Source organism: Magnolia sinica, chromosome 1 (assembly GCF_029962835.1).
Source record: "Magnolia sinica isolate HGM2019 chromosome 1, MsV1, whole genome shotgun sequence".
Lineage (NCBI taxonomy): Eukaryota > Viridiplantae > Streptophyta > Magnoliopsida > Magnoliales > Magnoliaceae > Magnolia > Magnolia sinica.
Window position 1 is genome coordinate 6,983,696 of NC_080573.1, and position 144,179 is coordinate 7,127,874.

General features: G+C 39.8%; 1 protein-coding gene, 1 non-coding gene and 2 pseudogenes across 3 annotated transcripts; 1 reads left to right on the forward strand and 3 right to left on the reverse strand.

The window, feature by feature from the left end:
• Positions 1–24,953: 24,953 nt before the first annotated feature.
• LOC131238015 (eukaryotic translation initiation factor 3 subunit B-like) lies at positions 24,954–41,686 on the forward strand (annotated as a pseudogene).
• Positions 41,687–45,909: 4,223 nt separating this feature from the next.
• LOC131238034 (cysteine-rich receptor-like protein kinase 10) lies at positions 45,910–84,367 on the reverse strand (annotated as a pseudogene).
• Positions 84,368–123,085: 38,718 nt separating this feature from the next.
• LOC131238044 (sulfite exporter TauE/SafE family protein 5-like) lies at positions 123,086–127,847 on the reverse strand. 2 transcript variants are annotated; one of them, XM_058236174.1, is made up of 5 exons: positions 127,733–127,814; positions 126,941–127,198; positions 125,151–125,285; positions 123,993–124,145; positions 123,086–123,435 (listed from the first exon to the last, which is right to left on the reverse strand). In XM_058236174.1, exons 1-5 carry the CDS (start codon positions 127,757–127,759, stop codon positions 123,127–123,129), a joined length of 882 nt encoding a protein of 293 aa, XP_058092157.1. In that variant the 5' UTR covers positions 127,760–127,814; the 3' UTR covers positions 123,086–123,126. The 2 variants fall into 2 exon arrangements, with proteins under 2 accessions (XP_058092157.1, XP_058092154.1); XM_058236171.1 differs by having other exon boundaries at positions 126,941–127,847.
• Positions 127,848–135,071: 7,224 nt separating this feature from the next.
• LOC131221756 (small nucleolar RNA R71) lies at positions 135,072–135,178 on the reverse strand. Its single transcript, XR_009159582.1, has one exon. It is a non-coding gene; the product is annotated as a small nucleolar RNA R71 (small nucleolar RNA).
• Positions 135,179–144,179: the final 9,001 nt, after the last annotated feature.

Here is a 144,179-nt window from a genome sequence, read left to right on the forward strand (position 1 = left end):
TGCATGGAAATGACCGTGAAGTAAAGGGAATTTACGGTGAAATGCATGGAAATGACCGTGAAGTGAAGGGAATTGAGGGTGAAATGCATGGAAATGACCGTGAAGTGAAGGGAATTGACCGTGAAATGCATGGAAATGACCGTAAAGTGAAGTGGAATCGTCGGAATTGATCATACATTGCATGGAAATGAGTGTGAAATGAAGAAAATTGACCATGAAATGCATGGAATTGTCCGTGAAGTGAAGGGAATTGACCATGAAATGCATGGAAATGACCGTGAAGTGAAGCGGAATCGCCAGGAATGGCCATGAATGTAAGAAAATGACCGTGAAGTGAAGGGAATTGACCATGAAATGCATCGAATTGTCCGTGAAGTGAAGGGAATTGACTGTGAAATGCCTCGAAATGACCGTGAATCAACACGGAATAGTTTGGGATGACCATGAAATGCATGGGAATGATCATGAATTGAAGTGAATTGACCGTGAAATGCATGCAAATGACCGTGAAGTGAAGGGAATTGACCGTGAAATGCTTCGAAATGACTGTGAATCAACACGGAATAGTTTGGCATGACCATGAAATGCATGGGAATGATAATGAATTGAAGCGAATTGACCGTGAAATGCATACAAATGATCGTGCAGTGAAGGGAATTGACCGTGAAATGCCTCGAAATGACCGAGAATCAACACGGAATAATTTGGGATGACTGTGAAATGCAAGAGAATGATCATGAATTGAAGCGAATTGACCGTGAAATGCATGCAAATGACCGTGAAGTGAAGGGAATTGACCGTGAAATGCCTCGAAATGACCGTGAATCAACACGGAATAGTTTGGGATGATCGTGAAATGCATGAGAATGATCATGAATTGAAGCGAATTGACCGTGAAATGCATGCAAATGATCGTGAAGTGAAGGGAATTGACCGTGAAATGCCTCGAAATGACCGTGAATCAACACGGAATAGTTTGGGATGACCGTGAAATGCATGGGAATGATCATGAATTGAAGCGAATTGACCGTGAAATGCATGCAAATGACCGTGAAGTGAAGGGAATTGACCGTGAAATGCATGGAAATGACCGTGAATCAAAACGGAATTGCTGGGATTGACCGTGAAATGCATGGAATTGATCGCGAAGTAAATGAAATGAATGAAATTGACCGCGAACTGATTGAAATTGACCGCGAAGTGAATGAAATGGATTTTCGACCATATATTTAATGGAATTTTGAAAAATAACCAGGTTGGTTGGCTAAAGTAGCTTCTCCTACCCCAAAATCATATAGGGTACGTCAAGTAACTAATTTTGGTTTAGGAGATATTCTTGTTAAATGAATAAAGAAATAAATGAAAAAAAGAGAGAAATTTTTTTTATATGCTTATATATACATATTTATATAAATATGTATTAGAGAAAATTGTAGGTAGAATAAATTTATCCATGTAAAAAAAATTAAAAAAAAAATAAATTCATAAACTGGCACAGACTACAGTTATGGCTACGGTTATAATCCGTAGCTATTGGTCATATCACCTTCGATACATATCGAATACTCTTCGACATTTTCTGACAATTTCTGATATATCGAAATCCAGTCGATATATCGATAACTAGATATATCGGCATCTACTTGATTATATCGATAATACAATTTAAAAAGCATTTTGTCGCTAAACGGTGTGTGACCATTTTCGATCAATCGAATAATAGTCGATATATCGGTCGGTTGTAAGGATGACTTACTACGATTATATCGACTAGATTTCCATATAATCGACAACTGACGCTACGATTAATCGATTAGGTTTTGATTATATCTAAATGTAATGAGTTTCGATATATCGTGTTATATTCGATATATCGAAGTGTAATTTTTCCGTTTTTTTTCTAATGTGTTTTTCTTATTTTTATTTTGTTTTGCTTTTTTAGGTTAGCTTGTTAGTAAACGCCCATGTCGGTACACACTCCATGTTATCCAAGTTGTGTTCATAGTATGCTTCTTCTAGTCTCTTAATGTGCTTCTTCTAGTCTCTTAAGTTGCAATTGCATTCAGTGCTTTTGACTTGGGGCCAAAAATAAATGAAACTGCAATTTGGTTGGCACTTCCTCATTATGAATATGCTTGCTAGGAAACGTCATTCATCATCATTATCATCATTTCACAGTCATTTGCATGCATTTCGCGATCAATATCCTTCAAACCATGATCATTCTCATGCATTTCACGGTCATCCCAAACAATTCCGTGTTGATTCACGGTCGTTTCGAGGCATTTTACGGTCAATTCCCGTGAAGTGACTGTGAAATGCATGCAATAGACTGTGAAGTGAAGGAAATTGACCGCGAAATGCCTCGAAACAACCGTGAATCAACACGGAATTGTTTGGGATGACCGTGAAGTGCATGGTAATGATCATGGTTTGAAGCGAATTGACCGCGAAATGCATGCAAATGACTGTGAAGTGAAGGGAATTGACCGCGAAATGCCTCGAAACGACCGTGAATCAACACGGAATTGTTTGGGACGACCGTGAAGTGTATGGGAATGATCATGGTTTGAAGCGAATTGATCGCGAAATGCATGCAACTGACGTGAAGTGAAGGGAATTGACCGCGAAATGCCATGAAACGACCGTGAATCAACACGGAATTGTTTGGGATGACCGTGAAATGCATGGGAATGATCATGGTTTGAAGCGATTTGACCACGAAATGCATGCAAATGACTGTGAAGTGAAGGGAATTGACCGCGAAATGCCTCGAAACGACCGTGAATCAACACGGAATTGTTTGGGACGACCGTGAAATGCAAGGGAATGATCATGGTTTGAAGCGATTTGACCGCGAAATGCATGCAACTGACCGTGAAGTGAAGGGAATTGACTGCAAAATGCCTCAAAACGACCGTAAATCAACACGGAATTGTTTGGGATGACCGTGAAATGCATGGGAATGATCATGGTTTGAAGCGATTTGACCGCGAAATGCATGCAAATGACCGTGAAGTGAAGGGAGTTGACCGCGAAATGCCTCGAAACGACCGTGAATCAATACGAAATTGTTTGGGACGACCGTGAAATGCATGGGAATGATCATGGTTTGAAGCGATTTGACCTCAAAATGCATGCAACTGACCGTGAAGTGAAGGGAATTGACCGCGAAATGCCTCGAAACGACCGTGAATCAGCACGGAATTGTTTGGGACGACCGTGAAATGCCTCGAAATGACCGTGAATCAACACGGAATAGTTTGGGATGACCGTGAAATGCATGGGAATGATCATGAATTGAAGCGGAATCGCCGGGAATGGCCATGAATGCAAGAAAATGACCGCGAAGTGAAGGGAATTGACCATGAAATGCATCGAATTGTCCGTGAAGTGAAGGGAATTGACCGTAAAATGCCTCGAAATGACCGTGAATCAACACGGAATAGTTTGGGATGACCGTGAAATGCATAAGAATGATCATGAATTGAAGTGAATTGACCGTGAAATGCATGCAAATGATCGTGAAGTGAAGGGAATTGACCGTGAAATGCCTCGAAATGACCGTGAATCAACACGGAATAGTTTGGGATGACCGTGAAATGCATGGGAATGATCATGAATTGAAGTGAATTGACCGTGAAATGCATGCAAATGACCATGAAGTGAAGGGAATTGATCGTGAAATGCCTCGAAATGACCGTGAATCAACACGGAATCGCTGGAATTGACTGTGAAATGCATGGAATTGATCGCGAAGTAAATGAAATGAATGAAATTGACCGCGAACTGATTGAAATTGACCGCGAAGTGAATGAAATGGATTTTCGACCATAGATCTGATGGAATCTTGAAAAATAACCAGGTTGGTTGGCTAAAGTAGCTTCTCCTACCCCAAAATCATATAGGGTACGTCAAGTAACTAATTTTGGTTTAGGAGATATTCTTGTTAAATGAATAAAGAAATAAATGAAAATTAGAGAGAAATTTTTTTTTATATACTTATATATACATATTTATATAAATATGTATTAGAGAAAATTGTAGGTAAAATAAATTTATCCAAGTAAAAAAATAAAAAATAAAAAAAATAAAAAATTTTCATAAACTGGCACAGACTACAGTTATGGCTACGGTTATAATCCGTAGCTATTGGTCATATCACCTTCGATACATATCGAATACTCTTTGATATGTATCGAAAATTGCAGGATTTTTGAGGCAAACTCGCTACACAATTCCGGACCTTTTTCGATTAATCGAAAGACCTTCGATACATATAAAAGGATGTATTGAAAAGGCAGTGGCTACAGTTATGGCTACGGTTATAATCCGTAGCTATAGAAAACACCGTAGCCATAAATTTCCGGCCTATTTATTTATTATTATTTTATTTTTTACTGTTGTAATCCCCATCGCTTTTTGTGGGTCCTATTATGAGGTATGTGTTATATCCAAACCGTCCATATATTCGACGAACTCATATTAAGGCTTGAGATGAAAAATAAGACAGATCTAGCTATCAAGTGGACCACACTGTAAACGGACGTGGAGGATTGAACGTCTACCATTGAAACCCTTTTAGGGGTCACCGAAGTTTTGGATTATTATGAAATTTGTTTTCCCTCTTCATCCAGGTATTTGTGACCTTATGAATAGATTGGATGGAGAATAAATGTTAGGGTGGGCCCTACAAAATTTTTAACGGTGAAAGTCAATTTTCCTGTTGCTCTTTGTGGTGTGGTCCAGTTGATCTTTGGATATGATTTTTTTTTTGATAATGCTCCCAAATGATCTCGAAATATGGATGAACGTTGTGGATATAATAAATACGTAACTGTGGGGCCCATGTAACTTTGATATCTTTTGAACCGTTCGTACAACTCGGAGTACGAGGAGTGTCAGCGCTCGTCTTCGAGCACGACCGATCCGCTTGAAGGAAAAAGCAGGGACATTTTCGACCTTTGGCAAGTCATCCGTACAGCTGTGGCTTATTTTTGCAAAGTAAAAAAAGTTGGCTTTGTCTTCTAAACGGGCCATAAATGGGACGTATAGTCGCAAATTTCTCATAAAAAAATAAAAAATAAAAAAAGCTGGGTTCAGAGTATTCATGGGTGTTGAAATCCCACTATGGCGTGAGTGTGTGTGTGCGTGTGTTAAAATAATAATAATAATAAAGAAAAAGAACAGGAGGACGATTGGAAAAGCTGGACAATGTTCCCATCATATTCGCACGTGCTGCATGAAGAGTGAAGAGTGTGTTGCCTGGACGTCTGTCCACTCACTGTACATTTTGTGGTCCACTCAATTGGTTGGACCATCAACATGTTGGGCCACCTAATGGACGGCTTGGATCTCTCACACGTCTTGCCACATTAGTATTTGGAGATTGTATGGAGCTACAACAGTTGTGCGGCATGTTTTCATTTTCCAAGCTAGGAAGTACCATGCTTCCATGTAATTACCACTCATGTGGGTCTAATGGACAAGATCAGAACCGTTAGTTCAGTATATCCAATTGTGAGTGGGACACATACCAAAACTAACAGTGTTTAAACGGTTCTGATCATTTAATCTGCAGTTTGCAAATAGATAAAGGAGAAAAATCGGCAATGGTTCACATCTGAATAGAAGTTCTTTAATTAGATGATTATGATAGTTAGATCAAAGAAACTTTTTTGAAAGGCCAATCTATGATAGATACAGAAGAATGCATGGTCTGGATCATCACATCATGTGCCACTTGTATAGTAGATCTGATGAGTTGGCATTAAAATCTGTGCCCTCCAAGGCACTGAATCTCAGGAGCGGATCCAGTGCCTCCAGATGCACGGTATCTTCGTGCCTCCGGATTGTATAACCTACACGTGGAACATGTGTATGTTGATCCGTACCAGGCATCCTTCGTCTCCAAAACTTTTTGATAAAAAACCATCTTTGATTAGGCTGTCTTAACCGTGTAAAAAATGAGCCTTTCCTCACAAAATATCTGCATTGTTCATCAGTATGCCGTCAATTAATTAAAGAGATAGGATTATCCGTATATTGTAATTTTTGTACCGTGGTCCACTCACTATTGGAAACACCAAATGAATGGTTCCGATCTCATCCATTTATGCCTTTAATGCAGAAAAATACATGGGGGTACCGGATGGCATGTCGCACAATCGCAGAACGTGACTGCATTAAATTGTAGTGGTTTTCAATGCATAGAACTAGCGATTTTTCTATTCGTTTGATTTTCAAATGGAAACTTCCTTTCTTGTTTTATATGACTCAAGTCACCTTGATGTGATTTTAAAATGGGATAGATAGATGATTAGAGTTCAAATGTATCAAATGATTAGATCAGAATGGACGGCTGTAAGGGTGGGGACCATAGTGCATTGATCCAAACCGTTTGATCTGATCAACCCTCAGTGGATGGACCATGTCCCAAAATTCTTCTTCATTGGGACAATCATTTACATTGATCGATCACTAGCCTACCAGTGGATGGTTGAGAAAGAAATCGATGCTGTTAATGGTCTACAGTAAACTGATAAACGGCCAAGATTGAGTGTATAAGTTACTCACGTCTAGGACCATTACAAGCATGGTACATTCATGTAGGTACAGTGGGCCTACTCTGCCAACCTGCATGATCAGTTCAAAATCCATGCCTGAGGCCCACCCGTTGCCAGGCCTAGGCCTGATCTGTTTTTTTATTGGGCATTCATTTGAGGCCCAAGCCTACCCATTTAGAAAACTTTGCTAAACCTAGGTCTGGTTCAAACCTGTTTAGCAATTGGGCATCAAAATCAGCTGGCTAGGTCGAACCCATTTCAAACACAAAATGGTTATGTTTAATGAATAATTTGAAAACTTGAAAACTCACCTCAACTCAATGTCCAGCCAGATTGGTAGATCGAAACCTGAAAATCCAACTTATCATTGAATTTTTTAGACTAACAAGGATATTTAAGTTATGATAGGATGAATATAAACATAGCTCACTATTCCGACCAAGTCGCAATGAAGTTGAGGTCGCCAATTTGACTCGAAGCTTCAAGTTGAGTTATTGAGTTATAAAACTATGACTCGAAGACTCGACTAGGTCTTTAGTTGGCTTGACTCGATATTAAAGTAATTAAGCTCATGGTATTTAGTGTGTTTAACATTCTATAAACTTAAAATATTTAAACTAGTACACAACAACATTGTATAGTTAGTTTGTAGTTTGACCCCTTATCAAGTCATATTGAGCGGACCAGTCACACTGGCCTACAAGTTTCTATAGGAATCGGCTTGAAATCTTGTTGAGTCGAGTTGACTCGGCAGAGTTTCAAGTCAACATCGAGGAAAAGATCAATATTATGAAAAATGAAGTGTTTGTTGTGATATGCATGTCAAGAAAAGGGCAGCAAAGATCAAATTAAGAAGCAAAAAATAAAAGGCATTATATTCAGATTTACTGTAGGCTGTTAAACTCTCATAAGGTGGTGGCCTGATCATAACTGTCATTTGTTCCTAATGAGGCCATGGAATGGCACAATTGGTGAATAGTCCATGTATTCTTTATAGATCGGCTTGTTCCTATGTGGTATTATTAATATGATGACAAATTATCTAGATCTGGTTCATTAGGACAATCCATGCCCCATTCACGCTGAAAATGTAAATGATTATTTCTCATCACCTATTATATGACTTGTGTGTCTTGCAAAATGAACGTGCGCAATGGTGTGCTAAAAAATAGGAACATTCAAAATCATGGGATGGGATTGCTCCAATACCATTTGTTTCAATTTTTAGATAAAACACAATAAAATTTAACTTTAAATTTTTTAATTTTATTAGTCCCTAATAATGTTTCCAAAAAACACGAAATACTATTGTTCTAAAGTATACCTATGTGCAAAAAAATATTTAAAAAAAGAAAAGAAAAAGATTTTGTTGCTGTTAATCCCTCAACGCATAGTTTCTCCCCGATTCATTTTAGATCAGGAGGATGTAGAACCTTGTCAGGGCTAAGTCAAACTATTTGTGCTCTCTCTCTCTCTCTCTCTCTCTCTCTCTCTCTCTCTGACATGCAAAGGGAGATGTCCAGGGCTCTCCTTACCCACCTATTCTCTCCATATATACCTTCTCTCTCTCTCTCTCTCTCTCTCTCTCTCTCTCTCTCTCTCGGACATGCAAAGGGAGATGTCCAGGGCTCTCCTTACCCACTTATTCTCTCCATATATCCTGAGATAGGATCTATATACAAGAAGGATCAGGATTTTATGTAGTGCACTATGTTATAATGCTCCACCACTCTCCAAACTTTTGTGTACCTTACTATCAAGCAAGCCTGTTCACATGTTCAATTCATGCACTCCAATTATTCAAATTTGTGGTCATGGTTTTTTAGGAAATCCCATGCAGCTTAAGGAGTGCATCAACAAATTTTAGTCATTAGATGTCGTCAAATATGGTTTAAGGAAAATTAACGGTTAAAACTCAAAATTAACAATTAAAAATCTACAATTTATCAATCGAAAACCATAGAAGTGTTGCCTCGCATTTAAAATACCTGATGGATGATTCAAACTACAAAGATCAACCCATTACTAATGTCCTAGGTAGACTAAGTGGTTCTTTGGTTGAATCGTGTGGACTTCAACGACCTTAATAAAACCTCCCAGTCACACTCACTTTCAATGGTCATAAACTAGCTTCATATAGTGAGCCAAATCTATATCAATCATGATATATCTATCCATATATCCTTAGGTTAAGGAATTAGGAAGCTAACTAGTGCAATTGTAAGTAATTTTTAAGTCTCAACACGATCGCCCTCCCATTTTAGTTACTTGGTAAACATTCCGCCAATATAAGTAATCAAAGGTCCCACCCATGGTATTCAATTATTAAGTTCTAAATGCAACAAAAACTTAGGGCCTATCTGGAACATGGGATTAGGTGGGATGGAATTGCTTTTTGTCTAATGTAAAATTCAACCAACATTTTGAAATGATGGGAAGTATTGGATTAATCCAAGTATCATATTGTCTAATCACAATAGAAGATACAATATGATTTTTGATAGATCTCGAAATCCATTGCATATGTGAGGGCCACATTGATGCATGTGTTTTATCAACATCGCCCATTCATATGCATCCTTTACACATGACAATTGAGTTGCATATACATACAAGTGACCGGCATCAGTTGTGAATCTATTTTGTTGATTACAATTTCAGGGTCCACAAAATGTAGGTTTCACGTAATATAGTGTTTTTCCCAAAGAAAAATTTCGATCCCAAATGTGGGATTAGATAGTTAAAATATCACGGTATTTGTAAAAATATAATCATTGTGTAACAATGGTGTTATATCCACCTAATGAATTCAATACCATTTAATTTTGCGTTTCAAATAAGCCCTTGCGAGTTTTTCAAAGACTCAATCAAACTATTCTTCAGGAACCCTATTTACAGTAATGTCAAATTTCTACAAAAATCAAAACTTAAAGAATGATTGAAATCTTATCTCATGCGATTGAATTATGTGACTTTTTTACACAATAATTTTGTTAGTGTGAATCCTTTAACCAAAGAGGTTTCTCCCTAATTTGTTACAAATAGAGGTTTCTCCCTAATTTGTTACAAATAGGAGTTAAGAGATGTTGTCTTCGCCTTTGATAGGGCCAAGTGAGTCATGAATCATTCACAAGGTGAACCTATGAACAGTGTTGCCCACGAGATGTGATACACCCTCACTTCCTTGACACTTTTTAGCTTGTTTTGGTGGGTATAGTTTGGGGTGTGGTGTTGGCTCATATATGATAATGCATTTGACTTACAGTCATTACTAGATAAATGAAGCTTTAGAATTTATGGTTAGGTAAAAACTGTAGAATCACTTAAAGGTCGAAGAATCAAAAGATTCTCTGACTCAAGTTACTCCTGCGAATGGTCCGCGACCATAAATTCCAAGTAAAGGCCTCGATGATAAAAAATGAAAGGGTTAGACACATTTTTCTAGTCACTACTTTATGGGATTTAATAATTTTTTTTGGAGATTTTAGTAAATTTTCAACAATATTTACATTTGGCCTTATTTCGTATAGTTTGAAACACCGGATAGGCAAATAAAGTAAAAAAGAGAATGCAAGTAGAGGAGGAGAATTGCATAAATAAATAAAATAGTGAGTGTATGTTGCTGATGTTCTTAAAATGTAAGGAGTTTTTTATTTTATTTTATTTTATTATTATTATAAATTTTTAAACACACACACACCCCACCACACACTCACGCCTTAGTGGGATTTCACCACCTACGGGTACTCGAACCCTCGACCAGGTGTTGAAACTCCTGAGAGTCTACCACCGAAGTAAGAGTAAGGACTCTTAAAATGTAAGGAGTTGAATGCAAATTGATTTAAGACGTGAGAAGAAAAATGGGAGACCATACACCCTTTTTCTACAAAAGGGAAGCCTGATATCTTCGATTCCAATTTTGCTCGTATCTTTGAATGCCTTTGATAATGGATGTCTCTTGAGTTGGGCAGTACTTCAACACAATCAGGAATCTTTAGCTACCATGAAACCTCAGGTAGGTGTTGTATGTGTATTTTCACACAAAAAAAATAAATACAAAATAGGCCCACAAACGTAACCTCCCAGCCTCTCCCTGGATGGTGTTAGTTGCCACAGTCTCTCCTATGTTATCCGTTAACCTCTTGAAATGATCATTGTGATGTGGATTACATAGGCAAAAATAAGATGCTTTTTAAAGAGCGCCGATGAATTTGTAAGCTACCCCCATAGTTGCAGCTAGGATAAAACATCAGAGTATGGGACCTATGGGAGTGTGGCTTTTTAAAAAATCGATAGTCATTAGATGATCAACGTTCAATATTTGTCATTTTTAGGCCCTAGGTGTCAATTTTTGTCACTTTTGGGCCCCCAGGTGCTACACGAATGATTTCATAAAATCGACAGTCATTAAATGACTGCCTGTTAATTTTTGCCATTTAGGCCCTAGTTGTTATGTAAATAATTTGAGGGTTGTTAGAGTTTGAAGTATGTGATTGAGATTTGACTCATCTACCTCATTTTTTAGGTTGACCGGATCCGGTAGCTGTCTTTAGGAAGAGTCAGGGATCCTTTCGATTTGATTATTTTGAATTTTATCACTGATGGAATCTAAGAAATGTGGTCTGATCGAAGTTGTACACAACCAAGATTTTTGGGTATCTTGGGCTACCCGCTAATATATGATTTCATCAATTATGGGCATGTGTCAATCCGATCCATTGATCATTTACGGGTCAGGCCAAGGACCATTCTTGTTGTTCTATGTAGATTTCTAAGGCTCTTTGGATCGGTTAGAGGATGTTTTCTTAAGGTATTTCACATATCGAGTTTTTAGAGAATTCGAGTTGTTTGATCAAGATTGGATCAGTTGAGCGTTTGATCTATTGATTTGGTCCATTAAATGTTTCCATGACTGGCCAAAAGTACACTCTACTAACTCGCATGGTTTGAAAATGGGTTATGATTTTTTTAGAGATGTCTTTTATCAAAAGTTAGCTAAAAGCCAATGAGTAGTTTATTCTCATTATGGGTGAGATGTATACAAGACCATACGCTTCCATGTATAAAGGAGATGAGAAGAGAAGAAGAAGAAGCATAAACGGAGGGAGATAATACTCTCTCACAACTCTCTCTCTCTCTCTCTCTCTCTCCCCCCCCCCATAAAGTGATGCCTAAGGGGGGCACATATAAGCTCTCTCTTTTATCTTTACTACTCTCTATCTCTATAATTATATTTATGAATAATAAGGATTAATGTTTGAATGATGCACACTAATACAATGCTCCACTACTTTACACACTTTGACACACCCTAAGTCGAAGGAAGCTCATTTATCTACCCCATGCATGCACGTACTCATGATATAATGCTTCCACTATTTAGGCCATGTACCATAGATGTAGATTCTATGTTGATCAAATAATGGACCATCAAATCTAGGTCAGTGCAATAAAAATAGTTTTAATGGTTAAAGCAAAACTTTAATGGTTTAAAAACATTCGTAAAATCGATTAAAACATTTTAAGTGCAGGGCCCTACGGTAAAACCACTTGATGAGGTCTTGATATAATTAGATCTAGCTTATAACAAGTCTTTGGGTAAACCTAGTAGATCTGATGATGACCCATACAAGAGTCAATGAATCCTGTTGGATCTACCCTACATCACCCACTTTTAATGGCATTTATAAAACCTCCTAAAGTGAGTTAAAGCTGCCCCATAAAGATCTACAACCTTCATACATTCTCAGGTCTAAGGATTAGTCATATTTCATCCATAATTATGTTCTTGATCTCATAATTATAGTTTAGGCAAATGAGTCCCCAGATTATTAATTCGAACTTCGATCCTTCAATACAATGTGTCAAGAGGTTTAATATCAGGATCGTATATCCCTGGTGCATTTACAGTTATAAGTAGGGTAAGGGTAATAGTATAATTGACATCAAGTTGACTTTCAATAGTGGAGACTTTCCACCCTAACCTAAGTCAATCCTTTCAAATAGAATGACTGTATATGCACCTAAAAAAAAGATATCCATATATGTGTTGGTTATGACTCAATAGGGGGCTAAAATCCATGACCAAAACTCTCCACAATCAATTACCATCATGTCTAATATCAAGTTCCTAATTCTCATAAACTCGTATCATATAAGTTTAAAGCAATGATGGGTATAAGTCAAGCATATCATATTATTGAATATGATCCATGGTCATCAAAATAAACGGATGAGATTGACCCTATCACATTCACACAATCAATAGATTATGTTGCACATTAATTTTCTAATGTATAACTCTAACATGTGATACTACCTGTGACAAGTCACATGCTCAGGTGGGATAAGATGAAGGCACGCTGATATCAAGTTAGGCACAATAGTAGAGAATTCATCTTAAACTAAGTTAATCCCCTCACATAAGATAACTAATATAGATGACACATCACACGTGCATGTGCAAGAACCAATATGGCCATGGCTAAGGCATTGAGATCCAATAGATCAAAACTCTCCCTTAGCCATGAGTCGTTATGTCCAATTTCAAGTTGCCCATGGACAACAAAGCTAAACCTCACAAACCTATGAGTACAAAGCTGTTCCACACACATTAACTAGCTCAATAAATGAATAATAATCCATGCATAAAAACTAGATTAAGGAGAAATCTAACATTGGTTTTCCAAAGGTACCACCCCAACAATTTTTAATATAATCATCATCATCATCATTTAAGACCTATCCCAATTAATTAAGGCTTACATGAATATATTTTTCACCGTTTAAAGTCATGATGGAAGTTATAGCATAAGTTTGACACCGGTTGACAACTTGATGTGTTCTTCCTCCTCTATCTAGGTTTGGGACCGATAACCAGAATATAAAATTCCCACATCCGTAATGTGATAGACTATTACTTAGATTGATAACAATCAAATATTATTTAAATATTAGACATAATTATTTATAAGTCTACTACACACGTTAATTGTAATCAACAAGCAGATTACAATAAGTTCATTTATAATATAGGTAAAGGTGCCTAGGTAATCTATATGCCTATGCATCTTTAGCTAAGGCAATTTAGCCATTTATAAATTTCTTTATTTGACATGAGTAGCCCACACTATATTAACTCTTCTCTGTAATGTACACCCACCGTCTGTTTGCATGTATCCCATGCCTTTACAAACACTTACACACTCTCTTTCAGCATGCACGCTTTCCAATTGCATGCATCAGGGTTTTGTGGGCACCTTGTCCAGGGATGACTCAGCGCAGTTAAAAAAAATGCTGTGTGCATGTTAGACATGGAATCACGGTAGCATTTTTTCACCAGGTGCCTGTCATCATTTGATCATGTGCAATGTATGCTGTCCAAGTTCAGTATGCATGAGTATGCATGAGGATGAATTTAGAGGTCAGACCATGCATTTTTGGATCCAGTGGATTGGATTGACTTAGTAATTAAGTTGTGAGGATGAATTTAGAGGTCAGACCATGCATTTTTGGATCCAGTGGCTTGGATTGACTTAGTAATTAAGTTGTTCTTGACAATTTCTTGATAAGGAAATTTGCCAGGAGATTTTCAAAATTCAAAGTTTTTTAGGGATATTATAGAAAAAGTCTTGCTAAAATTAAAAATATTAAAAAATATTTATTATAAATTATTAAATAAATTTAAATTTTAGATATATATTTAGTTAACGAATTCTTTAAAAGTCTATTTGAAATTATAAATTTCAAGGGGATAAAAATGAAAAGCAACGATAATTTTCAAGATAATGAGTTGCAAAAATAAGCTATATTTAATTTGTAAAGAAAATCAGTGTGAAGTCCTACCTTCATTATTCAAGCTTTATCCTGTTTCTTATTTTATATATAAAAAAAAGGGGCATGGAAAAGCCTATCCACCACTCTATCTAATTTGTTTGCAAATAAAATAATCTAAAAATAAAATCAAATCAAGGGAAATTATTTTCATTTTCTTATGGTATTTCTCCTGAGATTTTGAAACTCCTGAAAATATCGTGATAATATGTATTTCTCATGGTAATATGAATCTCCCAGTGACCCTGTCATCACCGACCCACCGTAATATATGTGTTTTATCCACGCCGTCCATCCGTTTTTTCATCTCATTTGAGCCGCTGATCCTAAATTTGAAGTAGATAAAATTCTTAGATGGACCACAATACAGTGAACATTGGTAATTGGACGCCCGCCGTTGAAAATTTCCAGTTGCCACATAAGTTTTGGATGAAGCTGATATTTGTATTTTCCCTTCATCCAGTTCTGTGTGAGATTATGAAAAGGTTGGATTACAAATAAACATCATTGTGGGCCCTAAGAAGATTTCAACGGTGGAAGTAAGTGTCCCCACTGTTTCCCATGGTGTGGTCCACTTGAACTTTGGATATACTTCAATTTTTGGATCCAAATCTAAAATGATCTGATAAAACATATGTACGACGTGGATGAAACACACATATCACGTTGGACCCCACCGTGTCCTGCCACCACAGAGTTCAGGGTCACCACGCAATCGCCGTCCCTGTGCGATTTTGTGTTGGGAGAAACATGTAGATTCTCCGCCATAAGAAAGGAGCCGTTGCCTCTTTTCTGCCCAAAACAACCCTAGCAACAGTCTCTACTTTTTGTATTTCTCTTTCGCTCCGTAACGATTTTCCTCTCCCTATCGACTCTGTCACCGCCATAAGAAGAAGAAGAAGAAGGAAGCTTACTTGCAGGTATTTGTCCACCCTTTTTTTGTTGGTTGAGATGATATGTGTGGCCCATTAATGATCCAGACCGTTTATCCATTTCACCCTACAAATTCTTCTTCAATCTCATTCCTTAATCGTCTGATTTTGCTTGCCCATTGGGTTTTGGACGTCTGATTGTATTTATCACTAACCGTACGTTTGGTCGCAAGCAATTGGATGGTTGTGATCTTTGGACAATTTGGACGGGTGTATCACCTTTCAGCATCTTTACCATTAGTTGGAGATTGTGGAGTAGCTTCTCTTTGATTGAAACCTTTATGTGGTCAGTCCAACCAAAGCTGGGATTTTCTTCTCACGAGTTTGAATCCTGAGGTTTTTGGGCTGTTCTCTATCGGGTTGCTGACTGCGTAGTCCCAAAGCGCAAGGGGTTAGTCTAGAAGAAGCCAATGGCGATCAGTGGCCTGCAATGGCAGCAGTTAGCTTCACTTTCAGCTAGCAAAACAGATGGGTAGCAGGTGCTCTGTCCAATCTTCCCTATTTTTTGGTCTGTAGCTCAGCAGGTGGTGGTCCACTAGAGTAACAGTCCTGATCACTGTGTTCGTTGGCACTGGCTTCACAGTTGGATTCGGCATTGATTTAATCAAAGAGGATTCTGGTGTTTGTTAGATGGAAGAGGGTTGCATCTCTATTGCAGTGGAATTGCAGTAGGAATGTTCCTTTGGACTAGGTGTGACTATGGTTGTCTTAGGCCTGTATTTTGAATGGGGCTACCAACAGGTTGGGTCTTCTGGAACCTGGACCCGGGCTGATCCGGTCTGAGTCTTGCACGGACTAGGTTCTTTTAGGTCCGGGTCTTGTTTTTATGGAACCAGACCCAGATCATCGAATCAAGTTTCTGTTTGGACTTTGGTTTCAAGCAGTGTTTTGAATAGTGCTCATTAGCGTACGCTATTTAATGTAGCATAGCTGCGGTGCTGCGTAGGCACTGGGTGCCGCAAACAAATAGCACCATTCTCGTGTTGGGTATGCTATCTACAACGTAGTGTTTGACTATGCAGCGTGTGGTGTTGGGAAGCGCGGAAGGTGAGCCCTCAAGATCTGACGGTCTACACGATGTTTGGAGCCTTTACAAAGCAGAAGATTGACGCTCCAACGGCCCGCCTATCTACTACTGAAGCAGATGGAACTATTCACACCTCTGATCCTATGGTATATAGTGGCCCCAGATTGCGATCTATGGATCAGATTGTCCCAAGGACAAGCTAAGATGGACAGACTACCGTGCACACTATATTTCTCTGTATACTCTCAGTATTTTGTATAATTGTTGAATGCGAGAGAGAGAACGCATCCCTTTTTATAGGAAATGAGGGAGAGATCGGATGAGATAGGATGAAACCATATTATCCGGTCAAATCCTTATCTCTTATCATATTTCAAATTCAAAGTTGAATTTGAAATCTCAACCGAATAGAAAAGAAGGTCGGAGAAGGCCTAAACATGTGGGACCCACCCACTAGTGATTGCTCACCAGTGGGCCCCACTGGCCTACGTCCAACATCTCCCACTCAATCACATTGTAGGATAGTCACAAAAAAATTTGTCCATCTAACTTGCCTAATAACAATAAAAAACCAAACATCGTGATCAAAAGAATCAGAGGCGTGGGACCAGCTGGATCACCATAATCTTCTCACAGGTGCTTAAGTACTATGTGACCACCTGACTAGTACTCAATAACCCAAGCTTTGTAATGCCTGTCCTAGTCCGCATGACCACACTGGATGGAGTTAACTCTCGACCTGGAGTACTCGGCCAACATACGCACTTATCCAACTTATCGAGTTATTATGAAAACTTGATTTTTCACAAACTTCGACTAAAACCAATTTAAAGCAATACTTACATATATATATACATATATATATATATATATATATATATATATATATATATATATATATATATATATATATATTAAGAAAAATACTGTTTGCAAAAGTCTAATAAAAACAACTCGATACTGCCGGCGGATAAGTCTTCAAGTGCGTATTTATAGTTCTAGAAACTTGGTGTAGCTGTCACGGGATCTTTCCCACGCAGATGTGTAATTTGGAATTAATCAAGCTGCTTTCCTAGCGTAACTGAGTCTGGCCAATCAAGGACCTTTCGTCATAGTACACTAAAGTAGCAACACTCAATCTCATCCTCATATACATAAGAAGAGGGTAGCTAAGGACACAAAGAGTCACCTACGGGACTGGCTACTCGCACGTTGCAATGATTAGATCGAATCAAAACAATCTATAGGTAATAGGTCCCAGCACGTGGCTACAATCCACGTCGTAAAGTAGACAATACTAGGTGAATGTCGGGTCTACAATACGCAGGTCATTCTACATAAGGTATGACTCATTTCATAACCTCATAACCTGGCTTTAAGTTCAGGCCATAACATTGATCACATGTAACGGAATGGTGCGATTATGTTATTCGACTTTATCAGTCTCATCTTCAATCTTTATAAGATTGTAGGCGGATACGACTCACTCATATCCTTATCCTTTATTATTCACAATAAAGGGAAGTTCATACCTCAATGTATAAACATAGCCCCAAATGTACCTCTCTTGTACATTTAAGGTTGGTCAACCCGTGCGAGTGGGTGACCGGCCTGCCGACAAAAAATAGAAATCCTACATGATTTCAAGGTAAATGTTGATGATCTTCATACCTAGTTATATTAGTGTTCAATACTGAATAAAAAAGGAATATAATATTCATTAATGAAAGATCAAAGGTACTACAAAACAAGTACATCAGTCAAGCTTTCCTCAATCCCATTTGCATGTCGTGAACCTGAAATAGATCTCTAGCTATAGGTTTCGTCATGGGATCAGCCATCATCTCCTTAATAGGAATGTAGCTGAGGGCGACCTTCTTATCTCTCATTTGATCATGGACGTAATGATACTTGATCTCAATGTGCTTAGATTTCTGGTGGTGTTTAGGGTCCTTAGCCAAGTCAATGGCAGAAGTATTGTCTATCTTCAGCGATATAGGCTGACGAACACTCGGTACAACACCCAGACTCATTAGAAATCTGCGAACCCATACACACTCCTGAACTGCAGCACAACATGCAATGTACTTGGCCTCCATAGATGAAAGAGCTGTGGATGTCTATTTCTTACTGGACCATAAGATAGCTCCTCCTCCGAGTAAGAATACATATCCTGAAGTAGACTTTTCCTCGTCGGTGTCATTACCCCAAGCAGCATCTAAATATCCTTTGAGCTCGAGGCTTGTGCCTTCATAACACAACATTAGATCTTTTATTCCTCTAAGATAGCGGAATATACGCTTGACGGCTTGCCAATGAGACTGTCCCGGGTTACTCTGATAATGGCTGACTATGCCAACTGCATAGCTAATATCCGGTCTGGTGCAAAGCATAGCATACATTAAGCTCCCTACTGCACTTGCATAAGGTACTGAGGACATAGCCAATTTCTCGGCTTCAGTCTGGGGACACAATTTCCTGTCTAGCTTGATAGCTTTATCCATAGGGGTTTCAACAGCTTTTGAATTTTTCATCCTGAACCGCTCTAAGATCTTTTGTATATAGGTTGCTTGAGACAAGCCTAAAAATTTCTTAGGGTGATCCCTAATGATTTTTACCCGAAGAATAAAGTTGGCTTCACCGAGGTCTTTTATCTCAAAGTTCGAGAATAGCCAATCTTTAGTCAATATTAACAATTGCATGTCATTACCAGCTAACAGGATATCGTTTACATATAGAGATAGTATCAGAAAAGATCTTCCAGACCGTTTTATGTATACACAATGATTTTCTTCACTCATCGTGAATCCAAAAGTGGTGATGGCCAAGTGGAACCTCATGTACCACTGTCTTGAAGATTGCTTCAGCCCATAGATAGATTTTAACAACTTGTAGACTTTCTTTGGATGCTTTTTGTCCACATAACCCATGGGCTGTTGTATGTATATCTCTTCATCCAAGTCACCATTTAAGAATGCGGTCTTTACATTCATCTGATATAACTCTAAGTTTAAACTTGCGACAATGGACAAGATCATGCGGATTGAGGAGAACTTTGCAACAGGTGAAAAGGTCTCCTCGTAATCAATGCCTTCTTGCTGTGTAAAACCTTTAGCAACTAATCGTGCTTTATACTTGTCCACTGTACCATCTGCCTTTCTTTTGATCTTAAGTACCCATTTATTACCTATCGCTTTGCGATTGGAAGGCAGATCAACAAGTTCCCAGACTTTATTCTTCTCCATGGAGGCGATCTCTTCGTCCATAGCATTTACCCAATCGGCCGAGTTAGAAGATAATAATGCATCCTGATATGAATCAGGTTCATTATCATCAACTGCAACGCAAGAGAATGTTTGCCCCTCAATATCGAAGTATCTTCGGGGAATCAATCCTCTTTCGCTTCGACGTAACTCAGGAGCCTGCTGAGATGTCCTCCCACTGTCTTGGTGAACTATAGGAGCATCTTCATCTTGAGGAGTAGAACTCCCACTCTCCTAAGATACATCGGGTATTTCAAAAAGTTCTATTGAAACTTTTTGCTTCATTCGGCTTGGCTATCTATCTTCAACGAAGGTCACGTCTCGGGATTCTATCTCAATCCATCGTCCATGGTCCTCATAAACTAGAACGTATCCCTTTGAATGCATAGGATACCTAATGAACACGCATTCAATGGTTTTACTATCAAGTTTACCTCTATGTTGAGTAGGTAGCAAAACATATGCCAATGATCTCCAAGGGCGTAGGTGGGCTAAAGAAGGAGGCCTCCTAGACCACATCTCATATGGAGTCTTAGGAATGGATTTGGATGGTCCTCTATTAAGGACGTAGACAGCTGTTAACAGTGCGTCTCCCCAGAATATGGTAGAGAGATTGGCTTGTGCCATCATCGATCTAACCATGTCCAATAGTGTCCTATTCTTTCTCTCTGCAACACCGTTTTGTTGTGGAGTGTAAGCCATTGTGTACTGCCGAACAATTCCAACGTTTTCACAATATGATTTAAACGTTTCAGGTGTATACTCGCCACCTCTATCAGATCGAAAGGTTTTAATCTTTTTCTCAAGCTGATTTTCCACCTCAGCTTTATATTTAAGAAAACAATAAAAAAACCTCAGATTTGTGTGAGATGAGATACACATATCCATAGCGCGAGTAATCGTCAATGAAAGTGACAAAGTATTGACATCCATTTCTGTCATGTACATTAAAGGGTCCACAGATATCTGAATGGATTATCTCTAGTATACCCTTAGACCTAGCCGCTTTGGGAAATGGTTTCTTCGATGTCTTCCCGGACACACAATATTCACAAAATGGCAAATCAACTTTGGATAAGGAGTCTAACAGACCAGAACGTACTAGTCTTGTCATACGATCCTTTCCGATGTGACCTAACCTCGCGTGCCATTTTTGAGATTCAGATACTACATTTTTATTCGACATAGCAGATAAAACAAGATGGGCATTATCACAATCTACGTCTAGAATAAATAAATCTGAAATTAAATTTCCCCATGCAAAGATGAGGTTATTCTGTCTCAAAGAAACTCTAGTCCCAGAAAATCGAATATCAAAACCATCAAATAATAACCTAGAAACAGAAATTAAATTCCGACACATCCCCGGTGCAAAAAGAGTATCACGAAGGATTATTGTTTGCCCTATGCGCGTACGGAGATGGAGAATGTCAATCCCTAGTACGTCTTCAACAGCGTTATTGCCCATGTACAGCTTGTAACTTCCTTTGGCTACAGGCTGAAATTCCTCGAGTCCTCGACGACTCTGTGTCACGTGCTTTGTTGCACCTGAATCCAAAATCTACTCGTTAGATATAGAATCAACGGAAAGGATTTTAGAATAAACGCCTACATACAAAGTATCTTGTGACTGAGAAATTACCGTCTTTTTGTGGGCACACTGCCGAGCATAATGGCCGGAATTTCCACAGACAAAGCAGATTATTTTTGTCTTTTTCTGCTTCTTCTTTCCATTCCCCTTCTTGAGATTTAGAGCAGGTGTTGTGGTCTTCTGTTCTTGATTATTCTTCTTCGCCTTCTTGCGAGCTTTGAACCGTTTATTATTAGCTTTTCGCTTATGGGTCTCTGCTACAAAGGCCTTGGCCGAACCTGGCTGAATTGCATTCATTTCAACCTCACGTACCAAGTGGCCACAAAAGTCTCTGAACGTAGTGATTGAATCAGTATGGTTCAGAATTCTTTTGATTTGGGCCCAAGATTCAGGCAAGGAACGGTGCATGGCTATAATCTTCTGATTTTCAGTTAATTTGCACCCAACATTCCTAAGGGCACTTATCATTTGCTCCATCTTACGAATATGATCTTTGATGGGACAGCCGACAGGCATCCTGTACTCCTGGAATTTTAATTCCATTGCCCTAACTCTCGCATCTGACTTCTGCGCATAGGCATCTGTCAATGCTTCCCAGATTCCCTTAGCGGTTTCATGCACTTCATACGTAGGTATGAGTTCTTTGTGCATAGTGCTAAGAAGGACATTACGGGCTGAACGATTTTGTTTTCACTACTTATTATAGCGAGTCATCGCAATCCTATGTTCTTGTAAATTTCCGTTTTCAGCCAGGATGGGTTCCTCTTGAACTACATCGAGTGTGTGAGATATGTCGTCCTCGTCCAGAAGGCATCGCACTGCACGGGACCAGTCTTCGTAGTTGTTGCCGTCGAAATGTTGTCTTTTTAGTTGTTCAGCGATTAATGCTTTGGTGGCCATCTCTACATTGCATGAGTATCACTACTTAGCTATGATCTAAGGTATTGACACTAATCATCAGCATTTCTACATGTTATATAAAATTTCAAAGTATAAAAGCAGTTAACACATCTTAATGAGATCTGAAAGTCCACATACCCTAATGGGCGGTGTAGAACAATCAAGTTCTCTAATTAAGATGAGATTTAATGCTTTTATAAGAATAAATTTATATAACGCGCAACCTTCCATTACATGGTTGCATGTATCATTTGGTGTAGGAGAATAAACTCCCACTTAGGTTATGCACAACCTTTATTTGTATATAGGGAGTATCTAAGTACTAAGTTTTATTATTATTATTATTATTATTATTATTTATCAATGAAAAATAAGGGGGCTTAGATCTAAACACATCAAGCCGAATATTTTCATGCATATTAACATCATCATCAGAAAGGAAAAATTAAGTGCTTAGATATAAAGAGAGTACAATCTTCACCTGTGATCATGACTATTAGTGATGGATCCGATCATTACCGATAATGATCATTGTTGATGATGGATCCTTTCATTAACATTGATTATCATGGTTAATGATCGTTTCGTCCACTAATGAGCAATAGATCGGTACGTGCTAACATGTGTACAAAAGCCATGTGTACATAAGCCAACACGTGTACAACACGTGTACATCAGTCAACACGTGTACAACACGTGTACACATGTGTATAGTAGAAGCTATTACACATGTATGCCCATATTAGCTGGTGTATAGTATGTGTACAGTAGCTAACTTGTACAGTGTAAGCCAACACGTGTACAACACGTGTATATTAGTTAACACGTGTACAACACGTGTACACATGTGTATAGCAGATTCTATTAGACATGTATGTGGTAGCTAACTTGTACGTGGAAGCCAACACGTAAGCCAACACGTGTACAACACGTGTACATCAGTCAACAAATCTTTGTGATAGTAGCTAAATAACACGTGTACAACACGTGTACAACATGTATACAGTAGCTAACTTGTACGTGTAAGCCAACACGTGTTAATGCAGATTAGAACGGTGCTCATGTACAGCACGTACAACAGCTAATGCAGATTACAACATGTGTATACATGTATACAATAGCTAATGCAGATTACAACTTGTATAGTTAACTTGTACGTGTATACTGTATACATTAGCTAATGTACGTGTATACAGTAGCTAATGCAGATTACAATGACGTGTACTTGCGTGTACAGATTAGCTATTGCAGATTAGCTTTTTATTTATTTATTTATTTAAGAACTCATCACATCTGATGAGTCTTATAAATCTGAACGGTCCACATGAAGCAGAACCTCATGAAATCCCCTGGTACCAATTTTTACTTTGAACCAAAACTTTGGTGGGCCATTACAAATTCAAACATTTTCTTCCCTCGATTTGAATTTCTCTTTGCTATGGCCCACTAGAATCTTAGATCAGTGTGAAAATTCACCTCCTGAGGTTTCATGGGATTCCGCATCTTATTGACCATTCGGATTCGACACCAATGACACATGTGTAAAGGTGCATAGGTGAGCATGCCTTTAAGTGGTGTAGTTCAATACAACATCTATTAGTGGATGTATTTCTATTAAACAACTATTGGTGGATATGATGTACACGCATGGGGTACATTATGTGGACCATTCCATAAACCAATAACATGGTGTACATTAAGGTGTATGGAATCATAAAGATCTACATGATCATCTTGGTCCATCATAATCGGGCTTACATGCACATGGCATACGTGTATAAAAAAAAAAAAAAAAAAAAAAAAAAAAAAAAACTAATCCACCGTACACATGCTGATTTGATACCATTCGTAAAACATGGATTCCAATCCAAAAAAAAAAATGGGTTACTTACCTTTTTAGATGAATATAATCGGAGATCCGTCGTTAAATATGCTCTAATACCACTGTTGGGAAGCGCGGAAGGTGAGCTCTCAAGATCTGACGGTCTACACGATGTTTGGAACCTTTACAAAGCAGAAGATTGACGCTCCAACGGCCCGCCTATCTACTACTGGAGCAGATGGAACTATTCACACCTCTGATCCTACGGTATATAGTGGCCCCGGATTGCGATCTATGGATCAGATCGTCCCAAGGACAAGCTAAGATGGACAGACTACCGTGCACACTATATCTCTCTGTATACTCTCGGTATTTCGTATAATTGTTGAATGCGAGAGAGAGAACGCATCCCTTTTTATAGGAAAGGAGGGAGAGATCGGATGAGATAGGATGAAACCATATTATCCGGTCAAATCCCTATCTCTTATCATATTTCAAATTCAAAGTTGAATTTGAAATCTCAACCGAATAGAAAAGAAGGCCGGAGAAAGCCTAAACATGTGGGACCCACCCACTAGTGATTGCTCACCAGTGGGCCCCACTGGCCTACGTCCAACATGTGGCACATAGAAGACGTAGCTTATGCAATAGTTAAATCTCTAAAGTTTAATATTTTGGCTATACATTTGTGTTAGATGAGCACCAATTGGAAGATTGTGGTGACTCATCCTCCTCTTGTGTAGCACCTAATTACAACTATCCATACCATTCAATCTGTGAGTCCTATTGTGGATAGAGTATATTTCTAGAATCACACCTATTAGGCAACTGTAGCTATTTCTACAAGTGTGACAAGTATACAGTTGAAGAGTCACAACTCACAACCATATATAAATGGTGTAAAACAAACACAAAAGCCTAGATTTTGTAAAAGAAACGCCTTCCGATCGTAAAGCCCTACCCCTTCAAGCCCTAAGCTCTCTACCACACTCCACCTATAGCCTCCAAAACCACATTTCGGTTCTAGAACATAAAGCCGTTGGAGAAGAGATTTTGGTCGATCAATCCGCCAGCCTTATGATAGGATCCATTTGCTGTATTTTCAAGATCATTGGACTCCAAACGATGGATTTTTATTTTTATTTTTTTCAAATTCTCCCCTCTTCAAGTTCGTACAGCTATGAAGCTCAAAAATTCAGTTTTTTGACTGATTGATCTTTTCTCGAGCTTGATAGAGGTATGTTCTTGCCCTTAATATCTCTTAGCAAGTTCCTTTTCATTGGATCTTGCTGGACCTGACCTGATTTTTACATGTCCGAGTTCCATTTTTTTTTAACCCATTAAGATATTCAGTTAGATATGAGTCTTACCCTTTGGGACTCGGTTAGAAATTGGGTTTAGTCGGGTTTGGTTTGGGTGCATTTTATTTGACCCCGGTTAAAATCAGGTTGGGTCAGGTCAGGTCCAAGTTGAGTTCATTTAGTTCTAATAGCATTATTATATACATGTGTGTGTGTGTGTGTGTGTGTGTGTGTGTGTATAATTCCAGCAACCAAATGAGGTTTCACAGAGAACCGGATTTCACACCACTCATATGTTAAGCGGCGTATGTGTGTGCAATCTAATCCATCTATCGGGTGGGCTGAACCATGTAAATGTTCTTATTTTTCCAAAACCTAATTGAAAACCTAGATCCAGAGAGTTGATAGGTAGCCCAACCCAATTGATCCGGGTTGAACTGAACATGGATAGCACAGGATGTGATTACTAGAGGACATTGGTCCTTGATTTGAAAGGCCATTGCAAAGTTTGGTGATATGCTAAGGGGGTTGCTAGAACATCCTTGGAAGCAGTAAGATTCAAGGTGGGTGATGGGAGAGATTGCTTTTGGGTAGATTTGTGGATTGGGGAATGTTCCTTATTGAGAGGTTTTCTAGGCTCTTCATTTTAGCAGTGTGGAATTCCTTGTCAAAGACTGCTATGACATTGTAAGAAATAAGATCAATGTGTTCCGTGTCTGTTACGATATGCCCGAGAAGGCCGATACATATAGGTAATGGCCATGACCGTTACGCAATACGAGGGTGAAATGGGGCAGTTGGCTTTTTGAGACTGTATTAGCCGTTATGATGGTTGTAAAGGCCATTACGGGGCATAACGATCGTTACCCTCGTAACGGTTGAAAAACTACTACTTTTTTTGTTTTTTCAATTTAAATCCATTTTTCTCTTCATTTTTTCACTTTTCTCATTCCAAAAACTTTCGTATATCATTTTACAATAGATTTCAACCACTCCTACAATTTTTAAGATTAAAACCTTAGATTGAAGTGATTTGAGCAAATCGAAGCTTTGAAGGCTTTTTTTTTTTATAAAGAAAATTGAAAAAGTAGTATTTATGCCTACTTTATGATTTCTAGTTCTAATGCTTGATTGTGATGTGTAAACATTAGAGACATAATCATGTTCACAAATTCACTAGATAGCCTGATACAATACCTTCACCAAAGAGTGGACCATTACACTACCATAAACATGTTCAAAACAAAAAATGATCACATATTTGAAATATTTACATTATTATGGATTTTCTAGATTTTTTTTTTTCAGAATTTTTCGGGAAAAAATAAAATAAAAAATTCAACCATTATGGTGGTCGCAACCAAGGTGTTTCATATCCGTTATGATGTAACGACCATGACCGTTACGCGATATAGGGGTGAAATGGGGCAATTTGTTTCTTGGGATTGTATTGACCGTTATAGTGGCCTAAAAGGCCGTTACGAGGTATAACAACCATTACCCCTGTAACGGTCGAAAAACAACCACTTTTTTATTTCTATTTAAATCCATACTTTTTTTTTTTTCCTCATTCTAAAAACTTTCCTAGATCATTTTATCATAGATTTCGACTACTCTTAAAAGATTAAAATCATAAATTGAAGTGATTTGTGCGAATAAAAACTCTAAGGGCCTTAAAAAAATGAAAAAGTAGTATTTATGCATTTTTTATGATTTCTAATTCTAATGCTTGATTGTGATGTATAAACATTAGAGACATATAATCATGTTCACAAATTCACTAGAGAACTCGATACAACACTCTCACCAAAGAGTAGACCGTTATACTACCATAAACATATCCATAACAAAAAATGAATACATATTTGGAATATTTACATTATTATGGGTTTTCTACATATTTTTTTTCAGAATTTTTCAGGTAAAAGAATTTTTTAACTATTTCAACGGTTGTAACGGTCGTTATGCCCCCATATCAATTGATACCCGTATTGGTAATGGTGGTGACCGTTATGGCTAATGTTACCGATATGGAATACCTTGGTCGTTATAATCATTATACCCCCGTGTAGGCCGTTACGGGCGATACCTGTTTTAGCAATGATGGTGACCGTTACGGTCATCGTTACTGATATGGAATTCCTTGGATAATATAGTGTGTTCCTTTATCAGCAAAAAAGTGATAGTGCGATCCATTCAATTTTGGAGAAATCTATGGGATTTTAAAATCAAGATGGTGGTGGATCTCCGTTCTTTTCTACGGAGAGGACTTTATCTTTTCGAAGAGGATTAGCATGTGTGGCTTTATGTTTTCAGTGGTTGTATCTCTTCCTAAAAGCTCTTGGTCCCACAAAATCATCGTATCTATTCTTAAAAGCTCTCGGTCTAGTAAAATGGTTGTACCTCTTCCAATAACTTTGTGCAACTTTGTGTTCTAATGGTCGTATCTCTTCCAAAAAGCTCTTGGTTTAGCAGAATCCCCCAAAACACCTTGGGCAGCTAGGGAACTTGCACATCTTCATAGGTTGAGGCTTTCATGTTAGTTGCTTTTGCAAAAAGATTGTTATGGTTGATAATGTTCAGAAGTGTAAATGTTCCATCTCAACATGTGTTGGACGTGTAAGAAGGAATCAAAGACTATAAATAATCTTTAATACACTATGAGTGGCTTGGTATTTTTGCCTTTTTCTTGTCTTTTTGAAATTGATTGGATCCTTCTAGTATCGATTTTTTTATCTAGTGGGTAATTGGAACAATGGTATGTTTAAACCCTAGGGCAATCTTCTTTGGAGAACTCTCTTGCATGCAGTGATGCGAGGAGTTTAGAAGGAAAGGAGCAAAAGAATCTTTGAAGATGAGCCCTCAAGTTTAAGCCATCTTGCAAGTTGCAACAAATAGTTGGGCTTGATCAAGTGGGCTAATGATTTTGAAAAATCCAAAGGAATTTGCTTGGTGGATCTCTCAGTGAGTGAAGGGGGGTGATCGATGACTACCTGAGTTCTTGTAGAACTGAGTTTGGAAATTCGTATCCTTGTAGAAATAGTTGGGCTTGATCAAGTGGGCTAATGATTTTGAAAAATCCAAAGGAATTTGCTTGGTGGATCTCTCAGTGAGTGAAGGGGGGTGATCGATGACTACCTGAGTTCTTGTAGAACTGAGTTTGGAAATTCGTATCCTGGGTCATGGAAGATGAATTTTTATGAGAGCGACTTGGGGAATCAGAGGATTTTGCCACTGGAGAAATCCCAAGTAATGAGCACAACGATAACAGAAGAGAACTGTTGGCAATTAAGTAGGGGTGGAGATATTTGTCTTTTGCGCTAGAGGCAATCATTAGTTGAGGGAGATTTGGCATTCCCAATAGCTTGTGAGGTGGGAAGAAGTCCTTTCCTTAGTATGCCAAAACGGTTACGTAATGGTTGTTATATAACGGTAATGGTGGTAATCGCTACACATTACGGGGCTGAAACGGCCGTAATGGCTATTGCAGAAAAAAGACCCGTAATGGGCCTCTAGTGGCCTCTAAACAGATTTAAGAAAAGGAAAAAAGAGAAGGCCATAATGGGGGATGTAATGGCTATTACGGCCCGTATTGTAATGGTAATGGTGTTGGCTGCTACGTCCACTGTTACCATTATGGAACACCTTGGTCCTCCCTCTTGCATTTTGTCCTTGATTTAGAATGTCTAGCGAGTAGAGATTTGGGCTTGCTCCATGGATATTATCTTTCAGCAAATTCAAAGAGAGGCAAATTATATTGTAGGTTTTTCAGCAAAGGAAGGGATCCCTAAATCTTCTCTCTTTATAGGATATTCTTATTCATTGCTTTGATGGACGTGTATCCTTTTTGTTGTGCATTCTCTTAGGGCTTGTTTGATTTAAAGTAATTACTGTGATTTTGACATTTTTAGCATTAATTACTTACCATAAAATTACGTTGGAATGGAGGCTGTTTGATGGTGATAGCTACACCTTTTGGGTAGGTCTTGACTCGAAGAATGAGGTGGACTCCATGGTCCCCACCATGATGTATGTGTTTTATCCACGCTGTCCATTAATTTTGCCAGATCGTTTTAGGGCATGAACCCAAAAATGAGGTAGATCCAAAGCTCAAGTGGACCACACCACAAGAAGCAGTGGGAATAATCATGTCCACTGTCGAAACCTATCTAGGTAGAGCCCGGCCTACCATAAGAGATCCAACCTGTTCGTAAGGTCACACAGGCATGGATGAAGGGAAAATGCAAAATATCAGCTTGATCCAAAAGTTCTGTAGCCCCCAAGAAGTTTTCATTGGTAGGCGTTCAATCCCTACTGTTTTCTGTGGTGTGGTTCACTTGGGCTTTGGATCTGCCTCATTTTTGGGCTCATGCCCTAAAATGATCTAAAAAAAGGATTGGATGGCATGGATATAACACATACATCATGGTGGGGCCCACAGAGTTTTGGCTTGGGCCAGGCTGAGTTTGGCATGATTTTCGTGGTGGAATTCCTCCTCTATTCCAAACACATATGAACGAAATGATTACCTAATTACCTTTAATTCATGGTGATTACCACAAATCAAATAGGCCCTTACAGATCTGTATGTTATTGACAAAAAAAGGTGTCAGTTATGCTCCATCCATATTTCCATAATGGGACTCACTCAACCTTCAGAATAAGGGAAAGTATCCTTTTTATAACTCAATCCATTTAAACATAATTAAAATCTTGTCTTTTTTACGTGTAAATCCAATTAATAAGAGGAATTGTATCATTTGAATGTTACTTTTTTCTGTGTCATGCAAGGCCCCATGTAGTTAACCCTGGCTGCCCATCCAATTGGTTCTACTTTGCTAGATAACTTGAATGGACCTTCTGCTCATTGAATTAGTCTTTCCATAATCATCCATTGTGGAGATTGCTGTGTGGGTGGTCTAGATTATTCTGTACTAAGGTATAGATCTTCAAAAGAAAAACTAAAACGCAGTATGCATAGTTTTTATCGATTGAAGCAGAAGGGAAAGACGGATGAGAATATAGTTTTTATAGATTGAAGCAATAGGGAGTAAATAAGGAGAATAAACAAAGGCTGAATGGTGAATACTTTCGGGAGGAAAATAATATTTTATTTTCTACTCCAACAAAAATCACATGCACTGTAAAAAATTAAAAAAAAAAAAGAAAAAAAAAGAAAAAGAAAAAAGCAATCTCACATGGTCACTTCCTCTCAGAGCTTTCTTTACAACCACAACACTGTATTTTATGATTCAGAGTAAAGAGAAAGAGGTCTTCAGTGATGCATGGATATGAATGCCCATACGCTGGTAGACTGCCAAATTCCTCTTTTGAGTGTTGCTCATGAGCGCAAGGTATCCCGTATCGGTATCGGTTGGCGTAACGGTGCCCTCCGAAACCGATACGGATACGGGGGCGTAACGGCCCGTAACGGCGCAAATTTTTTTTTTTGCCAAAAAAATATGAAAAAATATGGATTAAATCCAGAATATTCTAAGCATTCCAAATATGCATTTATTTATAAATTGGAACATGTTTATGGTGGTGTAACGGTCCACTCTTTGGTGAGAAGTTGTATCGGACTGTCTGATTAATTTTTTAACCAGGTAATTTGAATATGACTACAAAATTCATATATTTAATTTTTTAAATATGTAATTTATATACTTAACATCTTGATATCATTTCTCCCAATAGTTCTTTAAAAAAATGAAATTAAATTCAGGTAGATGGCGTTGCTAATTTGGGGCTGACTTGGAGGACCAATTTATTCTCCAAATCAGCCTCAAATTCATGCCATTTATTGTCATTATCCCACTTATAAATTGGTGGACATTTATTGGATAGTGAATCATAAAAAAAAAATAAAAAATCAAAAGGCCCTATTTTAAAAAATAAAAGTTCACAAATTAACAATTAAAACTATTCAAATAATTTGATTTTGGCATTGTGAGTTAGCAATTGCAGTCCATAATTTAATTGTCAAATTTCAAGTTAATATATGTCTCGTGTACAATTTTTTAAGGCTTGATGGTGAGCATTCTGTAACCACTATTTCCTATGGTGTGGTCTACCTGAGATTTGGATATTACTAATTTTTTGAATCCTAACTTAAAATGACGTGGCAAAATGGATGGATGATATGGATAAAACATATATATTATGGTGGGGCCACTCGGGTCTAATATGATTGGATGGAAAATAAACGTTACCGTGCGCCCGGTAAATTATTTAACGTGAAAATCATTATACCTCTGCTATTTTTGGTGTGGTCCACATGATCTCCTGATATAATTTATTTTTTGGCGGGTGCTCTAAAATGATCTCTGAAAATAGGTGAACGGTGTAGATGTAATAAATACATCACTGTGGAGCCCATATAACTTTGATCTCCTTTGAACCGTTCGTACAACTCGGAGCTCGAGGAGTGTCAGCGCTCGTCTTTGCGTGACACGTACCTACAGCAGCCAGCTGCTGCAAATAAAAAAAAAATGGAGAGAGAGGGAAACGAAAAGAAAAAAAGAGGGAAAGAAAGAAAAGAAAAAAAGAGGGAAAGGGGGGAAGAAGAGATTGAGAGAGCGAGAGAGAGAGAGCGAGAGAGAGAGAGGAAGAAGAAGAAGAAGAACAGGAAGCAGAGCAGCCGCAGCCGCAGCTGCTCGAGAAGAAGAAGAAGAAGAAGAAGAAAGAGAAGAAGAAGAAGAAAAGAAAGGGAAAAAGGTAAGGTTTTTTTGTTTTTTGTTTTTTGTTTTTTTTTTTTTTTTTCCAGGGCCCGTAATAGCCGTTATGGCCCGTAACGGCCGTTACGGTCACAGAAATCCATAATGGCCGTTTCGACCCCGTATCGCGTAACGGGTCCCACCGTTACCGTTACGTATCGGCCGTTACGGCCGATACGTAACCGATTTGGGATACCCTGCATGAGCGTCTGCATGGTTTACTGATGTTTTGCAGGGCGTGATTTTGCAGACCTGCAGCTTAGGGTTTGTGATTTTTTTTTGAAGGGTAGCCAAAAAAAAAAAAACAGAAAGAAGAAGAAGCAAAAAGTGTGTGTGTGTGTGTGTGTGTGTGTGTGTGTGTATTTGCATACATGCAGATAATGGCTTGTGATTCTCACTGTTCACTTGATGGACCTTGGTGTATCTCTCGGATCAGAAGGACCTAAGTCTTAACCCTTTCATGTTTGACCTTTCCTCCATTGAATGTGGATGGTTGCTGTATCTTTCCCCCTGACTGTTTAGTTTTGGGCTATTATATCCTAGGGTTGATATCTTCCAATGATTTCTGAGGCATCAAACGTCCACATGCAAGTTCCACCAGGTCTGTGGTTGGGACCAGCAATCCATGGGACCCAAGCATGTGCAATCTTGCGTTTCAGTGAAGGCCAGACCTTGTAATCTTTCCAATAGCCAATGTTAAGCTGTACATGAAAAGTAAAACTGTATGTGCACAATAGGGATTCCTATACATTTGCAACTCATTTCACTCTGTTCAGCTTCACAAAACACATTCCCTCTCTATCTGTGGTTTTGCAAGACTAGGGGCTGTTAACAGGGTGGGTTTTGGGTTGTGTAGACTGCAGTGGTGTACCTGTATCCTGATTGGGATAAATGAATTGGACTCCAGTCCTGTCTGCTTCAGATACAGGTGTATGAGGTACTCCATCTGGAACTGATCTGATCTGGGTATGCCGTTGGTCTAGTTTTGGGTACCCTTTTGGCTTTAGTTTTGAGCACAAATAAGGATTTGGATAGTCTTTGTTACAAAATCAGTTATAGAAGTGGGTCTGGACTCATTTTCAGTCTCAAATTCGGATTCAATCCATGCTAGAAACATGCATTTTGTATGTTTTTTTTTTTTTTTCCTTTTAAATAATAACTACGATTGAAAAAGGATGAGATTAATCAAATAAATCATATATTTGGGTACCAGACTGATATCTGAGTTGAGTATCTGACTTGACCTGGTTCCCAATCTTATCTGAATCTGTGGACCTGGACCCGACCTGGTTATTAATTGGGCCTGAAATCTGAATCCAGATCGATTAAATAAGGTCTGATAGTTTGGTATCCATGGATCTAGGCACCCATCAATGGCCCAATGCAAGACCGTTCTCTCTTTTTCTCTCTATGCAGTTTCGCAGGGACCTTCTCCCTTTCTGTCCTTTACAGACAATATTGGTGATACTTTTTTTCTTTTTCTTTTATTGAAAGGCAACATGGTGGAGGTGATTTCAATGGCCGACGTTGAAGCTCTGGCCCAGCGTATTGCAATCAATTTAACCAAAGTTGATTTGGACTCTATAAATCTCCCTCCAGGAGAAGACTTAGGCATCAAAAGGTAACAAGCCCTAACTTAACTCTCCTTCTATCAGAAACCCTAGCTATTTGCACTCCTCAAAATTGACTATCCATTTTGATTCATGTTTTCTTTTTTTCTTTTTTTTTTTTTGCAGTGATGATGATGAGGATCTTCATCGAGAGGATCCTCTAGAATTCGAGTCTGGATTCCAGAATGTCATTGTGGTTGACAACCTGCCGATAGTTGCACCTGAGGAATTCGAGAAGCTTAAGGGGGTTTTATGGAAGATTTATAGTCAGATCGGTACAATAAAAGAAGATGGGCTTTGGATGCCTGTCAACCAGGAAACCCAGAAAACCCTTGGATACTGCTTCATTGAGTACAACACTGCGCAGGTAACTCGGCCGGTTGTGATCGATTTTGAGGTCGGGGAGAAAAGAAGGAAAAAAAAAAAATCTGATATCAATTTTCAATTCCTTCAAGGCCTGCAATACAATGCTTGTCCTAAATCAATGGCATTTTAGTTTGGACACCCTGTATAGGTAGGACCAAAAACAACTCCATCTGGCAATCTTGGCTAACCAAGCAGCTAGCTTCTTTCCATTGGCTCTACTTCTCTTAATAATTCATTTGCAGGTCAATGATCGAATGAATATGAGTGTATGGTGGGTTTATTTTCAGCATTGCCCAATGCATAGGGGCCCACCTGATGAATGATCTGAACCTCTGAAGGTGGGCCCACTTGTACAGGATGCTGGCCCAAGCAAACAACTCCACGGTTTCAGGCTGGGGTTGCTTACTTTCTCCTTTACTTGCAGTAACAGTTATGTTATCAACAATCAGATATCATGTTTCATATTATGACTGTGTTTGGATGCATAAGTGAATTGATTTGTGAACATTCAGTTAACAAGGGGAAATGACCAAATTAATGATGCTTCTGAGTATTCAAAGTGAGGAAACACCTCAGATTTGAGTTATATTTCATTCACATCCAACTTGAAAGTAATGTAATTGCCGTTAAGAGCACAGAAATTCATAATGAATGCTTATAGAGAAATTACAATTTAGTCGTTTCCACTCTATGCACAGACAAACAAAGTGCAAGTCAATTTGATAGTGCATCCAAGTGCACCCTAAATGAGAGCATGTGCTACATTTTTAATGATAAATTGAGTAGATGAATAGAAGAGATTGTATGAGTTAGATTTTAAATGTTTCCTCATATTGTACTTTATTATGCTTTGCATGGTTAAATTTCTTTTTTCCTATGTTTTATTTAGATGTAAAATACTATTCTATTGCTGTTGTAGGAAGCAGAACTTGCAAGGGAGAAGACGAATGAGTACAAGTTAGATAAGTCACATATATTTGCTGTGAACTCATTTGATGACTTTGACAAGTACATGAAAGTTCCAGATGAGTGGACTCCTGCTGAAATAAAGCCATATACACCTGGGGTGAGCGTCTCCATTAGTTCCTTGAAAGGCATTCTTTGCAATTTCCTATGCATTTTTAGGAGATGTTATGGAAACCTTTTTTTTTTTTGTGGGGGGGACAGAGGGACTAAACCTATTAAAGATGCAATTGGTCCCCTTTTAGGCCACCTTCCCGACTCTTAACAATCCCAAGGTTTCTTCATTATATATTTAATTTGGTTGTAAACGTTACTTTGTTCAAAATTTGTAACTATTGATAATTGGCGAACTGCAATATGCTTTTGTCTGACTATTATCAATCATATTTACATTCTTTTAAAATGTTGTTGCAGGTAAGATTTCATGTGATTTTGTGAAATCTTACATGCAACCCACCACATGGTTTAATTTGATACCTCTTTATTTTTATTTTTACGAGTGGTGGAAAAGTTTGTTCAAAGAAGAGAAGTACAAGTGGAGTCCACAGGAAGTACAAGTATTATACAGAGAAACTATCTACTATCTCTACACAAGTGAATGCCAGTAATAACATCCGGCCAATATACCACTAGTTTAATTCGATATGCAGAAGGTTGAAATTCACATTTTTTGGTACAAATTAATATGTTAGTCGCTCTCATGCAAACCTTTAATGCATGACATTTGTGATATTGTTAAGTTATCATCATCTAAGTCTATCCAAAGTAATTGGGGCCAGCATCCAAAGTAATTGGGGCCAGCTACATGAATCTTGTTTCCGCCATTCCACTCTATTAAGGAGGGTTGTGTCAGGTTGGCAGCCGGTGTCAAACTTTGGCTATATCTTTTCTCATGAATCCTGACATTGCCAATTACGAAAAATGAAATAGAGGTTATGTGTGCTCTTTTTGTTACTTATAAAATGCATCTTCCTATCTGGGGTCGACTACCCGAATCCGGTTCTGGCTTACACTAACTAATAGGGGTCAGCTTCATGAATCCTGGTCAACCATTCCGCTCTATTGGGGCACATCTTTTCTCATGAATCCTGGCATTTTCAATTATGAAAAATCAAATGGAGGTGATATGTTCTGCTTTCATTACTTAAGACGTACATCTTAACCTGTAGTATTCTCCTGCTACTTGAGATGGGCAATCTGTAAATAGCAGAAATTTGAGCTGTTACGGTCAGGTTGAGTCTTTTCATAAATTTCTCTAGTTAGCTGATAGTGGAAGGGGACTTCAAAATGTCATTTTCTGGGCTTCTTGGACTTCTTTGGAATCTTTGGGATTGTACTTAATTCCATGAAGTTAGATCTATTAGTGTTATCTCCCATTCTCATCTTTAGGTTGTCTTTAGAGATGCAAATGTGGTGGTGGAAACTGTGGACCCTTGCTAAAGAGATCCTTGGAGTCGTGTTCCTTCCATAGATTCTAAATTGCAAAATGATAGGTTATTAGCCAGACCGGTAGCATAGCATACTACTTGGCGTGACATTTGCATGCTATTGTACTAGAAATTTATGCAATCTTTCTCCAGCTTGCCCACTAGGTTTCACTTGTTTAAGGAATAAAGAACTGTATCATCTTGTGCTGTCCAGCCTCCAAGTCCATGCCTACTTTACTGATCTTGTTGGATTTAACACAATTTAAAAGAAAGAAAGAAAGAAAAATCTCTCCTTATGCAAAGGGCAGTTATATATTTATTTCTAATAAATGGTGGTGTTAGATGTGATTTATGTGGAAATCTGGAATTTTTTATTATTTTTTTTAAAATTTAAAATTAATGACTTCATTCAAAATCAAAGAGGCAAAATACCTCACAATAAAGGAACTGAGGTTTTTCTAATACACATGGAAGACTGTGCAACTTCTCCTTTTGCTAAGGAGTCCAATTCATTAGCCCCCTATCTTTCAGGAAAAAAATTTATTAGCCTCTCTTTCAACTGAGATAAATGAAAATTTTAACTTCAGAAATTTTTTTTATTAGCCTCTCTTTCAACTGAGATAAATGAAAATTTTAACCTAGAGGCTGTATGGATGATTTCATCAAACACAAAGGCAAGCTTCCTCGGGTTTTCCCTGGCCATTCCTGGCACACAAGATAACATCGCCAGAGTCCCCTTTGGCAATAACGGCACCCGGAGAGTTTAGAGGCAGAAAGATGAAAAAGACCTTTCATAAGCGAAATATGGATTGTGTTGCACATTATTGGCTTGTCTAAGTTAAATGAGATATTGAGGAGATGTTGACCTTGTTTTATGGATAGTTGCTAAGGTTATGCATTTCATGCACTGTTACAGGAAAATCTACAGCATTGGCTCACTGACGAAAAAGCAAGGGACCAGTTTGTCATTCGTGCTGGTTCTGATACTGAGGTGTTGTGGAACGACCCCAGACAGCTGAAACCTGAATTGGTTTACCATCGCACTGTAAGTGAATATTGTTTCCCAAACTGATTACAACAAATTTGAATTCTTGTTTCCTGTTTCCTATGATTTGGAATCACGTCTGAACTTGAGTTCTAAACTAGTACAAATGTACCTATGAGAATCATATTCTTATTCTATTGAAACAAGCAGGCGACATGTCTTTGTGGTCCTGCACAAAGTATTGTATGGTTTTCTTAATTGCTTCCTTGAAAGTGTAACTGATAAGATATGGTTCAGTTTTAGCTGCACAAAATGTGTCCATTTCTTGGTTATCAGCAAAAGGAAAGAAAAAGTAGAATCCCTGTCTTTGTTTGATCAAAGAGTTTATGAAATATGTAATGTTAGACGCTGATGCCATGTTACATCTATTGTAACTTGTTAAAATATTCAATTTGTATTGGTGACTGAGTAGGGTAGCCCTACAAAGGCGAGCTCAATTTCAGGATAGAACTAATGGATAATTTCAGTTGCTTGTATGATATGATTTTATGGCAAGTTAGTGTTTATGTTGTCTATAAATATATTCAGAGTTGTTTGACTTGCTTTCCCATGAATTAACGTTCTTATGGGCATCTTCAGTCCTAAGAGGTGGACCACATGCATTTGAATGATTAGAAGCCGGCAATCTGTGGTTGGACTAAATTCTCCTGTTGTGTGGTTGGTCTTATCAATGTTGTTGCAGTTTTCCACCTTTAAAACTATGAGAAAACATTACTGAATTTGTTTTCAAAATCAGTTCACGGCTGAATCTGTGAATGGTTAGTGGTACTACTGTAAGTACACGGGAACACCACCATTTTTTCATAATGAAAGACTGAATCTGCATAGTGCATACTTATTTCACATGCGCGCAAGTCCTCCAGTTCACGTGCCCATAAATCTGGACTATAGATATGATTTCGTATGCAACATCACTTGTGCTTTCTTTTTTATAAATGCCTATTCGGGTTTCTATAATTTTCAGCTTTTAATTAAATTGATTACTTGTAACCTGTATATGAAAGCTTATGAGGACTCACTGCATCTTGGCAATGCTTGGATAGTACTGGACCGAAAGCTTTGTGCAGTGGTCTCCACTCGGGACATACTTGGCCACAGTTCATAGGCAGGGAGCGGCTGTTTGGGGAGGTGCCACTACGTTCACCCGCCTAATGCGCTATGCTCATCCCCAGGTTATCTCCAGCTCTTATTTTTTACCTTTCGATTTGATTTGCTTTGATTTCTATCCCTTGTACTGTAGCTTTTATTGGATTTATTGCAGGTGAAACTCATTGATTTCTCTCCTGGGGAGAAATATCTGGTTACCTATAGCAGTCATGAACCTAGCAATCCACGTGACATGCATGTAAGCAATCTACATGCATTTAGAGTTTCTTTATCCACATAGAGGAATTGTCTCTCTCATATGATGTTTTGGTTTCAGAGGGTGGTACTGAACATCTTTGATGTGAGAACTGGAAAAGTTATGAGGGACTTCAAGGGGAATGTGGATGAATTTACAGCTGGGGGAGCTGGGGGTGTCTCAGGAGTCTCCTGGCCTGTTTTTAGGTGATTTGACTTCTTTCTCACATGTTTATTCATTTGTCTGAATTTATGTTTCTAATCAATAAAAATGGTAATTTTTCAGATGGGGCGGTGGAAAAGGCAACAGATATTTTGCCAGGATTGGGAGGAATGTAATCTCAGTATATGAGACGGAAACATTCAGTCTCATTGATAAGAAATCTATGAGGGTTGAGAATGTTATTGACTTCAGTTGGTCGCCGACTGATCCTATACTTGCGCTGTTTGTGCCAGAACTAGGTGGCAGAAATCAACCTGCTAGGGTGAGCGGTCTGTTTTCCACACAGATTGGTTATTCTCAGACACATTCTTCAATATAATTTTATTTATTTTGTGTTTTGATAGGTAAGCCTTGTTCAAATCCCGGGCAAAGAAGAAATGAGGCAGAAAAACCTCTTCAGTGTCAGCGATTGCAAGATGTATTGGCAGAGCAATGGTGATTACCTTGCTGTCAAGGTCGACAGATACACAAAGACGAAGAAGAGTACATACACTGGTTTTGAGCTCTTCCGCATCAAAGAGAGAGACATCCCAATTGAGGTCTTGGAGCTTGAGAACAAGAATGACAAGATCATTGCATTTGCTTGGGAGCCCAAAGGCCACAGGTTTGCAGTAATCCATGGGGATAGCCCAAGGCCTGAGATAAGTTTCTACTCGATGCGAACTACCCACAACACCGGTTGAGTCTCAAAGCTCACGACCCTCAAAGGCAAGCCGGCTAATGCTCTCTATTGGTCCCCCACTGGCCGCTTCATTATCCTTGCTGGGTTGAAGGGTTTCAATGGGCAATTGGAGTTTTACAATGTTGATGAGCTTGAGACTATGGCAACCGGAGAGCATTTCATGGCAACCGACATCGAATGGGATCCTACTGGAAGGTATGAATTCACTATGAGAAAGCAGCAGCTACTACAGAGTAGGATTTCAAATCATATTCTCTGCATGCATGTGCAAGATAGATCCAAGCCATTCATCTTTGTTCCCTCTGTGTATGTGCATGGCTCATAAATCAGGTTGGTCCAAATATCAGGTGGATTGCTCATGTCTGGACAAAACGGGCAATTAAAGAAGATTGACAAATGTTCCACATTTGATGTGAGTGTGTGGCATGTGTGATGGTCTGGACAAAATGGGTAATTAAAGAAGATTGACCAATGTTCCACATTTGATGTGAGTGTGTGGCATTTGTGATGATTGTACCTGTCTGATTTTGTTAAAGCTGTTGCCCATTGGGTGTTTGGGCCTAGGCTATCATGGGCCAGACTGAGGTGTAGACTTTCAAACCTGTTGCTTCAGGCCTGATTAGTTATTGAACAGGCTTTGATCAGTCTCACTGATCTATCATGTCTGGCTAGGCCAGGGCAACAAATGCATACCCCCCTTTTTTTTGTCTGTGCAAGGAAGGCATACAGACTGCCATATATCATCATATCATTGCCATCATTCCATTATCACAATAATGTACATCCCAAATAGCCTTTTCTGAGCTATTTGGGGTTGACTTTACAAATCCTGTTTGTATGGGAATTTTAGTGATTTTCTTGGCGAAGGCTAGAGGACTTACTGCTAAGCTGACATGAACCTTCTTTTACCCAGGCTCGGCCCAGCTGGCACATTGCTACCAGGTGTAGTTGGGAGTATACTCTGTTAAATCTTAAATGTGTTGAATATCATTAACATGTACAAATTGCATAGTGGGTCAGGCTGGGTTCTGGCAAACTTATACCGGTAAAGTTGGAGGCTTGGGTATGTGCTATGGTTTTTTGGTCGGGTTTGTGCTCAGGATGGCCCTCAAAAAGCCAATGCCCAATCTATTGACGTCCCTACTTCGATACCATAACCCATACAGGTTGGGGCTGACCTGATAACGGCAGGCATTGAGTAGGGTCTGAAATCTCACCCTGGGAGCCATAGCCTACATTCACCATTTATCTGTACTCCGTAGTGTTTTTTTTTTTTTTCTGTGTGTGTGTTGGGTGGATGAGTTATTTCACAATCTCAAAATTTACCCTCTGCATACGTAGATATGTTGCGACCTCAGTTACTTCAGTTCATGAGATGGAAAATGGCTTCAATATATGGTCTTTCCATGGCAAGTTGCTATACCGTATTCCAAGGGATCATTTCTATCAGGTAAAAATACCCAATCCATGGTTTTAAAATCAACCTACCAACCTTCGGTGACAGGTTTTAACGTTTGGGTTCTCTTCTTTCGTTGCTGGCAATCATCAAATAGTTCCTGTGGCGTCCGAGGCCGCCTTCCTTCTTGAGTGCAGAGGAGGAGGAGGATATTGCGAAGAACCTAAAGAAGTACAGCAAGAAGTATGAGGCGGAGGACCAGGATGTATCATTGCTCTTGAGCGAGCAGGATCGGGAGAAGAGGAGGATGCTGCAGGAGGAATGGGACAGGTGGGTGAAAGAATGGAAGCAGTTGCATGAGGAGGAGAAGCCGTCTCGACAACAGCTACGGGATGGAGAAGCGAGTGACGAGGAGGAGGAATATGAGGCCAAGGAGGTGGAAGTTGAGGAGGTTTTGGAAGTCACAGAGGAGGTAGTTGCTTTTGACTTCGAGCAGAATGAGTAGTCCAAAATCTGAACCATGCGTGAGCACAATCTAAAGCGAGTCTTGGTTTTTGCAGGAATTTCAATATTGTTTTATAGGAAAAATATTAGTTTCTGTTTTAACTCTTAAAACATTAAGCTTCAAATGTTTCTTTATAGTATTTTTGGCAAGCAGAAGGCGAAAATGATTTTGGAAGAACTGTTCTTCTGGGAGTGTAAATTTTTCTTTTTCTGCATCCTCCTAGGAAACCTTTTAACATTGGTTCTGTCCAGGCTCATGATGGTCACTCTTCCAAACACATTTAAAGTTACTATATATATATATATAAGCGGAAGGCGAAAATGATTTTGGAAGAACTGTTCTTCTGGGAGTGTAAATTTTTCTTTTTCTGCATCCTCCTAGGAAACCTTTTAACATTGGTTCTGTCCAGGATCATGCTTCCAAACACATTTAAGGTTACTATATATATATATATATATATATATATATATATATATATATATAAAAGCTTTGATACTCTGGCAGAGTGAGATGGATGATATGCGGACATTTAGGGCCCGTTTGGTACCACCAAATAAAGTTGCTTTTTCTACTTACAGCAGTAGATAAGTAAAAGAAGCAGCTTTGATGGTTGAATGTGTCATATATGGAATATTCGAAGATAAATGGTATCACTTGCGGCACATTGGTATACATGCACATCCGATGTACACGTGACATGTAATAAAAAGAAGCATTTTCAAATGTGTATCCTAATTTCGGATGGGTATATGACACCTTTTCTCCCTTAGATATGACCTTCCTAATTTCAGATAGGCATATGACACCTTTTCTAGATTGTGAACTCATCAAAGCTTTGTGAACTCATTTATCATGCTATTGGACTATGCCTAGATTAATTTGACAAATCATATATAATCGTGCATTGTGTCAATGACACAAGTTCAGCGATTATCAAATTCTTTGGACTTCTCTGTTGCCCTTGAAAATCTTTGTTCAATTCCAAAGTGGTTTGGAGTACAGGATCTGATCCTGTGAGATTAGCTCAAATGTTGGTCGTGGATAATGTGAGTAGCGTACTTGGTTCAACACCTGCCATATTAATTGGAGGAGGAGGTGGGTGAGCTTGCCCAACTTCATCGAATTCATTCTTGTCTTGCTCATCAGGAGTTATTTCAGATTCTTCGGGAATATAAGAATTTGGTAAATGAGTATCTGGTAAAGGTGCAATTGCAGAGGGTATTAAGTCATGAATGCTACATGTCTTCTTAGGAGTCATGGTTCTTACAAGAGGGATTATTAATAATTCAGTGGACTTCATAGGTTATCTAACTCGTATTCAATATTATTGAAGTATCTTAGCGCTAATAATAAAGAAAATTCTGCAAGGCATTGATAGATCAAGTTAGTAGTGCTTCATTGTGGACAAACCAGCTCACTTTCACTGACTACTGTTCCAATAATTGGTTTACATGCTTAAAGTTTTCAAATATAGCTCAAATTTTTTCTAAAGGTTTTCACATGAGTATACAACATTTTCATAAAATTTTAGCTCAATCAGGCAACTACAAAAAATTCACAAATTCTTGCAATTAGACCAATCCAAATCTAAACGATTTCTCTCTTGTTTGCACTAATTCTCAGAATTAGTACAGTATCTGTCAGATTCGAATTTTCTAATTATTATTTTTTATTTAATCTAGACTTCCCTAGCTACGATCACGCTTTTGAATCACATTGATCAGAGCTATATTTTTATATTTACAATTTTTTAAAGTTTAGTGATTTCTGTTGTCCATTGCTGTCCAGCAGAATATCACAACTTAGGTTACTTTAAAATTTGTTCGAAGGTCCATATTCATGTCTCTAAGGAATAGAATCACATGAATGAGGTTAGTTTTTACCCTAGCTAATAATAAAGGAATTATAAACTAGATTTCTAAGTTTCTTATCAGATGTAAACACCATGCAGGGAAGTCCTAAGTGTGGGTTTCTTATTACAGGGACCTACACAATATGCATATATGAGGTTCATAACTTACAGATCACCTACGATATTAATGTAACTCTTTGATGCCAAACTATTATGTCCTAAAATCCAGGTACATAGTGTGCACCCTTAGACATAAGTTTCGATTTGTAACTCAGACACAAAGTGTACTAGTTTTATCTGTTGATCAATTTAATCAGAGGTGAGAATTATGCTCATTTTAAGTTACACCCAAGTTTGTCGAATTTCAATCACGCATACATAACACTTAGCATTAATCAACCATGCATATATAAATCTTTACGATCATTCAAATAACGTAAATCCCACTTGAAACGTAGCCATACTTGTTTGAAGATGAATTAGCAGTATTAGACTATTCCTGAATATCTGATTTATTTGCTAGGATAGTTTTCAGTGACCCCTTTTGGTTCTTGCGCCACATTATCTGCTAAACGCTCATCTGTATGATTTTTTTTTTCATTAATAAAAAGGTAAGCTGGTCAGGTTTAGTGAAATAACCCAACATGTTTCATAATCATAACAATTAAAATAATATAAAATATTGAGTACAAAAATATATGCACATGATGCGCCAGATGAAGTGATCGTCCATCTACTTAGGTTGAAGATCGTCAACTCGTATTCATCTGTTGGGTAAGCTTCTATCTTTCGGTAGGCAAGGGCATGGCTCGCATTTGACAACGCTCTACCAGGATCGACATTTCTTCTATAAAGGGGCCATATGATCGACCATGTATTGTATGAGTATAATGAATATGTATAAATTTATTATTTTTATAGTTGTTCATATACACTTGTTTAAATCAAAATGTAAGTATACGATTTCAAATCATATTTTCAGAATTTAAATATGAGAATATAAATCAACATGTGACAGAGTTTTATACATATTATTATTAGTCAAAATAATACTCTAAGCTGGTTATACATCAGTCAAACCACACATATAAATAAATTAACACATTAATCAATCCCATTTTAATTTCTATAAGCATGAGACACGTTGGGTAACTCACCTGAGTCTAATAGTGAAGAATTCACAAGATGATCTGATGTATTTAAATTTGAAAATCTTAACAATCATATAATCATATTATTGTTCGATCCAATTACATCACATAGTGGGTCCTACATTTGATTCAATGTCCTTAGTGGTCAACCACTATACAACAACCTTCAACAACTACTTAATTGAAGTTTATATACATGATATATTCATTTGATTCGATTATCAAATCTTGAATTCTATCCAAATACATTTTAATCAATACGGTCGATCGATCGACATCGATTGAGGATGCCATGATCGATCGAACTTCAAATCGACAAAATTCTATTCAAGGTATATAGGTCGCTAGTTAAAATTTGGCATCTTCGATCAATTGATTAATCAATCGACGATTGATCAATGATATGTGAATAAGCCCAAAAATTTAGAGATTTACTTTAATTAAGGGTATAGGGTCCATTTAACCACAGTGGACAAATTTACCCTCATTATTGATCCCTCTTTGGTTAATAATCAGAGATGCCTATATATTATTAATATGAATCATTCATATACTTATTTACATCTACATTCCAAAATTGAATGGCAATTGATTGATTGGGGTGGCCCACTGGATGATCTAGATTTTTGATGTTTTGGCATATTTTACCTTTACACATTCGATGAATGATGTGGATCTAACCACTCATACGCCGATGACTCATTTCGACTTTTTACGCTAAGTGATATCAACACTTACACAGAAAATTTGAGCTTTTCTTATTAAACACTTCTAAATATGACAATATAATTATCATATAGCAGATTTGGCCCGTTCATTGCGTTATCTAAATAATTAAATTGCTTTCCCATCAACCTTTTCTCTCAGTGGTTGTGTATTGGCTGATGCTTGAGGGTGCTGGGCCTACGGCTGGGGTAGTCGGGGCTGATTTTTCTCTCTTTCATTCTCTGTTTTCTGTTTTGTGCAGGGGCCTTATTTTTGGGGTAGGTGAGGGTCCTCTTTTCATCATGGGCGCTGTTGTGTTTTAATGCTCTGGGGTTATTCATGTTCTGGTCCCATTCGGCCAGTCCTTTTCATGTCTATTTGTAAAGATACAGAGCTGTTTGTTTTTATCCGAGTCTGAGGCCCAGATTTATTTATTTATTTATTTTGTTGATTCCCGCTCTCATCGTTGCACAGCTTATATTTTACCTCTGGTATCGTTGTACAGCTTATATTTTCCCTTCACCAAAGTTGCAGGTGCATGGCACGCTCTAACCTTTCTCAAAATAAATAAATAAATAAATAAAATATGAAAAAATAAAAATAATAAAAGTTCGATGGTTGATATAGGATTATCTGGAAACCAGAAATGCGGAATACCTTGTTCTTTCTCTTGTCTTCTCGATTGCCTGTAGTTGGGGTCAGACTTAAAACGCTACAACATTGATTTAGGCTGAAAGGCATCCTTGGTCACTCTTACATTCTCTCTTTGCTTCAATTACTGAGCATCACTCAAACACTATTATTTACTAGATGCGAAGACAACCAACCTTGACAATAATTAAATTAAAGAAACAGTTATGTTTAAGCATCTTGCTTACTATTTTGTTTGAACCAATGACAGAAATGTTTCAATCTTCAACATCTTCAACCCAGCTAGAGCATTTGGTTTGGTCACATCAGTAGGGTCACCTGGGTTTGATGTTAGAGACGGTTATTTCATTGACAGAACATGGTTTGGCATCCATTGATGGTTGATTTAGATTGGCAACAACTTTCCCTATGAAAAATCCCGGCTGTGTGGGTTCGGGAAGTGCCATTGAGTCACTTCCAAGCATGAGAACTACAGATGACATGGTAGGCCTGTCTGCCGCATCTTCTTGAACGCACAATAGTCCAATATGGATGCATCTGAGCACTTCGCTTGCCGGACATGTCTCCATGATCATTGGATCCATCAATTCCGAGCATTTGCCTTCACACCACAGTTTCCATGCCTGCAATTTTACATTTTTGGAAATCCCAATTAAACTGGTTTAATGCCAAAAATCCTTATTCAAAGAGATTAGAAAGTTTTGGGCGGGCAATGGAAACAGCTTGAATTCTGGGTGGACAAGTAAGCATCCTGCAAATGGCCCACCCAAGGTTTGGAAACCTTTAGTACTGTGTCCTGGCCAGAGCAAGCAAGTTGGCGAGCATGGGCGTGCCTTTAATGTCCTATTACAAGATGGGCCTGCTGTGGCCTGGCCTGCCCACATGCTAAGTTGGCTTATTGTCACTGTTGACTAATATATAAGCAAAGGGAAACTCACATATATAAGGAGGGTCTGGGCATGCCCAGGAAAGTGTAGACTAGTGTTCCTTTTACCGCTGATAATCTCGAGCAGTAGAACACCAAAGCTATACACATCAGACTTCACTGAAAATAATCCTGCCATTACATACTCGGGTGCCATGTATCCACTGCATGTCATCGAAGTAGCATAGTAACTTTAGAAATGCTGAGAGAGAGAGAGAGAGAGAGAGAGAGAGAGAGAGAGAGAGAGAGAGAGAGAGAGAGAGAGAGCAACAAATGCTTAGAAAAATGAAAAGAATTTATGTTTGCCTGCAATGAGAAAGAAAAGAAAAAAGTTTTTCCAACTTACTAAGTTCCAACGATTCTTTTAGTATTTTCTTCACTTTCGTTTTCTCCAAAGATCCTCGCCATGCCAAAATCTGAAATTTTGGGGTTCATTTCATGATCCAACAGAACATTGCTAGCTTTCAAGTGATTCTGAAGCGAGAGTCCTCGTGAAGATAAAGTAGGCCCCGTGCAATTCCACCAATGATGTGAAGGCGTTTTCCCCAGTCCAGTTGAGCACACTTGTTCGGATCTGGTGGGTAAGAAGACAAAATCAAAATGTATTTGCACATTCTTAGGGCCTCTTTGGTGCCACTTAAAATGTGTTCACATGATTTTTTTTATCCTATAGAAAAAGATGATCAGTAATACATAACGACCACTAACTAGATAAGAGATAAACTCATTTTAAAGTGGCACTCAAATAAACTCTTAAATAGCAACCTTAAATTTGTTAGTAACTAATCACTCAAGCTTTGAAAAAGAAAAATAAAAAAACTTCTTAGACTGTGAACTTGCATAAGATACCAAGTTACATATGGTGAATCACAAAGCCCCTGGGATGGGGTATATATGTATTCACAAATATTCACATGGCTGGTGCATTGGAATGTATGCCCTTTTAGTTTAATAAGTTATATATTTTCTTCGGTATTGCTTTGTTTATTGTATATTATTATTCTGTATACATGGAATGTGTTAGAAATTATACAGATTAATGTATTTCTGTATAATGTGGAAATCGAAAAGTGCAAAATAATCAGAAATCAGGACAGGCTGAAGCACGTCTGAAACGCTGTTTTTAAAGCGTTATTTGCCACTACTCAAGTGAATTGAGTATGCTGGTAGGTTACAGGCAAATAGCTTCTAGGATACGACGAGCCTGGTGTGGGTCTGCGTTTCAGCAAACACGAAGGCCCACCTAATGGAACTCAATTACATACTTTCTGGCAGTATTACAGTATAAAAGAAAAAATTCCAAAAGAAGAAGAAAGAAGTGAAAAACTTCTGCACAGGTCAGTTCTAATCTTCAGCTACTGGTTCAGTTGAACCGTTCTAGACCACACCGCTGGTCTGTTCTTCAAGCTAAGGTTTAAGCCTTGCTTTGTTGCTGGAAACACTAGAAAATATGAGTGGAGAGGGGCTGGCTGTCTCAGTTCGTATGGGTTTGCTGGAGTGAGTTGAGATGGTTTGGAAACCCATCCAGGTCCTCCTTTTATAGGCTATGGTGGTTAGGGGGTTATGGTCCAGAGACTTAAATTCCATTAAGCCATTTCTGGCTGTTGGAAAACTAGCCGTTTTATAGCCGTTTTCTAACTGTTGTACATGGACCATCAAACTGCTGCATGCTGACTGTTGTGAGACAACAGCTAGCCGTTTTCTAGCTGTTCGGCTAGCCATGCAGCAGTTACAGCTGGACCCTGCACTAATGGCTCAGCTGTTACAGTTTCTACTGCAACAGCTCTTTTTAGTCCCTTTATTTATACTGAAAGATTTCTCTCCCAGTCCTTTAGTTTCTTTGCTAACCAGCCACCTGCCATAGCCACTTAGTCACATCGCGACCGCAAAGTGCAAAGTGCACCACTAGCGTCTCTACAGTCACACTGCCTCAAATGCCCATGCCCTCGCATCGAGCCCGTGACCGAGCCCGAGTGTGAGTGCGCGTGCGGGTAGCATTGGAACACGCAACGTCCATAGTCCACGGACTAGGTAGGTAAATATTATAATACTCCACATCCTTCATATAAACCACAAGTTTTTCTCTTCTCTTTTCCATGTGGGACTATTCCCAAAAAACCCGTAGAAAAGTGTTTTCCAAAATAACTTTTTATATTATATTTTATTTTATTATTAATATATATATATATATATATATTTTATTAAAATCAATATTTTTGCAACAGAATGCATATGATGGGAAAGGATTCATCAGGAAACATCACCAAGGTCTGTGCATCCCCAAGGAATGAAGCATTATAAGTTTGATGTGAAGTAAATTCTGAAGCCTAATTTGTTTGGTTCTCCTTAGACCTAGAATATCATTATGGCTAGCGGATAAGTGAGGATGGTTCAATCCATGGGCCAATATGCTTGGTATTACTATTGTGTGTACCGTGAGTGTCCACTATGGGACATTGTCCCCACATGTGTAAGTGTGTGCATGTGTATGCATTAATTAGATTTAGAAAGTCAACTTGGATTTAACTGTCTTGAGAGGACTAGGTCCTAGTATGGATTTGATTAATTGCTTAGATTTAATGATATATATGTGAATCTTTTAGGTAGATCGTGGTGAATTGGTGGTCAATCAGAGTCTCATGCATATTAGAATTCTTGACAAAGGATGCAAAGCCTAGGTTTAGTCTTATATCAATAATTGAAATGATTGATTAGCATGACCAGCCAAACTAATTTTGTAAGTTATTTTGATTCAATTATTAATTTTGAAATCATCATATGCATTGTTTTGTAAAATAATCATGACTGTGATATATGGTAGGCCTATGGCAGAGGGTCTTAAGTTAATACATAAAAGGATATGTGAATAATGGCTTTAAACAGGGCAATGACGTAAGATGTATAGTCGAAAACAATCAAACTTAGATGAGTTTGACAGGGTGAAAGTTCTTTTGTTGTAAGGCAAGTAATGTATGTGTTGCTTGTGTTTTAAGTATCTTATAAATATTTTTCTAAAAAGATCACCAGAAAAGCATGGTAGCAAAAGCTTATAAGTCTATAAATACATGAAACAGCCTGAGAGAGAGAGAGAGAGAGAGAGAGAGAGAGAGAGAGAGAGAGAGAGAGAGAGAGAGAGAGAGCACCGATCGTCTTTCATTCTCCACAAAAGGTACGGTTGATTAGGTTCACAATAATTTATGCATACCTGGAAGTTCATGATAATACAATTTTATTTGTTTTATTTCCGCCATGCACAAACACTTTCATGATGTTGGCCATATGAATGTAAACCTGCATATGTATGATTTGGTGGGCACAGGCTTCTCTCTACATTTGGTAATAAAAAGGGTACAACTTTATACCATTATTATTACCAAAATTAAACAGAAATGATGCGTCGTAAATATTGACTCCGAGCATTTTAAAAGTAGAACTAGTAATGCGGAGAGAGAGAGAGAGAGAGAGAGAGAGAGAGAGAGCTAAACCAAAGAGAAAGACATCAAGGCTGGTGTTAGGCATGTATTCGTAGACAAGCAGCTTCTCCTCCCCTTCAATGCAGCAATAGAGGAGCCTCACGAGGTTCCTGTGTTGAAGTTTTGCAATCAATTCAACTTCATTCTTGAACTCCTGTAGACCTTGTCCTGAACTTCTTGAAAGCCTTTTAACCGCTATTTCCTTCCCGTTAGGTAACATGCCCTGATATAATTTTTATGTAAAAATGCCTCAATAGAAAACTTAGATGCCCAGATATAATTTTTATGTAAAAAATGCTTTATTAGAAAACTTAAATGGTTCATTCTTTAGGGGATTATCAACACCTCCCAAGTTAGGTTGAAAAATGTCATTACCTTGTAAACAGGGCCAAATCCGCCTTGTCCAAGCTTTTTGGCATCCGAAAAGTTATCAGTGGCTAATTGTATGGTTAACAAATCGATCCATGGCAATTCATGATTGTCTACCTTAGTTCTTTCACTTGGAGGACCCAAATCATCCAATACAACTTTTTGGCTAGTTCCCTTTGTCTTCATCACTGGAATAAATACTGAATCATCAATGCACGGTTGCATGTGAAAATATAATCTTTTTAATATTACTAGAACTGTGAAAGGTTTGATCTGTTTGTATTAGTATTTTTGGAATTAAGAGAATCATCCAATCATGGTTAGAGGTCTCAATTATTATAATACAAAAGATCTAATCTGCAACCTAGACTGTCCATCTTGTGAGGCTCACTTTTAATTATCGACTGCTAAAGAATGAACATCCAAGTTTATTATACTATAAAAAGTCCAATTTGTGATCTGGACTGTTCATCACTTGTAGGGTTGCTGATGGTCGGGTTTGGTTGGGTCTCAGATATCCAAAACCTGGGCTGATTGGGTTTGGATCTTGCCGGGCTTGAGTCCTTTCAGGCCAAAGTCTCATTTTTTTAGGATGCAAATCTGATTGCGGTCAAGTAGCATCAAGACTGATACCCAGAACGATTGTGTTCGGATACCCATTGGTTCTTTGGACATTAGTATCAAGTCGGCCGCAAGTTGGGTCCTCATGAAATAAGGGCTTTCATGGTCAGGTGCACAGGAACGGATAGATTATATCATATATACAGTGCCACTTTGACACTTCATGGTGCAAATAGCTATCTTAGTACATTAATACAACTTAACAAACCTTATTCCATCCCTCCCTATGTGTACGCGCACAGAGAGAGAGAGAGAGAGAGAGAGAGAGAGAGAGAGAGAGAGAGAGAGAGAGAGAGAGAGAGAGAGAGAGAGAGAGAGAGAGAGAGACTTGTCACCTAACTGCAACAAGCCATGGCACAAAAATTACACTGGATTAAACCAATCATTTAAATGGGCCCAGTTTATTACAAGCAATAAATCAGCTAGTTAGAATCATCAAACCAAAATGCTACTTAGGAATTATAAACAATGCACAGTAGTATTTATTTAGTGGATGGTTCAAGATGATAATTAGAGACCATAACAGCCGTTACAAGGGCCATAACAACTGTTACGACCTGTATTGTAAAGGTAATAGTGGTGATCAATATGACCACCATTACTGTTATGGAATATTTTGCTGATAATAGACCTAACAAGGATAATACTCTAGCAGATACAGGATTGGAAAGACCGACTAATCCTCAATCGAGGCTTGGTCGATTAGATCAGCTAGGCCAAAATGCGCCACCACAAGTCGACATTAGGAACACTGAGATACATAGCTCAACTGGCAGACTGAGTGGAGATACCTCGTTTCAACACTTGAGGTCTTGGTATCGATCCCTAGTGGGGGTGGCTAACATGGAGTGTGTGTACTGACATGGGTGTGTACTAACAAGCTAACCCAAAAAAAAAAAAAAAAGTCGACATTAGGAGAAACGGCTAAGATGGCCGCCCCAAATACTAATTTCACCATGATGCCCTTGTAATGGGAACCTTGGGGGGCAATATGATGCTCGGGCCGAATAGCCTGAGGGCAACTTCTATTGCCTCCGACAATTCATTCGGTAAATCCCATGGCTCAAGAACCTCCAGTAGTAATTGTAGACACTCCACCCAAAGATTATGGAGAATACTTCACATGATTTTAATTGAACTTCATAGTTGGCACCTAATTGACCTGAAAAAATATCACAAATTCGGACGGATCGTTCAAAGTGGATTACTAAGAAATTGCGGAGCCATCTGACGATCCTGATTAATCATAAGGCACCGGTGGGAATTCAATTCCTGCTGATCATTATAGCCCACTTGAATACATCAAATGGATCCTGAGATGACAGATGGCAAAAATGCCTTGGGATGCTTGAAAAAGCATCTACGGGAATCGAATTTTCGTCGGTCCAAAAAGTCCACTTATCACCTAAGGCAACTCTTATTACCCAAAAGAACCTTGAGAAGTATTGGTAGGAATTCGATTACCACTGGTCTTATTTACAAAAGAGTAGCTCATTTCTCCCATTTCTCATGTTTAACAATGCTTGAGAGGGCTTAATGTATGCCCTTAAGGCTAGAGAGAGAGAGGGAGAGGAACTCGAGTGAGGGGTTTTCTCAAAGTGATAAGTGTGCACGGGGAAGCTCTACGGGAGAAGTCTAGTTATACCAAGAGGTTGCCACTTGCCAGAAATGTTCGCCAATCTACGAGGCAGAGTTAAAATCAGGCAAGATGTGTTTGCCAACCCAAATAAATCCAAAACAATACTATCCTTCATCCCTAATGGACACCTTTTCTCTTATATTAATGTAAGTCTAACTCCCCCACTGTCCCTCCACCCTTCGTCCACAACTATACCGTTGGACTGTAATGAAGATCACTAAGTTTTGAACAAAAGGTTGTGAGACTTTTTGATGTAGGACAATTAACTACTTGCTCTAAAAGCTTGAACTGATAGAGCATGACCCAGGCCCCTCATTCGAGTTAGGTCTTCGGTTGAACTCTCCTCGTAGGCCCCAAATTATATGGGTTCCATTTCCTCATTGGCCCCAAATCACATAGGTTCCGCCTCACATGAGCCACCCACCTCGCACGGACCGCCCACCCCGAGTGTGCCTTTGAATTCCTGACGCAGGGGAGGACGTGAGGTCGAGCACCGTCTTCCTCAAGAGGATAACTATTCCGAATCCACGGAACTTCTCTGGACTCCTCACAGAGACTTCTCGAATCCACGAGCAAAGAAAGCAGAAAATAGAAATAAATTCAAATAAATTCGAAATTGATTAATGAATGAATAAAAACGAGTTCACAACCCTTTAAATAGGAGAACCAAGCAATAGGAAAGAAATCAGAATCAAACTACAACTAAAACTCCTAGAATCCGCGACTTACGATAAATAGTAAACTTACTATTTATAGACAATCGTGATGTCTACTAGTGCGCAAGGTTTTAGGCCAAAAATAGTAAGTGTCCTATTTGGCTTCACCAAACCGTTCTCCTAATTATTCTAAGCTCTTTTCACGTTGGGCACAACTCTTAAAGCCCGACGGATGAAGAATTATAATCAAACTAAAACTTATCATTTATAGTAAAAACAAAATTAAAACAGGGAAACGACCGTCGATGCAGGGGTTTTTCATAATTCCAGGTTGCATAACCTAGCGTAGCAGGGTTGGTTGGCTAAAGCAGCTCGTTCTACCCCAAAATCATATATTTTACGTCAGATAACTCATTCTGGATTGCGAGATACGCCCGATCTAAGGTCCGATGGTCCGGATCACTTCTGTTGTCGACCGGGCCTTTTCTGATCCATCTTGGCCATGAAACTGTCCGCGACCCACTCTACATCAATTCCACAAGCCACTCCACTTGAGCTCGGTGTGAAAATGCCTTTGCATTACTTTCCTACATATGTGCTTAGAGATTCCGTGACCATCTCTCGTATGAAGTTTAGTCCACATTGAGTTAAACCACTGATCGTCTAACCCTATGGGCCTTGTTCTTCTCAAGTTTTGAACAATCTATCACTCCACTGATAATCTTGCCTATGAAGCTTTGTCTCCATCGAGTAATGAAGAGACAATTAAAGATCCACCCTCCATCAACCATCTTGCCTACAAAGCCCAGCTCCCACTGAGTGAGATGAACAGATGGTTCTCCCACATCTGACAATTGTCTCCCCTATGGAGCTCAATTCCCTACTGAGAAATGAATAATCTTTCGAAGTTGATTGTAAGCATTCTATTTAAAAATCATTAATAAAAATACTTTAGCTTCTATTTAGTTATTCTATCCATATTATGTTACCGTTGAATTGTGAACGCTATCATGCACTTAATTAAAGTCCTTTAATTCAACCCAAAGGCAAAAGGAACTCATCAGAAGGATGAATTCTCCCCTTTGTGATTTTTTTGATCTGTCATGATCTGTGACTAGATAAACAACTAATTCATACGGAACTCAGTTTCTCTGTCTCCTTCAACACCTGGGGTCAAAGACATTCGGTTTGATTCAAGCCACATCCAGCTCTAGCATGCCCAACAAGCACGTATTTAAGCCAAACAGGATGTCAAGCATGCCCAAGGTCAACTCAGGAGTGTTAACTATCACCATGTGCACCAGCTTGAGTTAGTGGTCGTACATATTTCTATCACCATATGCTTTTTGCCTTTAGAAATAGAATGGGAGTGTAAGAAAGACGCTCTGGTTCTCATTTCTCCACTAAAATAAATAACCAAACCTACTAAAAAGGGTATCACTCAACTGGACGTTAGCTAAAGTTGTCGGCCCAAGGAAACTTGTCATTCATATTCCAAAGGTAGGTAAAGGAGAAAAAGAGATAAATAGCTAGAAATTAGTATATTTATTTTATTCAAAGTAAAAGCAGCGGTTGCCATGATTTTCAAGGGATGCTTGTTAAAATCCCCCCTCCGGTTTTAGACAATTGTAAATACCCCTCATCCCGTTTGTAATTTTGCGAGTACCTCTCTTTTGATTTACAGATGCCTCACACAATCTACTGGCACAATTACCATTGAGAAACTAATCATTTTATCCCCATCTCATAGGTAACTAATTGAAGACGCATGGCCTACTAGAATATTTGTATGTCATCCAACTCATTCAACATGATCATTCTAAGAAAGTAAAAATCCTAAAATTAATGCTGATCAAGTGGCCCACCACGTTGATTTGGAGGTTTATAGATGGCTGTGACCCACCTGATGATTTGAGTAGCCTGATTATTTTGGTGTCCAATCTTTGTGTTGGAGGGAGCCTACTGAACAGGTTAGATGCCATTTATGCATTAGGGTGGGCACAAGCAGGTAAACAAAATCCTGCGACAATGATATTTCTGGCATTTAGATTCCTTTGGCATCTCTAGTAGATGGGAGGAACTTGAAATAATCCAAACAATTATTATTATTATTTAATGAGTTAAGGCTCCTTTCTACTTCTTTTTAAATAAGCATGACATATATGATCAAGCTTTCATTTAGGTGGAATCAGCTAAAATGACTTTAAAGGATTTTCAGGCCCCAATTCTCATCCTTGAAGGATGAGTATTTCCAATTAAATTTGGGAGGGCCAAGTTGTTCAATGCAAGAATGATGGGCAAAAATTAGGGCTACAACATGTTGGCTGGGCTCGAATTCTAAATGCCAACACCCTGGGCCTATTTAAAACGTTGTTAAAACTTGCCGAGTCAACTCAAAACTCAGCCGAGTCTTTGGAAAACTCAGTATTGGGTCTGACTCAGAAAGACCCGTTGAGCAGACTCAATGCGAGTTGTGCTTTGTTAGCTGTCGTTTAGTTATGTTTGATAATACAAATACAGATTTTTGTTTTTTTAATATCTATTAACATTCCAATGTTATTTTAATTTATAACAATAAAATATCAAGTCAAGTCAAGTCAAGTCAAATCATCACGTCAACTGAACCCGACTGAACATCGAGTCAAGTCAAAATTTCAGATTTTTGAAGTATGCTTATTAACATTTTGAAATTTTGATCAGGGTCAGTCTCAGCATAGCCCATTGTCAGCGTTAGAGGACATTACCAGTCAATGAGTTCTTTCTCTTCTTGGTTGGGCAGCAAGCAATGACAGTGAAGAGAAGCACCACGGCAACAAGAACAACAATGATTGGAACCATAATAGCAACCATGATACGAGATGAATTTCGCTTACTTCCTGCACCCAAAAATAAAATAAAATTCATTCATGGTAAAGTTTTTAATTAGAACTAACTAATTATATATGAATAAGAGACTAAAATAGAAACAATCTATAACAGACTAAGGGCTTATTTGCATGACATTCAAAAATGATTTTCTGGATATCTTTCTCTGAACACACATTCTGAAATTCCTCTCATAAAATCTAATTTTACCTAAAAGTGTTGTTTAGATGGCGATGCTTATTTTTCCTATTTTCTTTTACAATTCTTTTTGAATGTTGATCTCTGGAAAAAAAAACTCTTTTTATGAAAATAATGCAACTTGATGCCTCGTGCTCGCAATCTGCATGATCCGCACGTGTGATATTTAATCGTTCAAACTGGGTCGGGTCCGCTTGGGAATCCATGCATATGGGGTATCGATCAGAAGAGTATGTATGCATGCAATGGATTATCTACTGTGTGGGAACAACCTTTGATTGACAATAGTTCTTAGCACTCATTTTGACTAATATGATCATATCCATTCAATCATTAGCTAGGGAAATAGATGGTACCTAATTTTTATATTAGAAATGGCCTAATTAGTGAATTGGACCGTCCACATGGTGCCAACCTTTGATTGTGGTTTTCTTTTCCTTCCAAAATCAATCTGACCCCACATGGTAGCAATCCAATCAATGTCCACAAAAATAGATGGTCTTTATTAATTATATTAGAGATCAACCATTAGCTCACCTGAAAGTCACTTTAATCTTGTTTACACTCGATTTGATGATTAGATTAGATGGCTCATAAGACACAACATGGCAGCACTATCCCAATTAAGATGAATAAATAGCCACTAAAATGACAAATCCATCAATTAAAAACCAACAGCCTTTTGTGTACGGTTGTCCATGAGAGACAGGAAAGGTGGATCATAAGCAATGAATGCAAACTGTCCAGTAAAGCAATGAATGCAATTGTCCAGCAAAACAATAAATGTGAACAAATGCATAATTTATTAGAGAAAATATTGTCTATTGCTTAAAATACTAAATACAACAATGTTACATAATAGAGAAAATATTTTTAAATGCTTGAAATGGTAAGCACAACAATCTAACTTATTAGAGAACATATTTTATTATGTACATGACATGATGTAAACAGTTACAATTATGTGAAAAGGCTTAAGAGACATGCGTGTGTGACTGTGATACATAGAAAAATATGATTAATTACATCTAGTTAATAGGAAGATCAGCCTACCTTTACAAGGGAAATGGATAATGGTAGAGATAGGATCCTATGGGAAGCAGATTCCCTGCTGTACCACACACCACGGACCTCCCTAGTGTGTTGACGTCACTAAGTTTTGTGCGTCCCATCATGAGGTATGTGTGATATCCAAACCATCCGTCCATTTTGTGAAATTGTCGTGAGACTCGAGCCACAAAAAAATAAAAAAGACAGATCTAAAGATCAAGTGTACCACACTGCAAAAGGCAGTGGAGGATTGAACATCTACCATTGAAACCCTTTTGGGGGTCCCAGGAGTTTTGGATCAATATGATATTTTTTTTCCCTCTTCATCCATGTCAGTGTGACCTTATGAACATATTAGATGAAAAATAAACATTATGGTGGGCCCTACAAGTGTTTTAACGGTGAGAATCATTGTCCCATTGCTATTTGTCTTGTGGTCCACTTGAGCTTTGGGTACGACTTTTTTTTTTTTTAAATAAAAATTATCATGCTCTAAAATGATTTCTCCAAATGGACGAAAGGTGTAGATATAATAAATACATCATTGTGGGGCCATGAAACTTTGATCTCCTTTGAACTGTTCGTACAACTCAAAGCTCAAGAAGCGTAAGGTCCTCCTCCCGCAACACATACTAACACCAGCTAGGTCAATGGTGTGTGGTACACTGGCCAATTTGTTTCAGATCATTTGCTGCCACAAATAGGTTTTTTCTACTTTCTTGCATTGTGATTGGTACCCATCATCACTATCGTTGTCAGCAATGGTGCATTAAATATTAAATGCAGTATGTGATGATGAGGCCCAATCACATTGCAACAAATAGGTTTTACCAGTCCATGACAAGTAAAGGATCTGGATTCAGAATGGTAACATTCCTCAGCCATGGGGAGTTTGAGATTTCGCTGTGATTCTCTATGAGGGGGCTGGAAAGAGGTCTGGACTCCTGTCAACATAAATCAAGACGAAGTTAGGGTAAAGTTCAACTAGTTCAGGGATATGATTGACATCTACATTCCCTCAGGGTTACATGTTTGTTAAATTCAAGCGTGGGGAAGACAAATGTATACAACCTTGGAGAAGTTAAATGGCCGCTAGCTTGGAGGCCGCAATATTGTAGTGAATGAGGCTCATCAATGACCATCGCCTGATCCGCAAGAGTGGTATTCACCTTTATCCCCTTCGAATCCACCGTCACTACTTTATCATTCGATGACTTGGACAATGTCGGAGATTGAGGTCCTTCTTCTCGAACCCCACCCTTAATCGAAAGGTCAACCCCCTCATAGGAGCAATGATTCAGGATTGGAACCCAGGGTTACTGACTATGCTTCTACGGTGTGATTCGGTCGGCCTACGAACGACCACACTCCTTTAGTGTTAATCCTCGAATGGATCTTTGATAGAAGAAGAAGGAGCTCACTTATGCCCTAATTGGTGAAGTAATAAGACCTGATCACTTGACAACTCTCCTGCTTAATATATTGCGAACCACTCCCTTCAAGGCCACTAGGGTCAGTATTGTAAGAGTCTTGCAAGGCCTTTCTCATCAACTTTTATTCCCACGAGGAGGTGGTGGCCTTGCAATGAGATAAGATCCTTCATCACAACATGGGACTCTCATCCATTAAACCTTGGGGCCCGTCAGTGGTGTCAACCAACAAAGGCACCTGGATACAAATTGAGGGAATTCCTTTTCATGCCTAGAGCGAACAGGTCATTGGTCATATCACTGGTTTCTTAAGATCAGTCATGGAAATTGACAGGTGTATACTCTGAGGCTTGTCAATATAATCGGATCCTTCCCACTAGAAACCTTAGCTAGTTAGCTGTTGTTTGAAGCATATATATTGCATTCCATTGTTTTCTTGTATCTGACTGGTGGGTGTATGCTCTAAAGCCTACCGATATAAACAAAGCAGGACTACTAAAAATGTAAGACTCATATCATAGTCCGTACCATTCCGTAGATTCCTGTGATACTCCTTGTCGAATTCCGGCGACCTGTGACCTGTAATCGGCGTTTGTGCATTACCCTGAGTTACACCCTGTCAACCTGAGTCAACTTAACCCGAGACTTGTACCCTAGCAACCGCGCCGTCGTTACGGTTCTGATGCTGCGTCTCGCACGCCGAGACGATACACAGGCTAAGAGATGTAGGCTCGCATTCAGTTCGAGGAAAATGCCGCACGTTGCAAAACCCAAGAGAATCTCTACCTAAATGTCACCTCAATCAATCAATCAATCCCATCAAGGGTCAAGTACAAGTCAAGTACACCCATCACTCAACAAATCACTCAACCCATCCTAAGACATGCCTCTCTTACACAAGCAACCCCAAAAGTCAACAAATTTCTTACACAACCCATCCCTCTCTCCCATCCATCACTCTATCCCATCTCCTCTCTCTCTTATTTCTCCCTTCTCTTTCGAGCAAACCAAGCTTGAATGTATGAACTTCCCAAGCTCTCATGGAGAAGCTCTAGTGTGGCCCACTTCCTACCCTCTCATCTCCCATCTCAACTATCAAAACTTCATCATCTTCCGCTAAGATCGAAGCCAAGGAGAATACCTTTCCAAGGAGCCAAGGAGAATACCTTTCCAGGGAGCCAAGAAGTAAGCAGTGGGTAATCTTGGACCCACATTTTCATTTAAATTTTTTTTTTTGTGATTTAAGGGCCCACATATGGTGGGACCCACCTTGATGTATGCTTTGTATCAAAGAGGGGCCTATAGTGGCGGGGCCCCTCCATCACCGTCATTCTCTCTCTTTCTCCCTCTTTCTCTCCCTCTATCTCTCTCTTTGGGTGGTAGAATGTGGCCCACCTGATCTAGTCCATCCATATGTTGGGCCCCACAGATGGGCCTGGATGATGTAAAAACACAAATATCAACTTGATGCAAACGTGGGGCCTGCACTTGACGAGTCTGATCATGAGGGATGGTTGTACTTCCACCATCCATCTGTTTGTCCAGCAGCTGTGGGACCCAGGGTAGTAAGTGTTTCATCCCAGCCGTTCATCCAACTCCCTGGTTGTGGACCATGATGTTTGGTTTGCATCCACATCGTCCATATCATGGTGGACCTCACCATGATGTGCACGTGGATCCTCACTGTCCATTGCTTGGATGGTGGGCCACATCAGTATATGTATTTCATCCAGTGGTCCGTCTAATATATAAAATAAATAATAATAAAATATAATATAGTATATTGTATTATATTATATATGTTCACATACATATATGTATGTGGTGGGTCCCATGTGGGACCCACCTGCTGGACAATGGAGCAGAGTCAAATATCTGGTGGGCCACATACGTGGACCCCACCCCTGATGGATGTGTTCCATCCAAACCGTCCATCCTTTTGGCAAGTTTGTTTTAAGGCTTGAGAAAAAAAATAAAAAATGAGGCAGATCTGATGATCAAGTGGACCACACCGCAGAAACAGTGTTGAGTGAACGTCCACCATTGAAACCCTTTTTGGGTCGCAGAAGTTTTGGACCAATACGAAATTTGTTTTTCCTCTTATTAGGTCCTTGTGACCTTATGAACAGATTGGATGGAACATAAATATTATGTTGGCCCTGTGGGGTTTTATGGTGGAAATCATTATCACCACTGTTATTTGGAGTGCGGTCCAGATAATCTTTCGATATGATTTAATTTTTTTTAAAAAATGCTCTAAAATGATCCCTAAGAATAGATGAAAGGTATGGATGGTGCGACCCACTTGATGTATGTTAGGCCCCCTTTGTGATGTGTATTAGGCCCACTGGTGCGGTCCATTTGCTATATATATGAGACCCATTGGTGCAGCTCATATAATGCGGCCCATGTGATGTGGCCCACTTGACATAAGAGGCCCAGTGATGAGGCCCATGGGCGAGGCCCATTGTGATGTATTCGAGGCCCATGGGCACGGCCCATTGTGATACATTTGAGGCCCATGAGTGAGGCCCAATGTGATGCATATGTGGCCTATGAGTGAGGCTCATGGCAATGTATATTAGGCCCTTATGTGAGGCCATGGGCCCACTATACATATGGCTCTATATGGACCACTCCTTGGGAGAAATGTTGGTTAAATGTCCACATTGATGGGCAATGATGTTTGGATATCCACATTGTGACCTTCCCTTAGGCCTTATTAGGCCCATTTCTCATCATTCTCTTAGTGGGTTAACCCAAATAAGTGGGCCCCATTCACCATAGACAGATGGTTTCGTGCTATCGGATTTGATATAATCATGGCCGAGGGCCGATCTTTATATTATGGTTAATTGGCTATTCTTCTATGGATCCTACCTTATTTATATGCTGATTGTAGGTGCCGATTATCGATGCTGATTGTCAGTGCTGATTATCAATGCTGATTATCGGTGCTGATTATCGGGGCTGATGCCGATTATCGATACCGATTATGAGTATATGACAACATAACATTATGATACATGCCCATACGCATTATCTGCATGCTTGTGATGAGATGAGTGATTGATCATAGCACATGCCATTGGGCAGATTGTTATGGGACTCCCTGGTAAGGGGAGTTGCTCACATGAGCGCACGGCACGAGCATGATTGCTGTATGACTAGATTGCATGATTCTTGCATCTCGCATTATATGACATGTATATTGTATGCACTAGCGACATTAGGGCCGTAACCTTCACAGGCATATCGTGGTTGGTAGGATTAGACACCGAAAATCTTGTTCTACATGGGATGTTATGGATGTCCCTGGGTGAAATTTTCTAGACTCTTATGGTACTCCAACATCTAGATCGAGTGGATGCATGAGCGCCAAGTACCGATTACAAGAAGGTCGCACTTTCCACTGTGTTGTGGTCGGTTGGAAGCGGGTGTTGCCTTACCCGGCCGAGAGGAGGTGGTAAAGCTACGCTGACTTTGACTAGCTCAATGAATGAGTTCGTTATCGAAGAGCCGAGCTCAATATTGGCATGCGGATAGTGAGGTCTCTTCCACTCACCTTGTTGCACGTGAAGGGGCGACAATCTGGTTTGAAGTGCACTAGACCCTAGTGATATTCCAGAGTTGAGTTGTATTGGTATATGGACTCAGATGAGGATTGGTATGCTTGAATTGCATCTCGCATCGCATGACCTTGGTATGACTGACATCATTCTTGTCTCGCATTGTATGGCCTTGGTATGGCCGACATCATTCATGCCTTGCATCGCATGACCTTTGTACAGCCAATAGTATTCATGTATTCATCATCATATTTCGCATTATTCTGATATTGCATAATTGTATTACTATATTGCGCACATACTTTCACCACCCTTTAAGCTTTCCGTAAGCTTATGCATGACCGTTACGTACAGGTGACGTTGGACCGCAGTAGCGCTGAGGTAGGAGTGCACAGAAGATCATTTTAGAGCTTTTGTCTATCATCATTGTATTTTCCTTTATGCGCATTGTACTTTTAAATTTTTTATTATAGTGAAAATGTGATGGAGTTTTTTATTGTTGTTTGTGGGTTATGTCTTTGGTTATGCTTATTACGAATCAAACTGATGTTGAAAATCTACCTTATAGGATCCCAGGATCGGAACCTGTTCACTCCCCAAGTGTAGGGTTGTGATGTAGTAATAAACTCGGTAAGACCGAGGTCGAATCCACAGGGACTGATACCTGTACGTTATCTGAAACCAAGTAGAACTAGAACTAGACTAAGATGCGATCTAAACAAAATAGAATTTAAGAAATAATTGTGGAAGAATTATCTAAAACTTTAAGGAATTCAGAGGAAGGAAACTAGGGATTCAGAGGATCCACTTGTAGGGATCAGGGAGATCTTATGCCTGCATCAAGGATTATGGAGTTCAAACTGAACTTACTTGATCTGGTTTTCAAGAGATGAAAGGTATATGAATTAGAATGGATTCCATCACCAAACCATGCCCAGGAGACAGAGTAAACAATAGAATTAAACTAATTACCAACCAATTAACAATGTATGAAGATCAGGAAGGTACTGTCATCCTACCATGCCCATGAGACGATGGTGAACAACAGGGCTTCCTGACGTCATAAACATTAAAAGGGGAAAAGAAATATTCAAAGCCATTGCAGACCCATTGTAATTTCAGTCACAACAGACCATTAAAGACTAAGAAAAATATTCCTTTAATAATCAACTAAAATCAACATCAGTTCAGTCTAAACAAAAGGCACAAGCAAAAAGGTCCCCCATCACGCTGCAAGCTTCACCTCTTAGCCCTAGCTAAGAGGTTCAGCCCAACATGAATGGGCTGGATCCAAAACAAATACAATAGAAAGAAAATAATAGAAAAAAGAAAAAAACAAAAATTACTTTCCTAGCTCCCTGTTGAACATCCCACGTTGAAGCCTTCCAAAACGAGCCCTCCTGTTGCCTCTCTCTCTCTATCTGACGTCCCCTATTCAAGCATACCCTCTTCTCAACGTTTGGAACTCTTTTTATAACTTTTGGAGTGGTGGAAATCGGATTTGAGAAGCTATCGCACGCGCAGCGAAAGCCTTTTCGCAGCCAAGTTCGGGGCTTCATAACTCTTGCGTTCCTTGCATTATTTCTGTAAAATCAGCGTCTCTTGGAAGTGTTTTGGCTGGCCTACACGATGGACGGTTCAGATCTGCCATATGATCAAAGATGGTGGGCCACAACTGCCTGAAAAATCCGATCTCGCGGACGTGCGTAGCCTTTCGCACGTCCGGCGCTGACGTGATCGGTGGGCCCCACAGAGGTATTTTCTGGGAAATCCACCCCGTCCATTGGATTCGGGATGAAATTTCAATCAAGAATGAGTGGTTTTGAACGTCCATTGACGCGGCCCAGAGAAGAAATCACCCCAAAAATCGTTTTGAACGTCGCAGGACCGCCTGTTTGTGACCTCTGTATCGCGCACGTGTGCTCGCATGGGTCCAAAAGTTCAGCAAGGTTTTGTAGTAGTCGAGGCCCTCTACACGATGGACGGTTTGGATTGTCCGTACGTATGCTCTGTGGGGCCCACTAGCGTCCGTAAAAACGGACAGCGTCCGTCCGTTTTACGTGAAACGGCAGTTGCCGTATTTGAGAAGGAGACGCGGGTCAGCAGCGCTGACCCGCTGTACGTGGATTCGGTGCGGCTCGCGACAGTTGTGTACTTTATGTACACGCTGTGTATACGGGGCCCACTGTAATGTATATGCAAGATCTGATCCATCCATTTGTTTCCTCATCTTATTTAAACCGCCCAGGCCAAAGTTGAGACAGTTCCAGATATCAGGTGGGCCCAGAATCAACGGTTTATGGGCTGATCTGTCAGTTGGGGCACTTCCATAGTGATCCGAGGGCTGAAATTTGATATGTACGGTTAATTTATGGCCCTCAGGTCATGTATGAAGTTTTGAGCCAATCAGATGGTGAGAACTATGTGATCTTGCATTTTCACCAATTTTGGGCCTCTTTAACGTGAATAACTTGATTTCCTCGGATCCCTGGTGTGTAATTCCATCGATCTTGGTCCCCTGGAGTCCGTCCCTTGCCTTGGGTGTCATCAGAGCGTCAAATCCATGGTTTAAGTTCCCTTTTTCAGTTCATGCTTGTAAATACACTCTGCATCACAAACACGATTAAATCAGGCTATTAAACGGTATCAATGATTGTAAATCTATGAATAACTAGGTCTGATATGCAATATTTGACCCTCAACACAACCCCCAACCAGCATTTTGCTAGTCCCGAGCAAAATATGCGAAAAATAAGTTGAGAATTACAGAACAATTTTTATAAACTCGAGTGATTTTTGTAGAATAATCTAGATATGAGAATTCTCAGATTCATGAATGTTGGATATTACTTTCTCCTAGACTCAAGCACACGGTAAACTTCATAATCAAGTTCAAAGTATTATTCCATTAATTAGAAAAATTCTAATCATTGAGATCTATGAGCATACAGTGTAATCTCAGCTTATCATCATTAAAATTCACTTCTCTGTTTCAGGATATCATTGGTAACCAATAAGAAGATTCATGATAACCAAAACTTGCCTCACAGATCATCTTTTCATTCCTTCAGCTTTTGATTTTTCCATTAAAAGTAACGCCAAGAAGGGGAATCAAATCCTCACCTACAGGGAGCAAACCTATGAAGAAGATTGTACACCCAAATTTTTTTCACATATTATTCATAGGGAATTAAATCTACACCTATAGGGAGCAAACCTATGGTGTAGACCATTCGCCCAATCCTTTCAATTTCTCAGGTTGGTTCCTTTCAAGCTTAGTGAGTACCAAGTAAATCCTTCAATATCAAACTGAAACCTTAACGTGAAAGCGAGATGTGACATGTGAGATCATAACTCAATCACTGTTTACAACTTCTAATTTTGGATTAACAATTCAAACTTAACTATGAAATCCAACAGATACTGAATCCAAGCGTCTTAAATTACCAACATTACGTATCTTGAAATTCCAAGTGCCCTAGATGGCCGTCAAAAAACCCTTCGAATTCACAAGAAAGTCCAGAAAAATTTTTAAAATTTCACAATTTTTGCTCAAGACCAAGAAAATGCTGATTAGGAAACCTAATCTCCCACCCCCAACCTAAAATCTACATTGTCCTCAATGTAAACAAATAAGCATGCAATGCACATAGGACAACAAAAATATAAGAGGAGTGATGGAAAGATAGTACCTGGATGGAGAATCAAGAGGCTTTCTCAAAAATATCAACGTAAAAGCGAGTCAGCACAAGAGAGAAATCAACAAAAGTAAAATAAAAATAATAAAAATGAAATCCTACCTACACCACTTTCGCAGGTACTCTCGATTGCATTTAGCGTATGCAACAAGCCTTTAAACCCCTGGTTGCCCCTAGTGGACGAGTTGTAGTCTCGTGAGGGTTTGTAGTAATGTTACCCACAAACATTGAACTAACTAACTAGGAAAATGAAATGGAATGAAAAGTTAGATTGGCTCCCATGAGCGCTAAGTTTACCGTCTATCCTAAAACGGCATAAAGGAAACTATCCTAGTCCTAAGAAAGCAAGAAAAACTACTGAGTCAAGCCGCAAGGTTCCTCTTTCGGCCAATATCTTGATAAGTTTCTCAGTAAGTTCCTCAATAGGATCATCCAAAAGCCCTTTTTGCAATAGGCTTGGACGCTTTGGAGCATGACCTTCTAAAGAAACTTATGTACCTCATAAGAAACTTTCCGTTGAAGTGCTTGAGGTATCTATAGCATATACGATTCACCTGTGACAGAAGAAGTTTCATCGTTAGTATGCCATAGTGAATCAGAAACTACAAGTAGATAAAGTTTAGAAAACTTCGCAAGAAGTAATGTAGTCTCAACACATTCCGAAGTGTCAGTCTTCGGTTCAATTTTCAGTTCCTCCTCCCTTAATGGTAAACATTCAGGATCTGTGGAAGAAGGGGCTTCAGAGTAAAGGTTCGCTTGGTCCGTGACAACCACCGAGATATTGTCATGCAAGGAGTCCACCTTTTCTTGTATCATGAGGTCATTGGAATCCACAAGGTGTGCCAAGCATGAGTTCCAAGATGTGGGAAAGTCAGCTGGGAGTGACTCGTCTCCTGCATCGAAATCTGTGATGATGAGCCCAAGGATTCCATCGTCTTTTGAAGTGGATGGACGCATGCTCTCTTGCTCCAGCCCTACACAGACAGATAGAGGGTCAGTAGACGAAGTATTGATGTACGGACTCTGTTGAAGAGAAAGTGAATCGTCAAAATCCAATAGTTCAGATGGTAGCCTCAACTGGGTGGTTTTAAATTCCAGAGTCGTATTGAGTGACTTGTCCATCTCCCGAATCATATCATCATGTAATTCAGGGGAGTGGTCCAAACATGTCTCACAAGAGATAGGAGGGTTAGTTGTAATGAGCTCATCCACTTTTAAATCAGATATGTCAGGTGAGTGGAGTAGCTCATTATGACCACTCACTTCGTGCACTTCTTGATCATTGACCTGGACCAAACTTGAGATTAATTCCAGGGGAACTGGGGCTGCACATTCATGATCGTCATCCCAATACTCATCATATTCTAGTTCAGTGCAGTGCACATTTGGGATGAGATCACTTTCCTCGCATTCTATTCCCAAATTGGGTTGAGGTTCACATAAACCAACCTCTCCCTCATCAGTGAAATCTAGTGTATCCTGTGAGTGAAGTATATCATCATCATTATATTTGAAAGACACCCATGTATCTCCACCATTCTTTTGAACAGTCATTGAGATCGACTCATCGGGCAATTGAACCATATGTTCATTGATAGAATCCAACTCCTCATTTGTAATTCCAGAGTTCTTCCAAAGCGAGTTAGGATCACTTTTCTCGCATTGTATTTCTGAAATGAATTGTGGTTGAGATAACTGAGCCTCCTCTATCTTATCAAGGCGCGAATTAAGCGCTTCCAACGATTTTCTCATTTCCGTGAGATAGGCCAGGCTACGCTGAGCTAAATCCTCTTGGATTGTTTCTGGTTGGATATCAATGATAGGGTATCCAAGAGGGTAATCATTATAACATATAGTTGGTTCATCTTCCAAATTTTGATGTTTCCCCTGGTAATAGTCATACTGATCATACATGGGAGAATATGATGGTTGATAATAATCCTCGTTTCCATAATTACGATCATATACGGCCCTATTAACCGATGGAACATAACGTTTTAGTCGGTTCTCAATGTCTGTTCTTGATGGAGAAAAATCTTGAGGTATACGTTGAATTCCACAACCCTCAGGCATTTCCCAATATCTCTTATCCATCTCGGCATATGCATGTACCCACGCTTCCATGGTAGAACCCTAACTCTGAGTCTAATCCTAAAAAAAAAATAAAATCCTACAGCAATACATAAAGTAAGAAGAGAAGTTAGAAAGATGTTACCAGACTAGATATTCTTATATTAAGATCCTGCAAAAGAAAACAACAGAAATTAGTTTCTAAATTTAAAAATTCTAAAGTAATGTTAGTTTTTAAACAAAAAGTCTACAAGTAGAAATTTCTAAAAATAAATTAGGAAACAAAGTTAGATTCTAAAAGAGTTAGAATTAGAAAGTTAATAAAAATAAAAAGTTAGTTTCTAAAAAGGAAAGTTCCAGAATTAGAAAATTTCTAAAAATAAAGGGAAGATGAGTTAGTTTCTAAAATTATCAAGAAACTCTAAAAAAATAAAAAAAAGAAATAACTAACCAAGTTTCTAAAAACAAAAGAGGAAAGTTTCTAAAAATAAACTATTTCTAAAAAAAATAAAATAAAAAAAATAAAAAAAATAGGAAAATACTAGAATTAGAAAATTTCTAAAATTCAAACCCTAATTCTAAAAATAGAAAAAGTAGAGGAATTAGAAAAAGATTACCAATTTAGAAGTTTATGCCAGGATCCTACAAAACAGGAAACAAATTAGTTCTAAAAATCAAATAGAAATAAAAATCTAAAACTAAAGTTAGTAAAATCTTAATCTCAAACTAATTCTAAAACTAATTAATTTCAAATAATCATAACCGTCAGTCCCCGGCAACGGCGCCAAAAACTTGTTCACTCCCCAAGTGTAGGGTTGTGATGTAGTAATAAACTCGGTAAGACCGAGGTCGAATCCACAGGGACTGATACTTGTACGTTATCTGAAACCAAGTAGAACTAGAACTAGACTAAGATGCGATCTAAACAAAATAGAATTTAAGAAATAATTGTGGAAGAATTATCTAAAACTTTAAGGAATTCAGAGGAAGGAAACTAGGGATTCAGAGGATCCACTTGTAGGGATCAGGGAGATCTTATGCCTGCATCAAGGATTATGGAGTTCAAACTGAACTTACTTGATCTGGTTTTCAAGAGATGAAAGGTATATGAATTAGAATGGATTCCATCACCAAACCATGCCCAGGAGACGATGGCGAACAACAGGACTTCCTGACGTCATAATCACAATAAGGAAAAAGAAATACTCAAAGCCATCACAGACCCATTGTAATTTCAGTCATAACAGACCATTAAAAACTAAAAACATATTCAAAGTCATTGCAGACCCATTGTAATTTCAGTCACAACAGACCATTAAAGACTAAGAAAAATATTCCTTTAATAATCAACTAAAATCAACATCAGTTCAGTCTAAACAAAAGGCACAAGCAAAAAGGTCCCCCATCACGCTGCAAGCTTCACCTCTTAGCCCTAGCTAAGAGGTTCAGCCCAACATGAATGGGCTGGATCCAAAACAAATACAATAGAAAGAAAATAATAGAAAAAAGAAAAAAACAAAAATTACTTTCCTAGCTCCCTGTTGAACATCCCACGTTGAAGCCTTCCAAAACGAGCCCTCCTGTTGCCTCTCTCTCTCTATCTGACGTCCCCTATTCAAGCATACCCTCTTCTCAACGTTTGGAACTCTTTTTATAACTTTTGGAGTGGTGGAAATCGGATTTGAGAAGCTATCGCACGCGCAGCGAAAGCCTTTTCGCAGCCAAGTTCGGGGCTTCATAACTCTTGCGTTCCTTGCATTATTTCTGTAAAATTAGCGTCTCTTGGAAATGTTTTGGCTGGCCTACACGATGGACGGTTCAGATCTGCCATATGATCAAAGATGGTGGGCCACAACTGCCTGAAAAATCCGATCTCGCGGACGTGCGTAGCCTTTCGCACGTCCGGCGCTGACGTGATCGGTGGGCCCCACAGAGGTATTTTCTGGGAAATCCACCCCGTCCATTGGATTCGGGATGAAATTTCAGTCAAGAATGAGTGGTTTTGAACGTCCATTGACGCGGCCCAAAGAAGAAATCACCCCAAAAATCGTTTTGAACGTCGCAGGACCGCCTGTTTGTGACCTCTGTATCGCGCACGTGTGCTCGCATGGGTCCAAAAGTTCAGCAAGGTTTTGTAGTAGTCGAGGCCCTCTACACGATGGACGGTTTGGATTGTCCGTACGTATGCTCTGTGGGGCCCACTAGCGTCCGTAAAAACGGACAGCGTCCGTCCGTTTTATGTGAAACGGCAGTTGCCGTATTTGAGAAGGAGACGCGGGTCAGCAGCGCTGACCCGCTGTACGTGGATTCGGTGCGGCTCGCGACAGTTGTGTACTTTATGTACACGCTGTGTATACGGGGCCCACTGTAATGTATATGCAAGATCTGATCCATCCATTTGTTTCCTCATCTTATTTAAACCGCCCAGGCCAAAGTTGAGACAGTTCCAGATATCAGGTGGGCCCAGAATCAACGGTTTATGGGCTGATCTGTCAGTTGGGGCACTTCCATAGTGATCCGAGGGCTGAAATTTGATATGTACGGTTAATTTATGGCCCTCAGGCCATGTATGAAGTTTTGAGCCAATCAGATGGTGAGAACTATGTGATCTTGCATTTTCACCAATTTTGGGCCTCTTTAACGTGAATAACTTGATTTCCTCGGATCCCTGGTGTGTAATTCCATCGATCTTGGTCCCCTGGAGTCCGTCCCTTGCCTTGGGTGTCATCAGAGCGTCAAATCCATGGTTTAAGTTCCCTTTTTCAGTTCATGCTTATAAATACACTCTGCATCACAAACACGATTAAATCAGGCTATTAAACGGTATCAATGATTGTAAATCTATGAATAACTAGGTCTGATATGCAATATTTAACCCTCAACAGAACCCTAGTAAATGGGTGCTAGGAGCCAAAAATGGGGTACTACGGAAGTTATCGGCGCCGGATTCGGCGATCGAGAATTTTGTGAGCCCAGTTTTCGAGTTTGGGGCATGACAGAAAACCTTAGCCGGTTGACTATCGTTTTATCATAAGCATCCATATAGCATAAAGCATCCCATACGTACTTTGCACCCCATACTTGATTATTTCGAATGTATGCTCTGCAGCTTGCCGATATAGTCGGAACCTACCCATCAGAAATTCGGCAATCATCATTGTCATTGTATCACATTACATTTTCTGCACATAAGAACTAACCTTATTCTTCAGAAATTAGTCAGATCTTGTGAAGTAATGACCGTATGTTCGTATGGGCAGAGTAGGTACCTAACACCTTCCCTCTTTGTAGCCGTAGTCCCTTAGAATTTATGAAATGTAAACTCATGAGTTATATTAGGGTTAATTAAGGATCTTCGAGTCCTTAATCTTAAGTGTTTCTATGGGGTTTAACTGACTATAGAATCGTAATAATTGGTTAGTGGCAACTCTGGTCAAATATAACACCCTTTTACCCCAAATAAAAACCCTTGAGCGAGGCAACCAATGTAAAATCGAGAGTCGATCTCCCGTCCCCTTGAGAAATCTTCTCTCCAGCGCCCACACGACCACGTCATAAAGTACTTAATCCTTATAATTCGTACTAATTGAAAATGAGACTGCATTATTCGATTATCTTAGTCTCGTTAACCCTTTTTATCCAGCCAATTGAATAAGGCGAATGATATGCTTTATCGTAGGTAGTTGGAACTTATCCACCATCACCTTCGAGATGATGTTCTCACTACTGTCACTATCTATGATTACATCACAAACCTTGCCATTGACTCTACACCACATACAAAATATATTGTGCCGCTGCAGGTGTATTTTCTTCTTTGGAGTGTACAATAATCATCTCATGACAAAGGTTTCATCATGATCTTTAGCCAATCATTATTCGTCACTAGCTCCTTTCTTAGTGGCTTGTTCATCATCATCAAATTCAGGGCCTTCTTTGACTACATCACCTTTAGTATCCTATTCGTTAATGGCTAAGTGGGCTGCGGGGTATTGATGGCAGGTGTTTGATAAGTAGCTTGGTTGACCACAAAGGTAATAATTGTTCGACCTTACCTGACCATAAAGATTTGGATTGCTACTCGGACCCGCTGTTGTGAGCACCACACATTTAGGCTTAGATGGACCGCTCCCCATGTCATAGTTATATGGTTGTAAGAGATTGATGACGTCCTCCTACTGGTTCCTTTCCTTTGTTCAGCATTGAATCTTACATGAGACGCATCATGGGGGGTCGATCGAAGGATAAGGCCGAGTAAGGACTCTTACAAGCTATTTTTTCCTTTTTCCATACATGTTAACTGGACTGCTTCATCTATGGTCCCAACCGGTTGCATCTGATCTCAGTCATGAATTATCGTCGTAACTCACTTATGAATCGTGCTACCTTTTGTGATTCGGTCTCCGATAAGTCATTTCGTGTTGCTAATTGCTAGAATTCTTCAGTGAAATCTGTGATGTTTCGATTACCCTGCCAGTAATTTTGGTATTACTAAAACATAAATGCTCGTAATCACTTGGGAGGAATCGTGATCGAAGAAGGCATCTCATCCTTGGTCATGATTGGATGGACGTTTTGTTCTGTCGGGTAAATAAAAGTTGTAATTGCTCCCACCATGCAGAAGCACTAGATTTTAATTCGAATGTTACTAATTTTACATTTTTATGTTTTGACATATACATATAATTAAAATATCATTATACTTCGGCTAACCAATCGAGGAAATCTTTATACGCAATAAGCCATTAAAATTGAAAAGTTTGGCCTTATCTCGATAGTCTTTTTTAGCACGATCTAATCGATCCCTTCCATGGACCGGTCATCGAGAAAAGCCACCATCGATGTCCTCTTTACTAGAGCTCGACTCTACGATTCACCTCCGGAAGTACTTTACGAAAATTGGAGTTGTGTTATACAATGACCACGGGTGGCTGAGCATTGCCTTGGATTTGGGGAGAAATTAGGTTATCCGCAATATGGTCAAGGGTTTCCTACAGCCCATGTATTGTCAATTAACTCTTTAAGTGGAAAGCTTCTATTCTTCCCAATAGATAACGAATTCTTAAATCACCATCTACAAGATTTTGGTACATTTCGTCGTTACTTGCCATCAGTCCAAGGGGAGTCATTGCTTTGATACCAATTGACATAGAAAAGGACGTGATGGGGTCAATCACCGTCTTCCCTAGGGATAACTACTCCAAATCCACGAAGCTTCTCTGGAATACTCACAGAGATTCCTCGAATCCACGAGGGATGAAAAAAAAATAATTTCTGATAATTTAAAATAAATTATCGATGATAAAAAAAAAATTTGAATTTAGAATCCTTTAAATAATGAACTCAAACATTTTCAGACTCCCTTAGAACGTGACTTACTATTAATAGTAAACTTATTATATATTTATAGTACGTCATGATTTCAACTATACTTCAGGTTTTTGGCTAAAAATAGTAAGTCTCCAATTTGGCCTAAGTTATTCTTCTAATTTTTGTAAGCTTTTTCAATGTTGGGCACGACTCCTAAAATTCAAAGGATCAAAAGTTAGGACCGATGAATGGAGTCTCAACCGTAAATTTGACGGAATCTTACAAATTTAATGCCGGCAACCACACATGACCGGTTGGTTGGCTAAACTAGCTTCTTCTGCTCCACAATAATATATGATGCGGAAAAACTCATTTTCATTTCTTAGATATGAATGCTTTTTGGTTCTTACCAAACAGATCACTTCCGCCGCAAATAGGGCCTTCTCGAGTCCATCTTTACCATGAAAGTATCCCCAAGAGTGAGAAAGTTGTTGCAAAAATATTGATTTTAATAAAAATATTTTAATAATAAAATATAATATAATATAAAAAGTTGTTTTGAAAAACACTTTTCTACGAGTTTTTTGAAATAGTCCCACATGGAAAAGAGAAGAGAAAAACTTGTGGTTTATATGAAGGAAGTAATATTTACCTACCTAGTCCGTGGACTATGGACCTTGCGTGTTCCAGTGCTACGCACTGGAACACCCGAGGGCGCTCGCGCTCGGGCTCGGGCACGGGCACAGGCACGGGCTCGGTCTCGGTCTCGGTCTCGGTCTCGGTCACGGGCTCGGGCTCGGGTTCGGGCTCGGTGCGAGGGCGTGGGCAAGTGAAAAGAGCTGTTGCAGTAGAAACTGTAATAGCTAAGCCATTAGTGCAGGATCCAGCTGTAACTGCTGCATGGCTAGCCCAACAGCTAGAAAACGGCTAGCTGTTGTCTCACAACAGTCAGCATGCAGCAGCTTGATGGTCCATGCACAATAGTCAGAAAACGGCCATAAAACGGCTAGTTTTCCAACAGCCAGAAATGGCTTAATGGAATTTAAGTCTCTGGACCATAACCCTCTAGCCACCATAGCCTATAAAAGGACCTGTATGGGTTTCCAAACCATCTCAACTCACTCCAGCAAACCCATACAACTCCAACAACCAGCCCCTCTCCACTTATATATTCTAGTGTTTCCAGCAACATAGCAAGCCTTAAACCTTAGCTTGAAGAACAGACCAGCGGTGTGGTCTAGAACGGTTCAACTGAACCAGTAGCTGAAGATTTGAACTGGCCTGTGCAGAAGTTTTTCTCTTCTTTTCTTCTTCTTTTGGGATTTTTTCTTTTATATTGTAATACTGCCAGAAAGCGTGTAATTGAGTTTCATTTGGTGGGCCTTCGTGTTTACTGAACGCAGACCCACACCAGGCTCGTCGTATCCTAGAAGCTATTTGCCTGTAACCTACCAGTATACTCAATTCACTTAAGTAGGGGCAAATAACGCTTTAAGGACAGCGTTTCAGATGTGCTTCAGCCTGTCCTGATTTCTGATTATTTTGCACCTTTTGGTTTCCACATTATACAGAAATACATTAATCTGTATAATTTTCAACAATCTTAAAGCGTTATTTTACTGATGGAAGCTGACAGTGTTTCATCCATCAAGTTGATGAATCAGGACTTGATACGTCTTGGTCGGTTCGATGGAACCAATTTTACAAGATGGCAAGACAAGATGAAATTTCTCTTGACGGCACTGAAGATCTATTACATATTAGATCCAAATTTGCAAGCACTACCTGAGGCAACTGACAACGACATACCTGAACAAGTAGCTGCCCGCATCAAAAGAGCCGAAGACGAACTCTTGTGTCGAGGACACATTCTGAACACTCTCTCCGACTGCCTGTATGATCTGTACCAACAGACGTCATCAGCAAAGGAGATCTGAGCCGCTTTGGAATTCAAATACAAGGGTGAAGAAGAAGGTACCAATAAGTTTCTCATCGCCAGGTATTTTGACTTCAGCATGGTAGATAATAAACCGCTGCTGCTCCAAATCCAAGAATTGCAGCTAATAGTAAACAAAATCAAAGCGATAAAAATCGATCTTCCTGAATCATTCCAAGTCGGGGCTATAATCGCCAAATTGCCACCGATGTGGAAAGACTATAGAAAGAAGTTGCTGTATAAAACCGAGGACTACACACTGGAACAAATCAGAAATACCTTAGGATTGAGGAAGAATCCCGTAACTGTGATAGAAAAAATGAGAACGGGAATACCTCGTCCAAGGTACATGCTGTAAAAAACACTAATAACAAACATCCCGAGAAGGACGATTCCCTAAAACTTAATAAAGGAAAATTCAAGAAGAACACCCAAAAGAAGAACAAAAAGTTCAAGGGCCCATGCCATGTCTGTAAAAAAATCGGGCACTATACTCAAGTATGCCGCTATCGCAAATCCAAAAAAGAGGTAAGTGCAGTAGAAGAAGGCGATATCGTGGCTATGATCATTGAGGTGAATACCATCCAAGGCAAAGTTTCAGGCTGGTGGTATGATACTGCCGCTACTGTACATGTGTGCTACGACAAATCAGCCTTCAAAACCTATGAGAAATTAACCAATGGTCAAGAAGTCCAAATGGGTAATGAAGTCCGATCGAAGGTCGTCGGCAAATGAATTGTCAAACTGATATTCAACTCTAGAAAGAAAGTGATTCTAACTAATGTACTGCACGTCCCAGACATGAGGCGAAACTTAGTTTCTGGGGACCTTCTGGGAAAACCAAGCATACGGGTGGTGTATGAGTCAGGTAAACTGATTCTTTCCAAAAATGAGAATTTTGTCGGAAAGGAATATGCTTGTAACGGAATGGTTAAGTTTTCTCTGAATGAAAGTAACACTTCTGCATATATGGTTGAATCCGCTGGACTGTGGCATGATAGACTAACTCATATAGGGCATAATATGTTGAAGTTCATGGTTAAGAATGGTTTAATCTCATACACAGATAATGAAACCGAAAAATGTGAAGTGTGCATAAGATCCAAAATAACAAAGAAACCTTTTCCAAGTGTTGAAAGATCGTCTCAAATATTGGATCTTGTGCACAGTGACATCTGTTGGTTAAATAGCATTCTTACTTGTGGAGGTAAACGGTACTTCATAACCTTTATAGATGATTGCTCTAGGTATGTGTATGTGTACCTATTAAAAAGTAAAGATGAAACATTAAGCATGTTTAAAATATATAAAGCAGAAGTGGAGAATCAATTGAATGAGAAAATAAAAATTCTCCGTAGCGATAGAGGAGGAGAATACTTCTCCAATGAATTCGATAACTTCTGTGAAGAACATAGATTGAGACATCAATGTACAGCGCCATATACACCTCAACAAAACGGAATAGCTGAAAGAAAGAATAGAACATTAGTAGAAATGGTAAACTTAATGCTGATAAGAGCAAAGTTGCCACTAAGTTTATGGGGAGAGGCACTGCTTGCAGCATGCCATATAATAAACAGAATTCCATCTAAAAAAATATAAAATATCTCCATATGAAACATGGAGAGGTAGAAAATCTAACCTAGGATATCTAAAAGTGTGGGGGTGTCTTGCATATTGCAGAACCCCTGATCCAAAAAGAACTAAGCTAGGACCAAGAGCTATTAAGTGCGCTTTTGTAAGGTATGCACAAAATAGTAAAGCTTATAGACTTCTAGACATAGAGTCTAATACAATAATAGAATCAAGAAATGTTGAGTTCTTTGAAAACTCACTATTCTTGGAGTCAAAGGATGATGAAATCCAAACTCCTAATAAAGAACCAGATAGCACAGCTCCACAGATGGTAGAAGCTCCTATTGAGCCTCGTAGGAGTCAAAGAACAAGAATAGAGAAGAGTCTTGGAGATGACTTTATAGACTCACAACGTGTCATTTTCCATCTAGTAGAAGGGGATAGAAAAAATGTTATAAGAAAAATACATATAGTAATGACTATAGAAGATGATCTTAAAACATATAAAGAGGTCATATCCTCTAGAGACTCAGCTTTCTGGAAAGAAGCTATAAATGATGAAATGGAATCCATACTATCAAATCAAACATGGGAACTAGTTAACTTACCTCCAGGTTCTAGACCCATAGGTTGTAAGTGGGTATTTAGAAAGAAATATCACACTGATGGGACTATCCAAACCTTTAAAGTTCGACTAGTAGCTAAGGGTTTTAGACAAAAAGAAGGGATATATTACTTTGACACATACTCTCCTGTAGCTAGGATAACATCCATTAGGATATTATTTGCGCTAGCTTCAATACATCATCTTCACATCCACCAAATGGATGTAAAGACTGCATTCCTGAATGGTGACCTCAACGAGGAGGTATACATGGAACAACCTGAAGGATTCGTTCTACCAGGAAATGAAAACAAAGTATGTAGATTAATCAAATCATTGTATGGATTAAAATAAGCACCAAAACAGTAGCATGAGAAGTTTGATTCCAAAATACTTTCTCATGTTTCATATATAATGTAGCTGACAAATGCATATATTCTAAAGTAGATGGTAGTTATATCGTTATTATTTGTCTGTATGTTAATGACATGTTAATAATAAATAATAAAATGGAAGATGTAACTGAAACAAAAAGATTTCTATCTTCCATATTTAAAATGAACGATCTTGGACAAGTTGATACCATTCTTAGTATCAAAGTTAAAAAACATTGTGGGGGTTATGCTTTGTGTCAATCTCATTATATTGAGAAGATACTAAATAAGTTTAACTATTTAAATATAAAAGAAGCAAAGACCTCATTTGATCCAAGTATCAAGCTAAAAGAAAATACTGGAAGAATCATTGCACAATTAGAATATGCGAGTGCTATAGGGAGTCTTATGTATGCTATGCAATGCACTAGACCTGATATTGCATATGCCGTGAGTAAACTTAGTAGGTTTACTAGTAACCCCAGTACTGAACACTGGAATGCAATAAGTAGAGTCCTTGGTTACTTAAAAGCAACCAAAGACTTAGGACTATTTTATTTAGAGTTTCCTGCCGTATTGGAAGGATATACCGATGCAAGCTGGATATCGAGTGCAGGGGACAACAAGTCTACTACAGGATGAGTTTTCACCCTAGGAGGTGCAGCTGTATCTTGGGGATCCAAGAAATAGACTTGTATAACGCATTCGACTATGGAGTCTGAATTTATAACCCTGGCTACAACAGGCAAAGAGGCTGAGTGGCTAATCTATTAGAAATTTCTTTCTGTGTAAAGCCTATATCGGCTGTGTCACTACATTATGATAGTGAAGACACATTAGCTAGAGCCTATAGCTAGAGGTGGGCATCGGTCCTGATCGGAGCGGATTGGGTTCAACCCGATCAGATCCGAAATGGCCATGGATGGACCCGGACTCGATCAGATCCGGAATCAAATCCGGGTCACTTGACCCGAACAGATCCGATACATAATTAGTCTGACCCGAACAGAGTCCAACTCGGTCAGAGAAATCGAGTCTGATCGAGTTGGGTACGATTCGGATTCGTATGAATTTAATTTAATTTTTCATATAATGTGGCCCACTTCAACCTTTAATATATGTTATTTTTTTTCTCAATGCCTTAATTGATATGTCAAAATGGATAAACGGTTTAGATAAAACATATACATCAAGGTGGGCCCCACATAGCTATACAAAAACTATCCGTTTTTGTGTTTATGTTTTTACCGAACGTATAAAATAACGTGCACTGCACGAAAGCACCCAGCTTCTTTTTTATATATGTACAGTGAGTGGGACTTGCTGTAATGAACTTAGCAAGTTATGTGGGTCTTATCATGGGGTATGTGTTATATCTAAACCGTTCATCTATTTGGTAAGCTCGTTATAAGGCTTACAATGAAAAATAAGACAGATATAACTATCAAGTGGACCGCACGAAATATTTAATGGTGAAAATCATTTGAGGCTGCTACTTGTGGTGTGGTCCACATGATCTTTGGATATTAATAATTTTTTAAATAATATACTAAGATGATCTCTAAAAACATATGAACGGTGTAGATATAATAAATACATCACTGTGAGGCCCATATACCTTTAATCTCCTTTGAACTGTTCGTACAACTCGGAGTACGAGGAGCGCCGGTCTCGTCCTTGCACAGAAACGGACTGGCTTACTCCCGCCTGTTGACGTGTCGTGCAAGTAACCCATTTTCATATCTGAGTGAACTCTGTTGGGGCCCACCATGAATGCATGTGGTGTATCCATGCCGTCCATTTGTTTTTTCAGATTATTTTAGCTGTTGAACCCAAAATTGATGAATATTCAAAGCTTAAGTGGACCACACCATAAGAAAAAGTAAAAATATTATTTTTTACTCCGGATCTGGCCGGATCGGAACGGTCCGGATCTATTCGGATCGGGTTTTCGGATCGGAACGGTCCGGATTAACCACTATCCGATCTCGATCCGAAAACTAGTCGGATCTAAATGATCTTATCCGATCCTACCCGATCCAGGCCGTCGGTTCTGTTCGGAACGGGTCTGATCGGGTCTGATCGGGTCGGATTCACCGGATCGGTTAGAAAATGCCCACCTCTACCTATAGCGGGACTTATAATGGTAAGTCTAGACATATTAGTCTTCGACATGATTATGTCAGATAATTGATTCGAGATGAAATCATTGCTATTTCTTATGTAAAATCAAGCAATAACCTGGTAGATCCTTTCACTAAACCTCTACCGAGAGAGGTAGTAAAGGCTACATGTAGAGGGATGGGGTTGAAACTCTTCAACCAAAGTTCCACCAGTGATAGTAACCCAACCTAAAGTCAGAAAATCTCTAATTTTGGGTTTAATGGGTAAGAACAAGTCACTGATATGTGGAAAGTTTTTCAGCACTAAAATTATAAAACCTCATCCATAATAGATAAGTGCTGAGCGTTACGATAGAGGGTTGAGTTTTAGAACTCTTAATGAAATCCAGTCTATAAGGACAAGTATCTTATAGTAACGGAGATACTGGAAGGATTTCACGTATATGAACGTAGAGATGGTGCCGTCTCTCATGAGAGTTAAAAGTTTTTTGTCGGGATCATTTATGAATTAAGATAAGCACATGGCCATTAATTGTGCTGAGAAAGATTATGGGAACTCTAACAAACATATAGCGAATATGTGTATGGTATTTCCAATTCTGTTATTTAGGAATAACCGGTTCAAAGCTGCGGCTACCAGTCATTTCGACAGAGTTTTGAAATACTCACACTAAGGAAAGATTAAAATCGAAAGATATATTTCTTTATGCATATAAGTAAATTATTTTGGCAGTATTGTTTAAACGAGAAAATATTTTTATAAAAATCAAGTGGGGGATTGTTGCAAAAATATTGATTTTAATAAAAATATTTTAATAATAAAATATAATATAATATAAAAAGTTGTTTTGAAAAACACTTTTCTATGGGTTTTTTGAAATAGTCCCACATGGAAAAGAGAAGAGAAAAACCTGTGGTTTATATGAAGGAAGTTGAGTATTATAATATTTACCTACCTAGTCCGTGGACTATGGACCTTGCATGCACTGGCGTGCGCACTCGCGCTCGGGCTCGGGCACGGGCTCAGGCTCGGTCTCGGTCTCGGTCTCAGACTCGGACTTGGACTCTGTCTCGGTCTCGGTCACGGGCTCGGGCTCGGTGCGAGGGCGTGGGCATGTGAGGCAGTGTGGCTGTAGAGGCGCTAGTGGCGCGCTTTGCACTAGTTTTCCAATAGCCAGAAATGACTTAATGGAATTTAAGTCTCTGGACTATAACCCCCTAGCCACCATAGCCTATAAAAGGAGGACCTGTATGGGTTTCCAAACCATCTCAACTCACTCCAGCAAACCCATACGAACTCCAACAGCCAGCTCCTCTCCACTTATATATTCTAGTGTTTCCAGCAACATAGCAAGGCTTAAACCTTAGCTTGAAGAACAGATCAGCGGTGTGGTCTAGAACGGTTCAACTGAACCAGTAGCTGAAGATTTGAACTAGCCTGTGCAGAAGTTTTTCTCTTCTTTTCTTCTTCTTTTGAGATTTTTTCTTTTATATTGTAATACTGCCAGAAAGCGTGTAATTGAGTTTCATTTAGTGGGCTTTCGTGTTTGCTGAATGCAAACCCACATCAGGCTCGTCGTATCCTAGAAGCTATTTGCCAGTAACCTACCAGCATACTCAATTCACTTGAATAGGAGCAAATAACGCTTTAAGAACAGCGTTTCAGACGTGTTTTAGCCTGTCCTGATTTCTGATTATTTTGCACTTTTCGGTTTCTACATTATACAGAAATACATTAATCTGTATAATTTCCAACAAAAGTAAGAGAAAACGTGCAGCAACTTCCGGGCAACCAAAGAGACAAGGAGAGAAGGGATTCAACGGTGTGCAGCCCCTCAGCCACATTTTCTGGTGTCCGCACCTTCTTTTTCAATGACGTCCTCACATAAGCTGATCCAACAAATGCACATGCAGTGCACACGGTACATCTCTGTCATGCTACGTCAGAGAGCCTATACTGCACGCCAGACAACTCCCATCAATCAATGGCAAAGACATAAGTACTGTGTGGAAGGGGAAGCCGGAAAGCTAATTACAAGGATAAACTTGGCGAACGCAAAATCCAACTACGTTTTGTATTCCTAAAATTTCCTTTCCTTTATTTATAATGCATGCAATATCCTGTGAATATCCACGAATTTTCCCTTTGCGGGTAAAAGGTATAAAATTATCATCACTACGTACGATAGATATGGCATGTTTATTATATATAGCTTTGCTGGGCGCGGATTAGGTACTACCCCCGCCTGTTCGGATCTCGGGACAGGCAGATGCTCCGATGACCACTGAGGGGACCTCGTAATATATTAATTTTATCCACACCGTTCATCTATTTTTCCATATCAGTTTAAATTATGAATCCAAAAATAGATACTATCTAATGCTCAAATGGACGACACATTGGAGATTAAATTCCTAGCGTTGAAAATTTCTTGGGACCATAGATATAAAATAGAAGTATTAGATCAAGATGATATTTGTTGTTTCAATTCTCCCATGTCTATAAGACTGTATCAACAGGTTGGATGGCAAATAAAAAATACTGTGGATCCTAAGAAGGTTTCAATGGTGGGCGTCCTTAGCTGCGCTGCTTCCTGTGGTGTGGTCCATTTGAGATTGGATATGTCTTATTTTTGGCCCAGTATTCTAAAATGATATGGAAAAATGGTTGGACGGTGTGGATATAATTCATACTTCACGGTGGCCCTTCAGTGGTCCTCGGAGCCTCCGCCTGTCCCGAGCTCCGAACAGGCGGGGGTTGTAACTAATCCGCGCTCACGGGCAGGAGCTTTGAGTGACCACCGTAATGTATGGGTTTTACCCACACCGTCCATCCATTTTTCCTTATCATTTCAGGATAAATTGAAAGGATCAGAACACATTGTGGGAAAATGGAAAGGAAATTTATTGAAGAAGATTATAAACCCATCTTACACAAAAAATGGACCCGACTTATACAAACCTAAAAATCCCAGGGGATGAGTATCATAAAATTATCACTAAAAAACACAACAACTAAATGAGCGGTTGTGATTAACCAGAAAGAAAGATGAAGAAAAATAAAGGGTAGAAGAGCCGAAAAAGGGTAGAAGAGCCGAAAACTTACCTGTGGTGGTAGTGTTAATTAATGGAGGAACCAAAGCGGGAGTAAGAGGAGAAGGAGCCAGTGCTATGGCTAACTCTTCATAGAACTTGTAAATCTCAAACCTCAAATTGCAACTCAACCCAACAACTCTCCCACCTTGTTTTCCATCACAGCACACCCGAATCTGAGAGATTGCACCTTGTAAGCACTCATAGCAATCTCTCCTTGACAGATCATTTGTGCATTGCATAAGTCCATATATCGTTTGGGAGTTCGTGAAATTCGTTTCATTAGTAGCATACATACGCATGGTCGACGGGCCAAAAGCTGCCTTCAAAGCAAGAAATTTCATCTGGCCCAAAATCAGATTAAACCGATCTGGGTCTGATACATTTTGCGTATTCGACACAGAAAACCTTGGGTTATTATCAGACGATGACGAGATTCGTTGGTTGGAGTAGTGCAAGAGACACGTATCATACCATACAGTTGCAGTCCTATTGGAGCACATTGAGGTGATTTCTAGCTGTGCGGCCTTGAGGCAATCAAGGCATTTGTGTGGTGTAATGTCGCCTCTGCACTGTGCAAGGCCGTAAATTCGGTTTGGGTTTTCTCCGATCGTGAGGTTGGAGAAGCCAGTGAATGAAGCATTGGAGGAAAGAAAAGAGAGGAGGAGATTAAGGTTAGCCTTGAATGTGCTATTAGGACTGTAATTAGCTGCATCAGCACATGTGAGATTAAGATATGAAGTGCTAGTAGGGAGAGGGAAGACGAAGAGTAGCAGGGACGAAAGGAGGAGAAATTCAAAGAGTCTTGAGAGGAGGATTGGGATCAACATCCGTTGGGATTCTGATGTGGAACTACACATGAGGGAATGGTTACCGAGCTTTTGAAGAGAAAGTGATGAGAAGGGTGCATGGGTTGGGGTTGGTTAGTTTTAACTCTTGGTTAGGTTAAGATGGAATCAAACCTTTCGAATGGCCCCACAGACGGAAAAGAAGCGCCATCTGTATATATATACACTGATCGTGGCCACCCAACAAACAAAACAATCAAAACATCCCACTCCACCTAATTTCTAGAGGCTGACTCAAAGCAGATAAAATGGAAAAAAAAAATTGTAGCCCAAACCAAGATTACTGAGATATGCAGCTGCCCATGTAATGGTTCATTGAAACCAACCCTTTCTACACCTCAACAGTCTCGCAGCAACTAAAAGGGTGGTTTTAAAGCCCAACAGGACCCGAGTCAGCTAATACTAGGGCTGTACGCGAACCGAGTTAGCTCGGTTAACTCGCTCAACTTGACTCGGAAAAGCTTGATCCGACACTGTTTGAAACCGAGTTTGAGCTGAGTTGAGTTGATTTTTGGAGCTCGAAAAAATATCGAGCCATGTTCGAGCATGGCTGAGCTCGAATCGACTCGGATCAAACCTCAACTCGATTTGAACTCGGATTGAACCAGTTCAGTGAGTCGACTATTTTGATATTGATGTTGCTCACCAAGTGTTTGACGAAATGACTCAACAAAGTGTTGTTTTGGGTTCAAGCACCCATAGGTGGTGAAAATCCAGGACGGTGTGAGTCTGTGGTCGTGTGTACTCAAAAAAAAAAAAAAACTCATATGGGCTACACCACCGGGAACAATGTAAAATTGAGCCTAAACTTCTCAAGTTCATGTGGTACGTCCTGCCTGAGTTTCTAATAGGAATGATTTTTGTGTTTTTTCCCTTCATCATCAGTTGGATGAAATATAAACACCATGTGATAGCCTGCACATAAATGAGAGCAGATTAGGTGTGGCCCTTGCCATGGGGCCCGGCCACCCTGATGTACATACTGTGTATCCACACGGTCTATCCATTTTACTAGATCATTTTAGGGCATGAGTCCAAAATCGAAGCAGATTCAAATCTCAGGTGGACCATGCTATGGAAAACAGTGTTGATTGACCACTAAAAACTTCTTACGGGCCACAAAAGTTTTTATTTAAGTTGATATTTGTTTTTGTTTTTTGTTTTCCTTTCATTTAGGTATATGTGACCTTATCAATAGGTTGGATGGTAAATAAACATCACAGCAAAATAGTAATGTGCCTGAGGAAGTTTCTGCTGGCTACGGGTTATAACCGTAGCCATAACCGTAGCTATTGACAAAATTTAATCAGTGCAGCAGTACTGCAGATCCGGCGGTAATGCCGCCAACCTCTGGACGTCTATGCGGTAGTGCTGTCCGGTTTTTTTTTTTTTAATTGAGTGGGTCCCATCGTGGGCTCACATGATTTTGAATGAGCCCCACACTCAATGTTCATGATTTTGATGGGCCCCACATCCACTCGTGCACTTTTTTTTTTTTTTTTTTATATGGATGACTTTATTCTACCTACATTTTTCTCTTATTTATATAAATATGTATATGTATGCATATAAATTATTTTTTTTCTTTTTTTCATTTCTTTCTTTATTCATTTAACAAGAATATCTTCTAAACCAAAATTAATTACTTGATGTACCCTATATGATTTTGGGGTAGGAGAAGCTACTTTAGCCAACCAACCTATTTATTTTCCAAGATTCCATTAGGTCGATGGCCAAAAATCCATTTCATTCACTTCGCGGTCAATTTCAATCAGTTCGCGATCAATTTCATTCATTTCATTTACTTCACGATCAATTCCATACATTTCACGGTCAATCCCGGGGATTTCGCTTCACTTCACGGTCAATTCCCTTCACTTCATGGTCAATTCTATGCATTTCATGGTGAATTCCCTTCACTTCACAGTCATTTTCATACATTTCACGGTCAATTCCAGCGATTCTGCATCACTTCACGGTCAAATCCCTTCATTTCATGGTCAATTCCCTTCATTTCATGGTCAATTCCATGCATTTCACAGTCAATTTCCTTCACTTCATGGTCATTTCCATGCATTTCACAGTCAATTCTGGCGATTCCACTTCACTTCACGGTCAATTCTATGTATTTCATGGTCAACTCCCTTCATTTCATAGTCAATTCCATGCATTTCACGGTCAATTCTGGGGATTCCTCTTAACTTCACGGTCAATTCAATACATTTCACGGTCAATTCCCTTCACTTCACGGTCAATTCCCTTCACTTCACTTTCATTTCCATGCATTTCATGGTCAATTATAGCGATTCCGCTTCACTTCACGGTCAATTCTATACGGAAATAATATCGATATCGTCCATAATATCGCTGATAAACGGAAATATCAGTATCCCTACAAGTTTCACTATCCAGAGATACAGAAACAATATCGATATCGTTAATAATATCACTGATAACTGGAAATATCAGTATCGCTACAAGTTTCGTTGGCCAGGGATACAAAAACAATATCGATATCGTCGATAATATTGCTAATATCTGGAAATATCAGTGTCACTACAAGTTTCACTGGCCAAGGATACGAAAACAATATCAATATCGTCAATAATATTGCTGATAAATGAAAGTATCGGTATTACTATAAGTGAAGGGAATTGACCATGAAATGAGTGGAATTGATTGTGAAATGAGTGGAATTGACCGTGAAGTAAAGGGAATTGACGGGGAAATGCATGGAAATGACCGTGAAGTGAAAGGAATTGACCATGAAATGTATTGAATTAACTGTAAAGTGAAGGAGAATCACCAGAATTGACCGTGAAATGTATGGAATTGACCATGAAATGAAGGGAGTTGTCCATGAAATACATAGAATTGACCGTGAAGTGAAGCGTAATCACCGGAATTGACCGTGAAATGCATGGAATTGACCGTGAAGTGAAAGGGAATCACCGAAATTGACTGTAAAATGCATGGAAATGACCGTGAAGTGAAGCGAATTGACTATAAAATGAATGGAAATGACCGTGAAATGAAGGGGAATCACCGGAATTGACCGTGAAATACACGGAATTGACAGTGAAGTGAAGGGAATTGATCATGAAATACATAGAATTGACCGTGAAGTGAAGGGAATTGACTGTGAAATGCATGGAATTGACCGTGAAGTGAAGGGAATTGACCGTGAAATGTATTGAATTGACCATGAAATGCATGGAATTGACCGTGAAATGAAGGGAGTTGACCATGAAATACATAGAATTGACCATGAAGTGAAGAGGAATCACCGGAATAGACCGTGAAATGCATAGAAATGACCGTGAAGTGAAGGGAATTGACTGTGAAATGAAAGGAATTGACCGTGAAATGCACATAATTGACTGTGAAGTGAAGGGAATTGACCGTGAAATGCATAGAAATGACCGTGAAGTGAAGGTAATTGTCCGTGAAATGAATGGAAATGACTGTGAAGTGAAGTGGAATTACTGGAATTGACTATGAAATGCATGGAAATGACTGTGAAGTGAAGGAATTTGACCCTGAAATGCATGGAAAAGACTATGAAGTGAAGGAAATTGACCGTAAAATGAATGGAAATGACCGTGAAGTGAAGTGAAATCACCGGAATTGACCATGAAATGCATGGAATTGACCGTGAAATGAAGGGAATTGACTGTGAAATGCACGAAATTGACTGTGAAGTGAAGGGAACTGACCGTGAAGTGAGGAGAATTGACCGTGAAGAGAAGGGGAATCATCGGGATTAACTGTGAAATGCATGAAATTGACCATGAAATGAAGGGAATTAACCGTGAAGTGAAAGGAATTTATCGTGAAATGCATTGAATTGACCATGAAGTGAAAGGGAATCGCTGGGATTGATCGTGAAATAAATGGAAATGACGGTGAAGTGAAGGGGATTGACCGTGAAATGAATTAAATTGATCGTGAAGTGAAGGGGAATTACCGGAATTAACCGTGAAATGCATGGAATTGACCGTGAAATGAAGGGAATTGACCATGAAGTGAAGGGAATTGACCATGAAGTATAGGGGAATCGTCGGAATTGACCATAAAATGCATGAAATTGATTGTGAAATGAAGGGAATTGACCGTGAAATGCACGGAATTGACCGTGAAGTGAAGGGAATTGACTGTGAAGTGCATTGAATTAACTGTGAAGTGAAAGGGAATCACCGGGATTGACCATGAAATGAATGGAAATGACTGTTAAGTGAAGGGAATCAACCATGAATTGCCTAGAATTGACCGTGATAAAAATGGAATTGACCATGAAGTGAAGGGAATTCACCGAGATTGATTGTGAAATGAATAGAAATGACTGTGAAGTGAAGGGGATTGACTGTGAAATGAATTGAATTGACCCTGAAGTGAAGGGGAATCACCGTGAAGCGAAGGGAATTAACCGTGAAATGAATTGAATTGACTGTCTATTCCCTTCACTTCATAGTCAATTTAATTCATTTCACGGTCAATCTCAATAATTCCCTTTCACTTTAAGGTCAATTCAATGCACTTCACGGTCAATTCCCTTCACTTCACAGTCAATTCCCTTCATTTCACGGTCAATTCCATGCATTTCACAGTCAATCCCGACGATTCCCCATCTCTTCACGGTCAATTCCATGCATTTCATGGTCAATTTCCTTCACTTTATAGTCAATTCCATGCATTTCATGGTCAATTCCCTTCATTTCATGGTCAATTCCATGCATTTCATGGTTAATCCCAACGATTCCCCTTCTCTTCACGGTCAATTCCATGCATTTCATGGTCAAATCTCTTTAATTCATGGTCAATTTCGTGCATTTCACGGTCAATTCCCTTCATTTCACGGTTAATTCCATGCATTTCACGGTCAATCTCGACGTTTTCCCTTCATTTCACGGTCAATTTAATGCATTTCACAGTCAATTCCCTTCACTTCACGGTCAATTACCTGCATTTCACGGTCAATTCCCTTCACTTCACGGTCAATTACCTGCATTTCATGATCAATTCCCTTCATTTCACGGTCAATTTCATGCATTTCGCGGTCAATTCCAGCGATTCCCCTTTACTTCACAGTCAATTCAATGCATTTCACGGTCAATTCCCTTCACTTCACGGTGAATTCTGTGTATTTCACGGTCAATTCCCTTCATTTCACAGTCAATTTCTTGCATTTCACGGACAATTTCAGCGATTCCCCTTCACTTCACGGTCAATTCAATTCATTTCACGGTCAATACCCTTCACTTCACGGTCATTTCCATTCATTTCACGGTCAATTCCGGCAATTCTCCTTCACTTCACGGTCATTTCCATTCATTTCACGGTCAATCCCGGCGATTCCCCTTCACTTCACGGTCAATTCAATTCGTTTCACGGTCAATCCCCTTCACTTCACGGTCAATCTCCGCGATTCCCTTTCACTTCACAGTCAATTCAATGCATTTCATGGTCAATTCCCTTCACTTCATGGTCAATTTCGTTCATTTCATGGTCGATTCCCTTCACTTCATGGTCATTTCCATTCATTTCATGGTCAATCCCAACAATTCCCTTTCAGTTCACAGTCAATTCAATGCATTTCATGGTCAATTCCGACGATTCCCCTTTACTTCACAATCAATACAATTCATTTCACGGTCAATCCCCTTCACTTCACGGTCTTTTCCATTCATTTCACGGTCAATCCCAGTTATTCCCCTTCACTTCACAGTCTGTTCCATTCATTTCACGGTCAATCCCGGTGATTCCGCTTCACTTCAGGATCAATTCAATTCATTTCACGATCACTCCCCTTCACTTAATGGTCATTTCCATTCATTTCACGGTCAATCCCGGTGATTCCCTTTCACTTCACGGTCAATTCAATACATTTCACGGTCAATTCCCTTCACTTCACAGTTAATTCCCTTCATTTCACGATCGATTCCCTTCACTTCATGGTCATTTCCATTCATTTCATGGTAAATCCCGACGATTCCCATTCACTTTGCAGTCAATTCAATGCATTTCACGGTCAATTCCCTTCACTTCACGGTCAATTCCCTTCATTTCACGATCAATCCCGACGATTTCCCTTCTCTTCACGGTCAATTTCATGCACTTCACGGTCAATTCCCTTCACTTCACGGTCAATTCCCTTCACTTCACGGTCAATTCCCTTCATTTCACGATCAATCCCGACGATTTCCCTTCTCTTCACGGTCAATTTCATGCACTTCACGGTCAATTCCCTTCACTTCACGGTCAATTCCATGCATTTCACGATCAATTCCCTTCATTTCACGGTCAATTCCATGCATTTCACAGTCAATTCCCTTTACTTCATGGTCAATTCCATGCGTTTCATGGTCAATTCCATGCATTTCACAGTCAATCCCAGCGATTCCCCTTCATTTCACGATCAATTCAATGCATTCAACGATCAATTCCCTTCACTACGCAGTCAATTACCTACATTTCACGGTCAATTCCCTTCATTTCACTGTCAATTTCGTGCATTTCACTGTTAATTCCGGCGATTCCCCTTTACGTCATGGTCAATTTAATGCATTTCACGATCAATTCCCTTCACTTCATGGTCAATTCCCTGCATTTCACGGTCAATTCCCTTCATTTCAAGGTCAATTTCTTGCATTTCATGGACAATTCCGATGATTCCCCTTCCCTTCACGGTCAATTCAATTCATTTCACGGTCAATCCCCTTCACTTCACGCTCATTTCCATTCATTTCATGGTCAATCCCGGCGATTCTCCTTCACTTCACTATTATTTCTATTCATTTCATAGTCAATCCCGGTGATTCCCCTTCACTTCACAGTCAATTCAATTCACTTCACGGTCAATCCCCTTCACTTCACGATCAATCCCGGTGATTCCCTTTCACTTCACGGTCAATTCAATGCATTTCACGGTCAATTCCCTTCACTTCATGGTCAATTCCGTTCACTTCGCGGTCGATTTCCTTCACTTTGTAGTCATTTCCATTCATTTCATGGTCAATCTCGGCGATTCCCTTTCATTTCACAGTTAATTTAATGCATTTCACGGTCAATTCCTTTCACTTCACGGTCAATTCCCTTCATTTCACGGTCAATCTCGACGATTCCCCTTCTCTTCACGGTCAATTCCATGCATTTCACGGTTAATTCCCTTCACTTCATGGTCAATTCCATGCATTTCATGGTCAATTCCCTTCTCTTCATGGTCAATTCCTTGCATTTCATGGTTAATCCCAACAATTCCCCTTTCTCTTCATGGTCAATTCCTTGCATTTCACGGTCAATTCCCTTTACTTCACAGTCAATTTCATGCATTTCACGGTCAGTTCCCTTCATTTCATGGTCAAGTCCTTGCATTTCACAGTCAATCCTAGCAATTCCCCTTCACTTCACGGTCAATTCAATGCATTTCACGATCAATTCCCTTCATTTCACGGTCAATTTCATGCATTTCACGGTCAATTCCCTTCACTTCACGGTCAATTCCGTGCATTTCATGGTCAATTCACCTTCATTTGACGGTCAATTTCTTACATTTCACAGTCAATTCCGAAGATTCCCCTTCACTTCACGGTCAATTCAATTCATTTCACGGTTAATCCCCATTACTTCACAGTCTTTTCCATTCATTTCACGGTCAATCCTAGCGATTCCCCTTCACTTCACGGTCATTTCCATTCATTTCACGGTCAATCCCGGTGATTCCTGTAAGGCCCGTATCCTAGACCGTACCGTTCTGTATGCATCCGCAGTCCTCCCGGTCAAATTTTGGCAACCATCGACCTGTATCTGATATTTGCACACGATCATAAGCTGAGTCCTGCATATCGGAGTCGACTCGACTCAAAACTTGTACCCTAGCGACTGTGTCGTCGGCGTTGTTCTAACGCCGCAACTCGCCCACCGATCCGATACCCAAGCCAAGAGATGTGGGCCCACGTTCATTCTAAAGAAAGGCTGCGTGTTTCAAATCCAAGAAAATCTCTACAACGTGTCCCATCAATCAATCAAGTCAAGTACACACCATACCTTAAGTACAAACAACCCATCCCTTTCCCTTTCCCAAAGTCAACTCTCTCTCTCCACCCATCCCTCTTTTACCCAAAATTCAAATAAACCCATACCTCACCATCCCTCTCTCCTTACATCACCCCTCTCTCTCATTTCTCTTTCATTTTCAAGCAACTCACATGGGAGCAATCATCCATAGCTTCCATGGAGAAGCTTGGTGTGGCCCACCTCCCTACCACTCAATCCCACCATGCAAAGACCATCCCCACTGTTCAAATGCATCCCTTGGAGCTCTAGGATGCGTTGATGGAAGAAGAAGTCCAAGAAGATAAAAGATGGGTGTATTTTATGATTTGATTGTGAGATTTTGATGATTTGAGGGCCCACATATAGTGGGACCCATCATGATGTATGTATTGTATTGAGGGGCCCATAGTGGCGGGGCCCCTCCACCATCCATTTCTCTCTCTCTCTTGTGTAATGATCCACCTAATGAGTGTGTTGCATCCACACCGTCCAATAAATTTGAATGGTGAGACCCACCTGATATATATGTTATAACCAAGTCATTGTCCAGGGACGTGGACCCACCTTGAATTATATATACACACACACACAGAGCAAGCAGCAGCGCTGCTGACACCGTGAATGAAGAGAAAATACAAATATTAGCCTAGTCCAGAACCCTGGTGGGCCGCCACATGGGCCCCACTCGTTGCACGTGTGCAACATCCACCTGTTCATTTATATGGGGCCTACCATGAAGGATATGATTATATATATATATATATATATATATATATATATATATATATATATATATATATATATATATATATATATATATATAGGGAAAAGGTACTATGCGCTCGACCTCACAATAAGCTCCCGTGAGGTCGAGCTGTGTGGGCCCCACCATGATGCGTGTCGACCATCAACACTGTGCATTTGATGGGTCCCCTCTAAATTATGCGATACCCTAAAAATTAGCCGTATACGGAACTTTGTTGGGCCATACCATCTAAAATCATGTGAAGACACCGTTAAAACATATAAAAGCACTTTGTGGGGCCCACCTGAGTTTTGAATGCTGCTGAAACTTGGTCTGAACCCTCATCCAAGTGGGACACACATAATGGATGGACTTGATTTGCAAACCACATCTCGATGGGCCCAAAAAATGATTATGAATGTTTTAATGGTGCACGGCCACTTCCCACTTCTGTATGTGGTGTGGCCCACACAAGTCACGGATTGACTTGATTTTTGAGACCTAAGCCCACGATGGAATGGTGCATATGACTGATGGGGTAGATGTTCGAAATGCGGGCCCATACAGCTCAACCTCGTGGGACGGACCCGTGAGGTCGAGCCCATAGTACCTTTTCCCATATATATATATATATATATATATATATATATATATATATATATATATATAATATTATATTATACATGTATGTATATTAGATATAATATATATTATTAAATAATATTATATTATGTGGGCCCCATGTGGGACCCACCCAAATGTATTTATCCTATATCCACACCGTCCATATGCATGACGGTGGGATCCTGTGATATATGGGTCTTACCCACACCGTCCAAACATGGACCCCACCAGATGATGTATATGTGACATCCAAACCGTCTATCCATTTGACAAAAATGAAGCAGATTTAACCCTTTGGTGGGCCACGTACGTGGAACCCACCCAATGTATGTACCATTCATCCAGGCTGTCCGTCAGTGCACCTGGACGCTGGATTTATGCAATATTTTATTTTATTTTAATATAATATTACGGTGGGCCCTGATGTACTTGGGACCCACCTCATATGAAAGCAGAATGGCTTCTGTAACTCACACCAACTGTATGGCTGATGTTATGACGTCAGCAGGCCCATGGGACCCACCTTGATTTTGTGTTTCATCTACCCGTCCACCTGGACGGTGTGTGACCCACTAGGATGTATGTATGGTCTCATCCCACCGTACAGCTGTTGGACGGTGGGACCCCACCTCAATGCGTGTGATCTATAGCCGCACTGTCCATCCATTTGATGGACGTGGGACCTACCCAAACGTGCTGCACCTGTGGGGTGGCGCCCACCTTGATGAAGTGTATTTTATCTATACCGTTCAAACATGGTGGACGTGGGAGCCCACCATGATGTCTGCGTTGCATCCATGCTGTCACCGTGATGTATGTCATTATCCACACCGTTAATCCAGCAGATCTGGACGCTGCACCCTGCACCCCCTGCATATATATAAAATGTATATCTTAATAATATAATATTACATTGTATATATATGTGTGTGTAAGTGATGGGTCCCATGTGGGACCCACCTGCTGGACGGAATGGCTGGGTACCTCACACTAGCTGCTGTCTTGACGTCCCAAGTCCCATGGGACCCACTAACATATGGATTTAAATCCACACCATCCACTCATCTGTGAGGACCCCATCGTGATATATGTTTTGTAATCCACGCCGTCCATCTATTGAAAGACCCACTATGATGTATGTTTTGATCCGTCCATCTGGACGTGGGACGGTGGGACACCACCATGATGTATTTATTTCATTCACACCATCCAGATAGTATTGAACAGTGCTGGATAATGTTTGGATGGTGCTGATTTACCTGGACAATGTTTGGATAGTGATGATCATCATTAGTGGGCCATGTGCCCCATGGAATGTTAGTGTACAGTGATACACGTGATACACCTACAACTATTGAAATGATTTTTGGTGTAAATCAAGCCCACTTGAGGCCCATTGGTGTGGTCCATCCATGAGGCCCATCATAATTAATATATTGAGGCCCATGTGAGAGGGCCCATCTGCCTTGTATTTGAGGCCCATGTGATAGGGCCCACCTGCCTTGTATTTAAGGCCCATATGATGGGATCCACCTGGGCACAAATATGAGGCCCCATTATGATGTATTTGTGGCCCATTTGGCGAGGCCCGCATTGATGTATATATGTCCTACGTAAGGAGGCCCACTGTGATGTATTCGTGACCTTTGGCGAGGCCCGACGTAATCTATATGAGGGGTCAATGTGATGTATATAAGGCCAAGGTGCAGGGCCCACCTATTGTATATTCAAGGCCCGTTGAGATATGTGATTTTGTCATGATGTATGTAATGATGTTTATGCGGGCTACTCCTTGGGGGCAATGTTGGTTAAATGTCCATATTAATGGGCAATGATAGTTGAATGTCCACATTGTGACCTTCTATTAGGCCTTGTTAGGCCCATTCTCACCGATTCCAATTGTCGAGGCTGGTTGTTAAGGCCGATTATCATGACCGATTGACGTAGCCGATTTTCCGATTCTGATCATCGAGGCCGATTATCGATCGATTCTGATTGTCGTGGCCGATTATCGATTAGTGATCGAGGCTAATTATCGTGACCGATTGTCGATTCCGATTGACGTGGCCGATTTGCCGATTCTAATTATCGAGGCCGATTATCGATTGATTTCGATTGTCGTAGCTGATTGCCGATTAGCGGTCGAGGTTGATTATCATGACCGATTGACGTGGCCGATTTGCCGATTCCGATTATCAAGGCTAATTCTGATTGTCGAGGCCCAATGTGATGTATATATGGCCTATATTTGAGGCCCATTATGATGTGCATTCGGCCCGTGTTTGACGCCCAATGTAATGTATATGCAGCCCATATTTGAGGCCCATTGTGATGTGCATTCGACCCATGTTTGAGGCCCAATGTGATGTATATGCGACCGATGTGATAAGGCTCATTGTGATGCATTTTAAAGCCAGGCAATGGAGCCCATTGTGATATATGTTAGGCCCATGTGAAAGGCTCATCATGTGTGTATTAAGCTCTCAAGTGAGGCCCATAGTGTTGTATATTTGGCCCTTGTGTGAGGTCATGGGTCTACTATATGTTAGGCTCTAGTGGGTCATTCCTTGAGGACAATGTTGGTTAAATGTCCACATTGTCAAGGTCGATTGTCGATGCCAGTTATTAATACCGATTATGAGTATGTGACAGCATAACATCATGATATATGCCCATATGCATCATCTACATGTTTGTTATGAGATGTGGTTGACCATTGCATATGTCATTGGGCAGGTTGTTATGAGACTCCCTGATAGGCGGAGGTTATCTCATATAAGCACACGACATGTGAAGGACTGATGTATAATTGGATTATATAACTCATGCATCATGCATTTTGTGATATGACTACTGTACGCCCTAACAATATCAGGGTCGTAACCTCTATAGGTATATCGTGAATGGCTAGATGGGACACTGAAAATGTATATGAGCGCATGAGAGCCGTATACCAGTAGGCCGCATCTCCCACTGTGTCGTGGTTGTTTGGGAGGGGGTGTGACCTTACCCGCCTAAGTAAGGGGGTAATATCTAGGTTGAGTCTGACCAGCTTGAGGAATAGGTTCGCTATCGATAAGCCGGGTCCGATATTGGCAGGCAGATAGTGAGGTCTCTTCCACTTACCCAATTGTGCGCTGGGATAAGGGTGACAACCTGGCGTAGAGTATAATAGACCCCGGTGATGATCCCAGAAATAAACCATACTGATATGTGGACTTATTGAGTAAGAGTTGCATACTCATTCATTCATTCATTTATTATCCACTCGGGCTGGTGGTGTGTAACTATTTGTTACATGTACTTTCGCAATGGCCAGGATTTCAATTGGGGGGCGCGACTAACCTGAGATCAGGAGTTTACCACTTTGAGTCTGACTATCCAAATTTAGGTATGTGATTGGTTTGGATAGAAGTCATTTGTGGTGGACCCCATAGCCTGTGATACTACGTACTATCATCCCGACTTCACACTCCAGCTTGGTCATTTCATTCGCATCGCATATTGCATTACTTCCGCACGCATATGACATTTTGGGATTGTTATGTTTCTGCACTTATATGGCCTAGACGGACTCAGCAGGATTTACATATTTCATTGTACCCTCGGCATCTGATATTTGGCTCTCTTAAACTCTCATTTGCGTAACTGATTTGTATTGCGTACTTTGATATTGTTTGACTCATGGACTTGTCAGTATTTCTGCTTACTTTGATATCGTATGATTCATGATCTTATCAGTATCTCTGACATTGTATGATTATGACGTTGTATTTGTGTGATTGACACTTATCTTGCACACATACTTTCACCACATGTAACAGCTCATGCGCACACTGTATGATATTGTCCGCTCTGGGCACAGCCCACATGGTTTTGTTCTTGAAAAACTCTCCCAAACGGTCTCATACAGTATAGGGTGGCAACTCCACATATAACTACCACAACTTCGGACGACACTTTCAATGTGGGACAAAGTTTCACCTTCACTGTGTGCACAGTACCCTACCAGCCACATGGCAGCCATCTTGGGGCCCTCCCACATGTGCGCCTGCCCACATGTGTCCGCCCACATGTGACCACAGTGACGGGGCGTCACACCACCCTCTAAGCTTTTTATAAGCTTATGCACGATAGATGCGTGCAGGTGACATTGGTCGCAGTGGCGTTGAGCTTGGAGCGTGCAGCTATCTTCTGGAGCTTTGATTTTATTTTTGACATATGTATTTCTCTTTCAGCATTGTATTCCAAGTTTATATTAGTGGATATGTGATGATGATGTTGCTTTTGTGATTTGGGTAAACTTGTGGTTAAGTTTCTTACGAGATAAATATAGGTTGGAAAAAAAATCCACCTTATAGGATCCCAAGATCGAAATCTGGCATATGGACGTTGGGAGCCGTGAATGAGGTACTATGGAGGCAGTTGGCACCAGATTCGACGATCGAGATTCCTGTGAATCCGATTTTCGAGTTTAGGGCGTGACAATTCCCCTTCACTCCACGATCAATTCAATTCATTTCACGGTCAATCCCCTTCACTTCATGGTCATTTCCATTCATTTCACGATTAATCCTAGCGATTCCCTTTCACTTCATAGTCAATTCAATGCATTTCACGGTCAATTCCCTTCACTTCAAGGTTAATTCCATTCATTTCACGGTCAATCCTGACGATTCCCTTTCACTGCACAGTTAATTTAATGCATTTCACAGTCAATTCCCTTCATTTCATGGTTAATCTCGACGATTCCCCTTCTCTTCACGGTCAATTCCATGTATTTCACGGTCAATTCCCTTCACTTCACAGTCAATTCCGTGCATTTCACGGTCAATTCCCTTCATTTCACGGTCAATCCTAATGATTCCCCTTCTCTTCACGGTCAATTCCATGCATTTCACGGTCAATTCTCTTTACTTCACAGTCAATTCCGTGCGTTTCACGGTCAATTCCCTTCATTTCACGGTCAATTCCATGCATTTCACAGTCAATCCTGGCGATTCCCCTTCATTTCACGGTCAATTCAATGCATTTCACAGTCAATTCCCTTCACTTCACGGTCAATTACCTGCATTTCACGGTCAATTCCCTTCATTTCACGGTCAATTTCATGCATTTCGCGGTCAATTCCAGCTATTCCCTTTCATGGTCAATCCCCTTCAGTTTACGGTCATTTCCATTCATTTCATGGTTAATCCCGGCGATTCCCTTTCACTCCACGGTCAATTCAATGCATTTGACGGTCAATTCCGTGCATTTCATGGTCGATTCCCTTCACTTCACGGTCATCTCCATTCATTTCACGGTCAATCCCAGCGATTCCCTTTCACTTCACTATCAATTCAATGCATTTCACGGTCAATTTCCTTCAATTTCGGTGATTAACTGTGAAATGCATAGAATTCACCGTGAAGTGAAGGGGAATCGCCCGAATTGACTGTGAAATGCATGGAATTGACCGTTAAGTGAAGGGGAATCGGCGGAATTGACTGTGAAATGCATGAAATTGACCGTGATGTGAAGGGAATTGACCGTGAAATGCATGGAATTGACCGTGAAGTAAAGGTAATTGACCATGAAATGCATGGAATTAACCGTGAAATGCATGGAATTGACTATGAAATTATGGGGAATCGCCGGAATTGACCGTAAAATGCATGGAATTGACCGTGAAGTGAAGGGAATTGACCATGAAGTGAAGGGAATTAGCCAGAATTCACCGTAAAATGCATGAAATTGATCATGAAGTTAATAAAATTTACCGCAAACTGAAGGAAATTGACCGCGAAGTGAATGAAATGATTGAAATCGACAATGACGTGAATGAAATGGATTTTCGACCATTGACCCGATGGAATCTTGGAGAATAATTACATTGGTTGGCTAAACTATCTTCTCCTACCCAAAATCATATATGCTACATAAGGTAGCTCACTCTAGTTAAGGAGATATGCTTTTAAATAAACAGACTAAGAAATAAATTAGCAGATAGAATAATATTTTTATATACTTATATGTACGTATTTATATAATTATGCATCACAGAAAAATGTAGGAGGGAAAAGGTTCTCTTAAAAAAAATATATAAAATAAAATAAAAATTTAAAAATTCTGCCCGGTCTGGCGCGGGGAGTAGTGCCGCGGCAATCGAGGCTTTCTTTTTTTTCTGTGGAATTTTCATTACTTTTGTGTGTCCCATCATGAGGTCTGTGTTATATTCAAACCATCCATCCATTGGGTGAGCTTATATTAAGGCTTTAGGCAAAAAATACAATAGATCTAACTATTAAGTGGACCACACTATAAAAGGCAGTATGGATTGAACATCTACCATTGAAACCCTTTTAAGTATCATAGAAGTTTTGGATCATTATGAAATTTGTTTTTCCTTTCCATCCCGGTATTTTTGACCTTATGAATAGATTGGATGGAAAATAAATGTTACGTGGACCCTACAAAATTTGTAACAGTGAAAATCAATTTTCCCATTACTTTTGAGGTGTAGTCCTGTTGATCATGGATATGATTTTTTTTCTCCGTAATGATCTCGAAATATGGATGAACGTTGCCGATATAATAAATACATAACTTGGGGCCCATATAACGTTGATATCTTTTGATCCGTTCGTACAACTCGGAGATCGAGGAGCGTGAGCGCTCGTCTTCGAGCACCTGCCGATCCGGTCGAATGAAAAGACGGGCATTTTCGACCTTTGGCAAGTCGTCCGTACAACTGGGGCATATTCTGGTAGACGTGGATTGCGTTCTACCCCGCCCGTCTTCAGCTACGAACGGGCAGTTCCGTGGGCAGGCCCACTGTGATCTATCGATTTATCCACGCCGTCCATCTCTCCCTTCGGATCATTTTAATGTTTGTGCACAAAATTGTAGCAAATCCAACGCTGAAGTAGACTGCAACAAATAATAAGCTTGGTTGCATTAAATGCACATAGCATTAGATGTCACTTGCATTAAATGCGAGAGTAACCTGTAGTGTGGTTCACTTGAGCGTTGGATCTGCCTGATAATTGTACTTATGCCTTAAAATTATTAGAAAAGAGGGATAGACGGCTTGGATAAACCGATAGATCAGAGTGGGCCCGCCCACGGAACTGCCCGATCGTGGCTAAAGACGGGCGGGGGTAGGACGCAATCCGCGTCCTATTCTGTCAGGTAAAATTGGAAGGGCTTAAGCGGGTAAATGGCCCATTAAATGGATGGCATAGTGGTAAATTTCTCTTTCTTCTGGTATAATCCGCCAAAGCACAAAGATTTCAACCTGCTTTGTTTTTTTGGAAGCGTCTCTTAAAATGATATTGCAGAATTACCAGGTGGCATGGATATACGATACGTATTTCAAGGCAGGCCCTGCGCAAAGGGCCTGTTTGTTTTTCAAAGAAATGGAAAATAACTGAAAAATAGTAATTATTACAATTTCACTGCGTTTGAAAATTCATGGGAATTTTGTGCCTGTCAAATTGGTTCAAAAGTAGTATTTTTAAAATTTAAACTGCAAGTTAATGTGAATGATATATCCATTCCGTCAGTCTATTTTATTACAATATTTTGGAGCATGAGACAAAAAATGACGTGGATCCAACACTCAAGTGGCCCACGCCCAAAAGAAACAGTGGCTCTACAAAGTTTTTAACGGTAAGTATTCGATCCCCTTTCTTGTGCGATGTGATTCAGTTAAGTATTAGATATGCTTCAATTTTTTACTCATGTTATGAATTCAACTGAAAAAAAGGATGAACGGTGTAAATAAGCGAAATGGATCACTGTGGGATCCACAAATATTTTGTAATATTCTTAATTTTCGTGTTAAAAAGTAAGTAGCCAAATCAAGTAAGTTGTTAATGTATTGTGAAGTAATTATCACCTTTTTTACACGGCATTTACCATTTCACTGGAAAATCGTGCGCGATGCGAGTGAGGCCGGCGGCACTCTATTGGAATCGGCTCCGGTAGTGGCCTTCACGTTTAGTATCAGTCTGTGCTGGAAAAGCTCTGTGTATCTGTAAGCGGACTGTGCGGTAACTCACGTTTTTGGGGCATGGCATTGGGAAGGATTACGTGGGATGGGATCCAGGAAACATAATTATTATCATTGCAGGGAATGTCCCATGTTTCCTAGGATAAGCTTAATTTCATACTTTGTTTGTAATATGGTGGTACAATAAATGGATATACCCACCATCATTTGAAATTATTGAGAATAACACACACGTGTTATATCTAAACCATTTATTTGTTTTGTAACCTCATTTCATGACATGGGCTTAAAAATGAGGTAGATCCAAAACTTATGTGGCCCAACAAAAGTTTTCAACCGTAAGTAGTCAATCCCCGTTGCTTTCTATGGTAGGGTCCACTTGAGCTTTAGATCTACTTGATTTTTTGGCCCATGCTCTAAAATAATCTCAAAAAATGGGTGGACGGTGCGGATATAGCCCACACATCATGGTGGGACCTACACAACTTGCTAATATTAAGTGAAATGAGCACAAAACCCAATGCAATCCCATCTGATTCAATTCCAAGCTTTCCATTCTTCCCATAAATGGTGGAATTGGCATAGGACCAGATGCAATTCCATCCCTCTTAAGCCCATGCGAAACACGCCGGCATGGCAATTGGAAGGATTAGGTGGGATGGGATTAAAAAACATAATTATTACACATGGCCAGGTTGTCCCTTGTTACCATGGGATAAACTTAATTCTATGATATGTTTGTAATACGGTGGTACATTGAATGGATATACCCACCATCATTTGAAACTAATGAGAATAACACATGCGTTATATCTAAACCGTTCATTTGTTTTGTAACCTCATTTTACCACGTGAGCCTAAAAATGAGGCAGGTCCAAAACATATGTGGCCCCAAAAAAGTTTTCAATGGTAGGTATTCAACCCCCACTACTTTCTATGATGAGGTCCACTTGAGCTTTAGATCTACCTGATATTTTAGCCCATGCTTTAAAATGATCTCGAAACATAGGTGGACAGTGTGGATATAGCCCACACATCATGGTGAGACCTACACAACTTGCTAACATTGAGTGGAATTGGCAACGGACCGAATGCAATTCGGTCTAATCTAATTCTAAGCTTTTCTATTCTTCTCAAACATGGAGTGGAATTCGACGGGACCAAATGCAATTCCATCCCACCTAATCCCATCTAATATCATGGGCAAAACACCCTCTTAGTGTACTGAGTAAACTCTACGAGGTCCACCATAATTTATGTATTTTATCCTTTCCGTTCATTCATTTTAACAGATAATTTTAAGGCTTGAGCCCAAAAATAAAGCATATACGAGTTCAAATAGACCACATCATAGAAAACAGTTGAATTAAACTTCTAACATTGAAAATTTATTAGGGGCCACAAAAGTTTTGAATCAAAGCTTATATTTGTGTTTTCCCTTCATCCATGTCTGTATGATCTGATGAACAGGTTGGATGGCAAATAAACATCACTGTGGGGGCTAGCAAGATTTCAGCGGTAGAAATCATTATCCCCACTATTTCCAGTGGTATTATCCACTTGATCTTTAGATATGATTCAGTTTTGGGCTCAACCCCTTAAATTGGATGAAAAAAATTAGATGAATGGTGTGGATAGACCACATACATTTAAGGTGGGCCTAACTGAGTTTACTCATACAACAAGAGCATATTGAGTAACTCAGCACGTGATCTGATTTCTTGTATGCCCCACTGTATTATCTACCTTGTCCAATCCTTTTATCTCATTTTAAGAACTTTGGCCAAAAAACACAAAAAATACAAAAAAAACAAGGATACAAATCTCAGCTGCACCACACCATTGGAAGCAATGGTGATTGAATGCCCGCCGTTCAAAACTTCTTCAGGCCACAAAAGTTTTGGACTAATACGATATTTGTGTTTTCCTGTCATCCAGATAAGTGTTCTAGTTAACCTGTTCGATGGCGAGTAGTTTTTAACTGTGGTCATTCCATCTTCACTGTCGTTTTTAACTGTGGTCATTACATCATCACTGTTTCGTGTGGAATTACCGGAAACGGATTGGCTACATCCCCTGCCACCATCCAATGGCTGGTGGTCGGTCCTATGTGGGCCCACCATGACGTTGCATCCAATGGTACGTGTTTCATCAATGCCGTCGTCTATTTCTGTAGATCATTTCATGCCATGATATCAAAAATAGGGCATATTCCAATCTTTAAGTGGAAACATCACGGGCAATACTCCTTTAAACCGTTCGTACGACTCGGAGCTTGAGGTGCATCCGTGCTCTCCCTATATTATTTGATTCAGGGCTGATAGAGTAAATGAATGTCTGACAAGAGAACGTGATTGGTCAATGGAGATTTATTGTTGTACGGAAAAAGTAGGCCGGTGTACGACACACAGCGATCCAGATGATATGTTAACGTCAGCAAACTCTGTGGGTCCCACCACGAGGTATGTCTTATGTCCAAACCGTCCACCAATTTGAGCCTAAAAATAAGACAGTTCTCAGGATAAGTGGACAACATTGCAAGACGCAGTGTGGGATTGAACGTCCACCGTTAAACCCTTTTGGGTCACACAAGTTTTAGATTAATACGATATTTGTTTTTCCTCTCTGTCTAGGTCTTTGAATAGATTAGATGGAAAATAAGTATTATGGCGGATCACGAATGTTTTAATGGTGAAAATAATTACTCGACTGGTATTTGTGGTGTGGTCCAGTTGAGCTGTGGATATGATTAATTTGTTGACTTATGGTCTAAAACAAGTGTGAATATAATAAATACATCATTTTGGGGCCAAGTAACTTTGATCTCCTTTGTACCATCCGTGTAACGTGGAAGTTGAGGAGCATCACTACCTGACCTCAGCTTGAACTAGGGTGTACATTGAGTCGAACCAAGTTGAGTTGGCCTCAACTCGACTTGGCTAGGCCACTAACTGACCTCAGCTCGAACTTGGCTTGGCTTGTTCCTTGAGCTTAACTGGCTAGCTCGGCTCAGTTTGGTCAGCAAATCAGGCTAGTTCGAGCCGAGTTCGAGCCAAGATCGAGTCAAGTTTACCATTGCAGCATTTTCACAAACACTTGGACTGCACCTTCAAAATCTCAGTGTATTTAATACAACAATAATGGTTTTACATGTATTTTATCAAACACATTCTAAGCAAGATAAAAATTAAGAAAAAAAAAGGGTTGGTTTCATTACATACCTTCCTTACCACCAGCCACACTTCTTTGAGTCATTTTATCAAACATTTGATGAGCAACATCAATATCAAAGTAACTGAGTCACTGAATTGGTTCAATCCGAGTTCGATTTGAGCTGGGTTCGATCGGAGTCGAGTCAAGTAGGGGCTAGCTTGAACTCAACTCGAACTCATTTTCGAGCTCAAAAAATCAGCTCGACTCGGCTCAAACTCCGCTTCGAACCAAGTCGAATTGAGTTTTTTTTTTGAGTTGAGTTGAGCAAGCTAACCGAGCTAGCTCAGTTCGTGTACACCTCTAAGCATCACCCCTCATCATGTATCAAACAAGCTATCTAGCTGGTGTGTTGATGCAAGCAAGTTCAGTGGGTCGAGGTATGTATTATATCCAAACAACCATCCATCCACTAGTGAGCTCGTCTTAATGCTTGATCCGAAAAATAAGACATATATAAAGATCAAGTGGACCACACTGCAAAAAGCAGAGTAGGATTGCACGTTTACCTTTGAAACCCTTTTGGGGGTCACAAAAGTTTTGGATTAATATGATATTTGTTATTCCCTTTCATCCGTGTCTTTGTGACCTCATGAATAGAGTGGATAGAAAATAAATGTTATAGTGAGCCCTACGAATGTTTTGACTGTGAAAATCATTATCCGGCTGCTATTTGTAATGTGGTCCAATTGAGCCATGGATATGATTATTTTTTGGCTCTTGCTCCGGATAAATGAATGAATAGTATGGATATAAGAAATACATCATTTTGGGGCCATGTAACTTTGATCTCCTTTGAATCGTCCTTGCAACTCGAAGCTCGAGGAGCATAGCACTAGTCTTCGCGCAACACGTGCCCACACTTGCTATATCATTGGTGTGTGGTACACCAGCCAATCCGCTCTCTTGTTGTACCTGTCCATAAAACAAGGAAGCAGATTGGCTAGTGTACCTCACACCAGCTATATATCTGCTGTAGGTATGTGTCGTGCAAAGACGAGCGCTGATGCTCCTTGAGCTCCGAGTTATACGAATGGTTCAAAGGAGATCAAAGTTTTATGGCCCCCACAGTGATGTATTTATTATATCTACACCCTTCATTTATTTTTAGAGATCATTTTAGGGCATTATCCAAAAAACGAATCATATCTGAAGATCATTTGGACCACGCAATAAATAGAGGCGGAGATAATGATTTTCATCGTTAAAAAATTTGTATGGCCCACCATAACGTTTATTTTCCATTCAATCTGTTCATAAGGTCACAAAGACCTGAATGAAGAGGATTTTTTATTTTTTATTTTCATATTGATCCAAAACTTCTGTGACCCCAAAAAGGATTTCAATGGTAAACGTTCAATCCCCCACTTCTTTTTACAGTGTAGTCCACTTGATAGTTAGATCTATCTTATTTTTCGCCTAAAGATTTAATACAAACTTGCCAAATGGATGGACGGTTTGGATATAACACATACCTCATGATTAGATCCACAGAACTTGTTGACGTCAATACAGTAGCTATATAGCTGGTGAGAGGTACACCGGCCAATCTGCTTCCGTAAAATAGGAGCAGTGCTGATAATGTCAATGATATATCATGGATCAATCAATACATAGAAAAGCAGTATTTTACTATCTGCAGCAAGCAGATAATTCCAAACCGTAAAATGGATGGTGAACGGATTTAGAGAAAGTGGAGTGGGTGTGACCCCATCCTCTTCCAACATTGTGCGACCCTTACCGTGGGCCCACCTTGACATATATAATATATATCCATGCACTCTATCCATTTTTCTATATTATTTTAAAGCATGAGCAAAAAATGAAGATGATGCAAATTTCAAGTGGACCATACTATAGGAAACTATGATTGAACAATGTTACCAGTAAAATTAAGCAATTTAATGTATGAGGCACATGGCAACAAGAGCATCAAACAGACACTCTAAACTAACAAAGAGCTATAGAAAGTGAGCTGATTAAGGAGACTCAATGACCGAGTTGAAATAGTTAAACCGGTTTGAAAATAAGACTCATCAACATAACTATAAATCTCGACTACAAGCACTGACCTCGACCTCGTATGCCGACCTTGACCTTGGATGCTGATCTCGGATACCGATCTCTACCTCAAGTATCAACCTCGGCCTGGAGGGACAAGCTCAACCGTTAGCTTCGAGGACCAACCCCAACCATAGACCTCGACCTCGGATATCGACCACCACCTCGGAATAAAAATGAGGTTCATCTCCATATATAGATAGGATTACCCCTTCGAGAGATTTGCCGAGGATCATGCCGAGAGAGGCGCGATATACCTAGAGACAGATTCACTTTATGATATGTAACTATTTAGAAGATTCATTGCCATAAATGTAAGTGGTGTCAAGGGATTATAAATAAAGACCCCTGCCATGGAACAGGGTACACACACAACATCCCCGATTCTACTACGCCTACAGTGAGTTCATATGCATGACTTAGGCATAAGAGGATCCCCGATCTTAACCGGCGCTCCCTGTATCTTCTCTTGTTCTCAATTAAATTGCAGGTACTCAGCGACTTGTAGGAGGTGAGGCAGGATATACTAGATTTGAGCATCAACAGCTTGGCACTATTTGTGGGAACGACAGTGAAGCCATCACTTATCGTGTCTCTGCCTACCCTATAATGGCTAAAGTTAGGAAGAGGGACTTGGTCGCCATTGCTGCACCAATTCCTACGTCAGAGGAATTGCTTGAAAATCTCTAGTAACTACCTTTAAAACGTTATAAAGAACCTGCTCCTGCAATGGCCGCACAAAGGTCTGACAATAGGGGAGGTCGGCTCATCACATTAGAAAACCAAGTCGAAGCTCTAGCTGGCAACGTGGATCGAATAATATGAATATTACAGAGACAACAATCATTCCTCGACCAAGGCATTGATGCTAAAATCTGGTCGATCCTGCCTCACCTCCTGCGAGCCGTTGAGTACCTGCAATTTAATTGAGAATAAGAGAAGACACTGGGCGCGTCGATTAAGGCCGGATACCCTCCGATGCCTATGTCAAGTGAATGGACTCACATTAGGCATAGTAGAATCATAATCAAAGTGGATCTGTCTCTGGGTATATCGCGCCTTTCTCGGCATGATCCTCTATGAAAATCTCATAGGGTAATCTTATCTATATACGGTGAGGATCCTCCTTTTTATTCCGAGATGGTAGTTAATATCCAAGGCCCACCTTCGAGGTTGAGGTCTATGGTCGAGCTTGACCTTCGAGGTCGAGGTCTATGCTTGAGGTTGGTCATCGAAGTTGACGGTCGATGTCATCCCTCGAGGCCGAGGTTGATACATGAGGTCGAGGTTGGTACCTGAGGTCGGCATCTAAGGTTGAGATCGAAAACTTTGTGTTATTTTTTTTTTCCTGTACTTTTATTGAAAAACTCTTTTTCTACCATTTTAATTTCATTTTCAATTTATTTTTTGTGTTTTAGACATCTAAATTTTAATATTTTACTGGAAGTTCCTTAAATTCCCTTTGGAAGTGTACAACCTGATAAAGTAGAGACCGTATTTTACACGAGCAGTAAAAATGTGCCTAACCTATTCTTTTTCCATGATTGATGCCCTTACTCAGAATCCATGTTATGGACCTATCCAAGAGTCACTTGAATTGAGAATTCTATGATTTTCCCAATCTCTAGGAGATTCCACAAAATTTAGTTAATTGTTAATTATGAAGCCGTCATTTTGGCTAGTGGCGACTCATACAATGCTGACTAGTCATTTCATCGACCTTGTGAAAGATAATACAGAATCAAACTGAGTTGACAAATCAATTACACCCTCAAGGGCTCAGTATCAAGAATATGAGCATATTGCATGAGGTGTTAAGAATGTCTAAACACCTCACTACAGGCTGAAAGCCGATTAAGTTTAAACTAATGGATGGACAACTAAACCCCAATCCTAAACCCTAACCCTAGAAGCCTAAAACCTAGGAACCCTAGTTCTAAACCCTAAACTTAGCCCATTCAACCTAGTTAGCCTAACCTTAAACCCTAGGAACCTAAAATCCTAGAGCCTTAAGTCAGCTCGACGAGTCAACTCGCCTAATGAACTTGCTGAGTCAACTCACCTGGCCAGCCTCCCCAACCCTACAGCTCAATTAACTCACTTAATTAAGCCCAAAACCAAGCCCGAACCCAAGCCCATAAGTAAGCCCAATCGAAAAAATGGTTGAAACCTCAAAGCAGTAACCTTCGCAGCAGAGCCTCCACACACTTGACGGATGTTGCCTGCCAAAGCAGGAAGTCCAAGTGAGGATTGGTGGTAGCCAGGTTGCTATCGGCCACATGGTACTCCGACTATTTGGGGTAACATCCCAAAAACACATGGAACTCTCCTTTCTCAAACCCTAAGTATGCGATTGAAGCATATTTACTCCGATGCTCATTTCTTTACCCAAAATTACACTTTTCCACATCATTTAACCCACGAGATGATGACATGTAGTAATCTCTAATCCCAACCCCTCAACCACTTTTTGCCCCTATGATTGCCAGGAATTACAAGAAATCATGTTAGGGAGGCTATAAATAGCCTCATCCCCTTCTCCATTCAGGCACTCATCCGCTTCTATCAAGGAAGCATTGGAAGCATCCCTTCTCACCCAGAAGTCCCTTAGCTTTAGCCACCTAACCATCCCTCCACCAAGGAGAGAGAGAGAGAGAGAGAGAGAGAGAGAGAGAGAGAGAGAGAGAGAGAAAGCAGCTCTGGTCTAGTCTAGCCTAGTAAGAATTCAAGCTTCCTAAGCTACCTAAATTCAAATCTAAGCTACTTAATCTAGCCTTGTGACACTACCGTTCATCAAACCATTCAAGCTTTAATCAATTTCATCAAACCAGTGCATTAATATCATGCAACATTCATTCCCTTCTCAATGCCCTTGCTCCTAATATACATTAATGTCATAGTACATTTCATTATTTTCTTACATCTAACTAGCAGACATATGCTCTGAGGCTTGCTGATATATTCGGATTTTGCCAACCAGAAATCTTAACTAATTAGTCGTCGTTTTAACATATATGCTGCATTCCATCATTTTCTTGTATCTGACTAGTAGGCGTATGCTTTGAGGCTTGCCGATATAATCGGAGTAAGTCCACTAAAAACCTTAGTAAGTTGGTTTACGTTTTATCATAAGCATCCAAATAGCATAAGGCATCTCATACATATATATTTTGCACCTTCCGCTTGATCATTGAGAACGTATGCTCTGGGGTTTGCCGATATAGTCGGATCTTGCCCATCAGAAATTCAGATCAGTCAACCACTATTGCCATTGCATCACATTACATTATCTACATGCAAGAACTAACTATATTCCTTATAAATTAGTCAGATCTTATGAAGTAAATACCGTACATCTATACAAGTAAAGTGAGTGCCCAACACCTTCCTTCTTTGTAACCGCAGTCCCTTACTTGAAATTTCTAGAACGTAAACTCACGAGTCATCTTAGGGTATAGGTTCTTCGGGTCTTCAATCTTATGCATTTCTATAGGGTCTAACTAACTATAGAATCATAATAATTGGTTAGTGGCGAATCTGGTCAAATATTACATCCTCTTCCTCCTTTAACGAAAGCCCTTGATTGAGACAACCAGTGGAAGAAGCCAGAGTCAATCTATCATCCCCTCGAGAAATCCACCCTTCGGTGTCCACAAAATGATATAAATATAATCATTAGCTTCTCTTCTCAACCCCTCTGCGTGATTTGAGTATGAAAGTCTTAGTTATGGGTTTCACTAGATCTGGATAAACTTCAGATCTAGGCCTTTATACGTTATTAACTGTACTAGCCAAGCACCTAAAATCATTAACTTTCTCTTCTCAACCATTCTATGAGATTCGGGTATGGAGGTCTTAGCAGTGGGTTTCATTGGATTTGAATAGACTTTAGATTTGGGCATTCACATGCTATCGCCCATATCTACTAAGTATGCAATATTTTCTAGGTTTATGAAAGATGTATGCACTGTAGCATATTGAGTATTTGAATCCTGTCATATAAGAAATTTGAGTAAATTATAGTTCTATATTTATTACACAAATATCCATTGTTCGACTCATGCAACCATCAGACAATAACCCAAACATCTAGTGGGCAGCCTGGGGACAAATTTCCCATCACGGTACACAATCAAACACATAACTCTCATGGGACCCACATAGCGTACTAAGTTACTGATTAATATGCAATTACATCTTTGCTAGCTACTTTTTTATTTTTATTTTTATTTTTCATGTTCTTAAAAATAAGACGTTAAGGCAATCCCGCCAACTTTCTTTCTTTTTTTTTCCCAATCTGCCAGACATGGACCGGGTACCATCCCACTAGGATGAAAGCGAATTCCGTGGTGTGGCTGGTGTGTTGACGTCAACAAATTCCATGGGCCTAGCATGATGTATGTGTTATATCTACACCATCCATCCATGTTTTGAGAACATTATAGGAAAATGGACCTAAAAAATGATGCAGATCCAAACCTTAAGTGGACCACAACATAGAAAGCAATGCGACAAGGATGCCACCATTGAAATCTTCCTAAGCCCACCATGATGTTTATTTGCCATTCAACTTGTTCATAAGGTCACACAGAGCTAGATGAAAGGAAAACACAAATATCACCTTGATCTAAAACTTTTACAGTCCTCAAGAAGTTTTCAATTTTATGCATTCAATCTCCACTTCTTTATGTGGTGTGGTTCACTTGAGCTTTAAATATGGACCCATGCCCTAAAATAATATCATAAAATAGATAAACTGTGTGGATATAACACATACATCATGTTAGTACCTATAGAACTTGGTGACATGCATGGTGTGTGATAAACCACCCAATCCACTAAAGTCTTGTCAGACGATATGTAGAACATAAACTCACGAGTCATCTTAAGATATAGGTTTTTCGGGTCTTCAATCTTAGGTGTTTTTACGGGGTCTAACCAACTATAGAATCATAATAACTGGTTAGTGGCGAATCTGGTCAAATATTACACCTTCTTACTCCCTTAACGAAAGCCCTCGATCGAGACAACCGTTGGAAGAAGCAAGAGTCAATCTCCCGTCCCCTCGAGAAATCTACCCTTCAGCGTCAACAAAATAATATAAATATAATCATTGGCTTCTCTTCTCAATCCCTCTGCAAGATTTGAGTATGAAAGTCTTAGTTATGAGTTTCATTGGATTTAGATAGACTTCGGATCTAAGCCTTTATACGCTATTAACCGTATCAGTCAAGCACCTAAAATTATTAACATACTCTTCCCAACCCTTCTGTGAGATTTGAGTATGGAGGTCTTAGTTATGAGTTTCACTGGATTTGAATAGACTTCAGATTTGGGCATTCACATGCCATCGCCCATATCTACTAAGTATTTAATATTTTCTAGGTTTATGAAAGATGTATGCACTGTAGCATATTGAGTATCCAAATCCTGTCACATAAGAAATTTGAGTAAATTATAGTTCTATATTTATTACACACATATCCATAGTTTGACTCTTGCAACCATCAAACAATAACCCAAACATCTAGTGGGCAGCCTGGGGACAAATTTCCCGTCATCGTACATAATCAAAGCCCCACATAGCGTACTAAGTTACTCAATATGCAATTCCATCTCATGCCAGCTTTATTTATGTATTTATTTATTTATGTTCTTAAAAATAAGACATTAAGGCAATCCTGCCAACTTTTTTTTTTCCAATCGGCTAGACGTGGACCAGGTACTATCCCACTGGGATGGAAGCCAATTCCGTGGTGTGGCTGTTGTGCTGATGTCAACAAATTCCGTGGGCTCAGCATGATGTATGTGTTATATCTACACCGTCCATCCATTTTTTTTTTAAAGAACATTATAGGAAAATGGACTCAAAAAATGAGGCAGATCTGAACCTCGAGTGGACCACAACATAGAAAGCAATGGGGACAAGGAGGCCACCATTGAAATCTTCCTAGGCCCACCATAATGTTTATTTGCCATCCAACTTGTTCATAAGGTCACACTGAGTTGAGCTGGATGAAAGGAAAGCACAAATATCAGCTTGATCCAAAACTTCCATGGCCTCGAGAAGATTTCAATGGTATGCATTCAATCTCCACTTCTTTATGTGGTGTGGTCCAGTTGAGCTTTGATAAGGATCCATGCCCTAAAATAATATTGTAAAATGGACGAATAGTGTGTATATAACACATACATTATGGTAGTACCTATAGAACTTAGGTGACATGGTGTGTGGCAAACCACCCAAATCCCCTACGGTCCTGTCAGATGATCTGTAGAGCCCAACTCATGTGTTTTATCTATGATATCCATCAATTTTTTACGATCATTTTAGAAAATGGTTCGAAAAAAGGAGGCGGATTGAAGGCTCAAATGAACCAAGCTGCAGGAAGCAGTGATGATTAAAGGCTTGCCGTTAAAAACTTTCTGGGATTGCAAATTTTTTTAGATCAAGTTGATATTTTTATGTTTTCCGTTAATCAATGTCCATGTGATCTTAAGGTCCAAAAACTAATGGACGGACGGAGTGGTTTTGTGTTTGAAATCTTTGTAAGCACTTTACTATGCTAAACCAAAGTAATTTGTGTTTGAAATCCAGGGGCATATATTCCGACACCCTTTTTTCCTTCAAAATTTTTATGTTTTCCGTTAATCAATGTCCATGTGATCTTAAGGTCCAAAAACTAATGGACGGACGGAGTGGATTTGTGTTTGAAATCTTTGTAAGCACTTCACTATGTTAAACCAAATTAATGTGTTTGAAATCCAGGGGCATATGATTCCGACACCCTTTTTTCTTCGAAAGTTAAAAAGTCTGCGCATGCATCACATGCGTATCTCTTCCCACACCTTTTTTTTTAAAAAAAATCTATGCATTGGTTGGACGGATGGAGTGGATTTGTGTTTGAAATCTTTGTAAGCACTTCACCATGTTAAACCAAATTAATTTGTGTTTGAAATCCAAGGGCATATGATTCCGACACCTTTTTTTCTTCAAAAGTTCAAAAGTCTATGCATGCATCACATGCGTATCTCTTCCGACACCTTTTTTTCGTCAAAAGTCTATGCATTGGTTACATGGGTGTCTATTTTTCTTTTCCTGTAATAGAAACATTTATTTCACATGCAAGAATTCTTTCTATCATCACATGGGCGTAGCGCTAACGCTCCTCGAGCTCCGTGGTTCCAAGGAGATCAAAGTTACGTGGCCCTACAATGATGTATTTATTATATCTATACTGTTAATCAATTTTTAGGTCACTATAAAAAAAAATGAATCATATCCAAAAATTAGATGGACCACACCACAAATAGCAGCGGAGATCATTATTTTCACTGTTAAAATTTCGTAGGGACCACCAAAATGTTTAGTTTCCATCCAATTTATTCATAAGTTCACAAAGAGACCTAGATGAAGAGGAAAAACAAATTTCATATTGATCCAAAACTTACGTGAACCCCAAAGGGCTTCAATGGTAGACTTTTAATCTTTTTTTTCTTCTTTTTCAGTGTGGTCCACTTGATCGCTAGATCTGTCTTATTTTTTTGTTTCAAGCCTTAAGACGAGCTTGAAAAATAGATGGACGGTTTGGATATAACACGTATCTCATGATGGGACCCATCAGAACTTGCTGACGCCAATGCACCAGTTATATAGCTCGTGTGTGCTGCACCAGCAAATCCGCTTCCGACGCGGATTACGTACTGACAGGCTGAGCAGGGACATTAGGTACTGAAGTGACGTCACCAAGTTATGTTGGTCCATGAGGTATGTTTTGTATCCACGCCGTCCATCCATTTTGAGAGATTATTTTAGGGCAAGATCTAAAAAATAGTCAAATCCAAAGCTTGAGTAGACCCCACCACAGAAAACAGTGGGAGAGTGACATCCACCATTAAAAACTTCTAAGGGCTGCAAAAGTTTTGGATCAAGTTGATATTTGTGTTTTGCCTTCTTTCATGTTTGTGTTAACTTGTGAACAGTTTGGATTTCAAATAAACATGATGGTGGGCCTTTGGAAGGTTTCAATGGTGGGAATCACTCTCCCCATTGTTTTCTGTGGTGGGTCCACTACAGCTTTGTATTTACCTCATTCTTTGGCTCTTGCCCCAAAATGATCTCTCCAAGTGGATGGACGGCATGGATACAAAACATACATCATGGTAGGACCCACAGAACTTGGTGACGTCAATTCAGTAGTGAATATCAGTAGCTAATCCGCGTCCGGTGGCTCTCATTGCTTCCGCAGGTGAAACATTTATTTCACATGCAATAATTCTTCCCATCACATACTCCAATTATAAGAAAAATATTGAAAAGGTTGATCAAAAGCATCACCGTTTGAAACACCGGGGAAACTTCTGCAGTGGGTAAATACCCAATGAGTAATTATTATCATTTCCTCCGTTTGAAACTCTACGGAAACGTTTGGATTGGGAACCGGTTCAAATAGCTATTTAAAATTTTTGAATCACAAGGTAATGTATATAATATATCAATTCTGTCCATATGTTTCACCACAATATTTTGAGTCATGAGCCAAAAACAGAGGATTATCCAACACTCAGGTGGCCCACACCAAAAGAAACAGTAGCCTCACAAAGTTTTTAACGGTAAGTATTCGATTCCTGTTTTCGCATGGGGTGGTCCACTTGAGTTTTGGATATACTTCATTTTTGTGGTCGTTCCATAGATTCAAAAGGCATAATGGATGAACAGTGTGGATAAGCAAAATGCATCACAATGAGACCCATATATACTTTGTAATGTTTTCGATTTCCGTGTCAAAAAAGTAAGCAGCCAGATCAAGTGCCTTATATATACACCTTATATATACACAGGAAATAATTATTATTACTCTTTTACCTAGTATTCGGCAGGGCACTGGAAAATCAAACAGGCCCTCAAATGGAAGTCACTTTCAACAGCGAAATTCACACTTTTGACATCCTTGTAGCTATGAGTTTTGAATATGCTTTGATTTTTGGATTCTTTTCCTATTGTATGGTTGAGAAACTAATGGGTGGAGCAGATTTTTCACGGGTTATCTCTGGCTCGATGTACTTTCCCTGCATAGGGAATCTAAATTCGTACTACACATTCATACTGAAGAAATTTGCCTACAAATTTCAAGGGCATATTATTCTACCCCTTTTTCACTCCAAAAGTCTATGCCTTCAATTATAGGTGGCCAATTTTTTTATTTTTTATTTTTTCCTTTTTTGCACCAATATATTTTATATGCAATAATCCTTCCCATCACATACTCTAATTATAAGAACAATACCAGAAAAAGTTGATTAAAAGTATACATGTTGTGTAGATGCAAGACAATGTAAGAATTTTTGGAAATATAAATCTACAAATATGAAAATTCTGAGTTAAAATTAATGGTAAAAAGTAATTAAAACACCCAAACAATCAAATTCACATGCTCCTAAAGGAGGTCTAAGTCTTATGTAAAATTTTCTTCTTGCCTATTTGATGTGGGACTAAATCCACACCATTATAAGACAAAATACCTTTGTTATTTTAAAAAAATTTGAAGAAAAAATTTCAAATCATTTAAAATTATTTATTTATTTATTTTGAAACACCAATAACATAATAGACAATTGCAGTCAGCACACACCAACATTAGTAGGTAGAGGGATACTCATTGCCACGCCCACAAGCACATGCAAAAGTGATTGGGGTTGGGGGGAGTTTTAGACAGATGATATTTATGACTACAGTTTATTTCAGTTTTAATAACATTCTCAACAGTTTGGATGGCATCTGCTAACTTGAGGAAGAATTCAACTGTGAATGTTTTCATTCTTACTTTTTCCGTCTCGTAGCTCACATGAGTTTTGGATCTACTTCAGTTTTAAATTTCTATATTCTACTTATACTATAAGGTTGAGACACTAACAGACAAAGCGGATTTCTCACGGGCATCTCTGGGACCAAATATCTTCAGTGCACAGGCAATCTGTACTCAGACTACATTGGATAAAACTGAAGTAATTTGTCTTTAAACTCCGGGCATATGACTACTCCGATGCCCTTTTTGACTTCCCAAGTTTATGCGTTCACGTATGGCTGGCTCTTTTTTTTTTTCACCAAGCGAAACATTAATTTATTTCATATGCAATGATCCTTCCTATCACATACTCCAATTACAAGAACAATATTGAAAAAAACTGATTAAAAGTATCGCATGGATGGAAGACATGTGCAACATAGCACACGCCAACATTAGGTATGAGGATACTCGTTGCTAAGCCCACAAGAACATGCCAAAGTGGAATGCTAGCCACATTCGACCTTCTCCATCAGGTGGGTCACGATGTGTGGTAGATCTTCTCATTTTTAGGCCTGAAGATCTAGACAATGTGGCCCTCCTGATGGAAAGCGCGGACCTCATACACCTTCGTTAGCATGTGTGGTGGTTCCACACACATGAGCATCACAAATTTGAATGTTTCACACGTCAGTTGAAAGGACAACACACATGAGCATCACAAATTTGAATGTTTCACTAGTCAGTTGAATGGTTCCACACACATGAGCATCACGAAATTTGCACGGACAACATGGACTCACACCAAAGGCATGTGCCCTAAAGAGTCTCAATCCTGGGCCTTCAGTCATATCAACAGTTGCACTCTCTCAGCCTATCCCAACCGTCCAATTGAAGCATTGGATCATGGAAGTGAGCATTGTTTATGCAACGTGTAATACTAGAGAAGCGCTTGACCAGCCCCTCTGTCCTCTCCCAAACGACAAGAAATGGAAATGCTGCCTCCTAACGTTCACGTGGTGACTCCGGTCGCTCTCATCGGACAGCATGAATCGTTCGTTACCGAATTCAAGTGGCCCCAACATTGATGAACACTTGGGTACTAGCTGGGACATAGTACCCTCCGATTTCGCCAAGGTCCATTACGTTGTGATTGCAGTTGTATTTCCCACCGCTAAGATATCCAGGATAAAGGCTTTGATGTTGTCGGATGTCAGTTTCATCTTGGCACTCTCATCTTTCGATATCTGGAACAAAAGGATACGGTCCATCCAAAAGGGCTAGTTAACGTGGAAAGAGTTATAGATTAGATTGAAGAAGATTGTTGTATATCAACCCTAGGGCGTACATTGAGTCGAGCTGGCCTCAGCTCGAACACTGGCTGACCTCAGCTTGAACTTGGCTCGGCTCGGTCCTTGAGCCTGATTGGCCAGCTCAGCTCGGTTCGGTCAGCAGCTCAGGCCAGCTCGGGCTGAGTTCGAGCCAAGATGGAGCCGAGTTCGCCATTGAGGCATTTCCACAAACACCTGAATTGCAACTTCAAAAATCCACAGTTTTACAAACAGAGGCAACGTTTTCTAAGTAACATAAAAACCAAAAAAAAAAAAAAAAGAGAGAAAAAAGGTATTTGTTTAATTTACATACTTTGCTTGCCACCGGCCAACCCTTCCTTGCCACCGGCCACATTTCCTTGAGTCATTTTATCAAACAATTGGTGAGCAACATCAATGGCAAAGTAACCGACTCACCAAACTGGTTCGATCCGAGTTCCAATTGAGCTAGATTCGAGCTGGATTCGATCCGAGTCGAGTCGAGCTGGGGCCTGCTCAAACTCGGCTCGAACTCATTTTCGAGCTAAAAAAATCAGCTCGACTCGGCTTGAACTCAGCTTTGAACCGAGTCGAATTGAGCTTCGAGTCGAGTCAAGCGAACTAATTGAGCTAGCTCGGTGCGTGTACACCCCTAATCAACCCATTAGTCACCAGAATCATATGGGCTACTGGGGAGTTAGCAATGATCTTCTTAAGATCGATTTGTCTTGAAGTGGTCCAGGGAGTATATATATTATAGCAATCGCGCTTGGAGTATAAAGGAAAGGAGTGACATGAAGTGCTGCTTGGGGAAACATGGGTATTGAAAATCTAAAAAATCATGTGTTCCCAATTTTGAAGGAATTCATGTCAAGATATACCAGCCAATCTGCTTCGTTTCCGAACAAGAATTTTTTTATTTTCCTGCATTGTGATTGGTCCATGTCATCCGTTGTCAGGACTGCTGCATTAAATGCAGTCTCTAATGATGTGGCCCAATTACATTGGAATAAACAAGAAATTCATATTTGTGTCAAGTAGAGGATCCAGCCCCTATGGTTTGTTGGTAGTATGTTTCTCCGTTCATCAATTCACCCAAGGCTCATCTCTAGCCACGAATGAGCATGCAGTTCTATGGATAGGCCCACCGTGATGTATCTATTTATCTACGCTGTTCATCCCTTCTCTCAAATCATTCTTATGTGCATAAAAATGAGGCAGATCCAATGCTCAACTGGACCACACCAAAGATGACTGTTGCATTTAATGTGCGCAACTTGCATTTGATGCAACCTAAGTTTATTATCTGGCATGGTCTACCTGAGTCTTGATTCTTCCTCATTTTTGTGCACGCTTTAAAATGATACGAGAGAAGGGACGAACTATGTGGATGAATAGATACATCATGGTGGGCCTGCCCATAAAATTGCCCGTTTGTGGCTAGAGACGAGTGGGGTAGGATGCAATCCGCAGCCTGAAGGTTGTATCGAGTTGACTGAATTTTCAAGTCAACTTATCAAGTTACAATGAGTCCCCACTGAGTCACATTGGTTAGAAAGATTCTCATAGACTTGCTCGAAAATTATAGAGTTGAGTTGAGGCCAAGTTTCGAGTTGACCCAACGAGTTTTACTACTATAGTTTAATGTGGGTCATTAGCATTGTGGTCTTGTCTCAGCTATTTGAATTATGCTTGGAAAATGTTCAACATATCACATTAGCACCTGAGTTGAGAAGAGACAGGCATAGCGAGTAAGGGCATATTTGTTAACACTGATGATAATAATGTAGTTAAGCCACATAAGACACTTACTATAAAAGTAAATTTACTATTTATAGTAAGTTATGAATTTCTAGGAGTTTTAGCTATAGTTTGCTTCTGATTTCTCTCTCATTGCTTGGTACCCCTATTTAAAGGCTTGTGAACTCGTTTATTTAATGAATCAATTAAAATTAGAATTTATTAGAATTTATTTCTATTTTCTTTCTTTATTTCCTCGTGGATTCGAGAAGTCTTTGTGAGGAGTCCAGAGAAGCTTCGTGGATTCGGAGTAGTTATCCTTGAAGAAGACGCGCGGTGATTGACCTCATCACGTTCATCCTTGCATCAATTGGTAACCAAAAGAAGGTGGACCGTTAATTGATTGTAACATTTGATCCGGGTATCATTACGGCGCACCAGGCCGAATATCATGAACTGAAGCAGCACGAAAACTCGAGGATGAATTCTTTTGAAGTGGAGGGGACTAATGTAGAGCGGGTCGCGGACACTTTCATGTCCAAGATAGATCAGAGAAAGCCCGATCAAAGGTAGAAGTCATCAAGATTGTTAGAACCTTAAAACAGACATATCTCGCAAATCGAAATGAGTTACTCGATGTATCATGTATGATTTTGTGGTAGGACAAGCTACTTTATCTAACCAACCCAGCTATGCCGAGTTGCCCACGCCAAATTTGTGAGATTCCATCATATCGATGGCCGAATTCCATGTTAAGTTCCATTTTTACTATAAATAGTAAGTTTTAGTTTGATTATAACTCTTCATCCGTTGCGATTTAGGAGTTCTGTCCAACATGAAAAGTGCTTAGAATAATTAGGAGAATAACGTGGTTAAGACACATATGACACTTACTATAAAAGTAAATTTACTATTTATAGTAAGTTATTAATTTCTAAGAGTTTTAGTTATAGTTTGCTTCTGATTTCTCTCTCATTGCTTGGTACCCCTATTTAAAGGGTTGTGAACTCGTTTTTTAATTATTAATCAATTAAAATTTGAATTTATTAGAATTTATTTCTATTTTCTTGCTTTCTTTCCTCGTGGATTTAAGAAGTCTCTATGAGGAGTCCAGAGAAGCTTCGTGGATTCGAAGTAATTATCCTTGAGGAAGATGGTGCTCGATCTCGTCACGTTCATCCCTGCGTTAGGAAAGCTTTTGATATTTAGTGGTGTTTGTTAATGTCAAACGAGAAAAGCGCTCTGCCATTTTATGCCAAAATTTTTCGGCAACCGAGGTCTAACTTAATGATGAATACAGAATGTGCTATGTGAACTTTTTTTAAAAATCCAAAATTGCGCCGTGCAACAAATTTTTTCTCCTTTATGTAATACACAACCCAACTTTTAACTTGTGTTACCTCTCTGAGCCCACCATGATTTATGTGTTAGATCCACACCGTCTATCAGCTTTTTTATATCATTTTAAAGCATGATTTGAAAAAAATAGGCACATCCAAAGCTCAAGTCGACCACACCATAGAAAGTAGTGATAATGAAATGACTACCGTTAAAACCTTCCTAAGATCCCCCGTGAAGCTTATTTACCATCTAACCTCTTCATTACGTCACATAGACTTGGGTGAAGGGAGAACACAAAAATTAGCTTGATTGGAGCCTCCTGTAGCCCCAAGAAGTTTTCAATGATAGGCACCCAATTCCCACTGTTTCTTGTTGTGTGGCCCACTTAAGCCTTAAAATTTTCCTGTTTTTTGTCTTAATTTCTAAAATGATATGGAAAAATGGATGGTAGTATGGGTAAAACACATACATCATGGTAGGCCACACAAAGCCCCTGGCTGTCCGTCTCTAGCTAGATGTCTCTAGCTAGATCCTGATGGGGTTCATGAAGTTACTGTACTGGAAACCTAGATAGGACTAACCATGATGTTTGTGATAAATCTAACCTGCCCATCTATGCTTTGAGCTCATTTTAGGACTTGAGACAAAAAATGAGCAAGATATAAGACTCAAGTAGGCCACACTAAAGGAAAAGGTGGGAAAGGAAATTCCTACCGTTGAAACCTCACGGGGTCGACAATGATGTTTACATGACATTAATACAGTTCATAACGTCATTCCCACTGAGATCAACTGAAATCACAAATATTTGCCTGATTCAAAACTTTTGTGGCCCCACCAATATTTCAATTATGGATGTTCAATCCTCATGTTTTTGGCCCATTTGAGTATTTGATCCGAGTCATTTTTGGCCCCATGTCCTAAAATGATCTCACAAAATGGATGGACATGGTAGATTTCTCACAAACATCACGGTGGGCCTCACCTAGGTTTCTAGTGCAGGAACTTCCTGCAAAAGGCTTTCACAGAAATCCGCATCCCGGACATGGGGGAGCGGATTAGGTGCGACCCTGGATCCACTGAGGTGGGTGGGACCCCTGAATGTGAGGTCCATTGTGATGTATGTGACTACATCCACACCATCCATCTGTATTGAAAGCTCATTTTAGGGCATGATCCATAAAATAAAGCAGCTCCAAATCCTAGATGGACCATAGTATAAGAAACAGTGGTGATTAACCATTTAAAAGTTTTTGTGGGCCACAAAAGCTTTGGATCAGATGATATTTGTATCGTCTCTTCGTCTAGTTGTTTGTGACCTTATCAACAGGTTGGACAGCAAATAAACTTTCAATAAAATCCATGAAGTTTTTTTCAATGATATTGTTCCATATGGATAAATATGTCAAATTAACATATTTCAAACATTCCACACGTTAGTTAAAAAACCGGTTGTTCTAAATTCACTACAAGTTTTCCAACTTGAGATTCAAACTTTAGATTCAGATCATTTCAGATTCAGACTTCAGATCTCATATTTAACAAACAAGCCCTAAGATGGATTCTGATACTACGTACTGAATAAAGGTGAGAAAAGATATATGATTCTTGCGCAGAGAATGTGAATCATTCAAAATTGGACCTTGAATTCAAGCGGAGCCAATGGTTTAGCAGTCCAGACCATTGATCTGATGGGTCCAGCTATGGGTGCATGGTCCTTGCTCTGATAATCTTATATCCCAGCCATATAAAAACTTTGGCCTTTGCACGTATGCCTCCATTCACTACATGTTTTCCTATTGATGGGCTGATTGCAGCATATGGGGATTTTGTGTCATGCTCGTCTGCGATGGGGCCATCAGATCACCATAGTTGAGCTTGAACCTCACACGTATAGATTCAATGCATGAGGATCACATAAATGCTTTGAAGATGAACTGAAATTAGACATGATACTGCTGAGAATTTTCAACAGGGCAACCTGAACCCCATATATTGCCCACTTTCATACTCCCTCCAAACATCAAACACTCCAAAGCTAGTAATCAGAACTGTGCTCACTGCCATTACCGTGCCGACAGAGAACACAATCAGAGAGGCCCGTCGGTATTTCACGATCGCCCTTTGTACTATGGCCAACCCAAGCAGTGAAGCGATGAAACATCCGAAGGCAAAAATCAGCGCATGGTCTACGTGCTTCATGCCCAACATTAAGTACTGGACTGACGACATTGAGGAAGAGAACAACACCATGAAAGAGGAAGTGGCTGCTGTGATCTGCACATCAAGAAAGGGCCAACACAGATCTAATTAAGAAGAAAAAAAAATAAAATAGAAGGCATTACATTCAGATATAGTGTGGGCTGTTAAACTCCTATAAGGTAGTGGGCCTGATCATATATTTTATGGAATACCTTTTGAAAATCATATTGATTGGATGATCTGATCCATCCATAAGTTGGACTTCTTTCTTGCAGCAATCCGTTTCCCAAGCCTTGGGAGGGATGGTTTGGATTTTCTTATAGAAGTGATTCTTCAGAATTCATTAGAATCGTCTGCTCGTGAATTAAACGCTGTCACATGAAATCTCTGCTGTGGATCTAATGTGCAAGCCCAGGTCGGCCAACTGGACTATAAACAGGACAGGGCATGGGATTGACCCATTTCTGGTTAGGAAACTATAAAACTTGGGTCAGGCCAGTTGGGCAGAAAAATAGGTCCAAGCCCAACGGAAATGCATCCATGCATTATTGCATTATCCAACAAAACAACCCATCTCATTGTAATAAAAGAAAATGTTAAATGTTAAGGCAGAAAATGGGAAGAAGATTCACCTGTGGTGGTATACCCATCTGAAGAAGAATTGGGTTTATAAGCATTCCTCCTCCAATGCCAAAAAGCCCACCTAGAATCCCCGATAGGAGTGCCATTAGCGGGAAAATAAGGTTCGACTGTAGTTCAATTCTAGCTGGTGCAGCCACCATAGCCTACATGAAGTACATGATGTTTTCGAGTAAGGACTCATCATTTTCACCTTCTTCTAAGCTTTATCCCAATTAACTGGCATCAGCTACATGAATCTTATTCTGCGACAGAATTCATAATAAAAGTTGTTGCAATTGTTTCATGCTAGCTGCCAAATTGACGCAATCCATCATTTATCAAGCTTAGGACTGGCAATGAGAGAGAGAGAGAGAGAGAGAGAGAGAGAGAGAGAGAGAGAGAGAGAGAGAGAGAGAGAGAGAGAGAGAGAGAGAGTCGCAGATAATTTCATGGCCAAGTTGGACCGAAGATAATTTCATGGCCAAGTTGGACCAGAAGAGGAGGCCCGTGGATTTTCTAGAATTAATTTTTCCTCGTAGTTTTGAGTCATCTCTGTGAGGAGTATGAAGAAGCTCCGTGGATTCAGAGTAGTTATCCTTGAGGAAGACGGTGCTCTACACGTCCTTCCCCACATCAGTGAGAGAGAGAGAGAGCTGTGTCTACAGGGTAGGTGTGGCAACGCGAGAACGGACGGTTACAGTCTCATACTGACATTGTTGTGAAAATGACACACGTGATCGTTCCTCCAAATATAATTTATGAAGAATGAACGAAAGCACAAACTGAGGAACTATATGATTCTTGACCTCATGGTATCGATAGTATCCTTCAGCCCTGAGTTCTTACAAGTTGGACAAAAAAGCTGTTGAATATATATTATTGATGTAATGGGCCATACCATGGATGGAGCATGTCCAGAAAATCTATCTGACCGGAAGATTGTAACCATCCAACTCTTGGCCCTTCTCCATTAAGTTTAAACTATTGGCCTTCACTGATCGAAGGTTCGTATTTTCCTGATTGGACAGAATTTCAAGGGATAGTTCATCTACAGTAGGATTCATCAGATCTACAGTCTGGATCGCAAAAATGAGATCTCATGCTTAGAAAATTGGGACTCGAGTGTAGTTTATAAAGCTCAAAATACAATTCTGTAACTTGAAATGTACCTGTTGATTGGGAGTTTGATATTGTGAGCCATCTTTCTGATACAGAACAAAAGCTGTAAAAGCACTGGCCAGAGGAATCTGAAGTGAAGAGATGATCCAGTATCCAGCTCCACATGGCTTTATTTTTATTTCACCCTGTAAATGTCCACAAACTCTTTCAACTACCTCCTTATGTTAATTAGAACATGCTATAATCAAAAGGAATTGTATGGTGGGAAATGATCACATATGTTCAAGTCATGTGGGGCCCACCATTAACATCCACCCACCATGTTAGGCCTAGATATAGACTGATCCACGATTCAGGTTGGCCACGGGAACAAAGGCGGACATTCTAGAAACTTCTACATGGAATGTGGGTGTGCCCCACTAGGAAGGAAGGATCTTCTTGGGATGTACGTTGAACATGATCGGAGCACCAGATGCACGGTTGTGATTCTTCGTACATATCGCTATTGGGCTCCACACAGCTCAAACGTATGGAACTTACCACACGTAAGTTGATAAGGTACATGCCGATTATGTGCACACGCACGCAGTTCACAGCCACCAGATAATGTGTTCATGCTAACATGTTTTTGTGAATGAGTTGCTTCAACCTAATACTCCACGAATGACAGCCATTGTAATCTACCCCGTGTACAAGATGTGCCAGCATGGCAGATTGCTGCGAGATCCATGTACGCGCGTGTACAAGACATCTCATGTACACGCTGCATATGTGCCAGCATGGTAGATATCTACAAGATCCAATCCATCCATCAGAAGGGTATCGCCATGCAAATGCATGGGACGAATAATCAGGTCAGTCAACTATACAGATGTCTCACAGTTTACAAGAAAAATGGACGGCTGTGGAAAACTTGGGTGAAGTTTTCCAACATCTTCCTGTTTCCAGTATCGCCACTGCTGAGTGAACCATATATATTTTTAGTCAAAAGCATCTACAAGGTCCACTGTCGAAGAACTGTGCCCTGAACATGACTTGGATAGGAAGATCCTAACCGTTCGATTGGTTTCCCACGAAGAGGCATTAAGCAAAGAAGGACAACAGTCGATATTCGAAATGAAAAATGCCAAGTACTGGATGGCTTGGATCTTCCAATTTGAGATACATATGTTGGAACCAATGATATCAACGACTAGGATCACTGATCCGACGGCCCCACTTGAATTAACCAAAACCCAGGGATAATACTGGCATCTGGACGGCTTCGTAAAAGAAGTGAACAGAAAAGGAATGATCTGCAACACATGTTTTACTCTGTGTGCCCACCATATTTTATATTTAAATCCACTTAGATCATTAGATGAGAACCATTATTTTAACTGCACAGAGAAAAGATCGGCCTGACAAATACTCTTGTGGGCCACGTCAAAGGAACAATGTGAAATTATCACTAAAACGTCTAATTCACATGGTGTTGCCCGCCTGATACTTGAATCAGGTTGATTTTTAAAATTTACTTCATCCTTCTTATGAGTTACACCGGATTAACAGGTTTGATGAAAGATACAACCATGGTAGCCCCACACAAACCCTATGGTAGTTGGCATCCCATCTCATTTGTGCAATGTGTTGTAGTCCACATGAGTTGTAAATCACGCCGAATTTTATCCTCTGTTCTATAATCGAGGACAGAATCTGATGAACGGAGTGGATTTTACATATACATCATGATGTGCCCACAAGCTTGGGTGTTTAACGTGCTGAGTAAAACAGGTGGTGCAGAGGATTACATTCTAAGCGGAAAATAGAAAAAAGAACAAGAAGACAAAAGGCTCCATACCTGTCCATCTCTATCTCCTCGAACAACATGCAAAGCAAAGAAACACACCCAAACCATTACCAAAAGACCCAATTTCTTCCACGGAATTTCCAAACACCTTTCCCTGCCCCCACCCAAAAGAGGCTCGTTCACACCATTCCCACCATCACCACCGTCCAAACCATCATCCCTCAAAACCCTATTTCCCGTCTTACAAAATCCATCTCCCTTCACCTGAACTGACTCAGATCTCCAATACGCAACCCCACATCTCCATGTCTTGAATGTAGAGTATGCAAGAAAAACAACAAAGAGCAGTGTAATCAACCAGTCAGGAAAAATGGTGTTGCAAATCACACCAACACTCACTCCCAGCAACATGCATGGCTCTGATAAAAGTGCTATATCATAGTCAATCAAGGGTTTGCTACAGCCTAACATGGGAGTTTTGTGACATAACAGGTGGCATATGACATTAGCTACTGACCCTCCTGTGACCATGAAGGCTGTGAAAGTTGTAGATGTTCTGAGGTCTAGGCCTGCTACTATATTTAGTATGGGTAGGAAAATCCCACCTCCACCAAGCCCACCTGCACTGGAAATAGAGGCAGCAACAAAACAGAAGAGTCCTGCTAAGATAGTATGGAGGTTTATTTGGAGCTGTCCTTGTTGGAATTGGATTTGATGTCTCTTCCATTGGGAAAGCTGGATGATAAAAGGCTTTAGGAGATGGGAATGTGAGATGGGCTGGACTACTTCTTTTGATCCATGGGAATGATGGAAGATGGTGACTATTGTCAGAAGGAAACATACCCATTTGTTGAACACCTGGCCTTTCATTGCTTTGATGAGTTTTTGTGTTGGAGTACTGTCATGTGTTATTGTGCTATCTTAAAGGGATTTATAAGAGGAGGCCGGTTCCCCTACAAGTCCTTGTAGAATATGCAAATTCTAAAGTTATTCACATTCGGGTAAAACGTTATTCACTTGTTTATTAACCTGTTGCATATGTGGGGCCACCTTGTTGCCGTGGTCCATGGATTAAGTGGCGATGAGATTCCCCAAAAATAGGTCTATCAAATCATTATGTGGGCCACACCATAAAAAACGGACCACCTTAAGACCTCCAATTATAGTCTTGCATAATGAGTGGATGGAAGATTGATGACTGGACCTAATTCCATGTTTGGACACACACAATGCTAACCATTTGATGAATTTGGCACAGGGATTATGAAATATTCATCAATTTCTTCAAGTTTACTCTTGTATACTGCATTTATATTGATCCATATCATGATAATCATGGGCCCCACAGCCCAAAGTAATGCAGACAGGACTATAAAAACATTTGATTTCTACTGTTGAATTTGACCCATAGTTTCAAAACTTGAAAAGCTCGACTCAATTTACACTGACCAGATTTCACCAAAACCCGGGAAAAATTCAATCTGGTCATGACTCAGTCAAAACTAAAGAAAATCCCGACTCAACTAAAAGAAACTAGGCAAAACTCGACAAACCATGAAAAAAAAAATTAAAAAAAAATAAATTAAAGCTTAATGCGATTTGGCACAATTCAACATTATTTACACTTTTAAATATTTAATAACTCGGAAAAAAACTCAGAAGAACTTGCACGAGTTATTGAGAAACTAGCCTGAGTTTTTGAGCCGACTCGGCTCAATTAGGTTTTGAGATGAGTTGAGCTTTGGTGTTTCTAAACTTGATTTTGAACAGTGGGCCATATCTTTTGATCATTTATTTCATTTCCACGGTCCAGATGCTTTGCAGCTTTTGAACCATGTGATTTTGGTTTACCTCTATTCACATCGCGTCCATGATTTGAGCGGTCAGGATTTACTTGGACATGTGGCGTTTTGGATGAGTTGCCCACTGTTTTAAGTAACCAGTGGCGTTAATGGTGTGCATGACCAGCCCCTCAGAGAATTTGAAAAAATTATATAATATCTTAGGGAGTATACTGGTTCATACTCATGCAAACATGCCTTACACATGCCACACGCATTGGACAATCCATCCATCATCCAAATCGCTGGCCCCACTTTCAGTGTCAAGATCATAACTCAATTGACCCATTTTACAAACCGAATTTCAGTGGTTGGATAATGTTTTTTTAAACCATCTATTTTTCATCCATTTATTTATCTATGGGTAGGATAATCTGATCACTGAAATTTTAAGACGTGCCTCATTCAACTGGGGCCCACATTTCGATCTGGACTGAAAACATATTCACCACGTGACCGGCAAGCGATGTGAATATGGTCCACCATACTGGGGTAGAATACCGTGTAATGATTTTTAAAGACGGTTGGAGTTCACATGTTCCGTACAGAATGAAACGGACACGATTGATATATATTTTTTTCCTTTCTTTTTCTGTTATCAAAGCTTGATTCTTACATAACAATGCTTGCGTCGCTTTTATATGGGCACGCGACCGCGCACTGTTGTGGACAACGACTTTACTTATCCGCACTGTGCATCAGGTGTGCCCTTTTGTCTCCATTAGGGCCGAAAAATCAAGCTGATTTATTATTTTGGGCAATTTGGATTTGGATGCCTAAAATATTTAAATTATAAAGGATTACGGGTAACAGGATTGCAAGGGTACTTATATTTGTCTAAAAGCTGTAAACATGTAACAGATTTTAGTTGTAATATCTTCTTTATAGCAAAAAATATATCAAATGTTGTAGAACACAACTGTTGATATACACTCGTGATGTGTTGGGCCGATTGTAATGTGTAGATACATGTAATTTGTCCATCATGTACTTCCCTCGATGCACTTTTATTGCCATTGATAGATTTTAGTAATTAATTTTTTATCCCAAATTAATTTATTTAAGTAGAATAATTGACCTTACCTTGACTACGTATACAATGCAAAAAATTTAAGAAGATAAACATATTGAAATTATTCAATAGATTGTCATATTCGTCAAGAAAGGATTCAATTGAGGCCTTTTTGTCCTGCCTATATTCAAATGGTCTAACAACCTGGTACTTTTACTTTTATTTATTTTTAAATTTTTAAGAAGAATAGATTGTATTCATAATATTAGAAGGAATAAAGCTCTGAAAGCACTTAATTCAGGAGAGCCTACAATGAAATGGAGGCAGACCCTCCTATCAGAACGTAGAAAAGCCGCCGAGAAGCCTACCATGGTACTTTTACTTAGAATTCATTAGTAATTTTCGATTCTATCATCTCTTTATAAGTTGGGTGTTCTTAATATTCACACACTAATTGAGAAGTATTGGGATAAACCAACAACCCGATTGATTTCAACATTAATCAAATCGATCACTAATTGATTTATTCCAACTGGCAAATAGATCTTACCTTATTTATACAATGTACCAAAACATGTATATATACAGCACATTGATGCAAATTGCATACACAAAATTTCAATATAAAATATTATTTCAATTTATTTGTATTAGAAAAATATGATTATTAGATAGAGGTAAGGATAGAGCATCTGAAATTGCAGTAAAGACCGCTTTAGTTGAAGTAGGAATATGCCAATATGTCCTAGAGGGGGGTGAATAGGACTTTTTAAAGTTTTATGGTTCATTTAAAATCCCATTACACTAATCCTAACAACATGCATATATTAGGATTACTCAAGGGTAACTTTACTGGCTTCCAAGCCTAGTAGAGGATCCAATCACAAATTATTTAAGAAGTAAACAATATGTAAACTAGTTTATTATGGATATGACTGTGTAAGTGTGTGAGGTGTGATCACAGATATTCAGATATGAAAATATTAAAGAAAATCACACAAACAAAAGAATAACAATCTCAAACACAGTCATTTTATATTGGTTTGACTACTTATCTACTCCACTCCTGGTAACCGCACTCAACCCTTGAGTGTACCGGATTTCATTAAGGACGTTTCATAGCGGTTCACCTTAAACCTAAGGTTTTAAATCAGGTTCACCTTCAACCTTTACAACCTACACCGAGGCTGACTGTTTATGCTCCCTGAGCAAGGGTCAACACATAACACCCGGTTTTATGCACACTAGCCAAGGATCCACACAAGGTACCTCTGTTTATGCTCCCACGAGCAACGGGTCAAGACAACGCACCCAATTTTAGGCACACTGGTCAAGGTTCCACACAAGGAACCTAATTATTTATGCTCTCCACAGAGCAAGGGTCAACACAATGCACCCACCATGTACACTCCCGCCGGAGGCCTCCTATAAGACCCGTATCCTAGCCCATACTATTCCTTAGGCTTCCGCAATTCTCCCGGTCGAATTTCGACGACCTGCGACGCGTAGACAGCAGTTGCGCGTGATCCTGAGTCATGTCCCGTATATCAGAGTCGGCTCAATGTTGAGGGTCAAATATTGCATATCAGACCTAGTTATTGCCTGGATTTATGAACATGGTACCGTTTAATAGCCTATTTTAATCATATTTGTGTTGCAGGGCGTATTTACGAGCCTGGACTGGGAAAAGGTACTGAGAGCATGGATTTAACGGTCTGAAGTCACTAAGTCAAGCGACGGACCCTAGGAGACCAATATCAACAGATTTGCATGCCAGTGATCTAAGAAAATCGAGAAATTGAAGCTCAAGTGGGCTGAAAAGTGTCCAGAATACAAGATTATAGGGTTCCCACCATCTGATCAGTTCAAAAATTTATACATGGTTTGAAGACCATAAATTAACCGTACACTTCAAAATTCAGCCTTTGGATCCCTAGGAAAGTGGCCCAACGGATAAATCAGGCCATAAATCTCTGATTCGGGGCCCATTTGATCACTGGATATGCTTTCAACTTGGGCTCGACCCGTGAAATTATCTGGAAGAATGGACGGATGGAGTGGATTGCTCGAAACATCACGGTGGGACCCATTTACATGGGATGAGTGTGCATAACACACGTGCACTAGAGGTGCACTGAATGCAAAGTCAGGTCAAACCGACTTTGACCCGCACCACCCGACTCTCCTACACAGAGAAGGAAAATCTCTGTTTTTCCTTCGCAGCAGGGCACCCGCTGATGTTGTAGTGGCCCACCATCATCATCCTTTTGGGTGATCCAAGCCGTCCATCGTGTGAAGGCCACGATTTTATCCAAATACTCATTGCTTTGATGTGTCTACGCATGCCTCCAGGCTCACATCTACAAGGAATTCACCACTACGTCGACTGACGGTGTGGCCCATCCGAACCACGGTTTCTCTCCAAACTCGGGATCGTGATCAAGGTCAGATGCAGAGGCTTTTATATTGGATTGTCCTCTCCATATGATCAGTCTAAGTGGACCCCACCATGCATCAGTGCACCTCTGTTACGGATGTCCGTAAAAACCGAACGCCGCCCGGCCTTCTCGGGCTGTTGTGTGAGCTCGATCAGCGTCGGATTGGTAATCCGGACCGTCCATGAGATTCATTTGGTCCCCATCATCACGGCCTAGGTGGAGAAATTTTGCAATCCAATTTGAGATCGGTTTCGAGCGTTTAAACGTCGGACGAACGGCGGCGAGAAAAGTCAGGTGGACCATATCAAAATCACTCCAAAACCAGTCATTCCCACCCGAAATCTCGCCAAGAAGCTAATGGACGGAGTGGATTTTCTCACCGACGCTGAACAGGGACCCACCAATCATCACAGCGCAAGCCGTTTGCGCAGGCCGTGTGTCCGTGAAAATCGGACGCGGTTTGAAGTTATGGCCCACCAGAATGACCCATTCGACTAATCTGGACCGTCCATATGAAAGCCAAGGAAGAGTCAAGCAGTGCCACGATGCCAAAATCCAAGGATATGAGCGGTATGTCCCGCAATTTTCATCGAAACACAAGTCAGTTGGCGGGTATTTCTGCTGCGAAAGGTGTTGCGCACGCTGCCTGCGTAAACGGGACTTGCGCACTCTCCAGCCACCGTCTGGAGGACTGATAAAAGGAGAGGAAGCTTTGGGCATCGAAAAAAAGAGGACCGGGAGGGAAACAAAAGAAAAGAAGAAAAGTTGTGGAGATAAGGTTTCCTTTTTCTTTTCCTTTTATTTTATTTCTTTCCTTGGATGTTTTTTTTTTCTCTTTGGTTCTAGCATGATCATGCTAGGCTAAACCTCTTAGCTAGGGCTAAGAGGTGAAGCTTGTAGCGTGATGGGAGAACTTGATGCATGTACCTTTTGTTTAGATTGAAGAGATCTTTGGTTTAATTTTTATTATGGGAATATTTGTAGTTTTTAATGGTCTGTTGTGACTGACATTACAATGGGTTTGTAATGGCTGTGAGTATTTCTTCTTCTTTATTTTGATTATGGCATTAGGAAGCCCTGTTGTTCGCCATCGCCTCCTAGGCATGGTTGGATGGCGGTACCCTTCCTAACTTTCATAATCATCTGATTGGTTGGAAATTAGTATAATTCTGTTGTTGACTTTGTCTCCTGGGCATGGTTTGGTGATGGAATCCATTCTAATTCAAATAACTTTCATCCCTTTAAAGTTATATCAGAGGAAATTCAATTTAAATCCCATAATTTTGAAGCAGGCATAAAGATCTCCCTGATCTCTACAAGTGGATCCTCTGAATCCCTAGTTTATTATTCCTTGAATTATTTAAGTTTTCAATAATTATTCCACAATTATTCCTTAAATTTTATTTGGTTCAGATCTCATCTTAGTTTAGTTCTAGTTCTACTTGGTTTCAAATAACATACAGGTATCAGTCTCTGTGGATTCGACCTCGGTCTCACCGAGCTTATTACTACATCACAACCCTATACTTGGGGAGTGAACAAGTTTTTGGCGCCGTTGCCGGGGACTGACGGTTGCGATTCTCTGAAATTAATTAGGTTTAGAATTAGTTTAATATTAGAATTTGACTAACTTTAGTTTCAGGTTTTTAATTGATTTCTAGAACTAACTTGTTTCTGTGTTTTGTAGGATCCTGACATAAGTTCCTAAATTGGTAATTCCTTCCTAACTTCTCTACTTTTTCCACTTTTAAAATTAGGGTTTAAATTTTAGAAATCTTCTAATTCTAGTATTTTCCTATTTGTAGGAAATAGTTTATTTTTGAAAATTTTCCTCTTTTATTTTTAGAAACTAGGTTAGTTATTTCCCTTTTTAGGAATTAACTTTCTATTTTGATTTTTGGTAACTTTCTAATTTTAACCCCGTTAGAATCTAATTTTGGTTCCTCATTTATTTTTAGAATTTTTGTTTAGAAACAAACCTTCCTATTTTGTAGGCCTTTAAGATAGAAATTTCTAATTCGGTAAACTCCTTCCCTACTTTCTATTTTTCAGTTCTCTTTTAGTAATTTACTTTCTAGTTTGGGTCTTTCCTAATTTATTTTAGAAATTTCCACTTTCTTTTAGGAATTCTTTTTTTAGAAATCAGTTCACTACTATCTTTCTTTTAAAGGATTGTTTTTCTCCTTTTTAGAATCTAACTTATTTTGTTTTATTTTGCAGGTCTTCAACTTAGGGCCTCCAATTTGGTAACTCCTTTCCAACCCTCTCTTTCTTTTTAGATTTTCTTTATTAGGATTATGTTTCAAATTTAAATTGAGGGCTGCGAGTGTTTCATGCCCAAGTAAGCCCGTAACGGCACTCGACGTCTCTTGACTGAAGGAGGATTGGTTGAGGGGTTGACTATCCATCGCAGGACTAGACACCGCTCGAAATCCCCTGAGTTAATTAAAGTTATGGCTGAAGACCAACCTACTCTACTTTCACCCAGGGTGGAGGATACCCAAGATGAGAACGAGGTGCATCAGGCACCCCCGCCTCGTACTTTATGATATTATCTACAACCGGCGGGAGTGAGTATGCCCTCATGCATGATTTTCCCTGAAAACACAGGACAAATGGACATCAAGCCAGGAGTTATCCAACTCCTTCCCAAATTCCATGGACTTGAATCAGAGAGTCCATATTTACATTTGAAAGAGTTCGATGAGATTATAACGACATTATGTTTTCTTAATGTATCTGAGGACACAATCAGGCTGAAACTCTTTCCTTTTTCCTTAAAAGAGAAAGCTAAGACGTGGTTACATTCACTGCGTCTTAGATCCATTGGCACATGGAACGACATGCAGAGGAAATTCATAAAAAAATTCTTCCCACATCATAAAATGATTACCCTCAGAAAAGCAATCATGAACTTTGCCCAAAAGGAAGATGAAACATTCTTCCAATGTTGGGAAAGGTTCAAAGATTTGGTCAGTTCATGCCCACAACACGGATTTGAAACGTGGCGCATTACAAATTTTTTCTATGATGGACTGACATCTTCCATGCGCCAAATGGTCGAGACAATGTGTAATGGAGAGTTCATTAATAAAGATGTTGACGAGGTATGTGATTACCTCGATAGTCTTGCTGAAAAAACACAATCATGAGACTATTACCCAAAGTCGAACCCCACGTCTAGGCCGACTCAATTAAAGGCGAAAGGTGGATTATATCTCTTGAAAGAAGAGGATGATCTCAAGTGTAAAGTGACTACGCTCATAAGGAAAGTTGAGGCCATAGAAGGAAAGAAGGATAAGGTTAATGAAATTGTTTGCGGCATCTGTGATTGCAAAATTCATACAATTGAAAATTGTCTTACAATACCCGCCTTTCGAGGAGTGTTGAATGAACAAGCCAATGCCGTAAACAACTATCAAAGACCTTTTACTGGACCTAACTCCAATACGTACAATCCTGGTTGGAAAAATCATCCAAACTTTAGTTGGAGGAATGGACAAACGGCTACTCCTCAAGGTTTCTTCAATCAAAATCCAAATCAAGTGAAACCTCAAGAGGAACCGGTTCAAAATTCCATACAAGAGCTGGCTCAGGCAATGCGGGGAATCACAGATTTTATGTAAAAGATAGATTCTCGTATGACGGTTATAGAAAAGGGGATGCTTCCTGCACAACCTCTCCCCAATCCTAAACCGCAGTACGAGATTAATGATCCCAGCTCTTCAAATCAGATGGGACACGCTAAATCCATCACCACTCTTAGGAGCGGAAAGATCATCGATAAAACTCTTCCGGTTAGGCCCGAAAAGCCTCAAGAACCAGAAGAGGACAACAATGATGGATCTAGGGATGCCCCACAAAAATTAGAACCTAACTTCTAGAGAAGCCGGTTGCTCCATTCCCCAATGGTTGGTTTCACCAAAACCTCTCTCTAACTCTCAGGATATCCTAGTGGTGTTGAAACAAGTGAAAGTCAACATTCCTCTACTTGATGTCGTGAAACGGATTCCTTCATATGCCAAATTTCTGAAAGACTTATGCACGATCAAAAGACGGAAAATTATTCAAAAGAAAATCTTCTTGACTAAGAAAGTGAGTGCCATCCTGAAGCAAGACGTGCTGCAGAAATTCAAGGATCCCGGTAGCCCAACCATATCATGTGTAATCGGGAACCATCGAATTGATCACGCACTTCTTGACTTAGGAGCGAGCGTCAATCTGATTCCCTACTCGGTATACAAACAGTTAGGTTTGGGTGAATTAAAACCCACCCTAACCACACTACAACTTGCTGATCGCTCTGTTCGTGTACCAAGAGGGATAATCGAGGATGTGTTGGTCCAAGTTGATAGATTTTACTACCCTGTAGATTTTATCATCCTGGACACCGAACCCATCAATAACATAAACACTTAGATCCCCGTCATTCTTGGCCGCCCATTCCTTGCCACTTCAAATGCAATTATCAATTGCAGGAATGGTGTCATGACTATGTCTTTTAGGAATATGACATTGGAGTCAAATATTTTTTTCAATAACGGCAGAAACTTAGAGGAGGATGACGATTTCCACGACATTAACATGATTGACTCTTTCGTGGAAGATACGACACCTCTAACCTTATCCTCCGACCATCTAGAGACGTGCCTGGCCCACTCCCATGATTTTGATGATGACATGATTAGGGAGACGTGCGCCTTGCTTGATACTGCACCGGTACTTGAAGTTAACCGGTGGAGGCCACAATTTGAAGAATTGCCACAAACCGATGTAGTGCCTCTACTGTCTAACCTCAAGCCACCGAAGCTTGACCTAAAACCTTTGCCCTCTGATTTGAAATATGCCTATTTAGGTCAAGATGAGACATACCCGGTGGTGATCTCTGCCCACCTGGAGAAAGAACAGGAGAGTATGCTCATATCTACTCTCATTGAGCATAAAGGAGCCCTGGGATAGATGATAGCGGACCTCAAGGGAATCGATCCCTCGATTTGTACTCACCGCATATATCTTGAGGATAATGTAAAACCGCTCAGCAACCACAACGTAGACTAAATCCAAACATGAAGGAAGTGGTTAAGGCCGAGGTTCTTAAGCTATTGGATGTGGGTATCATATACCCTATATCTGATAGTCAATGGGTGAGTCCAACTCAAGTGGTCCCTAAGAAGTCCGGAATCACCATCGTAGCCAATGCCAATAATGAACTCGTGCCAACTAGAGTCACTACTGGTTGGAGAATATGCATTGACTACAGGAAGTTGAATACCGTCACGAGGAAAGACCACTTTCCTCTACCATTCATTGATCAGATCCTGGAAAGGTTAGCTGGTCATTCCTATTATAGTTTTCTTGACGGGGATTCGGGTTACAACCAGATAGAGATAGCCCCTGAAGACCAGAAAAAGACCACATTTACATGTCCCTACGGCACCTTTGCCTATCGAAGGATGCCATTCGGACTATGTAATGCCCTTGCCACTTTTCAGCGATGTATGCTTAGTATTTTTTCTGACATGGTGGGGCAATATCTAGAGGTCTTCATGGACGACTTCTCTGTTTATGGTCCATCTTTCAGCAAATGCTTGGAAAGTCTTAAATGTGTGCTGAAAAGATGTGAAGAAAAGAACTTGGTACTTAATTGGAAAAAGTGCCATTTCATGGTTCAGAAGGGAATTGTCCTTGGACATATCATCTCATCCAAGGGAATCGAGGTAGATAAGGTAAAAATTGATCTTATCTCTAACCTACCTCCACCCAAGAACATCAGAGACGTGCGATCCTTCTTAGGACACGCAGGATTTTATAGGCGATTCATAAAGGACTTTAGTCTCCTCTCTCGTCCTTTATGCACTCTTCTTCAAAAGGATGCTCCGTACGAGTGGACTGAGCAATGCCAGGAAGCTTTCACCAAGCTTAAGGGCACGTTAACCACTGCACCTATCATGCAGCCACCCGACTGGAGCCTTCCTTTTGAGCTTATGTGCGACGCTTCTGATTATGCTCTTGGAGTGGTTCTAGGCTAGAGAAAAGATAAGAGGCCTTACATCATTCATTACATAAGTAGAACTTTAAATTCTGCCCAAGTGAACTACTCGACTACGGAAAAGGAACTCCTAGCCGTAGTGTTCGCTTTGGATAAATTTAGGTCCTACTTGATCGGATCCAAGATCATTATTTATACAGATCATGCGGCACTTAAGTATCTTCTTTCTAAGAATGATTCTAAGCCCCGTTGATACGATGGATCCTTCTACTCTAAGAATTTGATTTGGAAATTAAAGATAAAAGGGAGTAGAAACGTTGTGGCCGATCACCTTTCTCGCTTAATACCTCGATTCCTTGAGCGACCCATATCAAGACATGTTCCCGATGAACAAATGTTCGAGTCTCCCATTCACCTTGGTTCACGATATTGCTAATTATCTTGCTACGGGTTTCACACTGCACAAAATAAGAAGAAATTTTTCACCAAGGTGCGCAACTTTTCCTGGATGATCCTTATTATTTAAATATTGCCGGACCAAATTCTAAGGAGATTGTGCCAGATGAGCATCAGAGCGTCATCTCCTTTTGTCACTCAAAAGCTTGTGGTGGTCATTTTTCTGCTAAAAACCACCAAGATTCGAGGTGGCTTTTATCGCCCACTATGTTTAGGGACACTCATGATTTTCAAAGCTTGTGAGCGTTGTCGAAAATTGGAGTATTGTCCGTCGAAATATGATGCCTTTGAATCCCATCCTTATCATTGAAGCATTTGATTCGGGGCATCGATTTCATGGGACCATTCCCCCAATTGTTTGGAAATCAGTATATTTTGCTCGCCGTGGATTATGTCACTAAATGGGTAAGCGATTCCATGTCGAACTAATGACCATCGCACGGTCATTAAATTCCTAAAAGAAAACATCCTTTCTCGATTCAACGCCTCGAGCCATCATTATGATGGGGGCTCACACTTTTGTAATAAACCATTTGAGAGCTTAATGAAGAAATACATTATCTCTGGTGAGCACCCCTACCACCCACAGACAAGTAGGAAACGAGATTTCTAATAAAAAAATTAAACACATTTTGGAGAAAACGGTTAACCCCGATCGTAAGGATTGGTCAATTCCCTTGATTGAGGGCATACCGTACTCCTTTTAAAACCCCTATTGGAATGTCTCCCTTTAGACTTGTTTATGGAAAAGCTTGTCACTTGCCTGTAGAGTTGGAACATAAAGCGTCGGGCGATCAAAAATCTTAATTTCAATGTGTAACGGCTCGCTACGCAAACTTCAATTGAATGAACGCGAAGGATGCGTACGATAATTCGAGAATTTACAAGGACAAGATGAAAGTATTTTATGACCAACATATATTGCGAAAATCATTCACGCCTGGTCAGAAGGTCCTTTTGTATAATTCTCGATTACATCTCTTTCCGGGTAAGCTTCGATCTCGTTGGACCGGCCCTTACATTGTTGTTACTGTTTTTCCTCATGGGGCCGTTGAAATAAGAGATCCCGACAATGGCAAGGAGTTTAAAGTCAATGGACATCGATTGAAACCATTTGTCGAGAAATTTGATTCAGAGGACATGTCCATGCCCCTGACTACTCCTGTTTACCAGGATTGATCTCCTAGTCTGATGGAGGTATAGGTAGGTTTATCGCTTTCATAGGACTAGGGTAGTTGCTTTATTTGTCTGGCTGAAGACGGTAAACTTAGCGCTCCTGGGAGGCAACCCAGCTCTTCATTTCTTTTCGTTTTTATCATTAGTTAGTTCAATGTTTGTGGGTAACATTACTGCAAACCCTCACGAGACTACAACTCGTCCACTAGGGGCAACCTAGGGGTTTAAAGGCTTGTTGCATACGCTAAATGCAATCGAGAGCACCTACGAAAGTGGAATAGGTAGGATTTTATTTTTGTTATTTTTGTGACGCCTCCTCTCTCGTGCTGACCGACGCCCATGCTGCGATCTCTTGGAAAGTGTCTCTCGATTCATCATCCAGGTACTATCTTCCCATCACTTCTCATTTACTCATTTTGTCCCATGTGCATTGCATGCTTATTTCTTTTACATTGAGGACAATGTAGATTTTAGGTTGGGGGTGGGAGATTAGGTTTCCTAATCAGTATCTTCTTAAGTCTTGAGCAGAAATTGTGAAAATTTTTAAAATTTTCTAGAATTTCGTATGAATTCGAAGAAATTTTGACGGCCATCTTGGATTTAGAATTACAAGATAAGTGATGTTGGAATTTATGACTCTTGGATTCAACTATTTGTTAGATTTCACAGTTAAGTTAGAACTATTAATCCATGATTAGAAGTTTTAAACATTGATTGAATCGTAATTTTACATGTCACATCTCGCTTACACATTAAGGTTTCATTCGATATTGTAGGATTAATTTGGTGATCACTAAGCTTGAAAGGAACCAACCTGAGAAATTAAAAAGATTGGGCGAATGGTTTTCACCATAGGTTTGCTCCCTACAGGTGAAGGTTTGATTCCCCAAGGTTGACATTCAAAAAAAAAAAAAAAAAATTTTTTTTGGCAACTGGTCTTTACCATAGGTTTGCTCCCTATTGGTGTAGATTCAATTCTCCTCCTTGACTGTACTTTTAAAAAGTTGACATAGTGTGAAATTCATCAAAAGCTGGAAGAATGAATCAAGCTTTGGTTTAGGTGTTGGTTATCATGAATTCTATTGTGGTTACCAATGATATCCTGAAATAAAGGAGTGAAATTTAATAGTGTTAAGCTGAGATTACACTATACACTCATGAAACTTGATATTTAGAATCGTTCTAATTAATGGATTAATATTTGAGCTTGATTATTACTGTGCGCATGAGTCTAGGAGAAAGAAATACTCAATATTCATGAATCTTAAAATTCTAGGATCTGGATTGTTTTTCAAAAAAAAAAAAATCACTTGAGTCTCTAAAAATTGTCATGTAATTCTCAACTTACTTTTCGCATATTTTGCTCGGGACTAGCAAAATGCTGGTTGGGGGTTGTGTTGAGGGTCAAATATTGCATATCAGACCCAGTTATTGCCTGGATTTATAAACATGGTACCGTTTAATAGCCCATTTTAATCATATTTGTGTTGCAGGGCGTATTTACGAGCCTGGACTGGGAAAAGGTATTGAGAGCATGGATTTAACGGTCTGAAGTCACCAAGGCAAGCGACGGACCCTAGGAGACCAAGATCAACAGATTTGCACGCCAGGGATCCAAGAAAATCGAGAAATTGAAGCTCAAGTGGGCTGAAAAGTGTCCAGAATGCAAGATCATAGGGTTCCCACCATCTGATCAGTTCAAAAATTTATACATGGTTTGAAGACCATAAATTAACCGTACACTTCAAAATTCAGCCTTTGGATCCCTAGGGAAGTGGCCCAACGGATAAATCAGGCCATAAATCTCTGATTCGGGGCCCATTTGATCACTGGATATGCTTCCAACTTGGGCTCGACCCGTGAAATTATCTGGAAGAATGGACGGATGGAGTGGATTGCTCGAAACATCACGGTGGGACCCATTTACATGGGATGAGTGTGCATAGCACACGTGCACTGGAGGTGCACTGAACGCAAAGTCGGGTCAAACCGACTTTGACCCGCACCACCCGACTCTCCTACACAGAGAAGGAAAATCTCTGTTTTTCCTTCGCAGCAGGGCACCCGCTGATGTTGTAGTGGCCCACCATCATCATCCTTTTGGGTGATCCAAGCCGTCCATCGTGTGAAGGCCATGATTTTATCCAAATACTCATTGCTTTGATGTGTCTACGCATGCCTCTAGGCTCACATCTACAAGGAATTCACTACTATGTCGACTGACGGTGTGGCCCATCCGAACCACGGTTTCTCTCCAAACTCGGGATCGTGATCAAGGTCAGATGCAGAGGCTTTTATATTAGATTGTCCTCTCCATATGATCAGTCTAAGTGGACCCCACCATGCATCAGTGCACCTCTGTTACGGACGTCCATAAAAACCGAACGCCGCCCGGCCTTCTCGGGCTGTTGTGTGAGCTCGATCAGCGTCGGATTGGTAATCCGGACCGTCCATGAGATTCATTCGGTCCCCATCATCACGGCCTAGGTGGAGAAATTTTGCAATCCAATTTGAGATCGATTTCGAGTATTTAAACGTCGGACGAACGGTGGCGAGAAAAGTCAGGTGGACCATATCAAAATCACTCTAAAACCAGTCATTCCCACCCGAAATCTCGCTAAGAAGCTAATGGACGGAGTGGATTTTCTCGCCGACGCTGAACAGGGACCCACCAATCATCACAGCTCACGCCGTTTGCGCAGGCCGTGTGTCCGTGATCACCGGACGCGGTTCGACGTTATGGCCCACCAGAATGACCCATTCGACCGATCTGGACCGTCCATATGAAAGCCAAGGAAGAGTCAAGCAGCGCCACGATGCCAAAATCCAAGGATATGAGCGGTATGTCCCGCAATTTTCATCGAAACACAAGTCAGTTGGTGGGTATTTCTGCTGCGAAAGGTGTTGCGCACGCTGCCTGCGTAAACGGGACTTGCGCACTCTCCAACCACCGTCTGGAGGACTGATAAAAGGAGAGGAAGCTTTGGGCATTGAAAAAAAGAGGACCGGGAGGGAAACAGAAGAAAAGAAGAAAAGTTGTAGAGATAAGGTTTCCTTTTTCTTTTCCTTTTATTTTATTTCTTTCCTTGGATGTTTTTTTTTCTCTTTGGTTCTAGCATGATCATGCTAGGCTAAACCTCTTAGCTAGGGCTAAGAGGTGAAGCTTGTAGCGTGATGGGAGAACTTGATGCATGTACCTTTTGTTTAGATTGAAGAGATCTTTGGTTTAATTTTTATTATGGGAATATTTGTAGTTTTTAATGGTCTGTTGTGACTGACATTACAATGGGTTTGCAATGGCTGTGAGTATTTCTTCTTCCTTATTTTGATTATGGCATTAGGAAGCCCTGTTGTTCGCCATCGCCTCCTAGGCATGGTTGGATGGCGGTACCCTTCCTAACTTTCATAATCATCTGATTGGTTGGAAATTAGTATAATTCTGTTGTTGACTTTGTCTCCTGGGCATGGTTTGGTGATGGAATCCATTCTAATTCAAATAACTTTCATCCCTTTAAAGTTATATCAGAGGAAATTCAATTTAAATCCCATAATTTTGAAGCAGGCATAAAGATCTCCCTGATCTCTACAAGTGGATCCTCTAAATCCCTAGTTTATTATTCCCTGAATTATTTAAGTTTTCAATAATTATTCCACAATTATTCCTTAAATTTTATTTGGTTCAGATCTCATCTTAGTTTAGTTCTAGTTCTACTTGGTTTCAGATAACGTACAGGTATCAGTCTCTGTGGATTCGACCTCGGTCTCACCGAGCTTATTACTACATCACAACCCTATACTTGGGGAGTGAACACTCAACTCGAGACTTGTATCATTGCGACCGCACTGCGGTTCCAACGCTGCATCTTATGCACTGATCCGATACCCTGGTAGGAAGATGTGGGCCGGCGTTTATTTCGAAGAAACACCGTACATTTGAAATTCCAAGAGAATCTCTACAACCTTTCAAATCAATCCCATCAATCATGTCAAATGTCAAGTACTCCCATCACCTCACACCCCATCCCCAAGTACAACCACCCCTCCCCTAAAGTCAATACCCTCTTACAACCAAGTGCACCTACCTATCACTCACCATCCCTCTCTCTCATCACTCCTCTCCCATCATCTCTCTCATTTTCAAACTCACCTCCCAAGCAACCCAAGAGCACCATCCGTCCAAGCCTCTCCCCATCTCTCCCAAGCAACAAGTGTGACCCACTTTCCCACCCCCCTCATCTCCCATCTCAACCATCCAAACCTCATCTCCTCCATTGGAATCGGAGCTAAGGAGCAAAGGAAGCCTAAGGAGCAAGAAGAAGTGGTGGGTGATTTTTTTTGGGTTTTTGTTTTCATTCATTTGTTTGATTTAAGGGCCACA

Excerpts from the sequence above, each read along its gene's own strand:
- LOC131238044 (XM_058236171.1), bottom strand. The coding sequence starts at position 127,759 with ATGAAAGGCCAGGTGTTCAACAAATGGGTATGTTTCCTTCTGACAATA. Across the intron at positions 124,146-125,150 it reads ATCAAACTCCCAATCAACAG|GCTATGGTGGCTGCACCAGC; the intron begins GTACATTTCAAG and ends TACTTCATGTAG. Across the intron at positions 123,436-123,992 it reads AGATGGGTATACCACCACAG|ATCACAGCAGCCACTTCCTC; the intron begins GTGAATCTTCTT and ends CTTGATGTGCAG.